Here is a 144,179-nt window from a genome sequence, read left to right on the forward strand (position 1 = left end):
ATCGGATGGTGTGCCCTGTGGGAATCGGACTTTCACATTGTCCAAAATACAAACCAACGAATGGACTCTATGGGAAGGGGTATTAGGAAATAATTAACGTTGCCAGCCTCCAGAAATTAACTGTGGATGAACGTTCGTTAGGTCAGTCCGAAAAGTATAGAAAAAGTTTCTTTTAAGAATCTGTTGTCAGTAGAAAGTGTTTCTTGTGCTGCTATAAACTTTAAATTACCATATTATTAACAGTAAATTAAACAACAACTGCTTAACTGAAATTGAATATTCTTGCCAAGGTAGTTGGAGATATCCCTTAAGGGGTTATCCGGGTCTTGACACTTCAAAAAATTCATTTTTTTCAAACTTTTTTATATAATAGTACAAAGTGTCAGGAATGTTATCCGATCCGATCAAGTCGATCGAAGCAAAACTGTAGGAATGGGAGAAATTTAAAGCCCAGCGTACGAATGAGTCACAACTGGCAAATTGTGCTCTGGCGTCGAGCAGATGCGGCACTTTAAACGCGTTTTTCTCAAAACCACTTTTTTCAAGTCGGTAGTCACGTTTTCTCAAAAACAATTGCACCGATCGACTTCTGCTTTAGCACACTTCTTTTAGACATGTTTTTCTTGTCCTTAACGGAGGGATTTTATTTATTTTTAATTACAACTCATTTTATAAGTCAAAATATGGCCAAAATTTACGTAAAAAATGAAACTTTTTATGAAAAGCGCTACAAAAAATTCCATTTTTAATTTAAAAAAAATGTCGTATAGAGGACAAGCCAGACACATACAATATCAGAATAACTTTGGTTTTTTGATTTCAGATAAAAATCGACGAAGATATTTTGCCTACCGCAAGGACACAATTTTTTATGTGGTCGAGTTCAAGCCTGCCCCAACGGCTCAATTTTTTAAATTTTTGGTTCAAATTTTTACACAATGTTGGTCAAACCTTAAACATTAATGTACAATATATGAAATTTGTGTAATTGTCGTAAGATCTTTTAAAAAAATTCACGAAAATAGTCTTTTTTTCGTGTTTCAAGACCCGGATAACCCCTTAAGGGGGTCTTCTAGTCTGGAGGCTAGAATTTCGAGATTTTTTTAATAATTAATATAAAAAAAGCCATTGATAATCTTACCATCCGTGTGTTTTATCATTTGCTTTTTAAACTTAAAAGAAATAAATAAAATTTCAAAAAAAAATGTTTTTTTTTCATTAAGTTATTCGTTTTTGTAGAAGAGGGGGGGAAAAAGAGGCCGTGTCCTCGTCGCCATGATTTCTATGCTTGTCGTTATTTGAAAAATAAAACAATGATAGATTCTTAATGAGTACGAATGTCGCTATGGCATGAAGCACCAAAAAAGAAAACATTTTTATCATGAAATGGCGGCTACCCAAAGAAATCGATTTTTTCACTAATTTTTCAATTTTGTATAGTATTTAAAAATATTATAAATTTAAAATTTGTTGGTTCCGGCGATAGAGATAGATTTAAAGAATATTCATGACAAATTTCAAGTAAATCGACTGATTAGAACTTGAGATACAGTGGCGACCGCATCAAAAAAAGTAGTTTCGAAAAAAAACGCGTTTAAAGTTTTACGTTAAGTTTCGGGCAGCGTAGCTGATAGAATATTACGTATAAATTACATTCCATTAATCAGCTATCCCAGCTTCATACAATGACCTTTAAACGATTAGTGTAGTATACTGGAAATAGGGGTATTGTTATAGAAAGAAGGAGAAAAAGTTATTCATACTAAGGTACCCCGGGCTTCCATTTATTTATCCAGTCGTTCGCTCAACCGGTCTAGTTGCCACGTCACTAAAACGGCTATAACTTTGAAAATAATTTGAGTTTTGAAAAATCATTTTGGGGAGATATTTTTGAATATTAAAGCAATCGAAATATGGAATAAAAAATGTTTTCGAATTTCTTAAATTTCTAGACTAGAAGACCCCCTTAATGCCCTGTTCTCATACAGTCCATCCGTTCGAAACTGTTGGGATTTTTGACAAATGTGAAACTCCGATTCCCACAGAGCACATCCACCATCCGATAACAGCTGATCTGAACAGCACAACATTCCAAATGAGCACAACAGCGCTATAAATGATACTAAGTAACAGACTGCAAGTGTTCTAAGCGAATAACCAAATCGGATTAATATGTCTACCAGCCTGCAAAAAAAAAATATGAACAGCTATGGCCCAATATTGATTAAAGGATAACAAATCAAGTTCATTAAATATAAATATGTTTGTTTTCTTGTTGTATTTTTTCAGGGCCGCAGAGCTGCCTGAGCGTTGACTTCCGCTGCCGAGGCTTCCAGATCAGCAGAGGCTTCCAGAACCCTAGTACCTGCAATAAATATATATTATTAGTTAATTGTAAACCACAAATGTAATTCTGGGGATATGCTCTCGTTCTCCAAGGTTTTCTGCTCCATGTTGTGAGTACGGTATGCACCTAGGAAAGAGTGGAGTAACTCTTAATTCTGCCACTGCTTACAAGGGTTTATTTGAAATTAAATTAGGCAGTTTAATTTGAGTTGTCCATAGCTTACTAATATTTTTAGGTAGTAACTAGCAACAAGAACGAAAATGTAGCATGTTTTAGGTCTACAAATCTGAAAATCAATTTATTGAAGGCTGAACATTTCTGTTCCATTTCCGAGGATTCAGTAAGTTAGCAATATTGGAGAGAACCTACATGCCATAAGATATGTACATCAACAAATAACTGCTGCTAACCACCGTGCTTGCCTTTTAAATGCGCAAAAGTCAAAAGTGCCGGAGCATGTGAACAAGGATTCCAGCTTCTGGAACATTGTTATATTATGCGACGAGTCAAAATTTAATATTTTTGGATATGAGGGCTTTTAATGTTTGGCGAAAGCCATAGATAGAGCTGCAAACAAAATACATATTTAATTTACCAGACAACGGACAAGCCTGGTGGTGGGAGCTTCATCGTTTGGGCCTGTATGACGGCAGCTGGAGCTGGGGTTTTTCAGTTTGTGGAGACAACAATGTAAAGACTCTTCATTTAAACATATTGAAGTCAACTTTGCTGCAAAGTGCAGAAAATCTGGAGATTTGTGATAAAATCCGATTTTATCAGGACAAGAGCGTAAAATCTTTCAATAATGCCCTCTTCCCATAGAGTCCATCCGTTCGAAACGGTTGGGCTTTTTAACAAATGTGTAACTCCGATTCCCAGTTGTATGCCCTGCAGTACCGTTCATCAGCTTTTAATCGCTTTTTCATCACCGAAAATTCATCACTGCTGATTAATCATAGATGAATCTTCATACAAATTAGTGATGAGTTTAACATTGGATTGTCCTAGGAGTTAATCAGTGAAAAATTCATCACTCTTTAATCAGTAATTCATCACTCTTTTTTCAGTTTTTCATCACTCTTTAATCAGTAATTCATCACTCTTTGCACAGCGTTTACTGATGAACAAGTGATTAAAATGCTATGAAATAGTGATTAACGAGTGATGAAATACTGATTAAAGAGTGATGAATTCATCACATTTTCATCAGTAATTCATTACTCTTTAATCAGTAATTAATCCCTTTTTCATCGCTTTTTCATCGCATTTTCATCGCTTTTTCATCGTTTTTTCATCGCATTTTCATCGCTTTTTTCATTAATAAAATTCTTTCAGTAAATTTTCATATAAATTTATTTTTTTATTTTATTACATTATTTCATTATTATTTCATTTATTTTATTACATATAACTAATTAATTTAACTTAATTCAATCTACATATGTACGTTTTCAGTTGTCTCGGAGGTGATGAGGATGTTTCAGTTTCGGTGCCCTTTTTTTGACTTAGTGCTTTATGTACTGGCTCTTCCTGACCAAGTATATCTAAAATAGAAAAATTATTATAATATATATAAAAACTTACTGCGTTTTTTGTTTTGCCGCCGGCCAAGTCCAGCATAGTTTATGCTGGCCCAACAGTTTTATTATAAGCTTCGCCTTAAATAATGAATAAATATATTAACAGTATATGTAGGTACAGTTCAAAAAAAATAATAAAATAACACTTACCTAAATTTCTGATAAATTTAGTTATAAAATTTCACAAAAAATCTCAGCTTCGATCTGTTCTCTCCGTTCTCTCAAAGGCAAGTGCACCTAAAAACCGCGAAAACAACTTCAGTTGAAAACAAGGGCGCCGTTTATCCTATTGTTCTTTCCTTTGCCTAATTTGTCCTTACATGTTTCGCTTCGCGTCAAAGCAGGGTATATAAAAGCATGTCCGACTATGAAAAATAATCACATAACTTAAATTCACTTAAAAAAGGAATCAATACCTTTTAAAACTATCATAATAATTTTATTTTTAAAAAGTATTTCCATAAAATAATATAATTAATAAGAATCAACGACTACAATACAAAAATTATGCTAATTTATTTTCAAGGGTGTATAAAGGTCGATCTGATTTTAATAAATTGTCCTCCACCTCTCAGCTCATTTTATGGGGAGAGAGACAGAGTAAGAGAGGGAGATGGAAATTCTGCGTTGTCTATGATCGGGGACTAAGAGTTTCGGCTCTGCCTGCGTCGCACTCGGCTCTGCCGTCGTCGCAATCCGCTGCTGATTAAACGGTGATGAATTTTTGTAGTGATGAATTTCGGAACTGCAGGGTGGTTTGTGGTTGTACACAGTCAACACACAAGCTGTACAGCGTGTTTAAAAAAGGACAAATGCTGTACTCACTCACGAAGACTACAACCATATACCAAAGACCAATATAAACTCAGATCGACGAAAAAAATACCAGAAAATTGCATAGCGTTGCCCGTCTGCGGAAATGAACTTTGGGTGAACCCCAGCGAAAATATTAAAGCCTAGTATCCAGATCAACAAACGATTACGCTAGCGTAAAAACTTTAATCTTTCCAGTGTGACCAAAAGTTTGAGAGTTCATCAGATTTAAGCGTGCTACGGTCGTACTGTCAATCAGCTGGGTTTGTTGACAAGCAGTTAAAATTCAAATATCGTATTTGCGGGAAAGAGCCTTTAAAAGATATTATCAAATACCTTGGCAAGACAAGTCTGCCGCTGTAAAAAGAAATTAAAAACAATACAATTTAAATTTAAGAGTTGTTTTTTTTATGTACTGATACTTATTTGCTAATTTAAAGTTCATAGCTGCACTTTTATTGTGTTTTTTCGTACATTCTGGACCTAAAAAACATTTTGCTCTGACAAGAGGCACCCCAGATAGTATTAATGTTATTTTGTCCTCACATGTAAACACCTGTAATCGACTTTTGTGAGTTTTTTGAGTTTTTCCCAACATTTCTTATAATGTTCAGTGAGAAGCGCACGCCAAAAGATTAAATTTTTTAATCTTTTCGCTAGGGTTCACCCAAAGTTAATTTCCGCAGACTGGCAACGCTGTGGAATTTTCTGGTATTTTTTTCGTCGATCAGGGGACCGACGTGAAAAAAAGGCCCGACGAAAAGTGAACGCCAGCTGTTTGCCTCTCGCTCTCTCTCATGACTGGCGTACGGTTTACGTCGAAGTGCTAGTATCCAGCTTAAAAATTTAATCTTTTGGCGTGCGCTTCTCACTGAACATTATAAGAAATAGAGGGAAAAACTCAAAAAACTCGCAAAAGTCGATTGCAGGAGATTACATGTGAGGGCAAAATAACATTAATACTATCTGGGGTGCCTCTTGTCAGAGCAAAATGTTTATTAGGTCAAAAATTTAAGAAAAACACAATAAAAGTGCAGCTATGAACTTTAAATTAGCAAATTATTATCAGTATATTAAAAAAAAACAACTGTTAAATTTAAATTGTAGTGTTTTTAATTTCTGTGTACAGCGGCAGACTTGTCTTACCAAGGTAGTTGATAATATCTTTTAAAGGCGCTTTCCCGCAAATACGATATTTAAATTTTAACTGCTTGTCAACAAACCCAGCTGACTGACAGTATGACCGTAGCACGCCTAATTGCGATGAACTCTCGAAATTTTGGTCACACTGGAAAGATTAAAGTTTTTACGCTAGATGTCGATATGGTGGTATTCATTTTGAAGCCAATAAATGCGGGTTTTTACTGTTGTCCTCAAGGATTTTTACCTCCTCTCTGCTTGTTAATGTTTTACGATGGCCAGAACGGGGTAGATTTTCTAGGGAATTTCTGCATTTTATTCGAGAAAAGCCTAGTACTCAGATCGACAAAAACAGTTCGTCAGTCATAAAAGAGCGGGTGAAGCAAACAGCGAGCATACAGTTTTCGAGAGCCTTTTTTTCACCTTAGTACTCAGATCGACGAAAAAAGCTCAAGAGAATTACTTCCCGTTGCCAACCACCTGAAATAAACTTTTGGTAAACCCTAGCGTAAAGATTAAAAAATTTAATCTTTTGGCGTGCGCTTCTCACTGAACATTTTAAATAATGGAGGGAACAAACAAATCAAAAAACCCGCAAAAGACGATTGCAGGAGCTTACATGTGAGGATAAAATAACATTAATACTATCTGGGGTGCATCTTGTCAAAGCAAAATGTTTCGTAGGTCAAAAATGTACGAAAAAACACAATAAATTAGCAAATAATGATCAGTTTTTTAATTTAATTGTACAGCGGCAGACTTGTATTGCCAAGGTAGCTTATAATATCTTTTAAAGGCTGTTTCCCGCAAATACGATATTTGAATTTTAACTGTATGTCACCAAACTCAGCTGATTGATAGTACGAGCGTAGCACGCTTAATTCTGTTGAACTCTCGTAATTTTGGTCACACTAGAAAGATTAAAGTGTTTAAGCTAGCGTACTCGTTTGTCGATCGGAGAACTAGGCTTTAGATGAATATATATTAGATCGTTCGAGTCAAATGACTCTTATACACTTAAATTTCTCATTTTAATTTTTAATGACACATCTTTTGGCGGTTCCATTGTACGCTTATGTCACATTGTGTCTTTTCTGTGTAGGAAACCTCTGTCTGAGGTATTAACGTGGGAATACACACGGAAACAATATAGAAAAATCTGGTGAAGGCAGTACATAAATTATATTTGGTTTCGTATTGCTTACTTGTCATTTTAAAGTAGCCCTATGTTATCGATAATTTAACATAGAAATAAACATTTTCGGGAGATGAAGCCTATGCCGAAGAAATTTTAAACAATTCAAAATATATTAATGTATTAAAATGTTCTATGAACACATAATTTTGGCCAAGAAAGGCCCGTTGGCCAGGATCTGGCTAGCAGCACATTGGGACAAAAAGATTACAAAAGCCCATGTGTTTGAAACTAATATTGAAAAATCGGTGGAAGGTATTTTGCAGCCTAAAGTAAAATTAGCGCTAAGAACGTCTGGTCATTTGTTGCTGGGAGTTGTGCGCATATATTCAAGGAAAGCAAAATATTTATTAGCTGATTGCAATGAAGCATTTGTTAAGATTAAGGTAGGCTATATTTTTCAAAGATTTAAACGCATATGTAATACTTCTCTGTTTAGATGGCATTCCGACCAGGCCTGGTCGACCTACCAGAAGGTCACAGAGAAGCGAATGTTAATGCAATAACACTTCCTGAAGTTTTTCATGACTTTGATACGGCGTTGCCTGAATTAAATGATATTGATATTGAAGCACAATTTTCTATTAATCAGTCTAGAGCTGACGAGATAACAATGAGAGAAGATTACGGCAGCCTGTCACTCTCCCTACAGGATGATGGCTTTGGTGATATTGGTTTCGAAGCGGAAGCACCAGAGATTATGCGAGGATCAGTATCTTCAAATATCAATGTAAGTTTGTATTATTATAGTCTATTCCTGGAGATTCCTGCGAAAATCGAATTATTGAGGTGTTTTCCAGATAACACTTTTATGAAATGGTAAAAGATGCTCTAAATTACTCAAAGTTCACGATTTCCAAGTTTTTAAGTGTAGCAAACTTGTTTCCGCATTGGAAAAAAATGGATTTTTTTAAAATTTCTGTAAATAGTTCCTAATGAAGACGTATATGGATTACCATATTAGATTGTAGACTATGGGCCTAAGAACAAATTGGCTTGCAGAACCAGCAACCCTTGCGCTGCCACCATTATGCTTTAAGGACGTTCAGGCACAGATTTAACTGATTGTACAACGAAAATATAGTAATTTTCAAAGAATAGCATTTCAATTTGGCCAAATCCGAATGGCAACACTTTATTTTGGTTGCTGATCTTAAGCCTATAACAGACTATTAGCCTATGATATAAACTAATATGCCTTCTTTAGTTATTTATATAAAGCTAGCTTAAGTTTTAAAACTATGAACTAACAAGAAAGGAAAGCTAACTTCGGGCAGAGCCGAAGTTGAAATACCCTTGCAGAATATTCTGTAAATTATGTTCTCCAAAATTATTTATATGATGCATTCTTAACACTCATAAAAATCCCAAATTCCTAACTTTAAAAACACCAAAATTATGCCATTTCCAATCGTTCAGTTATATGGCAGCTATAGGATATAGTCGTCCCGATCCTTATGAAATTCGGTAAGTCGGATTGATTTGCCAAAAATAAAACCCATAGAAAATCCCAACTTCCTAACTTTAAAAACACAAAAGTTATAAGTTTTCCGATCGTTCAGTTATATGGCAGCTATATGATATAGTCGCCGGATCCGACTTATATACTACCTGCAATAGAAAAACAACTTTTGGGAAAGTTTTAAGCAGATAGCTTTAAAACTAAGGGACTAGTTTGCGTAGAAACGGACGGACGGACAGACGGACATTGCTAGATCGACTCTCCTGGTGATGCTGATCAAGAATATATATACTTTATAGGGTCGAAAATGTCACCTTCACTGCGTTGTAAACTTTTGACTGAAATTATAATAACCTCTGCAAGGGTATAAATATACTAAGAGCTTTAGCAGCTGAGGCCTTCCGCTCGTCTGGGATGACAGTATTAATTTAATTTAAAGAAATGAGATAAATTTTAAATAACACAAATGAGTTGGGCTTTTTGAAGATATGAAATGATTACACCCGTTACTCGTAGAGTAAAAGAAATACAATATCGTGCAAAAGTATGTAACAGGTAGAAGGAAGCGTTTCCGACCCTATAAAGTATATATATTCTTGTTCAGGATCACTAGCCGAGTCGATCTAGCCATGTGCGTCTGTCTGTCCGTCCGTATGAACGCTGAGATCTCGGAAACTATAAAAGCTAGAAGATTGGCATTTTGCATGTAGATTTTAGGAGTTCCTACGCAGCGCAAGTTTGTTTCAAAATGGTGCTACGCCCCCTCTGACACCCACAAGCCACAAGCTGTGGCCACAGTTTTGATGCTATTATGAAAATTTTAATTGATATGTATTTGTTTCGTCAATACCTATCGATTGGCCTAATAAAAGTTTGCCACGCCCACTCTAACGCCCAAAAACCCATTAAACGCTTAAGCCTGGCTAGCGCCTACATTTACGCCTTTCATGGCCCGTGGTACCAATGTCTTGGGGTAGATGGCGCAATACAATAGCGCCATCTAACGGATGACTTTGGAACAGCTGGCCAAGGTGCTCAACAGAATCAACGTTAATTTTGGTTTGAAAGACCCCGTTGCAAATCAACGGCCTCCACGTGGTATTCCCTGGGTACCGATTTTAACATAAAAATCGGGAGCTAATTCGAGCGGCGAAAAACATACAAGAAGGCATATTTATATTAAGTTGTTTAGCTGAGTAACGGGTATCTAATAGTCGAGGCACTCGACTATAGCGTTCTCTCTTGTTATACCCTTGCAGAGGGTATTATAATTTTGGTCAAAAGTTTGCAACGCAGTGAAGGAGACATCTCCGACCCTATAAAGTATATATATTCTTGATCAGGATCACCTCCTGAGTTGATATAGCCATGTCCGTCTGTCCGTCTGTCTGTTTCTACGCGAACTAGTCTCTCAGTTTTAAAGATATCGAATTGAAACTTTGCACACACCCTTCTTTCCTTTGCACGCAGTATATAAGTCGGAACGGCCGGGATCGGCCGACTATATCCTATAGCTGCCATATAACTGATTGATCGGAAATGCCATAACTCTGCTGTTTGTTAAGTTAGGATAGTTGGGATTTTCTATGGGTTTTATATTTGGCCAATCAATCCGACCTACCAAATTTTATAAGGATCGGCCGACTATATCTTAAAGCTGCCATATAACTGATTGATCGGAAATGCCATAACTTTAGTGTTTGTTAAGTTAGGAAGTTGGAATTTTCTATAGGTTTTATTTTTGCCCAATCAATCCGACATATCAAATTTCATAAGGATTGGCCGTTTATATTCTTAGCTGCCATATACATAACTGAACGATTGGAAATGCCATAACTTTGGTGTTTTTAAAGTTAGGAAGTTGGGATTTTTTATGAGTATTAAGAATCGAGAGGTAGAAACCTGAGTACGACCACCATTCTTTAATTTTTTGGAAGACAGATGTTATATTTGTAGAGGTGTTTTTTTCTTATTGTATTCTATGATTATGTGGAAATTGTCTGCCTAGGCCGTAAACTAAAGTTGTCTAGGGATGGAAATAATGTTACAAAGGGAGTTGTAGGCAATTAGGAATAGGATAACAGAGATGGGGGATGTAGGATTCCGTTGTCAAGAGGGTAAGCGTTGGAAAGTGAGATTCCGTTTTTGACAATGAATTTTCTTTTGTTCATAAAGTTAGCCACGTATTTTAGTATTTGGGGGGCCTACTTTCCATTTTTGGAGTTGGTGGATGAGGGATTGAATATATTTTATCAAAGGCTTTTGAGATTGTTAGATGATCTACATATAGTGGACTGTCAGGACAGATTTCCTCTTTTAAAACCGAGTTGGTTGTTGTGAATGAGTTTGTTGGTTAAAACAAACCACAACAATCTTTTACCAATGACTTTGTCCAGAACTTTTGCTAAACATGGGTTTAGGGCTATAGGTCTGTATGATTTGGGTGCGATTTGGAGTTTTTGGGGTTTTAAAATAGGGAGGACTAGCCAAAGTTTGTAAGATTGAGGGATGTTAGAGTTGAGGATATTATTAAAGTGTTGTAAAATTTGGAGTTTAAAAGGGGAAGGTGTGTTTTTATACCCTTGCAGAGGGTATTATAATTTCAGTCAAAACTTTGCAACGCAGTGAAGGAGACATTTCCGACCCTATAAAGTATATATATTCTTGATCAGCATCACCAGGAGAGTCGATCTAGTCATGTCCGTCTGTCCGTCCGTCTGTCAGTTTCTACGCAAACTTGTCCCTCAGTTTTAAAGCTATCTGCTTGAAACGTTCCCAAAAGTTGTTTTTCTATTGCAGGTAGTATATAAGTCGGAAAGAGCCTATATTTGGCCAATCAATCCGACCTACCAAATTTCATAAGGATCGTTCGACTATATCCTATTACCGCCATATAACTGAACGATTGGAAATGCCATAACTTTGGTGTTTTTAAAATTAGGAAGTTGGGATGTTTTATAAGTATTAAGAATGCATCATATGAATAATTTTGGAGAATATAATTTACAGAATATTCTGCAAGGATATATCAACTTCGGCTCCGCCCGAAGATAGCTTTCCTTTCTTGTTTATCATGCAGTAGGAGTTGCGATCCTTTGAGGGAGTTGAAGGCAGATAGAAGTTATATTAGCCTTATGTCTTTTTCTATTTCTAGCGCTGAGTGGCATGAAAAGAAGTTTGTTGTGTAGTTGACCAGGCTCTTATTTGATCTGAATGTAGTAGAAAAATGATTTGATCTGAATGTAGTAGAAAAATTTGAGTTCCCAGCTTCTTTTGACCAGTCGTTACCGAAGATGCTTGGTATTTCTGATGGATTTTTTGGTGTGAGTTTGGGTGAAAGGGTTCTAGATAGTGTGGATATATTTAGTGGGATAGAGTCCGCATAAACTTTTAATGTTTGCCCACACTCTAGATGGGTCAGAGTTGGGTTGGATTTCGGAGGTGAAGTTGTTGATGGCTGTTTTATTTGGCTTCCCTAATTGCTCTTTTGTACTTGTCGTTGGCTTTTTTGAATTTAACTATATTTTCTGAACTAATGTTAGCTTTAAGCAGCTTCCATTATGTGTTTTGTATGTATTTAAGGAAAGCTATGCCTTTGTTTCACCAGGGGACGGTACTTTTGAGGGTAAGTATAGAGTTTTAGGGTTTAGAGAGGTGGGCATTTTGAATTATTACTTTTTAAATCATTACAGCTTCTTTGTTTATATTGTTGGTAGGTTTATGATCTGAGTTGTAATTTAAGATATTGTTCCTACTCTTCTGCAGTTGGCCCTGGGGGATCCCCATTAAGTGTGCCAGCTGTTGAAGTCATGACTGGTGTGGGTAGGTTTGTTGGGGATAGGACGTTTTGTAGGTTGTTTAGGTTAAAGTGCTATGCTATAGGTCTTATAGCTTCAAGATCTGGACCTAGTTAGTGGATGTTGTGAGTGGGAAATGGATTTATGCTTTATTTGGGGTTGTGCCTGTAGCTGCTGTAAATTAAATAGTTTATGGGAATTGGGAGTGATGTAGTGTGCGATAAGTGTGTTTATTGTAGGGCTATTACATGTGGATTAAATTGTTTAATAAGTAATTTTAGTTCGGTATAGTTATTTCAATAACCTTTAATGTTCCACTGGATTATTTTAACCGTTTTTATAATTTATAGGGGTGTGGGTAGATTAATTTGTTTCCATATCACAGGAGTCGCTGGAATTGGATTTGATCTTTTTGTTAGCGTTTTTTTTTTTGCGGCTTTGAGAGATGCTAGCATCCCTGTAGAAAGTCGAATTTTGCGATTGGCCCCTGCCACCACGCTGATGACCCTGCCGGTAATTCAAAGCTGGGGTGAAGTGTTGTCCTCGTGGATGATTACCAAGGCTCCGACCTCCAGATTGGGCGATGTAGTTTGCCACTTGGTTTTGCGCTGAAGCCACGCCTGCCAGAACGGCTGTCTGAGCGTGGATAGCAGTATCCACCTCTTTGAGTATCTCAAACCTCTGGTCGGTGCGTCTGGCTCTAATCCTTGCGACAGCGAACGAAGGGCCTGCCGATTAGCAGGTGCCCTGGAGTGAGCGCCTCTCCCTCGTTGGGATCGGTGCTGGTTGGAGTTAGAGGCCGAGAATTGAGCACGGCCTCGGTGTCCGCCAGATAAGACCTGACCTCGGTTTCGGTTAGGGACGCGTTTGCGACTTGACGCAGGAGAATTTCCTTCGCTGACTTCACGGCCGCCTTCCACAAACCGCCGAAGTGCGGTGCTTGTGGTGGGATGAACCTCCACTCGATGCCCTTCTCCACGACGAACAGTTGAAACTGCGACTGCTGATCCTCGAAGGCGCTCTGAAGACTTCTCAGCCCGTTCCTGGCTCCCACGAAGTTCGTCGCGTTGTCGGAATGTACTCGATGCGGTACGCCACGTCTTGCGATGAAGCTTTTAAAGGCCAAAAGAAAAGAGTCAGTCGACAAATTTGTAACGAGTTCCAGGTGAACAGCCTTGGAAGCAAAACAGACAAATACAGCAATATACATCTTAATGGGGGCCGTCCTCGAATACGCCACAAATATGAAATGGCCTTACGGACTCGAACCTATCCGCAGGCAGATTTCCCATAATTTGGTTCAGCAGAACAGGCTTATATCTAAAACAATGGATGCTTTTTCGAACCACCCGAGTGCATTCTCTGCGAGCATTTATTAACCAGATTTCTTGCCGAAGAAGACCGATCTTCGTTTTTGCATTTGCGTGACAATTTCTCAAATGCAAATTTCGGAGATACAAATCAACAATTTGGTTTTTACAAGGGATTAATATCGGAAATTTAGCATTTTCTGAAATAGGTGCTTGAAAGAGTATACCTCCCAAACTCCGGAAAACTTTTGTATGAAGGGCGTCATCATCTGCAAACTTGGTTGTAAAACATGTCCTTTTTTAATTTTCTTCTACTTCTTCTACAGTTTAAAAAATGATGTAACTCTCTAGCAGTCAGACTTACTGATCTTTCTCGTGATTTAGCTAGGTTTAGAAATCTGTAAACGTATCCAAGAATTCTAATGAGTTTGGGAAACGATGAGATACGAGTAATGAATTCAAACGGAGTTGATAGCTTGACGGCTGTACACACTTGGGCAGCTCTTTTTAACTCTGAGTTTTTTAATTCGGAAGGTATAGAAAAATGCGAGTTTTCTGGACATTATGTCTCACTTTCATACAGAAATTTCGGACCTTTGAACCAGATGGACTCAGTCAATTCACTTAAATCGTAGCCACGGGACGCAATGTCTGCTGGATTAAACTGCGAAGGGACATGTCGCCAGGATATATTTTCTGATAGCTCTTGAATTGTGGCTACCCTGTTTGAAACAAAAACTGCAAGTGACGAAGGCTGAGACTTTATCCAATGTAATGTTATTTCTGAGTCTGTCCAGAAATAAACACTCTCGATTTCACATTTGTCAAGAACTTGTTTGACGTAGGACCAAAATTGTGCCAAAAGTGTGGCGGCGCATAATTCAAGCCTTGGTATTGTTTTCGTTTTTAGTGGAGCCACTCTCGATTTCGCTGCTAGCAATCGACAATGAGCCTGACCGTTTTCGATTGCTCGAATGTAAATGCATCATCCGTAAGCTTGGCTGGATGCATCTGCGAAACCGTGAACTTAAACGGCTGAGCACCCACTGGCAAACGTGTACCTAGGAATGGTGACTGCGTGAAGATTAAGTAGATTCTTCTTTAACCTTTCCCAACTCGTATGTAACGACATCGGAAAGGATTCATCCCATTCCAGTTGAAGTTGTCAAAGGCTTTGAAGAAGAATTTTTGATGTAAGGCCAATGGGGCACAGCAATCCCAAGCGATCAAAAAGCCGCCTGCTTAACGAAAGAATTGTGCGTTTTGTGGAAGTCGATTTTATAAAGCTCTCATTTAAATGAAATCGAAATGTGTCTGTGTGTGGCTACCACCGCAAACACAAGGCTTTGGTCGAATCGGTATCATTGAAATTTAGGGATTTTTCATTGTTGTTCCCTTTTTATACCCGTTACTCGTAGAGTAAAAGGGTATATTGTAAGTAGATTCTTCTTTAACCTTTCCCAACTCGTATGTAACGACATCGGAAAGGATTCATCCCATTCCAGTTGAAGTTGTCAAAGGCTTTGAAGAAGAATTTTTGATGTAAGGCCAATGGGGCACAGCAATCCCAAGCGATCAAAAAGCCGCCTGCTTAACGAAAGAATTGTGCGTTTTGTGGAAGTCGATTTTATAAAGCTCTCATTTAAATGAAATCGAAATGTGTCTGTGTGTGGCTACCACCGCAAACACAAGGCTTTGGTCGAATCGGTATCATTGAAATTTAGGGATTTTTCATTGTTGTTCCCTTTTTATACCCGTTACTCGTAGAGTAAAAGGGTATATTGTATTCGTGCAAAAGTATATAACAGGTAGAAGGAAGCGTTTCCGACCCTATAAATTATATATATTCTTGTTCAGGATCACTAGCCGAGTCGATCTAGCCATGTCCGTCTGTCTGTCCGTCCGTATGAACGCTGAGATCTCCGAAACTATAAAAGCTAGAAGATTGGCATTTTGCATGTAGATTTTAGGAGTTCCTACGCAGCGCAAGATTGTTTCAAAATGGTGCTACGCCCCCTCTGACACCCACAAGCCACAAGCTGTGGCCACAGTTTTGATGCTATTATGAAAATTTTAATTGATATGTATTTGTTTCGTCAATACCTATCGATTGGCCTAATAAACGTTTGCCACGCCCACTATAACGCCCAAAAACCCATTAAACGCTTAAGCCTGGCTGGCGCCTACATTTCCGTCTTTCATGGCCCGTGGTACCAATGTATTGGGGTAGATGGCGCAATACAATAGCGCCATCTAACGGATGACTTTGGAACAGCTGATGAAGGTGCTCAACAGAGTCAACGTTAATTCTCGATAAGGATTTCTATTATAGGAAATTGCGATGGTTTTCATTTGTCAATATCGAACTATATCCCAAGAACTGCAAATAAAATCAAGTTAGCCAAATTGGAGGTCTGAGTCAAACAATGGCGTATGTGTGTATGCTGTTGCAGGACAAAAGCTGCCTGCGCTAAAGCAGCGCTGGTGCTGATGCTCGTGCTGTAAAGCTGCCAGCTCTAAGAGTTCGCCGAATTCAAATTGATAATTTGAACTTTTTGTCCTTTTTTCCTGTGGTCACTCTAATTCACATTATGTTAATGCAAAATCTAAAGTTGTTTTGCCGAGTAACGGGTATCTAATAGTCGAGGCACTCGACTATAGCGTTCTCTCTTGTTCTAGTTGTGGATGGCTTGAATACCATTTAGACAGCTGGAAACTGCCACTATTGAGAATTTCTGACACTTGATTACACATCACGTTCAAGGTGTCAATATCATCGGCTCCAGTAAGCATGTCATCCACATAAAGGTCGTTGCAAATTATGTATGCCCCAATTTCATGCTTATCCCTATTACGAACTCCAAGTTCTTGTAAGCTACGAAATATTTGTAGCTCATCAGATGGATTCTCGCGCCATACTATCAGTTGATAGTTACGATCTTCTTCTGCGAGACTTACTTGCCTATACATTTTCGATATATCTGCTGTTAAAGCGATTCAACTTAAACGAAATCAAACAAGTGATAATAGCAGTTCCCTCTGAAAAGTGGGCCCCACCATTAAAATGTCATTTGATTCTCCTACTGATGTGATAGTAAGTCATTTATTTGTTCTTGACAATCTTAAAAGCTGAGCAAGGCTTTCTGTCATGAAGTTAACTTGCGACCCTAAATCTAATAGAGCCCTGGGTCGATGGAGCTGACCAAATTTATCGCAAACATTAACAACGGCTGTTGCTAGAATTACTTGGTTAATTTCCGAAGTGTCTTGAAGAACCTGAGCCGAATGGGTAGAAGCCTGAGAAGCAGAAGTACCATCCCCTTGCTGGTCCTGCCAGCCTCTACCTTGATGTGGCTCACTCGAATTTTGGTATCGATGTAGGAGAGTATGATGTGCTTGTGAGCATACCCGACATTTAGATGCTGTGCATTTAAATACTCTATTTCCCTCATTTAGACAATTAATACATAATTGTTTCGTTTTGGCAAAGTTAAAATTATCTAAAACTGGCATTCCGCTAAATCCCTGGCAATTACCTATAAAATGATTAGAACTGCATTATAAACATTTTGTATCACTTGTGTTATTGACCCTGGAGCAAGTATATGAATTCCTAATATTTTTCTTGCTTCCAGACGGCATTTCCGAAAAACTTTACCCTCGACGCTTCCTCGGCTGACACATGTTGATATCGTCGATCTAAAACCTTTATGCAATCAGACCATTTGGCAGTTCATCATAATTAAGCTGTTCCTCATACTTGGATTTTGTGTACGGATCTACATTTGAAAGAACTACATGTATAATCACCGCATTGACAATATCTTTTTCGTCCCCTAGGGACATAAGCGAATCGAAAATTGCACTTACTGTATCAATTATTAACCTCAAGGCAGACGCAAAAGGTTTTGTTTTTGAAAGGATTTCAAACCGCTGCGCTAGAGTTTCAAAGAAAATTAAACACTTGTTGTCATAGACTCTCTTTAAACTCGCTAATGCCTTTGTAATTTGCATCTGAGACTTGAAGAGCTTTTATTGTTCCCAATGCCTCGTCAGAAAGGCAGGCTAACAAATGGTTAAATTTTTCATGTTAGATAACGAATTATCAGAGTCAACCAGTTGCTCAAAAATTCCAATAAATTGTTTGTACTCTGAATGTTTGCCGCTAAATTTTGGTAATTTGAATGTGAACTGCTCGTGACTAAAGCTTGCTGTTTTTGATTTTCACCTGTACCAGCAGCTGACATAATGCCTTGGTAATTACGCAATTTTCTTCTAGTGCCGACCTATTCCGGTTATCTGGATCTATTATATCAATTTCCGACTGCAATGCCATGGCTTTTGCAATATATGAATTTAAAATTTCCAGTCGATTTTGAATTTGAAGCGGATTAAACGAAATTGTATTCTCCTCGAAAGCTTCCCTCATTCTTGTAATATCTTCACCAATCCTATCTATCTGCGAAAATAATTTCGTTAATTGCACCGAGGAGCAGCTATCTTCCATCTCCCCTTTTCTCTCCGATGCGCTATCATTCTTTTTGGTTTTTGTAGGTGCCATTTTAATTAAAGATTATTTAATTTATTACAATATAGCCAATAGTTTTCTTTTTTTTGTGTATTTATGTAGTTATTTTTCTAGGTGGCTCGAATAAATTTGTTTAAGTGTAGAGCATTTGGTGTAACAAAAGAAATGAGAGGCGAGAACGTAATTAAGAGAGTGCACCAACACCCGAAAGAGAAAACACAAGCAGTTGCAGTTCGTTGCACTGGCGCTTAGCGGTCTAGCCTAAAATCAAGGTTAAAACAGCTATAACAAAATCGAAACGAAAAGGCAGACACAGCGACACTGACGCTGTTACGCTTGTTAATCTCTTTCGCGAGGGCGACACCAAAACTATGTGGTTGTTCACTTGAATTTATTTATTGATTTTTTGTTTTATTAATTTTGTATTGGTTATCTCAGAATTTGTTGTGGCGGTTTTTATTTGTGGTTATTGGGAATACGAAAATTGTTTTGCTTCCAATTATTATTATTATTTTGACCAATGCCAAGGCAATAGTTGCAACTATTATTTTTGCAGCGATCAACTATTGATTTGACACGGTTACCTGGACATCAGATGAATCCACTTCCCTCAAGTTGGCGTTGCGGTCCATAGATGTTAGCTCCAGTTAAAGAACTTCCGAAAGAAAGTCCAAAAAATTCCAAGTCGAAATTCGCAATGTCCGAAAAGTGCCAATTGTTGGCCCCGAAATTCGCAAGCAGCAAAGCGATCTTTGAAATGATTTTCAATCCGAACAAAACTTTTCGAAATCCATGCTCGGGCGCCATGTAGAAAATCGAAGCCAAAATTAAATTATTAATAATTGAGAACGCCGAAAAGTCAAAAGACTTTGGCTTTTCAGTTTTGTAAGAGCCTTTGCAGGCCCGCTGAATCCGATCTTAGCATAGATCTAACATAATGGTTCTGGACCTGTAAGCGGTGAACATAACGCTGTTGGACTCTCTTAAGCTGTTACTTATTTGTATCTTAACATAATTTAAACTTCATGATTAGCGTTCTGCGCTTCAACGCCTTTAATGTACAGAGAGTTAGGATTTGAACTGGGTTAGTGGTTGGTTTGGGGGTTGGGTGGGTTGAACTGCAGCAGTCTTATTTATTGTCTATAGATAGGTCTGCGTATCATGTTGGTTGTTTCCTGGGGCGAGACTGTCCTTGCTGTGTGAGGTTGGGTCCTTTGAGTTGTAGAGGTCCAATTATGTGAAGGTGTAGTGTTGTGATGTGAATGAGGTGTTGTTTTACCGATGGCTGAGTAGGAAATGGGAGTTTCGAGTTTCTATATCGTAATATTGTGAGGGCAGTTTTGTTGTCGCATTTTTTGTAGTTGTTTTGATTGCAATGTTGTGTTTTAAAGATTGGGCATCTCCTGGTGGTTGAGTTGTGGGGGTCGATTGTTTGATCGTCTTTGCAATTTATACATCTTTGTGGCCTAGTGCATTTCTCATGTGTTTCTGTGTCTGTGTGGTGTTCTTCTCCGCAGTTTGTGAGGAGTTAAATAACTCCTCACAAATAAATGAGAGTTTGGAGAATACACCTGGATAAAGTTTGGAGAGAAACGAGAAGAGAGTTTGGAGAGAACGAGGAGAGAGAGCGTTTGGAGAGAAGGAGTAACGGTAGAACGCGGCGGACCTTGGACCCTTGTATGGTGCCGTGCGCAAAACCGAAAAAGGAGAAGCCGAGAATTAACGGCATACGCCGGCCTATATTAGCGAGCCGAGCGCAGGAAGCGGGATCAGTCGATCACAAGGAGTCAATATATTCTAATTCTGGTCGCGATTTGAGCTTGGCGTATTGCAGGCCCTGGTGCGACTAGCCAAGAAGGACGCGCGTCTGAACCACGGGTGTCTCGAGAGGCGTATGCGTCGAGAGCACAGTAGTTCACCGCTAGAGTCCTAGACAGGCAGCTGACCGAATCCCGAGAGCCAAAGACCCGCTGCACCTAGTCTCACAAGAGCACGCGGACTGCGGAGCCAGGACATCGCGCCGTGAGCAGAGCAAGGACATCGAGGACACAAGGAACGGCGAGCAGTCATCGCAGGCCCAGCAGCAACCAAGCCACACTCCGACGTATCCAGTCCACGGCTAAGAGGCGAGGGCGGAGGCGTTTCGGACCAGCACGAAGCGAGGCAGCGGAGAGCGACGGTGGAGCAGCCACAATTCTTCAAGGAAGGCGTTGAGACAACCATCTGTCACCATTAGTCCCAGGCCGAGGGACAAGTCGGCGAATAAAGATCCTAGTTTAAATATCCTAACTTTCTGTGCGTTCTCATTAGACAATCAGACGGTACCCGTTTATATAAATTTGGTGGGACAAACAACACACATATTCTGAGCTAGCCGCACGATACTCATAGCGAGCAGACCGTAAAAATCAGTTCGTTGCATCTGGCGCCCAAAACGTGATTGTCCTGAACAATCGAAGCTGGCATACAAGGTGAAACAGCGGAAACAGGATTTCAGGGAACCGTTCAAAGATTACATGGTGGACATGCAAACTTTGATGAGGCCACTCGGGTACTCGCCAAAGGAGACCCTAGAAATAATCAAGGACAACTGCACACTAGACCTGAGAATTTCATTAAGAACGTACAAAGTGGATGATCTGGACACATTAATGATCCTGGCTGACGAGTACGAAGATCTGGACAAAGAGCGAGAAGAGTTCGTTCACAAACACAAGTTCTCACGAAACAAAACCGCAGCACCACCACAAACTACATTCAGGAGATGTGAAGACAGCACGGTAAACCAAACACCGTCCTATGGCCAGTGGACACCGGCCAATGTAACTCAACAAAGGCAGCCAATAAACACAGTATGGAGGCCACCAAACACCACTCAGATGACACGCAACCCAATGCCAAGAGCCACCAATGCTCAGACCCACATAATCAACCCACATGAGGCATATCGCCGTTGTGGAGGACACGAACACTGGGCACGAGGATGCAGAAACCAAAGATTACTGTTCTGCTGGGTGTGCGGCAAAGTTGGCGTCAGGAACGTAGAGTGCTGCCATAAAGCGGGAAATAGGCAGCGATCCCAGTGGCAGAGAGGCGCGCAGGGGTCGCAAAGTGACTCCTCTCCAAACTAACTGGCAATTTGATCGAGGAAGAACATCAGTTATCCGGGTCCGTTGAAATTGGAGGTGTCGCATACAAGGCCACAATTGACACGGGAGCCACGACAAGCTTCATTAACGAGGAGCTAGCGGATAGACTGGCTGACAAAGGAAGGATCACCCGGACAAGACGGCAAGTTAGGTTGGCAGACGGCAGATGCAGCAAAATAAGCTCACAGCTCGAGATCACGGTGAAATTTGGAAACAAACAATTGGCAATGAATCTGCTAATACTTCCAGGATGAACTAGTGCTGGGAAGGAATTTCCTCACGGGAGTCGGGGCGGAAATAAAATGTGCCGGGCATCAATTGCGAATAACTGCAAGAAAACGGCACAATGGATGTCTGGAAGAAAGGCTGTCGGTGGCTGTAGATTCACACTGAAGTGATGAGGAGGACATTGAGAAATTCCTCGACAAACATTTAGCAGATTTCAGCACCATGTCAGGAACATCTACAGTGCCAAATCACCATGAAAGACGACAAGCCAATCAAACAGAGGTATTATCATAAGAACCCAAGAGTCCAAGAAGAGATCAACGCAAAAGTGGACGAGCTGTTACAAATGGGCTTCATAGAACATTCAAGAAGTCCATACAGCTCGCCCATCGTAATGGCGAAAAAGAAGACGGGCAAGTGGAGGCTATGCGTTGATATCAGACAAATAAACGCAAAGTCCATAAAAGATGCCTACCCGATGCCGCGGATCAATTATATCCTGGACCAACTCAGAGAGACAAAATACATAAGCAGTCCAGACTTGAAAGACGGATATTGGCAAGTCCCTTTGGAGGTAAATAGTAGGCAATATACGGCGTTTACAGTACCCGGCAAAGGCTTGTTCCCATGGAAAGTAATGGACTACATTCAGCATCGGCCACGTTCCAAAGGGCCTTGGATCAGGTAATCGGCCCGGAGATGTCACCATACGCGTTTGCATACCAAGATGACATCATTGTGATCGGACGCACGCTGAAAGAAACGTGGAGAATCTAAAGGAAGTGTTTAGGCGCCTCAAGGAAGCCAACTTAAGAATAAACGCCGATAAATGCAAATTCTTCAAGCAAGAGCTGCTTTATCTAAGACACCGCGTTACTATCGAAGGGATAGGCACAGATCCCGAGAAGGTAGCGGCCATAGCCGAACTAGACAGTACGCGAACTACGACAATACCTAGGCGTATCTTCATGGTATCGACGATTTGTGCCAGATTTTGCGCATATAGTAAAACCACTTAATGATCTTCTACGCAAAGGCCCAAAGTGGATATGGACGCCGGAACACCAACAGGCTTTCGAAGAGGTAAAGGCACGATTAGTAGCCGATCCAGTGCTGGCGTACCCCGATTTCGAGAAAAAGTTCACCCTTCAGACGGACGCCAGCGACTATGGATTAGGTGCAATCCTGACTCAAGAGTCAGAGGACGGCGAAAGGGTTATTTCATACTCAAGCTGGACACTAAACGGCGCTGAGAAAAATTACTCCACAATAGAAAAAGAGTGCTTGGCAATCGTGTGGGCAATCAGGAAGCTGAAACCGTACTTGGAGGGCTACCATTTTAAAGTGGTTACAGACCACATGGCTTTAAAGTGGTTAAACAGCGTAGAAAGCCCTTCTGGAAGGATAGCAAGATGGGCCCTGAAATTACAGCAGTACTACTTCGAGATAGCGTATAGGAAAGGACAGCTGAATGTGGTGGCAGACGCACTATCTCGACAACCATTGCCGGAGAATCTTAGGGGCATGAAAGACACATCGGCAAAACCGACCAATAGCTGCAGCTGGATCAGGAGTATGTGCGAGAAAATAAAAGCCCAACCACAAAAATATCCAGATTACGTAATGGAAGGCGAGTCACTCTATAGGCACATTCCTCACAGAGCGGGCAATGAAAATGTCGTGGCTTGGAAACTGTGCGTTCCGCAGGGTCTAAGACAAGCCGTACTAGAAGAAAACATGACTCCCCCTCCGCTGGTCATGTTGGGAGTAGAAAAACAATAGCACGCCTGGCAGCCCGGTACTACTGGCCAGGAATGCACAGAGACGTCAGGACCCATGTACGCAAGTGTGAAGTTTGCCTGAAATACAAGCCCAATCAGCTGCAGGCTGCAGGGAAAATGCTCACTCAGGTACCAGAGGAACCATGGGCAACCGATTTCGTCGGGCCATTGCCGGAGGACTAGGACAAAGATTTTAATTGATACAGACTGCAAGGCAACAGGATTAGGCGTCAGGCCGAAGCAAGAGTCATCCATACGCCACGCAGAAAGGACAATCACAAGGATAAGACACAGAATATAAATGGAAAAGGATGCTAGAGACCCCGACTACGAGGCAGACGGATTCAGCATCAGGCATACGCCCGAGTCATCCATTGATACGCCGCGTAGATAAGGTGTAACAAAAAAAAAGCAGATCTGCACCGTAGGTCCCGATGCGATGCGAGTAATAAAAAAAAAAAAATAATAATAATACATAAAATATATAAACATAAAAAAAAACATAAATAAAGAAAGGGGAGAATGTGAGGAGTTAAATAACTCCTGACAAATAAATGAGAGTTTAGAGAATACAACTGGAGAGAGTTTGGAGAGAAGGAGTAACGGTAGAACGCGGCGGACTTTGGTATAGTGCCGTGCGCAAAGACGAAAAAGGAGAAGCCGAGAATTAACGGGATACGCCGGTCTATATAAGCAGGCCTGGCGCAGGAAGCTGGATCAGTCGATCACAAGGAGTCAATCCATCAAGATCAGTAGACAAGCAGCAAATCAGTGAACAACACAAGTCAAGTTAAACATCAGGAGGAAGCATAGCCGCGCCGAGTCAACAAGAAGCAAGATCGCTTCATCAAGACGTTCGGGACTTAGAGTTGAAGTCTCCGAGCTGAGAAACAGGTAGCTGAGCTCCTTAAGGCATCACGCGGCGCTTTGTTCTAATTCTTGTCGCGATTTGAGCTTGGCGTATTGCTCGGCGAGTCCGACAGAGTTGAATAAAAAGAGTCCTTCGACAAAGAGCCGTGGGCTCGGAAGGGAAGTTGTCCAGAACCAGCCGCCGTGCGAAAACAATTGCCTTGTCGAATTCCGGCGTACGCCTGAACCGGCAGGCGAGAATTGTGCAGGCCCTGGTGCGACTTGCCAAGAAGGACGCGCGTCCGAACCACGGGTGTCTCGAGAGGCGTATGCGTCGAGAGCAGAGTAGTTCACCGCTAGAGTCCTAGACAGGCAGCTGACCGAATCCCGAGAGCCAAAGACCCGCTGCACCTAGTCTCACAAGAGCACGCGGACTGCGGAGCCAGGACATCGCGCCGTGAGCAGAGCAAGGACTTCGAGGACACAAGGAACGGCGAGCAGTCATCGCAGGCCCAGCAGCAATCAAGCCACACTCCGACGTATCCAGTCCACGGCTAGGAGGCGAGGGCGGAAGCGTTCGCCTTGAACCTAGCGTCCTGCCACAGGGACTGCATTGGCGGCCCTCCGGCGTATGCCTGAACCGTCAGGTAGAAACTGTGTAGGCGTCTGGTGTGACAGATCCAGGGACAGCAGGCTGTGGCTGCGAAAGGCGTACGCTTTGAGAGCCCAGTGCCTGTTCACCCTACCAGCCACAATTCTTCAAGGAAGGCGTTGAGACAACCATCTGTCACCATTAGTCCCAGGCCGAGGGACAAGTCGGCGAATAAAGATCCTAGTATAAACATCCTAACTTTCTGTGCGTTCTCATTAGACAATCGGGCGGTCACGTTTATATAAATTTGGTGGGACGAACAACACACATCTTCTGAGCTAGCCGCACGATACTGCGAGCACAATTAGCGAGCAGACCGTAAAAATCAGTTCGTTACAAGTTATAGCATACTTTTTTTTTGCAGAACTTGTGCAAGTGGCCGAATTTTAAACAATTGTTACATCTTAAGGGAAGTGGTATGTATTCCCTTACTGTGGTCCTTTGATAGCCAATTTTAATATGATTTGCAAGGTCATGGCGGCCAAACGTAATTAATATGAGACCAGTTTCTTTAAGGGTGTCGTTTTCTCTTTTCCAAATTTGTTTAACTTCGCATACTTCTTGGTTAGCAAGTTCTTTTTGGAAAGTGTTTTCGTTTATTCCTCTTAGGTCATTAGAATAAATTACACCTTTGCAATATTAGGTTGTTTGGTAATAACATACCGGGTTCTTTATTGATTTTTGTCCGATTTCAGTGCTATATGTACCGTTGTCTTCTAAGGTTTTCTGCCATTTTGATGGTAACTTTTATATGCCTCTCCTAAAGAAGTCCTTGTCCCTACTAGCAAAAAACTCGGCGATTCGATTTTCACAATCCTCCCTTGAACTCAATTTTTGGCCATCGAAAAAATTGTGCATGGCCAAAAACAGATGGTAATCGCTTGGGGCAATGTCCGGACTATAAGGTGGATGTATTAACACCTCCCAACCAAGCTCCCGTACCTTGTGACGCGTCACCAAAGATGTATGGGGCCTGGCGTTGTCATGATGGAATCTTCAATCGCTACAGTTATTCACAGTAGAGGTCAGAATTGATGGTTTGGCCATAGGGCAACACTTCATAATGGATAATTCCTCTGATATCCCACCATACTCAGCAACACCTTCTGAGCCGTCAGTCCTGGCTTTGCCACCGTTTGAGACGACTCACCGTGCTTCGACCAAGATTCGCAGATTGATACACGGTCGAAAAGGTTTTTTTGGGATAACTCATGAGGCACCCATACATCGAGCTTTTTTGTTACATTTTTCGACTTTAAATGCCTATGCCGTGCTTAGTTGCAGCTCCTCTGCGATGGTTCTAATAGTCACATGACGATCTCGATCCACTATTTCCATGATTTTATCCGAATCAACGGTCACTGGTCGTCCGGGAGGCTTGGGTGTTTCGGTATCAAAATTGCCACTTCGGAATCGCCTAAACCACTGTTCGGCGGTTTGAATCGTATGTTTGTTATCTCCTAAGACAGCAATAATCTGTCCGCGAGATTCTGCAGCAGTTTTTCTTTGTGCGAAATAAAATTTCAAAATTGCCCGAATTTCTGCGTTTGTGAACTCCATTTCAATCGATTGTAATTTTTTAACGTGGAAGCTCATGTATATGTAATTTTAAAGGTGATGCCAATACCTTTCAAACGATATACAGCATTGCCAGATACGATTATATTTGACTTCACAAGCGAAGCGCGAAATTTGAATGTAAAAACCGGTATGTCATTACCAAACAACCTAATATATCTAATTTTCAAACCTATCTGACCACGCCTTCCCTAGCCACCCATATGAGATAGGTTTCTTATTTATACTTGTACGGTAATAAATAATGCTATCACTCGTTAAATTCAACAAATTTTCTTAATTCATTTTTTTAACACTTAACCTTAATATTAATAAGTAAAAAATAACAATGCATTCTGTGAGGGATTCATGTAATAAGGAAAACAACCTTCACGTTTGAGTTCTGTATTAAAACTCACTTTATTTTTCTAAGTCTTCGCTTACGTAACTAACATGAAATTCTTATAATATCCTTATCTATGGTCTACACAGAGACCACATCTGTAAGCCTGAGCGGGAGCCCTATCAAAGGTCTCGCGCAAGGCGACCTTTTGTGCAGTGTGAGATCTATATTTATGGTCAGGCTCAAGTGGCCTGTACTTAAGATTACAGTTGTTCGGCACTGCACCCTTGTAGGTTTTAAGTTACGGATTGTTATTTACGGCTCAAGATAGATATTCATATTGACAGAACCAGAGCTCGTAAAATCTTATATTTATGATAGTTAGTGTTCTTCTTGAACACATTCAATATAGCGAGTTTGGTGATTCCAAAAATTCGATTACGTCTGCTGGTAGGGGTAGTTTATTTTGCTGACCCAATCTTTTTGTTAGCTAGATGCTCGACACAAGAGGATCTGAGGAATCCATTGCTCTGTGAAAAACGTCTGACATGTTGTTCTGCCGTGTATCCTCCTTATAGTATTTGTTGCCAGCCTCTGAGGCGTTCTCGCCTTATTTGGTAGTCCTACATTAACACTTTATGGACTGTTGCCGACATTGGAAACCATGGATACAAGTACATATATAGTGTTATGGTTTTCTGACAATATTTTTAAAATTTTGTTGGATCAATTGGTAGGTGGCAAGAAATAGCAATTAAAATATTGTTAAAATATGCAATGAGAAATTCATCAAGACCTAAGATTTCAGCTAGTAGCTTAGGTTGTGCAAACGACCTCCTTGCTGTATTTCCGTCGTTGGTATTTCCATTGTCATTCTGCTTAGGCTTATCCACATGTAAAGCCATAGCATTCCACATCTGCTTCTGAATCGTCTTTTTTTGTTTCGCCATTTCTTAGTTTCCATATTTTTCTCTCACTTGCCATTTTTTAAGTCAGTATGCAATTTTAAGAACGAATTAAAAAAATCGAATTCAACCATGTAGAGGACTTATGACATATTTTAATCAGAGCTCGCAAATAAATGTCTACCGTTTCTCGTTGTCTGCAAATAAGTGACTTCTCCAGACCCTTTACGAAAAGACTCGGAGAGCAACCGATTTATGGGTTCTTAAATGAGCAAATTTGAAAATACATTTAAAATTCTCTATTAAACAAATTATATTATTTCTTTTTCACAACAACGAAAGTAAATGTGAAGACCGTTTGCATTGAGTTTTTCGGTCAATCGGTCTTTTGCTGACTCTTATTTTGCGACCGTGTCTCATTCCGCTCTTTACGCACTGCTCATTGAAAGAGCGATATGCAAAGATCTCAACGAAAAGAGCTCAACAGAAAACATAAATGAAGACAGCAAGAGGCTCTTGCTCAGAGCGAGAGCGAGAGGGTATGAACTTTTTCGGTTGTGCTCGCAACGAGAGCGCAAGAAGTAAAACGGTCAACAGTTATTTACGAGCTATGATTTTAATGCTTCATGTCTTGGCTTAAATTTTGGTGAGTCAATTTTAGCATTTTCCATGCTTAAATATATCTTCTTGCAATTGAATTGTACGGCAACTAGTGTGGTGTAGAAGACTATGCAGCGGAACTTATCAACTGACTCGATTACATTACTATGAAAAGGTCTACATTTTGACTTAGCTTCTCTGACTTTGTAGTAAGCAGGAAAAAGTTCACAAGACGGGAAATGCTGAGCTCGCGAAAGTTGTTGTACTGACTTTTAGTCAAGAATTTTCAAGCAGATAAAGCTTTATATCCTCCGTTAGTCGAACCGAGTCATTTTTCTGAGTAAAAAAATTGTTTCTAGCCTTATTGGGGTCACTCGGAGTAAGAAATCTATTTTTTAACACAAGGACTGTAGGTTCCTCGTTCGTTTTTCCGGCGGCATGCACAAAAAGAGATGTGTTGTGACCCTGATTAACAGCTGAATCGGATGCCAATTTTCTTTTCTGACGGGGACTGGCGTTAACATATTCAATGGGTAGGCGTGCAACTGGTCTTGATGTTGACGGCCATATTGTTAGAATGAACTAACTGTTATAGCCATATTGGACAGGAGCCATTCGGTATGCTTTGTCTTAAATCTGGTCATACTTCTGTTACATTTTGCCAAGTTCTTATGTATGTAGAGGTGAAAGCTTCTCACTTTGGTGTTGGTTTCATTCTTTTTCTCTGTGCTTAAGTCGAATTCTTTCAGTTCATCGTAAATCCAACTGTTTTGTATATAGATATCAATCAGTTGTTTAATTACACATAGTTACTTTTTGGCATAAGTTGACACAAAATTGGTTATAATCCACAACGGTGATTGTTCTCAAGATCTTCAACTGAGCTCGCTGGAATATGTCAATATTGCTATTGCTGGCATTCCCCCATAACTGAGAGCCGTACATCCATATAGGTTTTACCGAGTTATACAGCAGGACTTTATATCCAAGACTAAGGGGAGACCGAGCGTTGATGAGCCAATGAAGGCTACTGGCTTTTAGCTTTAGGTGTGTTCTTTTGGCTTCAATGTGCCGGCGCCGTGTGAGAGTTCTGTCGAGGTGTACTCCTAGATATGTCACTTCGTTTGCTTGCGGGAGTAGAGTTTGGTTGAACAAGAGCGGCGGGCAGTTTTGCCTGTTCAGGGCGAACGTAACGTGCTTGCATTTTTGTTCGTTTACTTTAATTCGCCAATCTGATAGCCACTTTTCAACATCGACCAGATGAAGATCTAGCTGCGCAGTTGCTTGCATCGCGCATTTTGAGTGGCTGAGAATGGCTGTATCATCAGCAAACGTAGATGTTGTTAGTCGTGTGCTTGTTGGGATGTCTGCTGTGTAGAGGACATATAATGTTGGCCCAAGCCCGCTTCCTTGAGAAACTCCAGTTCCAATAGTGAAATCGTCAGTTATAGCAGTGTTGCATCTCACAGCAAATTTTCTGTCGTAGAGGTAAGACTCTTAAAGCTTATGGGTGTTGTAGGGGAGCATTGTCTTGATGTTGTACATTAGACCTCCTAGCCAAACTCTATCAAATGCTTGAGAGACGTCTAAAAATATGGCAGTACAGTACTCTCGTTTTTCGAATGCGTTCCGAATATCTGATGTTATCCGGTTGACCTGCTCAATTGCTTTTCACGAAACCCAAATTGATGTGACGGAATTCCTTCATGGATTCTTAGGTATGTGTTTATCCGAGTCAATACGCATTTTTCAAAGAGTTTAGATAAGCATGAATGTAGGCTTATAGGTCTATACGATGTGGGAATTGTGTTGTCTTTTCCCGGCTTTGCTATCATTATTATAATCGACTTTTTCCATCTCACTGAAAAGTGGCCCAGTTTTGCGATGGGATTAAAAAGTTGGGTGATAGTGCAAACGGCGCAATATGGGAGCTCAGTGATCATTTTGGAAGTTATTAGGTCAGCTGATTTTTGATGATGTTCACGATTACGTTTGGGCGAAGCTCAATTGGCTCTATGTTGAAGCTGAGGCTCATATGGTGAAGTCGGCAAAGTGAACGCACTAGTGGCAGGATTTGGTGGGAAGACATTTTTAAGGTGGTTGGCAAACGTGCTGGCTCTGTCTGCATGGCTGCGCGCCAGGTGTTGACATTTGCTCTATGTAGCGTCGGTGGACATGTGCTTCTTCTTGCTGTAAAGCATTTGTGAGTTGACGTGAGGCATATTTTAAGCGTTGCCTAGCAGATGGCGATCTGTGGAGTTGCCACTCTCGACGTAAGCGTCGCTTTTCGAGGACGAGCTGTTTTATTTGTAGATTTGTCTTCTTTTGGTTGCTTTGCGTACTTGTAGTTTGGGGTGTTGAAACTCGAGCTGCAGAGACGAGTAGAGACTCCAGTGCATTAACAAATCTGTCTACGTTGGCTTCATCGTTGAGATGAGGACTTAGCTCAATGTGTGAGCTAATGTATTTCTTGTACTTAACCCAATTGGTTTTCTGTGATGTCAATTTAAACGATTGCTCCAATGCGCCTGGATGTCGGAGTAGAATAAACAGGACAGGCGAGTGATCAGATGAAAGATCCGAGAGGCAGTCGGCGCTTATCAGATTTTTATACCCGTTACTCGTAGAGTAAAAGGGTATATTGTATTCGTGCAAAAGTATGTAACAGCTAGAAGTAAGCGTTTCCGACCCTATAAAGTATATATATTCTTGATCAGGGTCACTAGCCGAGTCGATATAGCCATGTCCGTCTGTCCGTCCGTATGAACGCTGAGATCTCGGAAACTATAAAAGCTAGAAGATTGGCATTTTGCATGCAGATTCTAGGAGTTCCTACGCAGCGCAAGTTTGTTTCAAAACGGTGCCACGCCCCCTTTAACGCCCACAATCGCTAATATACGATTTTAAAAATTTAAATATTTCGGAAAAGTAAAAATGCAGTTTTATTGTGTTTATCAATACCTATCGAAATGTAGAAAAAATTTTTCAAATCGGACCATTCGTTAAAAAGTTATGCGTGATCAACGTTTCTATCTCCATCTCCCTCGCACTCCCTTTACCTAAGTAACGGGTATCTGATAGTCGGGGCACCCGACTATAGCGTTCTCTCTTGTTAGGAATGTTTTTGGTAATTGCAAAGTCTATTAAATCGGGTAGTTTCCTTCGGTCTGCCGGCCATTATGTTCGTCTGCCAGGAGAAACATAGTCCAGCTTGTTCTTGGCTTTTATAACTGCACTAACAAGGTGCCCGCAGCTTTGCTTGCGGTGGATAATTACACCCGATACTCGTAGAGTAAAAGGGTATATTGTATTCGTGCAAAAGTATGTAACAGGTAGAAGGGAGCGTTTCCGACCCTATAAAGTATATATATTCTTGTTCAGGATCACTAGCCGAGTCGATCTAGCCATGTCCGTCTGTCCGTCTGTCTGTCCGTCCGTATGAACGCTAAGATCTCGGAAACTATAAAAGCTAGAAGATTGGAATTTTGCATGTAGATTTTAGGAGTTCTTACGCAGCGCAAGTTTGTTTCTGATGCCCACAAGCCACAAGCTGTGGCCACAGTTCTGATGCTATTATGAAAATTTTAATTTATATGCATTTGTTTCGTCAATACCTATCGATTGCCACGCCCACTCTAACGCCCAAAAACCCATTAAACGCTTAAGCCTGGCTAGCGCCTACATTTCCGCCTTTCATGGCGCCATCTAACGGATGATTTTGGAACAGCTGGCCAAGGTGCTCAACAGAGTTAACGTTAATTCTCGATAAGGATTGTGATGGTCAGCTTTGTATGTGTACGGCTTAAGTCATATACATATGTAGTTTTGAGAGTCACTTTGTTTGTCTTATCTTATCTCTAAAACAAAAGCTCAAAAGATAAAGCCACGCTTGTGTAAAAGAACTTTGGTTAGCTGATTTATCTTAGTCAGCAATACTATCTGTTTTTTTTTTGAAGTAAGCTTATCCTACGCCCACGCGGTTTATGGAAAACTTTTAAGCATGTGCATTTAGTTGGTCAGAGTCTCTCAAATAAATCAGATCGTTCTTGGAGTAAATAAAATCGTACACTTAAAACACGTGATAATTTTTGCACATGCCAAATAAATATAAAAAGGCAATTTTATTCAAAGTGCGTTACAAAAATATTAAGTGCATAATAGAAAACCGATCAAGAGACGTAGGAAGAACCTAACTTGGCAAAACATATACATGTGCAGGTAAAATTTGTCACGAAAAATATCAATACATGTGACTGAAATAAAACATAAAGTTTCAGGATTTGTGGTTGGATTTAAATCCACCAATTAATGAAACTGCACCTTCTGACGAAGCACCACAAAATAATTTAGCTGCTAAGCTGGCCAAGATACGTTCAACCTGATCAACTAAAAACTCACAGCAGCGCAGCGTAAAGGAAATAACTTGGATGCGAACTAAAACTATATATACTGGACGAATAAACAACGAAAAGAGCATGCTACCACAGATATTTTTTAATTAATAATTTTTTATATTTATATAACCTAACCTTAACCATTAAAGTTACAGCCACTCAGCTACAGGCCTGCATGCACACGTGGATTTAAAAAGGTAACACGTAAAAACAAAACAAAAAATAAATAAAATTGAATAAGATTATTATGCATATATATATATAAGAAATTTAAAAAAAAAATTTATGGTAGTCAAGTAAAAAAAAAGAAAAGTCAATTTCTATAGTTTTATAGTCTTGTTCAATGGAAAATTATATAATCAAATTAATTATTTAAACATTATTCAACCCTTCAATAAGTTAAGAATACATATATTAGGATAAGCCTTTTCTCAAGAAATTAAAAATGAAGTATTTGTTAATAATTAGAAAAGAGATAAGATATTGAAATGAACTTGATTATTTTTATATACATATTTATTGCTATTAAGAACAAGAATTATATTTGAATATTAACATGGAGAAACTGAAATAATTTAATATAATGGGGTACTAAAAGAAAAACAAACACACATCAAATCACTTAAGGGTTAACACACCAAATTCAAAGCATTGCAAAGTGTTAACAAGGTTGGGCGGGTAATATAGAGCACTTACACCAAGCTCATAAAAAAAAATAAATCAATACGCATAAACATAACTAAAATTGTAACATCTGGCTAGGCTAGCACATTCTCTTGTAATTTCGTTAGCTAGTTTTGATAAAAGATCCCCCCCAATCCGACGAAGTCCTAGCCGAAAACGTCCCAGTGCTAATCGAAAAGTAAATGAAATATGTATAGACGATCGAAGAATGAACGATTATTTAATGGAAAATGAAATTTGTGAAATAAAAGGAGTCAAAGCTGATGATATGAAAATACTGTGTTGGAATTGTAGAAAATATGGACATAAATTCATAGATTGTCAATTTGAAAGAAAAATATTTTGTATGGGATGTGGCACAGAAAATGTGAAACGACCAAATTGCGAGTTATGTCAGAAAAACAGAAGGTCGAATGGATATGACAACACCATCTATCGTTCCAATCCAAAAAACTTATTAATTTGGATGACTTAACTCATCCATCGCCAAAGTATGTTAAAAATATAAATATAGGACAGAATGACGTTAAAGGAAAATTATATCCTATAATACCATATCATGTTCGATTAAGAAATTATATTAGAGTCCGTAACAAAATCTTTAACCAGAGTAAAGAAATTGGAATTGATGTTAGGAACAGACCTAAGCGTAACTCTTTACGATTGCGTAATTTTTTTAAAAAAATTAAAGATAAATCGCAAAGATTGATTGGTTAGTTTAGATGCAATGCTTAGCAAACCATTTGTAGAAGTGAGAATTTTTGGTAAAATTTATGGCGGATTATTAGATTCCGGTGCATCTGTCTCGTGTTTAAGTGGACAAGCAGCCAAGGAATATTTAAACAAAAATAAGGATTTTAAAGTTAGCAATTCACTAGTAGAAACTGCTGGGGGTCAAAAATATAATGTTCTTGGAACTGTTGAAACCGAAGTTACATTTCGTAATCAGTCTAAATTGGTAACGCTTTATATAATACCTGAACTGAAACAAGATCTTTATTTGGGAATTGACTTTTGGTACATCTTTGGTTTAATGAGTCAACTAAACCAGTCAATATACGTTAGCGAACTGAATTTACCAGACACTCTGAGTGGTGAACAAAAACAGCAAATGACGAAAGTAATATCATTGTTTCCAGATTTCAATAGGAATGGCTTAGGAAAAACATCTATTTTAGAGCATGCCATTGAAATTATTCCCGAAGCAAAACCTATTAAGCAAAGATATTTTTCGGTATCTCCTGCGATAGAGAAAAAATACACGCAGAAATTGATGAGATGATCAAATTAGGAGTGATAGAAACCGCACCTCCGACTTGTTCATGGAGTAGTCCTGTGGCTGTAGTACAGAAAGGAGAAAAGTTTCGAATATGCCTTGACTCTCGCAAAGTGAACGCAGTAACTATTAAAGATGCGTATCCACAACCAAAAATTAATGGAATTTTTTCAAGATTACCCAAAGCTAAATTTATAACTTCTTTAGATCTTAAGCATGCATTTTGGCAAATAGGTTTGAAGGAATCTTGTAGAGATTTAACTGCATTTACTGTGCCAAATCGACCTTTGTACACATTCAAGGTAATGCCTTTTGGTTTAACCAATGCAGCTCAAACAATGTGTCGTTTAATGGACGTTATTATTCCACCTGATCTTAAAAGCCGTGTATTTGTTTATCTTGATGACTTATTGCTGGTTAGTGAAACATTTACTCAGCACATAAGTCTGCTTAAAGTAATGGCTGACGTGTTGCAAAATGCAGGTTTGACATTAAATTTAGAAAAATGTAAATGGTGTGTTCCTAAAGTTCGTTATCTTGGATTTGTGATAGGCAACGGCTGTATTATGGTAGATCCAAAAAGAGTATCAGCAATAAAAGATCTACTTCCTCCAAAAACTGTTAGAGAATGGCGTAAATTTTTAGGTTGTGCCGGTTGGTATCGTAGGTTCCTGGAAAATTGTGCAACAATAACAGCACCTCTCACAGATCTAACCAAAAAGAGGAAAGACTATAAATGGACGGATGAGGCTAACCAGGCATTTGAAGAGGTAAAAAGTAGATTAACTTCAGCACCACTATTAGTGACACCGAATTTTGAGAAGCCCTTTATTATGCAATGCGATGCTTCGAAAACAGGCGTTGGTGGTGGTGTTCTTGCTCAACTTGATGACGATAATATAGAAACCAGTCTCAGCAGAAATTTTGTGTCACAGAATTAGAATGTTTAGGTGCTATACTGAGTATCAAGAAGTTTAGAGAATATGTGGAAGGCCTCGAATTTAAAGTTATTACGGATCATGCGAGCTTAAAATGGTTAATGCGGCAAACTGATCTCAACGGTCGCTTAGCTAGATGGGCGTTAAAATTGCAACATTATACCTTCGAAATTGAACACAGAAAAGGAAGCCTAAATATAGTTCCTGATGCGCTATCGCGATTGCCAGTCAAGGAAATTAATGAAATAGATGTTGTTTTACCAGTAATCGATTTGGATTCACCTTATTTTTGGTCTAACGACTACGTTTTGCAGAAAAATGTCATACTAAAGAATCAAAATCGTTTACCAGATGGATCAGTATATATATCGTAGAAATCAGCACCTCATAATGCTCATGGAGGTATAGGAAAAACCTTAGAGAGACTTCGCAGAAATTTCTATTGGCCAAGCATGGCGATAGAAGTGAAAAACTTTATTGCGCGGTGTAATGTTTGTAAACAATCAAAAGCCCCAAATATCACACTGAAACCACCTATGGGAAACCCGGCAATAAGTGAAAGGCCATTTCAACGCCTTTATATGGATTTTATTGGACCTTATCCTAGGTCAAAGAGAGGAAATATAGGAGTGTTTATTGTGTTAGATCACCTAACTAAGTTTAATTTCCTTAAACCTTTGCGAAAATTTACAGCAGATATCGTTGTAGACTTTTTGAGTACCAATATTTTTTATGTATTTGGTGTCCCAGAATGCATTGTGACGGATAATGGAAGTCAATTTAAATCCTCACTGTTTAAGTCATTTCTTGGAAGGCATGGGATAAAACACTTTCTAACAGCTATTTATAGTCCCCAATCAAACGCATCTGAACGCCTCAATAGATCCATAATATCAGACATTAGTTCATATCTTGGTGTAGATCAACAGTTATGGGATGAGAAAATCAGCAACATTTCAGCAGCATTACGCTCTGCTTATCAATCAGTAATTGGATGCTCACCATACTTTGCACTTTTTGGAAACAATATGGTTTCGCATGCGAAAGATTATGACCTGTTAAGAAAATTATAAAGTCTTAAAATAGGTGAAAGAATTTTAGATTCAGACAAGCTACAAGTTATACGGGAAACCATAATGGCAAATATCAGCAAGGCATATATATCTAATAAAAGGGTATATGATCTTCGTACCAGGTTTGTGACATATGAACTAGGAGAACAAGTTTATAGGCGAAATTTTGCTCTGAGTAATAAATTAAAAAAATTCAATGCAAAGCTTGCTTCAAAGTTTTTAAAAGCAAAAATTGTTCGCAAACACGGTAACCATTGTTACGAATTAGAAGAGAATGGTAAAGTAATTGGAAAATTTCACGCAAAAGATCTTCAAAAGTGTATGACTTAATGAATCTGACCGATTTTACAGCTTCTTTTATCACTGTAAAAGCTAATAAAATAATCTATGTTGTGATGGTCAGCTTTGTATGTGTACGGCTTAAGTCATATACATATGTAGTTTTGAGAGTCACTTTGTTTGTCTTATCGTATCTCTAAAACAAAAGCTCAAAAGATAAAGCCACGCTTGTGTAAAAGAACTTTGGTTAGCTGATTTATCTTAGTCAGCAATACTATCTGTTTTTTTTTTTTGAAGTAAGCTTATCCTACGCCCACGCGGTTTATGGAAAACTTTTAAGCATGTGCATTTAGTTGGTCAGAGTCTCTCAAATAAATCAGATCGTTCTTGGAGTAAATAAAATAGTACACTTAAAACACGTGATAATTTTTGCACATGCCAAATAAATATAAAAAGGCAATTTTATTCAAAGTGCGTTACAAAAATATTAAGTGCATAATAGAAAACCGATCAAGAGACGTAGGAAGAACCTAACTTGGCAAAACATATACATGTGCAGGTAAAATTTGTCACGAAAAATATCAATACATGTGACTGAAATAAAACATAAAGTTTCAGGATTTGTGGTTGGATTTAAATCCACCAATTAATGAAACTGCACCTTCTGACGAAGCACCACAAAATAATTTAGCTGCTAAGCTGGCCAAGCTACGTTCAACCTGATCAACTAAAAACTCACAGCAGCGCAGCGTAAAGGAAATAACTTGGATGCGAACTAAAACGATATATACTGGACGAATAAACAACGAAAAGAGCATGCTACCACAGATATTTTTTAATTAATAATTTTTTATATTTATATAACCTAACCTTAACCATTAAAGTTACAGCCACTCAGCTACAGGCCTGCATGCACACGTGGATTTAAAAAGGTAACACGTAAAAACAAAACAAAAAAATAAATAAAATTGAATAAGATTATTATGCATATATATATATATATATAAGAAATTTAAAAAAAAAATTTATGGTAGTCAAGTAAAAAAAAAGAAAAGTCAATTTCTATAGTTTTATAGTCTTGTTCAATGGAAAATTATATAATCAAATTAATTATTTAAACATTATTCAACCCTTCAATAAGTTAAGAATACATATATTAGGATAAGCCTTCTCTCAAGAAATTAAAAATGAAGTATTTGTTAATAATTAGAAAAGAGATAAGATATTGAAATGAACTTGATTATTTTTATATACATATTTATTGCTATTAAGAACAAGAATTATATCTGAATATTAACATGGAGAAACTGAACTAATTTAATATAATGGGGTACTAAAAGAAAAACAAACACACATCAAATCACTTAAGGGTTAAGACACCAAATTCAAAGCATTGCAAAGTGTTAACAAGGTTGGGCGGGTAATATAGAGCACTTACACCAAGCTCATAAAAAAAAATAAAACAATACGCATAAACATAAATAAAATTGTAACATCTGGCTAGGTTAGCACATTCTCTTGTAATTTCGTTGATAAAAGATCCCCCCAATCCGACGAAGTCCTAGCCGAAAACGTCCCAGTGCTAACCGCTCTTAAATCAAAAATCTAGTTAAAAGGCAACTCCTATTGCCACGAGAATCATTACAGGATTTCTATTAAAGGAAAGGGAGTAACGAGCGTTCTCTCTTGTTTTGAATGTAGATATGTAGATATATTTTGCGGATAGCTCGGTATATTTTTTATTCGCATTTATCTTAAGCTGGAGTTCTTATTTAAAAGTAATAGAGTATTAACTATATAATTTAATGTAATTGAGGTTTTCTTTCCTTACACTTTAAGTTTTTAACTGAAACTAAAATGAACCCCCATTTCCACACCACCCGGAGGTAGGGGATACGGCGCGTTTTTATTTAAGGTGGTTTCCCAAATAGGCCTAGTCCACAATTAAAACATTTTTAATATATTCTTATTTTAAAACCTCTCTGTAAACAACATTCTTTGTTTGACCATCATAAGACAGGATCATAAGGCTCTTTGCCGAGCTGACTCTTGAACAGGCCGCATAAAATTGGCCGTGGGAGAAACACACATCCCTAAGGTCTAATCCAGCTACTTTCAAAGTCTGTCCTTGTGATTTATTTATTGTTATCGCAAAACAAACCTTTACAGGAAACTGTAGGCGTTTAAATTCAAAAGGTAAGTTCGATGACGTTAAGGGAATTCTTGGTATGAATACTGTCTCTCCCTTGGCGCAGCCAGTAAAAATAACGGCTTCAATAACAAATTTGTGAAGAGTTTTCACTTGCAATCTTGTTCCATTGCATAATTTTGGGGGTTTTAAGTTTCTTAATAACATAATTGGTCTTCCGACCTTAAGCGAAAGAATATGCAATGGGAGTCCAGCTGGATTCTGCTTGTTAAGAAATTCTACAGGATAATGTACAGCATTTTCTGGCTCAGTAACAGAGTCTATTGATTTGTACGTAACTTCCTCTCCATTAAATGATTTTATTAGCTGATCATTAATTGAAGCAGCTCTGTCATTTCTTGAAGTTAAAATGGCTCGTTCTGATAACCAGTCCAATGACTTATGTATGATTTCTGAAATATGAGGAAAAATTTTAGAAGTAAGCTTTTCCAATGTGCTTACTACAGTACCCAAGCTTGATGGCAATTTTATTTTGCGTCGGATAATCTCCATTTCCTATTATAAGTAAAGTTCGGGCAAAATCACCGGCAGTTTCATCATTTCAGCCATTTTTTGTATTTTACACCACAAAAAGGAAGATTGTATGCAAGATTTTATCTCATCAGCCCTTGTTCCTCGGGGTACAACTGGGAGCGTTTGTCTAAAATCTCCAGCTAATAGAACGGTAATACCTCCCATTAATAAGGACGAATGCCATATTAGACTGTTTGGAAATGTTACAATAAGGTGTTTCTATATTTATTAAATCAAAAAGAAGCTTAAATGCTGAATGGGCTGTACGTCCTCCGGGTAAGACCGTGGCCGCAATTCCTGAAGATGCAACAGCTAATGCAATTTTTTTATCTTGTCTAATTTTTGCCAATAGCAAATTTAAAAGAAACGTTTTTCAAGTGCCACCAGGAGCATCAAAAAAATACATTCCTCCGTTTCCAGCGTCAATGCTGTCTAAGATTGTTTTATAACAGTTTTTTTGTTCAAGAGTAAGACAATTTTCCTCGTTTCTTACTTGAGCTTCATTGCATTCAAAATTTATTTCTCGCAAGTAATTAATGTTTTCCAAAAACTCTTTATCTCTAATTGCCTTGGGTAAACCATAACTTGATAAGACATCTCCGCCCATTGACAATATGAGATCTTCAATACAAATTAAACATTTATTAAAAACTTTTTCTATAAGTTCTGGATCTATATCGTCATCTATTTTAGATTTTAGTCTATACAATATATCTTCTGAAAGACTTTCCTTGTACTTATTCCAAAGAAGCATAGCATCAGATAACTGACAATGAGTTAACAAAATTGCAAAGAGGTCACGCAATTTATTTGGAGACTGGCATAATGCTGCTTCTTCCAATGTGCAGTCCCAGTGCTTATCATCTTCTAGTAAGCCTAAAGATTTGCAAGCCAATTGGAATGTTTATTACAAAACACCATTTACTGTTTTTAAAAAAGAGAATGATGTTGGACCCCGAACTTCGTGAAGTAAAAGTCTTAAATAATAACATTCACTATTTTTTGGATGTATTGTATACACACGCCCCAAAGTATTATCCTTTTTAACACCAGAAAACTCTGGTAGATCTAACCCCTATGATTAACATTTCATTATAATTCCCCCTTTTAAATATTTATATAATATGGTTAGTTTTTCTTTCGGTCTTTGTTTAACAGTTGTCTATTATTTAAAATTTCTCCCGTACAACATAGTCCACTTGATCACCAATTTTGTGATTTTCTATATTTATTAAATAACTAATTTTCACTTCATTCGTTTTAGACACCCTTTAATTTTTTAACATATTTATACCCGTTACTCGTAGAGTAAAAGGGTATATTGTATTCGTGCAAAAGTATGTAACAGCTAGAAGGAAGCGTTTCCGACCCTATAAAGTATATATATTCTTGATCAGGGTCACTAGCCGAGTCGATATAGCCATGTCCGTCTGTCCGTCTGTCCGTCTGTCTGTCTGTCTGTCTGTCTGTCCGTATGAACGCTGAGATCTCGGAAACTATAAAAGCTAGACGATTGACATTTTGCATGCAGATTCTAGGAGTTCCTACGCAGCGCAAGTTTGTTTCAAAACGGTGCCACGCCCCCTTTAACGCCCACAATCGCTTATATACGATTTTAAAAATTTAAATATTTCGGAAAAGTAAAAATGCAGTTTTATTGTGTTTATCAATACCTATCGAAATGTAGAAGAAATTTTTCAAATCGGACCATTCGTTAAAAAGTTATGCGTGATCAAAGTTTCTATCTCCATCTCCCTCGCACTCCCTTTACCTGAGTAACGGGTATCTGATAGTCGGGGCACCCGACTATAGCGTTCTCTCTTGTTGCATTTTATTATATATTTATACTCTTGCAGAGGGTATTATAATTTTAGTCAAAAGTGTGCAACGCAGTGAAGGAGACATCTCCGACCCTATAAAGTATATATATTCTTGATCAGGATCACCTCCTGAGTTGATATAAGCATGTCCGTCTGTCCGTCTGTCTGTCCGTCTGTCTGTTTCTACGCAAACTAGTCTCTCAGTTTTAAATATATCGAATTGAAACTTTGCACACACCCTTCTGTCCTTTGCACGCAGTACATATATCGGGACGGCAGGGATCGGCCGACTATATCCTATAGCTGCCATATAACTGAACGATCGGAAATGCCATAACTTTGGTGTTTTTTTGACTATTAAGAATGCATCATATGAATAATTTTGAAGAATATAATTTACAGAATATTTTGCAAGGGTATATCAACTTCGGCTCCGCCCGAAGTTAGCTTTCCTTTCTTGTTTTTTATTGATGGGATCAAGGATGGCCATAGTACATAGTTGTCTGATTGGCAAGAACTTTTACCCTGAGCAAGGTATACATAAATAAATTAGATTTGCATGGTTTCATGTCAATAGCTTTTTTAATGCAAAACAAGTCAATATAATGTCATTTAATAATAGAAACAAGAAAGGAAAGCTAACTTCGGGCGGAGCCGAAGTTGATATACCTTGCAGAATACTCTGTAAATTATATTATCCAAAATTATTTATATGATGCATTCTTAATACTCGTAAAAAATCCCAACTTCCTAAGTTCAAAAACACCAAAGTTATGGCATTTCCGATCAATCAGTTATATGGCGGCTATAGGATATAGTCGGCCGATCCTTATGAAATTTGGTAGGTCGGGGTAATTGGCCAAATATAAAACGAATAGAAAATTCCAACTTCCTAACTTTAAGAACACCACAGTTATGGCATTTCCAATCGTTCAGTTATATGGCAGCTATAGGATATAGTCGGCCGATCCCGGCCGTTCCGACTTATATACTGCGTGCAAAGGAACGAAGGGTGTGTGCAAAGTTTGAATTCGATATCTTTAAAACGGAAAGACTAGTTCGCGTAGAAACAGGCAGACGGACATCAAGAATATATATACTTTATAGGGTCGGAGATGTCTTCTTCACTGCGTTGAACACTTTTGAACAATATTATAATACCCTCTATAAAAATATTAGATCTTGTTTATTGTATAATAAGCAGTATTTATCAAACAGTAATTTACAAGACCGGATAATATCAGACTTGGGTTTTTTTTGTGTTTTTAACCTTTTTAAAAATATGATTTTAATACTCTTCGTTTTTATAACCTTTTTAAAAATATAATTTTACTACTCTGTTTTAGGATAAACTATTTGATAGTGACGTTTTGGAAAATATTGAGTCACTGGATCCCCATGCAACCGAGACCCAGGCAGACATATCTGGGGCTCGATTAGACGGTGATGGATTTGGAGATTCCTTTGGACGTAAGTCAAAAACTAAGTATCGAAATATTTCAACCCAATTAATATATATCCGTAAAATTGTTTGTCACATTAAATCCAAACTCTTTGAAATTAAGACTTTAAAATTCCAAAGTCCAAATATTTAAAAATGTATATTTTGACAATTTTGAATGAGATTGATGCACTAAGCCAGTGCCCTTGACCTTTTTTATTCTTTTTCGTTTTCTCTAGTAAGTTATTAAAAAAACATTGTAAACTTTCGTTTCGTATCACAATTTTATGTATATGTTTTTTTTGGGTTGTTGCATGAATGTTAACGAATTTTAGAAAATCTATTAACTGTGCACATATTAACATTTTTTTTATCTGATAGGTACGTTTTAATAAGAATTAATTATGTATTTATAACCGTTACTCGTAGAGTAAAAGGGTATATTGTATTCGTGCAAAAGTATGTAACAGCTAGAAGGAAGCGTTTCCAACCCTATAAAGTATATATATTCTTGATCAGGGTCACTAGCCGAGTCGATATAGCCATGTCCGTCTGTCTGTCCGTCTGTCTGTCTGTCTGTCCGTATGAAAGCTGAGATCTCGGAAACTATAAAAGCTAGAAGATTGGCATTTTGCATGCAGATTCTAGGAGTTCCTACGCAGCGCAAGTTTGTTTCAAAAAGGTGCCACGCCCCCTTTAACGCCCACAATCGCTTATATACGATTTTAAAAATTTAAATATTTCGGAAAAGTAAAAATGCAGTTTTATTGTGTTTATCAATACCTATCGAAATGTTGAAGAAATTTTTCAAATCGGACCATTCGTTAAAAAGTTATGCGTGATCAAAGTTTCTATCTCCATCTCCCTCGCACTCCCTTTACCTGAGTAACGGGTATCTGATAGTCGGGGCACCCGACTATAGCGTTCTCTCTTGTTTTAATTACTAACTTATTACGAATTTATTAAGATTATTAAGAACTCCTAGGTATAAAATTATTGTTGTGTTCCGTTATACTGTCCATAAATTTCCAATAAACCTTTTAATAAGGAGTTGTCACACCCATAAAATGTTTAGTTAAGACTTCAACAAATTTAAAATGTGTGGATTACAATCTGCCTTTTCCCGATACCCAAGGGCTCGGTCAAATTTTGCCGTGCTTAACGCCCGGTGTTATAAAAGTTATCTGACTCTGTAGGATCCAGTTTTCACAAGATCCAAAATAGTTTTATTTTTTTGTTAACACTAAGCGTAAATCAGCGTGCTACCACTAACCATACAACATATAGACTGGTCATTTCATACAACGAAAATGGACACAAAAGTTTTAAAGCGGCAGGCCCCAGCGCTCTAAGCGGCAGGCCCCGGACACTTCGTGTGCCTTCGGGTTTTTTTCGCTCTCATTCTTATTCTCATTTTGATGCTCGCGCGCTAATTGCAATTGAGTTCGGTCGTTCAGTCGCAGAGACGCGCATTTTGAAGAAGGTTGCCCTGCGCTTGAATTGGTTTGTATGTATGCGTGTTCATGCATTCTCATACAGGGGTGCATGTGTGCGATCATTTCATTTCGATGCAGCAAGAATATTTTGTCTTTTGCTACTTTTCAGACTTGGTACCCTAACAATATGGGCGTATTCACTATTGAGTTAATGATAAAAACAAGAGAGAACGCTATAGTCGAGTGCCTCGACTATTAGATACCCGTTACTCAGCTAAACAACTTAAGGCAGGCTTGCACCTTGTTGGCGCCCAAAACCTGATTTTTTTCTGAAATTTATTTCTTGGAAAGTATGTTAGGTGTGGGAATAAAATTTTAGCCAGTTGTAGGGTACAGTTTATTGAAGCTACACAATTTTTTTGAGTGCGATCCAAGCGAAGGGGGGAGGGGGAGTACCCAACAATGGCGGCATGTCCGCGAAAAACTCGTCCTCATGGCGGATTTTTTGGAATTTTAAGAAATAATCTGAAACGCAAAAAACGAATATATTCTTAATCTGTACACTTGCTCGCATGGCTTGAACTAGGATAATTGAAAAAACATAAAAAATGCAAAAATTATGAGCTTTTGAAAAAAAAATCGGTTTTTTCCTCATTTTTTCGTTACTCAATTTTTTTTTAAATAAACAATTTTTAATATTTTCAAAAGATCCTAGTCTATGCCATGCACATACTTCTGAGGAACATGTATAAAAAATTTCATGACGATTGCACAATTTTTGCGGCTTGTACGACTTCAGCCAACTCGGAAAACATGGTTTCGAGAAAAACGCGTTTGAAAATTTGGACTATAATGGCAACGCGCTTGACACCGGTCCACCAAACGGCCGATAACTTTCGTAATTCAAGAGATTTCGACTTGAAATTTTAGGAGAATAAAATTAAAACATGTATGTATTCGAAACTGCAAAAAAAAAAAAATTTATTTTTTTGACCTCACAAGGTGCAAGCCTGCCTTAATATAAATATGCCTTCCTGTATGTTTTTCGCCGCTCGAATTAGCACCTTGGCCAGCTGTTCCAAAGTCATCCGTTAGATGGCGCTATTGTATTGCGCCATCTACCCCAAGACATTGGTACCACGGGCCATGAAAGGCGGAAATGTAGGCGCTAGCCAGGCTTAAGCGTTTAATGGGTTTTTGGGCGTTAGAGTGGGCGTGGCAAACTTTTATTAGGCCAATCGATAGGTATTGACGAAACAAATACATATCAATTCAAATTTTCATAATAAGCAAAACTGTGGCCACAGCTTGTGGCTTGTGGGCGTCAGAGGCCGCGTGGCACCATTTTGAAACAAACTTGCGCTGCCTAGGAACTCCTAAAATCTACATGCAAAATGCCAATCTTCTAGCTTTTATAGTTTCCGAGATCTCAGCGTTCATACGGACGGACAGACAGACGGACAGACGGCCATGGCTAGATCGACTCGGCTAGTGATCCTGAACAAGAATATTAATACTTTATAGGGTCAGAAACGCTTCCTTCTACCTGTTACATACTTTTGCACGAATACAATATACCCTTTTACTCTACGAGTAACGGGTATAATAAGAATATTATATGTTATAGTATATTTTTTAATAATTCAGCAAAAATTTCATTTTGGTTTACAAATTCATATCAGTAGCAGTAAAATGATTGAATTTTAGGGGTGGTGACAGAAACGAAAACGGGTGTTTGGCTTTAACTAACTAATTCGAGCGGCGGCTTTTAACAACAAACATACATAAAAATAAAAAGTAGATCATTTAATGTTGGGATTCCAAGTTTAAATAAATAGATCAGCGTATTTCGTATTTAATTATTGTTTCTTTTATTTATCACAGCACAATCAACCACAGCTTACGAGATCAGAAATAAGAGAGAGAGATTAACCGCGTGGTTCAGTACCAGAGATCAATAACAATATAATGCTGGTTTTGGTATATACTATAAATTATAATGGGGATATTCTTAGGTATATTCAATACGCCCCCTCAAAAATAGCATTATAAAAAAAATTAAAATTAATATTACACGTTTCAACTTAATCTATGTGGCTTGTGCTTGCTTGTATTCTTTCTTTTCTTTTCTTTTCTTTTCTTTTCTTTTCTTTTCTTTTCTATTGGGAACGTAGCAGCATTCGCTGCTAGGATTGGGAAAACCCAAAAAAAGTAAAAAAGTAGTAATGGTTAATAAAAAAATATTCATATTCATTATTTGCTCCATCCAGTCCCATTTTTCTTCGTAAATCCATAAAGCGTGGAGCGGGTAACGGCTTAGTTAGAATGTCAGCAAATTGGTTCTCTGTGGAAATATACTCAATACAAATTACATTATTTTTTATTTGCTCTCTCGTAAAATGATATTTTATATCAATATGTTTAGATCTTTTATGGCATGAGGGATTATTAGCTATACTAATACATCCCTGATTATCTTCATATATTTTTATAGGTCTTTCAAATTTAATATGAACACTTTCTAATAGGGATCTCAACCATAAAGCTTCTCTTACAGCTTCGAACAAGGCCATGTATTTTGCCTCAGTCGATGAAGCAGCTACTGAATTTTGCCTTTTTGTATTCCAGCATATAAGATTTTGGTTAAACATTTTGAATAAAAACCCAGTTGTACTCTTTCTATAGATTTATTTCCTCCCCAGTCAGAATCTGCGTACCCTACAAATATATTTTTAAAATTCGAATTCCTTTTAAATTCTAACTTCATATCAATATTTCCTTTTAGATATCTAAGAATCCTTTTCAAACAAATCCATAATTCTGCATTATTTTTATTCATATATCGACTTAAAATATTAATAGCAGTGACCAAATCTGGACGTGTACATAACATAACACACATAAGACAACCAACTAAATTCCGACAAGGCGCGTCATGCCATTCATCTAAATTTAATAATTCATAATTAAGCTTGCTTGCTAATTCAGTGGAGTACTGACTGATTTACAATCCTTCATTTTGAACTTATTCAAAATCTTTTTAATATAAGCAGCTTGACATAAAAGTATTTTATCGTCATCAATTTCTATTCTCATTTGAATAAAATATCATATTTCTTCCAAGTCAGTCATTCTGAACTTGTTCATTAACTATGATTTGAAACATTTCATTTTCTCTAAATCTGATGTGGCAGTAACTAAATCATCTACATAAAGAAGTAAATATATGTTTTTCTTCCCGTCACCCTTATCAAGAACATAAATAAATCGATCTACCGGTGAATTTACAAATCCACATTCTTTTAACACTTGTTCAAATACCTTAAACCAGCATCTTGCTGCTTGGTTCAATTTACATACACTATTAGCACTACATAATACACCTTGGGGCACTCTCATATAGATTTCTTCATTTAATTTACCATTTAGAAAAGCACTTTTTACATCCATGTGATGTACCTTCAAATCATATTGGACTGAAATGGATAATATGAAACGAAAACTTGCTATTCTAGCCACATGAGGAAATGTTTCTTCATAATCTATAAGATATTTCTGAGTAAACCCACGTGCCACTAATCTAGCTTTGTATCTTATTGGATTTCCAAATTCGTCAGACTTTAACGTAAAAACCCATTTACTGTCAACAATATTTACATTGTCAGGCGGCTTAACAATCGACCAGGTATTATTAAAGTCATGGGCGTCCAATTCAGTTTTAATAGCAGCCTCCCACAGACATTTGTCACTCCTACTTTGTATTTCTTCGAAAGAATTTGGAACATCACTAAAAATTGAATGAGCGTTTAAAATATAGTTATTGTAATCGATTTCATCTTCTTTGTAAGATATGTGTGGCCTGTTCTTTAGCCGATCACTTCTTCTAGAACTAGTCTGTACTCGTCGCAGCAGCCAAAGTCTCAAACACCGCAAGGGAGGGATGGGCACACACACCAACACAAAACTAACCATGAAATCGAACAGCTTGTTCTGGAGAAAAGACGTTTGAGACGTACTTGGCAAACCAGCAGATCGCCATCCTCAAAACAAAGTCTTAAAGAAGCTGGTCGCAGACTTACCAGGGCTCTAAGGCAAGAAGAAGAAAAAGCACAACGCCAGTTGTAACGACCCTGTTTTGGGAGGCGGTATAGCTCGCCGTGGTCAGGGTTCGAGACAGATATTTCTATTTCCTCTATAGATCGGTTTACCTCCCTTTCCCCAAGAATGACCCAGAGGGATAGAACTATAAAGTAGGCGTGTATTTCGTAGTAATTGTACAAAAGTAGTGTTTTGTCGGGTGATGACGTATACGTGAGTTGAGACTGCTTGCTTCGTTGGTTCAGCGCTCCGGAAGGGCCGAGTGGTGAACTACTTGCGGTCGGGATGTGATGCTACAGGAGCGTGTGTGAGGAACTGCTTGCCGTCGTGGGTCCGATGTTCCGGAAACGAGTGTGATGAACTGCTTGCTGTCGTAGATCTGGGAGCGTGTGTGGAGATCTGCTTGCCGTCGTAGATCCGTTGCTCCGGAAGCGAGTGTGATGAACTGCTTGCTGTCGTAGATCTGGGAGCGTGTGTGGAGATCTGCTTGCCGTCGTAGATCCGTTGCTCCGGAAGCGAGTGTGATGAACTGCTTGCTGTCGTAGATCTGGGAGCGTGTGTGGAGATCTGGTTGCCGTCGTAGATCCGTTGCTCCGGAAGCGAGTGTGATGAACTGCTTCGCGGTGTGTCCGTGACGCTATAGAAGCGTGTGAGATGAACTGCTTCGCGGTGTGTCCGTGACGCTATAGAAGCGTGTGAGACGAACTGCTTCGCGGTGTGTCCGTGACGCTATAGAAGCGTGTGAGAGGGACTGCTTCGCGGTGTGTCCGTGACGCTATAGAAGCGTGTGAGATCGAGTCGGCGCTGCGGGGTGGGCCGAGTGATCGTGTTGACGTCGTAGATGGGCCGAGTGGTCGCGTTGACGCGGCGGATGGTCGGGTTGTCGCGTTGGCGCTGCGGGCGGCCGAGTGACCGTGTTGGCGCTGCGGGTGGCCGGTTATCGCGTTGGCGCTGCGGGCGGCCGAGTGAGAACTGCTTCGTCGTGCGTATGTCGTGTACGTCGTGTACGTCGGGTTTGTAGTGTTCTGGGTCGTTGGGAACGATCTACTTGGATTTCTAGTGGGATTCGGGAATGTAGGGCATCGTTAGTTTCGGCTGCCGGGCATCGTTAGTTTTCTTTCGACCTGCCGTTTCTACATCCGTTTCGTTTCTGGGTCGGAAGCCGGAAACGTGACGTCTGGGGGAACTCACTGAGGTGGGCCTGTATTACGTAAACCGGGCCGCCTCAGTGATCACGACTGGGTCTGGGCTGATTTCAGGGAAACCACACCGGGACGCCAGTGATCCTCACCAGGTCGTAGAGCCGATTTAAAACCGCACTCTTACGGATCCTCCACCAATACCAAGACTATCTACCAGAACACTTACCCGGGTATTTCTCCTTGTTGCTGATGTTTCCTCGAAGATCGTCGGAACGCAAGTGACTCATCTGGGGTCTTGCCTCTGCTTATATAGGCCCCGTTGAGTGTGCCCAGAGCGGTCGATGTTGAGAATACCGCTATCGATAACTCGTTATCGGTTCCTCAATATAGCGATGGTACTAGGTTATCGAAGTATCGTAAGGGTTAGTGTGGCTAGACCTGGTAGTTGTTTATCGATATGTTAGTGTGACCAACGTATCTGTTTGGGCGCGCGGTTTGAACGTGTGCGCTTTTTGGCGCGTATTTTGAATGTGGTGCGGCGTAGTGAGAATAAAGAAGATAGATGTGTTTTTGGAATGTTTCTTTTTTTATTATTTGTGACGTCGGGTCGTCACACCCCCCCCGCTTAAGACACTGGCGTCTCGTTGGTGTTGGTGTGTACGTGTCCGTCTCTGCCGATGCGGATGCGGGTTGTGTGGTTGTCCGAGACCACCAGTGTTGTCTTGCGGTTTCCGCTCCGCCAGGTTGCCTTCAGACGCACGACCGCTTCCTCCACGCGTTTCAGGTGCTCCTCGCGGCCCCGTGGTTTTGGCTCCCATTCCTCCTCGCTTTCCTCCGATAAGTTGATCGGCTTCACTCCGGGAAAGTCTAGAGCCGAGAGCCGCCGCGGGGTTACCCATTTTGTTTGCGGACGCTGATGATCTGCCAGTTGGTGCCTTTTTGTGCCGGTCGTTGTCCTGGGCATGGGGGTCGTTCTTCGTTGTCCGTTGCTTGCCGTGTCGTTTCCTTTGTCGTTGATGTTGCCAATGTTTGCCGTGTTGATGTAATGGTCCTATTCGTGGTCGTAGGGGTCGCCAGCGTGTTCCGTGTCGTTGCCGTGGTTGTATTCGTGGTCGTGGGGGTTGCCAGCGTGTTCCGTGTCGTTGCCGTGGTTGTATTCGTGGTCGTGGGGGTTGCCAGCGTGTTCCGTGTCGTTGGGGTGGGTGTTGTTCCGTGTGGGTTCCGATGTGGGGCTTGTCTGCCCATCGGGGCAGCCCTGGTTGGCTTCCGGCAATCTCGAACGAGTATGGCTGCATTGCCAACGCCCATCTGGCGATCCGTCCTGATGGGCTCTCTATCGAGTTAAGCCACTTTAGCGCCTGATGGTCCGTGATGACTATGAAGTGGTAACCTTCCAAGTACATCCTCATCTTCTGGATGCCCCAGTGGATTGCCAGGCATTCCTTTTCGGTTGCTGAGTAGTTCTGTTCCGTCTTTGTGAGTTTCCGACTGGCGTACGATATCACGTGCTCGCCGTCTTCGTCTTCTTGAGTAAGGACCACTCCTAGTCCGCAGTTGCTGGCGTCTGTCTGGAGTAGAAAAGTTTTCCCAAAATCTGGGCAGGCCAGAACTGGTGCTTCCGTTAGTGCCTTTTTTAGGTGTTGCGTTGCCTGTTCTGCCTCCTCGCTCCATTTGAACTTCGTGTCTTTCTTCACTAAGTTATATAGTGGTTGTGCCAGTTCCGTGAAGTTTGGGACGAATCTTCTGTACCATGAAGCTACTCCCAGAAAGCTGTGTACTTGCTTCGTTGTCTGTGGGCTTGGCATGTCTAGGATCGCGGCTATTTTTCCCGGGTCCGTGTGTATCCCCCTTGCGCTAACCACATGGCCTAGGTACTTCAGCTCTTCCTTGAAGAAGTGACATTTCTCTGCGTTTATCTTCAAATTTGCTTTGCGTAGTCGGCTCATTACTTCCTGTAGTTTTTCCATGTGTTCCCTTTTGGTACGCCCGATGACCACTATATCGTCCAGGTATGCGAATGCAAAGGGTTCCATCTCTGGTCCTATGACTGAGTCCAGAGCTCTTTGAAACGTGGCTGGTGCTGTGTGTAGTCCGAAGGGCATTACCTTCCACTGATACAGCCCGCGCCCAGGTACGGTGAACGCGGTGAACTGTTTGCTTCCTTTATCCATCGGTATTTGCCAGTAGCCACTTTTTAAGTCTAGTGTACTTATATATTTGGCCTCTCGTAGTTGGTTGAGTATGTGGTCCATACGGGGTACTGGGTATGCGTCACGTTCTGAGTGCTCGTTCAGCTGCCTGTAGTCTATGCAAAGTCTCCATTCTTTGTTTTTCTTCTCTACTAGTACTACTGGTGAGCTGTAAGCGGAATGCGAGGGTTCGATGAGATCCTGAGCCAGAAGCTCGTCCACTTGTTTGTTTATTATTTCTTGCATGGCTGGGTTTCGAGGATAGTACCTTTGTTTGATTGGGCGATCGTGCTTCATGAATATCCTATGCGTGGCAATATGGCTGACTCCCTTGACTTGACTCATCATTTCCAACTCTTTTTCAAGGGTTTCTTGTACCTCTGCTTCCGTTAGATCGTCTGTCGCTAGTGATCCTATGCCGTGACTCTTTTTTTTCCTCCTGTTTTTGTTTCTTTGGTCCCCGTTCATCTTTGCTGTGAGTCCTCCGCATTGTAGTGTCGCGTTGCATTGTTCCAAGAAGTCTATCCCCAGCAGAAGGTCGCCGATTACCTCTTCGAGGATTAGCAGCGTTGTTGTGCTTGTTTTGTTTCCGAGTTGTATTGGAACTTCTAGTGCCTCTGTGACCGTTCTGTTTGTTCCGTCTGCTAGCCTAATGGCTTCGGTTACTTGTTTTTTTCTCCCATGTCTGGCTATTCTGCTGGCTAGTTTCCTGGCGATGAAACTTCTTGTAGCTCCTGTGTCTATGGCCCCGCGAACTCTTGCGTTGCCTATATTTACTTGTGCAAGTAGTCGTCGGCCGTTGAAGTTTATTGATGTTGCGGGTGTGGTGTTTGCCCTGGGCACCCGCTGTGATCCCCCGGGCCTCTGGCGTTTCCCGACGTTTCGTTCCGGCGACAGCAATGGATCGTTCGTATTCCATCCTGTCCGCATATCCAGCAGAATATTCTTGGCGTATTGTTGCACTGCTGTCCTCTGTGTCCCTCTTCTTTGCACCTTGAACATCTATTATTCATATTGAATGATCGAGTTATTCCTCTGCTCAGTGCTTGTGGAGGTTCCTGTGGTCTCCATTGGTTTCTCGTTTGTCTCCCGGAATCTCCCGGTTGCTGCCGTTGTGTCCAGTGTCTTTCCGAAGTGTGTTGTGGTGCGCGTTCCTGTGGTTGGAGGGCCTCGAATTCCTCTGCCAACTGTAAGTATTCCGCTAGGGTTCGGCATTCCCCTCGTTTGGCGTATTTTTTGAACTCCACTCGACTGTTTCGGTAGACCCACTCTAGTTTCTTTTCCTCCGTGAGAGTGGTAAATCTCATGATTTTACGAAGTTCCCGTGCGTAGTCCTTTGCTGGCTCGTTTGAACCCTGGTGCCTGCGTGTTATGTTTTCCATCGCTTTCTCTTCGGAGTCCGCCGGTCTGTAGTATCCCAGGAATTCTGTCTTGAAGCTTTTCCATGATGGCATTGGAATTGGGTGGGTATGCCACCAGTCCAAGGCACAGTCTCTGAGCAAAATCACCATAGCTCCTGCTGCTTGGTCGAGCTCTATCCCATAGGCCCTTGCCAGCTCTTCCGTTCTACAGATGAATTCTGTCGGGTCGCCCGTGCCATCATAAAATTCTCCCCAGCTACGTATTACTCCCATTGTGGCCACTTTGTCAGTCTTCCTGGGTTCGGGTATCGACTTTCCGCTGCTTGTCGCTTGTGTGTCTGGTATTTGTAGCAAGTTTGGGGTTTTCTCGCTGATGTGTTGCTCCGTGTTGGATGTCCCCTTAGCCCCTTTCGGTTGATTCCCTGATCCGTCGGGTGCTGGTGATGGGGTCCTTGCGTGTTTTTGTGCCAGTTCTAGGAGGCGTATGATGGTTTTTTCGCTGTGGTCACCGTTCTTTATGAACTCCGACATTTGTTTTCGCATGTCTTCGCACAGTGTTTCTGGCTCGATGTCAAATTCCATTAGATAGGTTTCCAGTTGTGTTTTATTACAATTGGAGATCCAGCTTCTAGTTAGCTTGTCTGCCATTTTATCTGTGATTTGTTGAGGAAGAGGGTAAACGATCTTTGTGGTGTTTGAGGTTTCTGTCTATTTGTCTTCAATCTGTTCGGGCGCCACTGTAACGACCCTGTTTTGGGAGGCGGTATAGCTCGCCGTGGTCAGGGTTCGAGACAGATATTTCTATTTCCTCTATAGATCGGTTTACCTCCCTTTCCCCAAGAATGACCCAGAGGGATAGAACTATAAAGTAGGCGTGTATTTCGTAGTAATTGTACAAAAGTAGTGTTTTGTCGGGTGATGACGTATACGTGAGTTGAGACTGCTTGCTTCGTTGGTTCAGCGCTCCGGAAGGGCCGAGTGGTGAACTACTTGCGGTCGGGATGTGATGCTACAGGAGCGTGTGTGAGGAACTGCTTGCCGTCGTGGGTCCGATGTTCCGGAAACGAGTGTGATGAACTGCTTGCTGTCGTAGATCTGGGAGCGTGTGTGGAGATCTGCTTGCCGTCGTAGATCCGTTGCTCCGGAAGCGAGTGTGATGAACTGCTTGCTGTCGTAGATCTGGGAGCGTGTGTGGAGATCTGCTTGCCGTCGTAGATCCGTTGCTCCGGAAGCGAGTGTGATGAACTGCTTGCTGTCGTAGATCTGGGAGCGTGTGTGGAGATCTGGTTGCCGTCGTAGATCCGTTGCTCCGGAAGCGAGTGTGATGAACTGCTTCGCGGTGTGTCCGTGACGCTATAGAAGCGTGTGAGATGAACTGCTTCGCGGTGTGTCCGTGACGCTATAGAAGCGTGTGAGACGAACTGCTTCGCGGTGTGTCCGTGACGCTATAGAAGCGTGTGAGAGGGACTGCTTCGCGGTGTGTCCGTGACGCTATAGAAGCGTGTGAGATCGAGTCGGCGCTGCGGGGTGGGCCGAGTGATCGTGTTGACGTCGTAGATGGGCCGAGTGGTCGCGTTGACGCGGCGGATGGTCGGGTTGTCGCGTTGGCGCTGCGGGCGGCCGAGTGACCGTGTTGGCGCTGCGGGTGGCCGGTTATCGCGTTGGCGCTGCGGGCGGCCGAGTGAGAACTGCTTCGTCGTGCGTATGTCGTGTACGTCGTGTACGTCGGGTTTGTAGTGTTCTGGGTCGTTGGGAACGATCTACTTGGATTTCTAGTGGGATTCGGGAATGTAGGGCATCGTTAGTTTCGGCTGCCGGGCATCGTTAGTTTTCTTTCGACCTGCCGTTTCTACATCCGTTTCGTTTCTGGGTCGGAAGCCGGAAACGTGACGTCTGGGGGAACTCACTGAGGTGGGCCTGTATTACGTAAACCGGGCCGCCTCAGTGATCACGACTGGGTCTGGGCTGATTTCAGGGAAACCACACCGGGACGCCAGTGATCCTCACCAGGTCGTAGAGCCGATTTAAAACCGCACTCTTACGGATCCTCCACCAATACCAAGACTATCTACCAGAACACTTACCCGGGTATTTCTCCTTGTTGCTGATGTTTCCTCGAAGATCGTCGGAACGCAAGTGACTCATCTGGGGTCTTGCCTCTGCTTATATAGGCCCCGTTGAGTGTGCCCAGAGCGGTCGATGTTGAGAATACCGCTATCGATAACTCGTTATCGGTTCCTCAATATAGCGATGGTACTAGGTTATCGAAGTATCGTAAGGGTTAGTGTGGCTAGACCTGGTAGTTGTTTATCGATATGTTAGTGTGACCAACGTATCTGTTTGGGCGCGCGGTTTGAACGTGTGCGCTTTTTGGCGCGTATTTTGAATGTGGTGCGGCGTAGTGAGAATAAAGAAGATAGATGTGTTTTTGGAATGTTCTTTTTTTTATTATTTGTGACGTCGGGTCGTCACACAGTACATTGAGAAACTTTCACCCACCAGCACTAAGCATCCCTTGTGGAGGGCCCACCCAAAACTAAGTGCGCCGGCCGAAACAGTAATCCCCATAAGAGACTCTTCAGGCAGCTGGGCCAGAAGCGACAAAGACAGAGCTGGTACATTTGCTTTACACCTTCGAAATGTTTTTCAGCCAAACCCTGCAACTAATTCATTCGCACTACCGTCGCCGTCAATTCTGAGACGGAGCCAATTCTGTTTCAACCAAATGAAATTGCAAAAGTAATCAGCGAGCAATTGAAACCAAAAAAGGCCCCAGGCGGTGATCAAATAACTCCCAAAATGTTAATCGAACTTCCAAACTGTGCAGTTGAGGTTATTTGTAAACTCTTCAACGGGATTACACGACTTGGCTATTTCCCAAAAAAATGAAAAAATCGGTATTCATAATGATCCCAAAGCCAGGGAAAGATCACACAATACCAGCTTCGTATAGACCGATAAGTTTACTCTCGTGTCTGTCAAAACTGCTCGAAAAATGCCTTCTGTCGCGCATCATTCCATATCTGAAAGAGCACAACGTTATTCCAGCACATCAATTTGCCTTTCGAGAAAGCCATGGAACAATAGAGCAAGTCAACAGATTAACAACAGAAATAAGGACTGCATTCGAGCTTCGGGAATACTGCAGTGCGGTATTCCTTGACGTTGCACAGGCTTTCGACCGAGTCTGGCTTGATGGCCTTATCCATAAAATCAGATCGATCCTGCCAGGAAACACTCACAGGATACTGGAATCGTACCTTTACAACAGAGCCTTCGCCGTGAGATGCAACACCACAACATCCGATGACTACGCTATAGAGGCTGGAGTTCCCCAAGGTAGCGCCCTTGGTCCAACTCTATTTCTTCTCTACACCGCAGATATTACCACGAACGAGCGGCTAACTACTTCTACATTCGCAGACGATACCGCGATCATAAGTAGGTCCAAATGCCCCACTACTAGCTGATCATCTCGTTATAGTGGAGAGGTGGTTATCAGACTGGCATATAAAAATAAATGCGCAAAAGTGTAAACACATAACGTTTACTCTTAACAGACAAACGTGTCCCCCGCTAACCCTGAATAACACGCCACTTCCACAAGCTGACGATGTAACGTACCTTGGCATCCACCTAGACAGGAGACTTACTTGGCGGAGACATATCGAAGCTAAGAAAATTCACCTAAAACTAAAATCAAACAGTCTCCATTGGCTTTTAAACGCGCGCTCCCCCCTCTGCCTGGACTTCGAGGTCCTGCTCTACAATTCAACGCTTAAGCCAGACTGGACCTACGGCTCCCAATTGTGGGGAAACGCGAGCAGCAGCAACATCGACATTATTCAGCGAGCACAATCAAAAATCCTGAGAACTATCACTGGGGCACCTTGGTATGTTCGGAACGACAACATCCACAGAGTTCTTGGCATTCTACCCGTAAAAGATGAAATATCAAAACAAAAAGCGTCCTACCACACCAAGCTAACTTCTCATCCAAACCAGCTCGCCAGGGACCTAGCCAGGGCTTCCATCCGGACCCGATTGCAACGCAATGACCTTCCAGCTCAGCAATAGTTATTAGAGCCCCTAAATTTTCGCGCCAGTCACCTTGGCTGTCAGATAGCTATTTAATTTAAGATTCTATATACTTATTGTTAGTCTCAATTCAGAGAAGATCCAATAAATAAAATGCAAAAGTTAAAAAAAAAAAAAAAAAAAAAAAACTTCTTCTAGAACTACATTTATTACTTTCATTAGGATGTTTTGTGTCAAATCTTTCGTCCATACTGTCATTCTGGATATTTATTTTATCATTCAAGAAATTCATTTTATCACAATCCTTACTCTCATTCAGGATACTAACATGATCACTCTCCTTACTCTCATTCAGGATACTAACATGCTCACTCTCCTTACTCTCATGCAGGATACTAACATGATCGCTCTCCTTACTCTCATTCAGGATATTCGTATTATCAATCTCCTTACTCTCATTCAGGATATTCGTGTTATCAATCTCCTTACTCTCATTCAGGATATTCGTATTAGCAACCTCCTTACTCTCATTCAGGAATTCGACTCCACTTTTAACAGCTCTTGAATTGATCATGTTTGTTTCATCTACGATTACGTCTCTTGCATCAATAAATGTGTTATTATTTACGTCCCATACTTTTAAAACATTTGGTTCATAACCAACTAAAATAGTTTTGCATGATTTTTCATCAAAATTTTCTTTTTCTATTCTTAATATGAACATACACTGTTGAGCCAAATATTTTCAAGTATTTTAAATTAGGTTTTCTATTGTGCCATGCCTAATAAGGAGTTTTTGAATTATTATCAAGTGCCCTAGTGGGAATCCTGTTGATTAAATAAGTTGCTGTCAGAACAGCTTCACCCCAATAGCTTTTATCTAATTTAGCACCATTTACCATACTACGAGCTTTTTCAGTAATCGTTCTGATCATCCTTTCTGACACTCCGTTTAATTGCGGTGTATATGGAACAGTCAGATGGTAACTTATCCCTTTCTGTACACAATAATCACGCATGTCACTAGATAGATATTCCCTACCATTATCTATATATAGATTTACAACTTTAAGGTTGAAATGCGCCTCACTTTTCGCTACGAAATCCTTAAACACTGCAAAAACATCTGATTTATGTTTCATTAAATATGTTACACAATAATGTGTATATTGATCCACAAAAAAAACATAGTAATTTTTGTCGTCAATCGAAACAGGTGTTATTGGCCCGCATACATCAGAATGGATTACAAATAGGGGTCTACTTATGTACTCTTTATTTTTATATTTTTCAAAACGTAGTCTGGCTTGTTTGCCATTTGAACATGCTTCATATATCTCATCAACTGGATTAACGTTATCTAGAAGATTATTGTCAACAAATAAATTATTTCATTTAATTTCAAGCAATTTCCCTTTACTAATGTGACCTAATCTCTCATGCCATAACCGATATTCATGATTTTTCTTTTCCACATTTAATGTATATGCTTAAAATTTAAGAACTGGTGTATTGAACATACACATCTTGAATATTTTTACACCGTTACTGCCAAACATAACTGTCATACCAGCCTCTTGCAGTCGCTTGACAGAAATTAAGTTTTCTGCAACTTCCCGGCAATAGAGCACATTCTCAAGCGTGATTTGAATTCGCCGACAGCAATTTTTATTGGCGATTCCAGGTCGATGTAGTCCATGAAGAGTTTCTCGTCATTAACGAGATGATCTCTAGCACCAGAATCCAAGATAAATGGCACCGTTTGGTCGCCAGTTTTGGACACATTTTTATCAAAACGATTTAACATAAACGCGAAGCCGGGTTGAGTTGTTGCTATTTGTGCGTGTTTGTTATTTTCTTTATTTTTATCGTTTGTTATTATTTTGTATGCATAACAATCTTTCTTAATATGCCCTTCCTTGCCACAGTGATGACACTGGATATTAAATTTCCCCTTTCCCTTCAATGGCTTGCGAATTACACTGTTATTATTTTTAAATGATTTATTTTTATAGCTGTTGTTATTATATACCGTTGCTTTCATAACTTTCCTACTTGTATCGCTGCTATCATTTTTGATTTTTATTTCGTGATCAAGCAATCTGTTCCTTACAAAAGCTAAAGTAAGGTTTTCCTCAGCTAGGGTCTCAATTGCAGTTATTACCCCGTCATATGACGATGGCAAGGTTAATAACAACTGCGACACTTTGTCCATTTCGTCGATTTTCGCTCCTGAAGCTAACAATTCACTAATTAATTCGTCGAAAATATTGAAATGGCATAACAGTGTTGTCTCACTCTGCAACTTCAGGGAAAGCAATCGTTTTCATAGATGGCGTCCAAATTTCTAAGAATTTGTCGCGCCGTGTTGTCGCTTGTCGCAAAATTTAGAAAAGAGTCAGTAAGGTATTCTACCAAAGTGCTCTTTGCAACACGCTCTGCCTTTTTCCACGAATCGTCAACCTCATCAGGAATATTCTGGTCAATTACTTTTAAAACATCCAATTCGGCGAATAGAGCTCTGAATTTCCAAACCGAATACTTTTTCCCGTCAATAGCCTTTATGTTGCGTTTTGTCTTTTCCACGGTATTTAACACACACACACACGCAGCTATATGTATGGATGGGAAACCGAATTTCACAAGGTTACGCAAACCAAAGCTATTTCACAAAATAACTAAAATTTCACTGGTCTAAATATAATATATTAGGCGTACCCTGGGTCCATAACTTGTTGGGATTCCAAGTTTAAATAAATAGATCAGCGTATTTCGTATTTAATTATTGTTTCTTTTATTTAGCAAAGCACAATCAACCGCAGCTTACGAGATCAGAAATAAGAGAGAGAGATTAACCGGGTGGTTCACGTTTTTGGTGTTACCAGAGTTCGATAACATTACAATGCTGGTTTTGGTATATACTACAAATTATAATGGGTATATTCTTAGGTATATTCAATATTAAATAACAACATTAATAAAATTACACCGCGAATCAAAAAAAACAAACAACCAAAACTCATTAAACATAACATTCAAAACAAGTGCCCTAAAAATGTAAACAAAACAAAAGCCAAACAGCCGTTCTGGTTTCTGTCACCACCCCTAAAATTCAATCGTCGGTAAGGTATGCAGGCACCACCCGCTCGCAGAACTACAACCAAAGCTGATTTGGTTTGAAGTTTTCTGAACCACTTAAAGGCAGTCGGTGTTTTTTGTGACACCGACTGCTAAATGCCCTGTTCGTATCTCAGTAGATTGATTTCTATTAATTGGAATACATACATATATGAAAAACATTTTACTGCTACCACTGATATGAATTTGTAAACCAAAATGAAATTTTTGCTAAAATATTAAAAAATTTACTATAACATATAATATTCTTATTTTTATCATTAACCCAATAGTGAATACGCTCATATTGTTAGAGTACCAAGTCTGAAAAGTAGCAAAAGACAAAATATTCTTGCTGCATCGAAATGAAATGATCGCACACATGCACCCCTGTATGAGAATGCATGAACACGCATACATACAAAGACCAATTCAAGCGCAGGGCAACCTTCTTCAAAATGCGCGTCTCTGCGACTGAACGACCGAATTCTTGCAATTAGCGCGCGAGTATCAAAATGAAAATAAGAATGAGAGCGAAAAAAACCCGAAGGCACACGAAGTGTCCGGGGCCTGCCGCTTAGAGCGATGGGGCCTGCCGTCGTTGTATGAAATGACCAGTCTATATGTTGTATGATTAGTGGTGTTACTTAGCACCGTTGTTATTTAAAAATTCTTCGGCAAATACTGATCAGGCAATTGCCGATCTATTTGCTCGGTTTTTCCAGACAACATAATCTGTTTCATCCGGTCAAAATCCGTCTTTTTCATAAGCCAAGTCAAACTAATTTTTTTGTCCAGAGACTTATTAGGGTTTTCATGAGATCTTCTAACATGTATTTTAAGTTATCTAAGTGGTAGGTCGCAACAAGTCCATTGTAAAAGCTCTATATCTAATTTTATCATAGTTACTTCAGGCGTCACATAAACAGAGTCACATTGGAGTCGCATGTCCTCATGTATGCTGACGACGTTAAGTTATCCTGCAATTTAGCGAAATTTCAGACTTACAGTCGGATCTAATGGATTTTCGAACATGGTGTTGTGGAAATCGCATGAAATTAAATAGAGCTAAGTGTAAAGTAATGACATTTATTCGGGTCAAACGACAATATAGAATCATGCATGTTGGTGACCTTGGCGTCGTACTGGACTCCAAAACTGACCAGTTTCGAGTTATAGACCGGATAGAGTCTGTGCAAAAGAACTTTTTATTATTTGCCTTTCTTGCTCTTTGCAAGACTTTTTTTTACCATCTTACTCTTGAAGACTTCTTCTAATTAATCTACCGTCCTTATCAAACCGTAGAACGATGCTTTTATTTGTAAACTTATTCACGTTGATGTGGAGAGTCCCGAGTTACTATATAAATATACCATAGAGTTTATTGCCATCTTATGATGAGTAAAACAGGATCTAAAATGGAAATTTAACCAGGATAATGATCCTAAACGCGAAAACACCTTGTTAAAAGAATGTTCCCAGGATAAACGAATTAATGTAAAAGAGTATTCTGTCAAAACACCAGATTCCAGATTGATTTATCAAAATTTCGCGTCCTTGGAAATAATTTTTAAATTCAAACTAAGCATGGGAAGAATGACAAAAAGTTGAATGGTGTGCCAGTAGTCTCAAATTTTGTTACAATCTAAGATTTTTATGCCTAACTAATTGCTATATCTTTAAGTATGAAGCAAACCGTTAATACTTTTTCTATTATTTTTGCAAAGGAAAATGTTTGATTAATTTATTCTTGTTTTGTTCTTAATTATTAAAGATAGGGTAAAATATGTTTAAACAAACAAACGAACGCTACTAGCGCGTTTCTAATATTTTTTCCACTACTTTATATTCAGAAACAAAACAAAAATGGTTGATATGGTTTTTAAGTAAAATAGTGTATACTAAGTATTTATATTTATTGTAATGGCAATCCGACCTACCCAATTTTTTGAAGGATCGGCCGACTATATTCTATAGCTGCCATATAACTGAACGATTGGAAATGCCATAACTTTGGTGTTTTTAAAGTTAGGAAGTATGGATTTTTTATGAGTATTAAGAATGCATCATATGAATAATTTTGGAGAATATAATTTACAGAGTATTCTGCAAGGGTATTTCAACTTCGGCTCCGCCCGAAGTTAGCTTTCCTTTCTTGTTTCTATTATTAAATGACATTATATGACTTTTTTTTGCATTAAAAAAGCTATTGACATGAAACTATGCAAATCTAATTTATTTATGTATACCTTGCTCAGGGTAAAAGTTCTTGCCAATCAGACAACTATGTACTACAGCTGTCATTTAAAAATTAAATTGGTTACAAATATTTCATTTTTTTTTTAATAATTACTTTAACTTTTATTTATATTTCGCGCAGTGTATAAGCTATTGACATCAATTTTTCAAATCTGCAAGGGTATTAAAACTTCGGCTTGCCGAAGTTATCTTCCGTCCTGGTTTTTATTATTTTTCTGATGATCCAGTAACAAGCTATGCTGTTCAGCGCAAAACCTTTTTTCTTGGAGGCTCATATGGAGCTTGGCTGCAAACAGCTCATTTATTTTTTTTCGATGAAAATTTTTTAAAACAGATTAAATGTTGTACTTTGATATGCTTATAAAATAATTGATCTGCCATTAACCGTTTCTTGAGAAAAAATGCATGCAATTTTTTGGCCGAATTAACCATACTACGAGTCTGGACCAGAATGCTAGTACCTCCATGAGCCTTACGATCAGGATGTTTTGTCGCAAAAAAATGTATAGCCATGTGTAAGGTGAAAATAGTTTTAGTTTGTTAGGTGGGTCTGTGAGCATAGCGTCAATGTCATGTCGGCTAGGAACTGCAAGAGCTCGTGCTGTTAAGAAACCATCTGAACAGATTTTTGTTTCATTGGGAATGAGAAGAGTGCATTGGCTCCTCTAGCGTTTGCTGTATTTCTACAAAATAATAGTTACTTACTCATGTTACTACTAAAAATCTATATGGGTTGTTAAGTAATTCTTTTTCGGGTGTCTTTCAAAGTCTCAACGGCATGAACCTTTAAAATAATTATAAACAATAACCTTAAAGGAGAAAAATTATATCCTAAAATATTAAACTTTAATTAAATAGTTACCTGTCATTAACTAAATATTTCCTTACCTTTTTGTGATTTAATATTTCTTTGGGTTCAACTAAGTTATTAAGATTTATAGAAGGGAGCCCATAAGGTATAGCGGAGACTTTCCATAAACTTCGTGATTTGTATACCCTTGCAGAGCGTATTATAATATCAGTCAAAAGTTTGCAACGCAGTGAAGGAAACATTTCCGACCCTATAAAGAATATATATAAATTCTTGATCAGCATCACTAGGAGAGTCGTTCTAGCCATGTCCGTCTGTCCATTTATATGCAAACTAGTCTCTCAGTTTTAAAGCTATCTACTTGAAACTTTCCCAAAAGTTGTCTTTCTATCGGGCGACTATATCATATAGCTCATAGGAACAATCGGAAAAAAAAATGTTTTTAATTTTTTTTGTTGTTCTTTCGGATTAGGTAATATTTAAATACTACGGAATTACGATATTAATTAAATTAAAATCGGACATCTAAATTAAAAATTATAAATATTTAATAACTGCAAGGGTGTATAAACTTCGGCTTGCCGAAGTTTGCTTCCTTTCTTGTTGAAATTACAATAGCAAACAACTAGGGATTTAGGATGTACATATGTAGATTCTAGGTTTTCTTACGCAGCGCAATTTTATTTCAGTTATTCCAGTTTTAATATTTTTTGACCAACCTTCTGCTAAATTTATGTTTTTATTTGTCGAAAGATAACGTCTTGTCCATTTGACATATTTATTATTACCGAATTTAGCTAATTTTATTATTATTTTTTTAGAACCAGAACTTTTTGAAGACGATCTTTTTGGTGAACCTTCTCAGCCAGCGGAGCAGATTGCGAAAGAACCTACAGCAATTATCATCGCAGATGATTTTGATGAAGATGAAATTGATAATTGTAATAACGTTCAGTCGCCTGCCACATCTTGTATAAATTCAGTTATTGATGAGAAAGGTGGTAAGTATTTAATTAGCTTTTTATACCCGTTACTCGTAGAGTAAAAGGGTATATTGTATTCGTGCAAAAGTATGTAACAGGTAGAAGGAAGCGTTTCCGACCCTATAAAGTAAAGCTTGTTCAGGATCACCAGCCGAGTCGATCTAGCTATGTCCGTCTGTCCGTCTGTCCGTCTCTCCGTCTGTCTGTCCGTCTGTCTGTCCGTATGAACGCTGAGATCTCGGAAACTATAAAAGCTAGAAGATTGGCATTTTGCATGTAGATTTTAGGAGTTCCTACGCAGCGCAAGTTTGTTTCAAAATGGTGCCACGCCCCCTCTGACGCCCACAAGCCACAAGCTGTGGCCACAGTTTTGATGATATTATGAAAATTTTAATTGATATGTATTTGTTTCGTCAATACCTATCGATTTGCCTAATAAAAGTTTGCCACGCCCACTCTAACGCCCAAAAACCTATTAAACGCTCAAGCCTGGCTAGCGCCTACATTTCCGCCCGTGGTAGCGCCATCTAACGGATGACTTTGGAACAGCTGGCCAAGGTGCTCAACAGAGTCAACGTTAATTCTCGATAATTTCTATTAAAGGAAATTGCGATGGTTTTCATTTGTCAATACCGAACTATATCCCAAGAACTATGCCAAATTGGAGGTCTGAGTCAAACAATGGCGTATGTGTGTATGTATGTAAGCATATACATATGTATGTATTTACATTGTACACAGTTGCAATTGCCCGGCAAAGATAACTCCTTTCAAAGAAAGCTATTCGCTATACCCGTTACTCGTGTTGTGCAAACATTTAGACTTTAATATACATAATACTATTTAAGAATGTATGTGTTTAGCCAATATAAGTATGTATGTTTAATATTTCTAGTCAATTTATTGCACTCAAAAACATAAACATAAACACAGCTGCTGGTGCAGGACAAAAGCTGCCTGCGCTAAAGCAGCGCAGTGCTCGTGCTGTAAAGCTGCCGGCACTAAGAGATCGCCGAATTCAAATTGATAATTTGAACTTTTTGTCTTTTTTTCCTGTGGTCACTACAATTCACATTATGTTAAAAAAAAAAAACACAAGAAGGCATATTTATATAAAGTTGTTTAGCTGAGTAACGGGTATCTAATAGTCGAGGCACTCGACTATAGCGTTCTCTCTTGTTTTCATTTGTCAATACCGAACTATATCCCAAGAACTATGCCAATCAAATCTAGTTAGCCAAATTGGAGGTCTGAGTCAAACAATGGCGTATGTGTGTATGTATGTAAGCATATACATATGTATGTATTTACATTGTACACAGTTGCAATTGCCTGGCAAAGATAACTCCTTTCAAAGAAAGCTATTCGCCATACCCGTTACTCGTGTTGTGCAAACATTTAGACTTCAATATAGATAATACTATTTAAGAATGTATGTGTTTACCAATATAAGTATGTATGTTCAATATTCCTAGTCAATTTATTGCACTCAAAAACATAAACATAAACACAGCTGCTGGTACAGGACAAAAGCTGCCTGCGCTAAAGCAGCGCTGGTGCTGATGCTCGTGCTGTAAAGCTGCCAGCTCTAAGAGATCGCCGAATTCAAATTGATAATTTGAACTTTTTTAGCTGAGTAACGGGTATCTAATAGTCGAGCCACTCGACTATAGCGTTTTCTCTTGTTTTTATTGTTATGAGTGACAAATAGATAAAAAGTGGTCAAATTATTAATCCAGCAATAAAACTTACAAAAAAAAAATTAAAAATAACCACTTTATTGTTTTTGTTTAGTTTCAAGAGATGGTTAAATTTTGTTCATACGTTACGTTTGACATGGAATAATTCAAAATATATATTTTTAGAAACTAATTTGCACGACAATGCCAGTGTCGGTGACAATATGCCCATAAATGAAATAACTCTTGTCCAAAACGAGGATGATGGATTCGCATTAGCTCCTATTGACGCAACAGTCTATAAAGGATTAACAAAGACCAAACGCAAAAGAAAACTTATTATTGATGAAATAAAAAATATTTCCGGAGAAGAAATGAAGGCGCAATTAGCCGATACTTCTGATATCTTAACTACACTCGATCTGGCCCCACCCACAAAAAGGTATTTAGTTAATATTGGCAAAAATATAATATAAAATAAATATTTTCTTTATTTGTAGACTGATGTATTGGAAAGAAACTGGAGGTGTTGAAAAATTGTTTTCATTACCATCAAGATCCATACCAGCCAGATCACTATTTAATAATTATAACAGACAGTTGTTTTCACATTCAACATTCTTTGAGGATTTTTCAAGTGTTGCTCCAATGGAAATTCTTGCATTGGAATTTTATGCACAAGAAAATGAGAATTCGCTAATTATTTTTAATAAAAAGGGACGCAAACGAAAGAATGATCTGGTTACTAATCAATTTTTGGACCATGTATCTGATTCACTGATTCAAAGCTTAGAGGTCCCTGAAGTTTTAAGAGAAGACCAAAAATCTCTAGGGCTATCTGCCGTTTCTTTAAACATTGCAACAAAAGAGCAAGAAAGTATAGCTTGTCAAAATGCATCAACTCTTTTTGATCACATGCAAAGTCCAGATTTATTGTCTTTAAATGACATGGAACATTTTTCATCAATTAATGACCTGCCATTAACACCAAGAAATACTAATAACGACATGGGAGATGATTTCAACCAAGGAGACTCAACGCCGGCGGGATTGGATCACGGCCACACAACTCCGCAGCATACAAATATTGGCGAGATGGACAATATACCATTTATACCTACAGATCAAATTAGCGCAATATTTAATGAATCTGTGGAGCGACCTTTGGTGAATGAAAACGGCTTTTCAAAAAGAGCAAGCGACTTTTCAAAGGGATGGGACAACTATGAAATTCCAACCTTCGTTGCTCAGGTGAGTTCATAAGAATAGTGCAAACCAATTTAAACATTTATTGAAATAAGGATTGCACACATTTGAAAAAAGAAAGCATTTAGATGTGGATACAAATTTAAAATAATTTTTTAAACCTTTTACATTGAGGGGAAAATGTTAAATGTAAAAATAATTTAAAATTTCAATGTTTTTAATCCCGACAAGAGCTTAAAACACTTCTGCAGTAGTTCGCCATCATGTGCGTATCTTGATGATATATCGCCCTGATCTTCATTTACATCTACAAGATTCGGCGGAAATCTTAATGGCAGCACATATATTGTAACTAACAGATTGACCGCTCTTCTGTCCCTGAATAAATTTTGAACCACCTCAGTAAAAGAGGTCCAAGCTGCTTTCTCCACATCTTTCGTTTTCCAGAGGTAGTTTACGTTTATGAACAAGGTTCCTTCGCAAAAAACACCTGTCTTGATATAAAGCCTTTACAAATTTTTATGGGGGGTATAGTTAATTATGTGCAAAATCGGTATTTTTAAAGAATTTTTTACGAAAGCTCAATTTTGGTTTTGAATTGATTCGATTTTCGCCTAAAACGTCGAAGTATTTGTTGCTCTAAAAGTAATAAATTAAAAAAAAAAAACTCGACAGCGTTACCTAAGGAATCTGGTAGAGAAATACTGTGCAAAATTTCAAAACGATCCGTTCGATAGATTTTGCAGGATCGTGTACACCGACTTTGAAATGGCCACTTTTCAGGATAGCGTTTTAAATTTTGGGCCTCCCAAATTTTCAATAAGCGCTTACTTACCTATGTTCAACTGCCCATAAGTTCGGAAGTTTTACTCGGATCGATCTAAAATTTTAACACAATATTCTCAATGTGTATTTAAAAAATAAAAAATAAAAAAAATGCAAAAAAAAATTTAAATACTATAACTAAGGGGGTTAAACCATGCTTTATGTCTAATGACGGCAAGAAAAGCTTTCCTAAAGAATTAGACGATTTCGAAAACATTGAAAGTTTTCGAAATTTCTGTTATTAGTTTCTTTTCAGTGAGAGGTACAAAATAAAGGTCATATTAAATGTGGGAATATCCTAAGGTCAACGTCCGAAAAAATAGTAACTTCGGATTTATGGCCCTTCTACTAACTAATTAAAAATAGAAAGCAATCAAGGTATACAACTTGACATAGGAGCCACCAATCGTTTTCTGGAGCTCCAGTGTTAAAATCCAAAGAAGTCGGGTGAAAACTTAAAAATTTCCATATACACCGAAAAACGGCATGTTTCCCAATTTGGTGGCGTCGATAGTAAAAGATGAAATCCCTTTATAAACATATTAATAAAATAATACCAGATAAGTAAATAAGTAAATCATCAGATTAAGGAACCGTTTTATTGTGAATATCCAATGAAGTAATAGGCCATTTTGAATTGTTTCGGCTGCGCAATTGGTAATTCCAAACTCATGCAAAATCGGGTTACCAACTCTCTTGAAAAACACTGTTAAAAGAATTATGAAAAATACAGCGGCAAATAGTAATCTAGTAATATTTGGTTTTTCTCCAAGGTATGAAATTGACTGTTTTTATTTTCTGTCGCAGAGCTTGAAAGAAAACATAACAGAAAAACTCAAAACAGAAAAACTCAAAAACTCTATAAAATGTACTTCAGCGAGGACAGGGCATATACAAATATACTAACCGTTAAATATGGGATTTATATTAAAAATGAATTATTTTATAGTTTCTGATTTGTTTAATGGAGGAACGAAATATGATCAATTTCTTAACATTTTTTTTACAGAATCACAGCGACGAACAAATGGAAAATGAAACTGATGAACAATTTGAAGAGCGTGTTTTAAATAAAAGAGCTGCACAACTTTTTATCGACGTAAGAGCTCATTTTAACGTTAAAGATAATTTAGCTCTTTCACAACTAACATCCGGAAACTCAAGAAAACAGGTAAAATTGTGTTCCTTAACCCATTCCTTAATTAATCTCCGCAGTTAGTTGCCCAATGGTCTCTTGATTTCGTAAGAAATTTATCAAAACATACGCCAGTTGGACTAATAAGGATGCAAGTTCAAGAGTATAAAAATGTTGTTTAATAACACTGTAGTACATTTTTATACCCTTGCAGAGGGTATTATAGTTTCAGTCAAAAGTTTGCAACGCAGTGGTGGAGCCATTTCCGACCTTATAAAGTATATATATTCTTGATCAGCATCACCAGGAGAGTCGATCTAGCCATGTCCGTCTGTCCGTTTTTACGTAGTTTTAAAGCTTGAAACTTTCCCAAAAGTTGTCTTTCTATTGCAGCTACCGAAACTTCTTATATCTGATTCCCGAGGTGGAAGCCTGGTTTCGGTAAAGAAGGTGAAACGCCGAGATTTCTTTTTTTCCTGATATGATTTACCTGATTGAATCGTTCTTTATCAGCAGCATTCTTACTAATCCCCTTGGTGGTAAAAATGTTCATAGTCGGAACAGATTCTTTGGATGTCACATTTAAGGCTTAATAAACCATTTGCCGACATAGCGTGAAATTGGAAGACATATTTTCTGTGCACTATACAAACATTCGTCATTGCACAGGCATAAGGAACTAGAAGATTTTATACCCTTGCAGTATTACAAAGCGATGTCGATTTTGCGCTTCATTTTCAATGGCAGCTATATGATATTCTGGTCGGATTTTGACAAAATGCGTAATTCTAATATAGTAAATTATTACAATATCTCAAAGGTTTATGTTGATAAATAGAAAAAAACAGCAAAATAAAATTTTGTTATATTATTTTTTTAATTTTTTGATTTTCCTATGGGAGTTATATGATATAGAGGACCGATTTTAATTTAATTAAAACAGTAATTCCATAGTATTTATACCCGTTACTCGTAGAGTAAAAGGGTATATTGTATTCGTGCAAAAGTATGTAACAGGTAGAAGGAAGCGTTTCCGACCCTATAAAGTATATATATTCTTGATCAGGATCACTAGCCGAGTGGATCTAGCCATGTCCGTCTGTCCGTCTCTCCGTCTGTCCGTCTCTCCGTCTGTCCGTATGAACGCTGAGATATCGGAAACTATAAAAGCTAGAAAATTGGCATTTTGCATGTAGATTTTAGGAGTTCCTACGCAGCGCAAGTTTGTTTCAAAATGGTGCCACGCGGCCTCTGACGCCCACAAGCCACAAGCTGTGGCCACAGTTTTGATGCTATTATAAAAATTTTAATTGATATGTATTTGTTTCGTCAATACCTATCGATTGGCCTAATAAAAGTTTGCCACGCCCACTCTAACGCCCAAAAACTCATTAAACGCTTAAGCCTGGCTAGCGCCTACATTTCCGCCTTTCATGGCGCCATCTAACGGATGACTTTGGAACAGCTGGCCAAGGTGCTCAACAGAGTCAACGTTAATTCTCGATAAGGATTTCTATTAAAGGAAAGTGCGATGGTTTTAATTTGTCAATACCGAACTATATCCCAAGAACTATGCAAATCAAATCTAGTTAGCCAAATTGGAGGTCTGAGTCAAACAATGGCGTATGTGTGTATGCTGGTGCAGGACAAAAGCTGCCTGCGCTAAAGCAGCGCTGGTGTTGATGCTCGTGCTGTAAAGCTGCCAGCTCTAAGAGAACGCCTAATTCAAATTGATAATTTGAACTTTTTGTCCCTTTTATCCTGTGGTCACTCTAATTCACATTATGTTAATGCAAAATCTAAAGTTGTTTAGCTGAGTAACGGGTATCTAATAGTCGAGGCACTCGACTATAGCGTTCTCTCTTGTTAAATAATGCCAAATTCCAAAGAACCAGAACTCTCAAATAACTGTCGACCGTTTCTCGTTGTCTGCAAATAAGTGTCTTTTCCTGACTTTTAACGAAAAGACTCAAAGAGCAACCGATTTATGGGTTCTTAAATGAGCACAATCTCAGAGCGAAACCGTTTTTTTCTATTCTGTTTTGTTCTGGTTGTTCCAAGACCGTTTTGTCGTGTATGTATTGGTATACATTCACACGCATAGGCAAGCAAATCGTTAAGCGACTGTTAAAAAATGTGGAATCAAAATGGAACTTATTAACAAAAATATTTGAAAATAAATTTAAATTCCTCTATTGAACAAATTATATTATTTCTTTTTATACCCTTGCAGAGGGTATTATAATTTTGGTCAAAAGTGTGCAACGCAGTGAAGGAGGCATCTCCGACCCTATAAAGTATATATATTCTTGATCAGGATCACCTCCTGAGTTGATATAGCCATGTCCGTCTGTCCGTCTGTCCGTCTGTCCGTCTGTCCGTCTGTCCGTCTGTCCGTCTGTCCGTCTGTCTGTCCGTCTGTCTGTTTCTACGCGAACTAGTCTCTCAGTTTTAAAGATATCGAATTGAAACTTTGCACACACCCTTCTTTCCTTTGCACGCAGTATATAAGTCGGAACGGCCGGGATCGGCCGACTATATCCTATAGCTGCCATATAACTGATTGATCGGAAATGCCATAACTCTGCTGTTTGTTAAGTTAGGAAGTTGGGACTCTCTATGGGTATTATATTTGGCCAATCAATCCGACGTACCAAATTTCATAAGGATCGGCCGACTATATCCTATAGCTGCCATATAACTGATTGATCGGAAATGCCATAACTTTGGTGTTTGTAAAGTTAGAAAGTTGGGATGTTCTATGGGTTTTATATTTGGCCAATCAATCCGACCTACCAAATTTCATAAGGATCGGCCGACTATATCCTATAGCTGCCATATAACTGAACGATTCGAAATGCCATAACTTTGGTGTTTTTAAAGTTAGGAAGTTTGAATTTTTTATGAGTATTAAGAATGCATCATAGGAATAATTTTGGAGAATATTATTATAGAGAATTCTGCAAGGGTATATCAACTTCGGCTCCGCCCGAAGTTAGCTTTCCTTTCTTGTTTACAACAACGAAAGTAAATGCGAAGACCGTTTGCGTTGAGTTTTTCGGTCAATCGGTCTTTTGCTGACACTCATTTTGCGAGCGTTTCTGCTCATTGAAAGAGCGATATACAAAGAACATAAATGAAGACAGCCAAGAGTCTCTTGCTCAGAGCGAGAGCGAGAATATTCTACAAGGGTATATCAACTTCGACTCCGTCCGAAGTTAGCTTTCCTTTCTTGTTTAAATTTTTTTCCGATTGTTCCTGTGGGAGCTACATGATATAGTCGTCCGATCCGGTACTACCTGCATTAGAAAACAACTTTTAAGAATGTTATATGCAGACTAGTTTGCATAGAAATATATATACTTTATTGGGTCGGAAATGTCTGCGTTGCAAACTTTTGACTGAAATTATAATACCCTCTGCAAGGGTATAAAAAAGGAAGGTTTAGCGCAGCAGCTGGACTGCCAACCCCGAGGGCAAGACCAGCAAACATTGTGTTTCAAAGTCCAAAAACACTGGATAATTAAAAAAAAAACGAGGACGGAAGCTAACTTGGGCAAGCCGAAGTTTTAATACCCTTGATTTTGAAAAATTTATGTCAATAGCTTATACACTGCGCAAAATATAAATTAAAGTTTATGTAATTATTTAAAAAAAAAATTAAATATATGTAACCAATTTAATTTTTAAATGGCAGCTGTACTATATAGTTGTCAAATTGGCAAGAACTTTTACCCTGCGCAAGGTATACATAAATAAATAAGATTTGCATAGTTTCATGTCAATAGCTTTTATACTGCAAAAATGTCATATCAAAATAGAAAGAAAGGGATATTTTCACAGCTTTTAACAATTATTCCAATGGAAGCTATATGATATAGACGTCCAATAGGCAAGCGCTTTCACCATGATCAAAGTATGCGTAAATAAATAAGACTTGGAAAAATTGTATGCTCAAGGTATGTATAAAAAAATACGATTTGGATAGATTAATGTCAATGAATAAATAAGACTTGGGAAAATTGATGTCTATAGCTTATATACTGCGCAAAATATCCTGAAAAACATCAAATTTAAACCTATTTCACTCTATAGTTTCTATGGGAGCTTTAAGCTAATGAAGGTATGCATAAAAAATCATACTTGGAAAGATGCATGTCAATAGCTTTTACACTTCGCGAAATATCTTCAATTCTTGCAAGGTATATCCGATTGTTTCTATGGGAGCTATAGGATATAGAAGTCCGATCGGGGAGCTTCAAACTTGATCTGGGTACACATGTTTTATGTCGACTGTGAGAGTTTCAGATCGCTAGCTGTTAAACTGAGCTCGCAAACGGTATTGAAACAGACGGGCAGATGGACATGGTTCTCATATTGATCCTGATCAAGAAAATATATACTTTATGGGGTCGGAAACGTCTCCTTCACTGCGTTACAAACTTCTGTAATACCCTCTGCAAGGGTATAGAATAGTATTACAAATAAGGGAGCTCTGAAATAAACACAACCGAATAGCTTGGAACAAAAGTCGAACCTTGAGCTATTAATAATTATATAAATGAATTAATAATGTGTTAAAAATATCCGAAAAATATACGATCACAGTTAAGTACCCTTATATATAGAAATATATTGTTACGCAAACTAGACTCTCAAATTTCCAGATATCTGGATAAAACTTTCGCAAGAAATTGAAAAATTAATTGAGAAATCCTAAATTATGTATTGCTTTTAGCATATACGCATACAAATTTTTGTATACATGTTTTTTAGACTATTATATTTGTATTATGTCAACAAAGGTATTTAAACGTCGGCTTTGTCAAAGTAAGCTTCATTTCTTGTTTTTACACTTTCATAAATTGGATACTTTTTCCTTTTGGATTTGGTTTGTCTAGTTTTGGCGGAACGAACAAAATAAATGTTAAGCTGTAATTTAAAAGTAACTCGCTTGTAGAATTATGAATTTTTTAGTTAGTTTTATCAAACCTTTTTTACAATCGTTAAACTATTTAAATATACATTTAAATATACATATAAATATATTAACTTTGTGCACAAACTTAAAATTTAACAAAACTATTTTAATTTTATATTTCTGTTCTGTGTTTTCGGTTCAGTTCGTTATTCGTAGTGCTGTTTTTAGGGTTTTTTTTTTGCATGCACTTTAACTAACTCTCTTTGTTCTGAAAGTTTTAGGCGTGTAGTTTCTGCGCTCTTGCGGTACTTATGTTCGTTCATAAATTTCAGTTTCGTGTTCTTGGTACAGTGGTTCAAATAAGTAGAATGAGTAACAATAATTTGGTTTGTTTTTGCAAAAAATGCAGCCTCATAGTTAGGGCTGATCATTCTAACATGACTTGCTGGCTGTATGAATACATGGTGCACACTAAGTGCATTGGTTTTGTTGATCGGGCAAGTTATGACCCTTTGAAAGGTTCGAATTTGCAGTTCTGTTGTGACGCTGGTGTCGAGGTTGCGAACGAGATGAAATTGTTCATGCGGCAACCTAAAGTCGGCTTAATGCGGCTGATTTGCTATTTCTGGTTGCTAGAGATAGTTTTCCCCGAGCTCTGCGCTGGACTCGAGCTTAAAAAAATTAATTAAAACTGCAATTCTATAATATTTAAATATTACCAAATCCCAAAGAATAACAAAAAAATTAAAAACAACAAAGTTATAATTTTTTAAAATTGTTTTTTCCGATTGTTCCAATGGGAGCTATATGATATAGTCGCTCGATCCGGCTCGTTCCGACTTATAAGTATAGTATATAACTACCTGCGATAGAAAGACAGCTTTTGGGAAAGTTTGAAGCAGATAGTTTTAAAACTGAGGCACTAGTTTGCGTAGAAACGGACGGACGGACAGACGGACGGACAGACAGACCGACAGACGGACATGGCTAGATCGACTCTCCTGGTGATGCTGAACAATAGTATATATACTTTATAGGTCGGAAATGTCGCCTTCACTGCGTTGTAAACTTTTGACTGGGATTATAATACCTTCGGCAAAGGTATAATAACCCGAACAATCCGTACCAGCGACTTCTAAGAATTCCGATTTGCTGTGGTTTCACAATTACTGGATTCTTCAAAACATAGATACCCCGCCGGTTCAGCAGAACCAATATTTGCTCCACCATAATCCCTTTCAGTGGTTCCACTAAAGAAACAAATTTTCGTTTCTCGGCTTTCCACTGATCAAACATCTTCCGATGTATTGTCTTATATACAAGACAAAACTAAAGCCGATAGTAATAGTGTAAAGGTGGAAAAGTTTAAGTTTTCTTATGCTAGAGACTTTTCATCTTTTAAGATAACTGTCTTTGAAGCCATATGCTCGGGCGACTTTTCGCGGGATAATATTGGTGTAAAAGATAAAGAAGACGGAGCCCGTGGGAGTCAAACTTCCTAGTCGAGGCCAAACCCATGACTATTGAAAAATTTGATTTATGGCAGCATCCGGACCACTGTGCAGTGTACCAATTTCAAAAAACTAACTTCTAACCTCCTTTCCTATCAGAATGTAAGAGCCTTGCGTAGCAATCTCACTAAATTGTATTCTGATAGCCTTTCCTTTGCATCTCATATTATTGTGTTTACAGAAACCTGGTTAAAGCCGGAGATCTTTAGCTCCGAAGTTTTTCCAGGTAAGTACACAATATATAGGTATGACCGTCCCTCTAGACGGGGAGGTGGAGTCTTAATTGGAGTTGATTCAAACCAAGACCGTTTTGTCGTGTATGTATTGGTATACATTCACACGCATAGGCAAGCAAATCGTTAAGCGACTGTTAAAAAATGTGAAATCAAAATGGAACTTATTAACAAAAATATTTGAAAATAAATTTAAATTCCTCTATTGAACCAATTATATTATTTCTTTTTTACAACAACGAAAGTAAATGCGAAGACCGTTTGCGTTGAGTTTTTCGGTCAATCGGTCTTTTGCTGACACTCATTTTGCGAGCGTTTCTGCTCATTGAAAGAGCGATATACAAAGAACATAAATGAAGACAGCCAAGAGTCTCTTGCTCAGAGCGAGAGCGAGAATATTCTACAAGGGTATATCAACTTCGACTCCGTCCGAAGCTAGCTTTCCTTTCTTGTTTAAATTTTTTTCCGATTGTTCCTGTGGGAGCTACATGATATAGTCGTCCGATCCGGTACTACCTGCATTAGAAAACAACTTTTAAGAATGTTATATGCAGACTAGTTTGCATAGAAATATATATACTTTATTGGGTCGGAAATGTCTGCGTTGCAAACTTTTGACTGAAATTATAATACCCTCTGCAAGAGTATAAAAAAGGAAGGTTTAGAGCAGCAGCTGGACTGCCAACCCCGAGGGCAAGACCAGCAAACATTGTGTTTCAAAGTCCAAAAACACTGGATAATTAAAAAAAAAACGAGGACGGAAGCTAACTTGGGCAAGCCGAAGTTTTAATACCCTTGATTTTGAAAAATTTATGTCAATAGCTTATACACTGCGCAAAATATAAATTAAAGTTTATGTAATTATTTAAAAAAAAATTAAATATATGTAACCAATTTAATTTTTAAATGGCAGCTGTACTATATAGTTGTCAAATTGGCAAGAACTTTTACCCTGCGCAAGGTATACATAAATAAATAAGATTTGCATAGTTTCATGTCAATAGCTTTTATACTGCAAAAATGTCATATCAAAATAGAAAGAAAGGGATATTTTCACAGCTTTTAACAATTATTCCAATGAAAGCTATATGATATAGACGTCCAATAGGCAATCGCTTTCACCATGATCAAAGTATGCGTAAATAAATAAGACTTGGAAAAATTGTATGCTCAAGGTATGTATAAAAAAATACGATTTGGATAGATTAATGTCAATGAATAAATAAGACTTGGGAAAATTGATGTCTATAGCTTATATACTGCGCAAAATATCCTGAAAAACATCAAATTTAAACCTATTTCACTCTATAGTTTCTATGGGAGCTTTAAGCTAATGAAGGTATGCATAAAAAATCATACTTGGAAAGATGCATGTCAATAGCTTTTACACTTCGCGAAATATCTTCAATTCTTGCAAGGTATATCCGATTGTTTCTATGGGAGCTATAGGATATAGAAGTCCGATCGGGGAGCTTCAAACTTGATCTGGGTACCCATGTTTTATGTCGACTGTGAGAGTTTCAGATCGCTAGCTGTTAAACTGAGCTCGCAAACGGTATTGAAACAGACGGGCAGATGGACATGGTTCTCATATTGATCCTGATCAAGAAAATATATACTTTATGGGGTCGGAAACGTCTCCTTCACTGCGTTACAAACTTCTGTAATACCCTCTGCAAGGGTATAGAATAGTATTACAAATAAGGGAGCTCTGAAATAAACACAACCGAATAGCTTGGAACAAAAGTCGAACCTTGAGCTATTAATAATTATATAAATGAATTAATAATGTGTTAAAAATATCCGAAAAATATACGATCACAGTTAAGTACCCTTATATATAGAAATATATTGTTACGCAAACTAGACTCTCAAATTTCCAGATATCTGGATAAAACTTTCGCAAGAAATTGAAAAATTAATTGAGAAATCCTAAATTATGTATTGCTTTTAGCATATACGCATACAAATTTTTGTATACATGTTTTTTAGACTATTATATTTGTATTATGTCAACAAAGGTATTTAAATGTCGGCTTTGTCAAAGTAAGCTTCATTTCTTGTTTTTACACTTTCATAAATTGGATACTTTTTCCTTTTGGATTTGGTTTGTCTAGTTTTGGCGGAACGAACAAAATAAATGTTAAGCTGTAATTTAAAAGTAACTCGCTTGTAGAATTATGAATTTTTTAGTTAGTTTTATCAAACCTTTTTTACAATCGTTAAACTATTTAAATATACATTTAAATATTTTTGACATATATTAACTTTGTGCACAAACTTAAAATTTAACAAAACTATTTTAATTTTATATTTCTGTTCTGTGTTTTCGGTTCAGTTCGTTATTCGTAGTGCTGTTTTTAGGGTTTTTTTTTTGCATGTACTTTAACTAACTCTCTTTGTTCTGAAAGTTTTAGGCGTGTAGTTTCTGCGCTCTTGCGGTACTTATGTTCGTTCATAAATTTCAATTTCGTGTTCTTGGTACAGTGGTTCAAATAAGTAGAATGAGTAACAATAATTTGGTTTGTTTTTGCAAAAAATGCAGCCTCATAGTTAGGGCTGATCATTCTAACATGACTTGCTGGCTGTATGAATACATGGTGCACACTAAGTGCATTGGTTTTGTTGATCGGGCAAGTTATGACCCTTTGAAAGGTTCGAATTTGCAGTTCTGTTGTGACGCTGGTGTCGAGGTTGCGAACGAGATGAAATTGTTCATGCGGCAACCTAAAGTCGGCTTAATGCGGCTGATTTGCTATTTCTGGTTGCTAGAGATAGTTTTCCCCGAGCTCTGCGCTGGACTCGAGCTTAAAAAAATTAATTAAAACTGCAATTCTATAATATTTAAATATTACCAAATCCCAAAGAATAACAAAAAAATTAAAAACAACAAAGTTATAATTTTTTAAAATTGTTTTTTCCGATTGTTCCAATGGGAGCTATATGATATAGTTGCTCGATCCGGCTCGTTCCGACTTATAAGTATAGTATATAACTACCTGCGATAGAAAGACAGCTTTTGGGAAAGTTTGAAGCAGATAGTTTTAAAACTGAGGCACTAGTTTGCGTAGAAACGGACGGACGGACAGACGGACGGACAGACAGACCGACAGACGGACATGGCTAGATCGACTCTCCTGGTGATGCTGAACAATAGTATATATACTTTATAGGTCGGAAATGTCGCCTTCACTGCGTTGTAAACTTTTGACTGGGATTATAATACCTTCGGCAAAGGTATAATAACCCGAACAATCCGTACCAGCGACTTCTAAGAATTCCGATTTGCTGTGGTTTCACAATTACTGGATTCTTCAAAACATAGATACCCCGCCGGTTCAGCAGAACCAATATTTGCTCCACCATAATCCCTTTCAGTGGTTCCACTAAAGAAACAAATTTTCGTTTCTCGGCTTTCCACTGATCAAACATCTTCCGATGTATTGTCTTATATACAAGACAAAACTAAAGCCGATAGTAATAGTGTAAAGGTGGAAAAGTTTAAGTTTTCTTATGCTAGAGACTTTTCATCTTTTAAGATAACTGTCTTTGAAGCCATATGCTCGGGCGACTTTTCGCGGGATAATATTGGTGTAAAAGATAAAGAAGACGGAGCCCGTGGGAGTCAAACTTCCTAGTCGAGGCCAAACCCATGACTATTGAAAAATTTGATTTATGGCAGCATCCGGACCACTGTGCAGTGTACCAATTTCAAAAAACTAACTTCTAACCTCCTTTCCTATCAGAATGTAAGAGCCTTGCGTAGCAATCTCACTAAATTGTATTCTGATAGCCTTTCCTTTGCATCTCATATTATTGTGTTTACAGAAACCTGGTTTAAGCCGGAGATCTTTAGCTCCGAAGTTTTTCCAGGTAAGTACACAATATATAGGTATGACCGTCCCTCTAGACGGGGAGGTGGAGTCTTAATTGGAGTTGATTCAAACCAAGACCGTTTTGTCGTGTATGTATTGGTATACATTCACACGCATAGGCAAGCAAATCGTTAAGCGACTGTTAAAAAATGTGAAATCAAAATGGAACTTATTAACAAAAATATTTGAAAATAAATTTAAATTCCTCTATTGAACCAATTATATTATTTCTTTTTTACAACAACGAAAGTAAATGCGAAGACCGTTTGCGTTGAGTTTTTCGGTCAATCGGTCTTTTGCTGACACTCATTTTGCGAGCGTTTCTGCTCATTGAAAGAGCGATATACAAAGAACATAAATGAAGACAGCCAAGAGTCTCTTGCTCAGAGCGAGAGCGAGAATATTCTACAAGGGTATATCAACTTCGACTCCGTCCGAAGCTAGCTTTCCTTTCTTGTTTAAATTTTTTTCCGATTGTTCCTGTGGGAGCTACATGATATAGTCGTCCGATCCGGTACTACCTGCATTAGAAAACAACTTTTAAGAATGTTATATGCAGACTAGTTTGCATAGAAATATATATACTTTATTGGGTCGGAAATGTCTGCGTTGCAAACTTTTGACTGAAATTATAATACCCTCTGCAAGAGTATAAAAAAGGAAGGTTTAGAGCAGCAGCTGGACTGCCAACCCCGAGGGCAAGACCAGCAAACATTGTGTTTCAAAGTCCAAAAACACTGGATAATTAAAAAAAAAACGAGGACGGAAGCTAACTTGGGCAAGCCGAAGTTTTAATACCCTTGATTTTGAAAAATTTATGTCAATAGCTTATACACTGCGCAAAATATAAATTAAAGTTTATGTAATTATTTAAAAAAAAATTAAATATATGTAACCAATTTAATTTTTAAATGGCAGCTGTACTATATAGTTGTCAAATTGGCAAGAACTTTTACCCTGCGCAAGGTATACATAAATAAATAAGATTTGCATAGTTTCATGTCAATAGCTTTTATACTGCAAAAATGTCATATCAAAATAGAAAGAAAGGGATATTTTCACAGCTTTTAACAATTATTCCAATGAAAGCTATATGATATAGACGTCCAATAGGCAATCGCTTTCACCATGATCAAAGTATGCGTAAATAAATAAGACTTGGAAAAATTGTATGCTCAAGGTATGTATAAAAAAATACGATTTGGATAGATTAATGTCAATGAATAAATAAGACTTGGGAAAATTGATGTCTATAGCTTATATACTGCGCAAAATATCCTGAAAAACATCAAATTTAAACCTATTTCACTCTATAGTTTCTATGGGAGCTTTAAGCTAATGAAGGTATGCATAAAAAATCATACTTGGAAAGATGCATGTCAATAGCTTTTACACTTCGCGAAATATCTTCAATTCTTGCAAGGTATATCCGATTGTTTCTATGGGAGCTATAGGATATAGAAGTCCGATCGGGGAGCTTCAAACTTGATCTGGGTACCCATGTTTTATGTCGACTGTGAGAGTTTCAGATCGCTAGCTGTTAAACTGAGCTCGCAAACGGTATTGAAACAGACGGGCAGATGGACATGGTTCTCATATTGATCCTGATCAAGAAAATATATACTTTATGGGGTCGGAAACGTCTCCTTCACTGCGTTACAAACTTCTGTAATACCCTCTGCAAGGGTATAGAATAGTATTACAAATAAGGGAGCTCTGAAATAAACACAACCGAATAGCTTGGAACAAAAGTCGAACCTTGAGCTATTAATAATTATATAAATGAATTAATAATGTGTTAAAAATATCCGAAAAATATACGATCACAGTTAAGTACCCTTATATATAGAAATATATTGTTACGCAAACTAGACTCTCAAATTTCCAGATATCTGGATAAAACTTTCGCAAGAAATTGAAAAATTAATTGAGAAATCCTAAATTATGTATTGCTTTTAGCATATACGCATACAAATTTTTGTATACATGTTTTTTAGACTATTATATTTGTATTATGTCAACAAAGGTATTTAAACGTCGGCTTTGTCAAAGTAAGCTTAATTTCTTGTTTTTACACTTTCATAAATTGGATACTTTTTCCTTTTGGATTTGGTTTGTCTAGTTTTGGCGGAACGAACAAAATAAATGTTAAGCTGTAATTTAAAAGTAACTCGCTTGTAGAATTATGCATTTTTTAGTTAGTTTTATCAAACCTTTTTTACAATCGTTAAACTATTTAAATATACATTTAAATATTTTTGACATATATTAACTTTGTGCACAAACTTAAAATTTAACAAAACTATTTTAATTTTATATTTCTGTTCTGTGTTTTCGGTTCAGTTCGTTATTCGTAGTGCTGTTTTTAGGTTTTTTTTTTGCATGTACTTTAACTAACTCTCTTTGTTCTGAAAGTTTTAGGCGTGTAGTTTCTGCGCTCTTGCGGTACTTATGTTCGTTCATAAATTTCAGTTTCGTGTTCTTGGTACAGTGGTTCAAATAAGTAGAATGAGTAACAATAATTTGGTTTGTTTTTGCAAAAAATGCAGCCTCATAGTTAGGGCTGATCATTCTAACATGACTTGCTGGCTGTATGAATACATGGTGCACACTAAGTGCATTGGTTTTGTTGATCGGGCAAGTTATGACCCTTTGAAAGGTTCGAATTTGCAGTTCTGTTGTGACGCTGGTGTCGAGGTTGCGAACGAGATGAAATTGTTCATGCGGCAACCTAAAGTCGGCTTAATGCGGCTGATTTGCTATTTCTGGTTGCTAGAGATAGTTTTCCCCGAGCTCTGCGCTGGACTCGAGCTTAAAAAAATTAATTAAAACTGCAATTCTATAATATTTAAATATTACCAAATCCCAAAGAATAACAAAAAAATTAAAAACAACAAAGTTATAATTTTTTAAAATTGTTTTTTCCGATTGTTCCAATGGGAGCTATATGATATAGTCGCTCGATCCGGCTCGTTCCGACTTATAAGTATAGTATATAACTACCTGCGATAGAAAGACAGCTTTTGGGAAAGTTTGAAGCAGATAGTTTTAAAACTGAGGCACTAGATATCCACGATCACTAACGTTCTGGAGTTTACTTTATTTGTGATAAAGGACTTCAATAGTAGTTTTCAAACAGACGTCATTTATAAACTTGACTTGTAAGGTTTTCCAGTCGATCTTCTTAGATGGAAATCAAGTTATCTGAATGGCAGGTCACAAAGGGTCCTTTTTAAAAATTCAATTTCTAAAATTCTCCGTGTTACCTCCGGTGTCCCACAAGGGAGCTATCTGGGTCCGTTACTTTTTACATTATTTATTAACGATCTTCCATCAATTATAAGTCATTCTCTCATTCTTTTAAAACTGGTGCCGAATTAATTTACAAAATTTAAACGGTTCTAAGTGCAAGCTGTTGACTTTTTATCGGGTCAATCCGAAATACACGAGTTACACGTTAATTGTATAGATTAACTCTTGCAAACGATCTTGGCGTCCTTTTGGACCCTAAACTAAAATTTTTAATCATATCTCGTCAAATTTTAATAAGGCAAGAGGCGTGCTTGGTTTTATAAAAAGGTGGTCAAAAGAATTTGATGATACTTATGTCAGTAAGACTCTATTTGTTTCGCTAATCCGTCCGATTCTGGAGTATGGCTCTCTCTCGTCAAATTTTAAAAAGGCAAGAGGCGTGCTTGGTTTTATGAAAAGGTGGTCAAAAGAATTTGATGATACTTATGTCAGTAAGACTCTATTTATTTCGCTAATCCGTCCGATTCTGGAGTATGGCTCTCCCGTCTGGAGTTCACAATACGGAATACATATTGGTCGCATTGAATCAGTACAAAGTAAATCTTATCTTACCTTCTTATTCTAATTAGACTTCTGTTAATAAGGAGGCAACCCTAGTTGTAGCGTGAAAAAATCGACAATTTCCATGAATTAATTTTATAAAAACCACCAGCATTCTTGAACAAAACAATTTATTTTCTAAAAATATACAATTTAAACTACAAGTTCTCGCAAAAAAAATTTAAAAAAACCTTTGAAAATGGAGGCGTGGTTCGTGATCCCGTGAAGGTCTGCGTAGAAAACATGGTTTGCGGTGACCAATCTAATAAAGAGCTGGTTAGTCTGAAACACAAAATTCAAATTGCCAAAAAAACGAAGGTTTTTAGGTTTTAAAAGAAAGGGCTTCAAAATTTGGTTAAAATCGGTTTGGTAATTTTTGAGAAATTTTGGTCACCGAGTGTGTAATTCGGCTAAACTTGTCTGTGCCTAGTAGATTAACTAGAAATGTTATTCCCTTTATATTTAATCATTGTAGATTGTTTCAGAGTACTATGTTCTGACTATAATAGACTTTTTCCTATAATATCAAATCTTAACACTCTGGTGCTCTTGAAACGATTAATACGTACTTTATTAGCACAAAATTCTTCATTTTTCCGTCTTTTACCCATACTTTTATATCTCACGTCTATCTTCTCGCGAATCGTGCCGTAAGATACGCGGCTGCGCCACTCGGTCGGTTGGGGTGGTGGAAAGCCGTGAAATTCCGCGCAAAAAAATTAAATAAATATACATGTTGACAATGGTACGGTCCATGTGGTGTTTAAAGTGGTGTTCGATTTTTTTTGCAATAAATTTATTCTAAGTCCAAAAATTGTATCTCAGGTTTTGGGGTTTGTGAAATAATAATACATAAATATTTCTCATACGACGCTTATTGGCAGTTAGTCGTCGGATCGGCAAGATGTTTTCACTGCGCGAATAAACTCCATATAACGATAGCATATAAACATGGGATTTCAAAAAAACTCAAGGAATTGTCCTCGTTTGGCTGCATACGAACTTCGGAAGTGGTCAAGTGAGTTGTGTGGAGTGGTATTTTAGACGTTACGTTTAGCTGTTGCTGCTGACGTTCTGTCTGAACTAAATTTTATCTGTTCTCCTTTAAATACTTTAAAAGCGGTGGTCATATTTCTGCATGTAGTACTTGCAGCTTCATTTCTTTTTTTAAAAAAACAGACAAATTTACAGACAAGGTGACAACAAAGCACTTGATTTGGTTCGCTAAAATTGATTAGCCATTGGCCAAGCTAATTTGACCTTCACGAATTGCATCAAAAAAACCCTCTGTGTTTATTAAGATGTGAGTTTGATTCGACATAAATAAAGCTGGTGGCGATAAAACTGACAGAACTGACAATTCGTTGAGTATGATTCGGGTAGAGCTCAGATATTAGGCCTTGTTAATTAAATTATAGAAAGCTAAAATATATGAATAAAAGCTCGTGTTTAATATTATATTTAACATGATTTTCCGACTGATGGTTGACTCCGTGACTCTATGAATCCATTTGCACAGTTTAATCTAACACATTTTTAACTTCTCAGATTTCTGGTCAAGACCGAAAAGCTAGTTTACGGGAGTGGCGAAAAAACTGATGGGATTCTATGAGTGAGACGTCCTGTCCGAGTTTGAAAAACCTTTAAATTTAGCAGGAAATAAAGCTAAACAATAGTCTAAAATAAATGTACTTTCCACGCCAAATGTTTCTTAACGACTTAAGATAAAAAAATAATTTAAAAAACTAGTTACTCAAAAAATTTTTTAATGTCCAGTTGTTGTTTTAAAAGCAAAAGCTGATAATATTTCCTCCTTGTTTGGAAAACTATGCACATTAATACTGGTATAAAAATGGTAACACTTTTATATAACTCTAGTTTTTAGACGCCCAAAAATATCAAATTATTTTATACAAATGGCTACAATTGCGCTCTAGAACGGCTGTTGAAAACGTTAAAACTGCAAAAAATGAGTTTAAGGAAAAGCTACGGACAAATTAAGTTAAAAAGTGACTTTCGATTTTTCAGAACATAAGTTTAGCACTCCATGCTGAGCTGTGGAGTTAGTTCAATGTGGCATCGGACAACCTTGTTCTGTGCGACGTCTACCTATTCGGTGCTTTAATATTACTGGATTTGAAAGAGTTTTTAACACAGGCGAGCCGATTTCGCACCTTTTAGATTCCGCAGGATGTTTTCCTGCAATGAATTTGGGAAAGTGGGAATTAGTATGTTTTTTTTTTATCAGAGCATTGCTTTTGTTTTCTTACGCCGAAATTTGTATTGGTTTCTAAAATTGTCGATCATAAAATTTTGAAATTTTTAGAACTTTAAATGTTTTAAATTAATTATGGTATTTATTTTTTTTTCAGGCGGCTCAAAAGTTTTACTCCCTCCTTGTCTTAAAGAAATTTAAGGTGCTTCACATTGCTCAATCTGCTCCCTATGCAGATATTACTATTACTCGAGGACCAACATTCGAAAATCCAAAAATTTAAACAAAAAACTTGTACAATTAAGATCATTCTTGATTCATATCAATAAATACATTTTAATTTATTTATAAAACTTCTAACAATGTGTTTTTATTAATATTATTTTGTACAGCAATATGCATTGTATTAACAGTTAACTATTTAGAGCACGGAAGCCTCCCACTCATAAACAAATTTCTCTAAAAGTACTATATTACTACTGGCTCAAAATAAATGCCGATTAAAAAGGTCAGTCTCTTATATGATGATCAAATGCTGATGATGAATCACAATCTTAAGTTGCCGACTTGCAAGGGACTTAAGGACTTTGCAGGAAAATGGGCCCGAGACGACCAGATAAAACCATTATTTTTGACGTTCACCTCTAAATCATGTATTGAACAAGCCCCTCCACGGACGCCTTTGTTTTACCAGCGCCAAAAGATGAAAACAAATTCTTCAATGCAGTATTATAATTCTGCACTGCCCAGTCCCATTACACTCAACGGCGATCTTATTACCGGGCACTTGAGGAACTGTTTGGGACTTGGATTTGTATGCATATTGTGACCAAATGCTACAATATATTTGTAATAATATTAATATAATTATTAATATTTGTAATAGCCATATTAATATTAATAATTAATAACACTAAGTGTTTACGCCGCTCTCCCCTCGTTTAAACTGCCCGCGCTTCCCTCGTAGCGAATGCCCACTCGCCCGCACTGGATGCTCGCGACTCCAGGCTCTCCCGCTATCCAGGCTCTCCCGGTCTCCCGCTCTCCCGCACTGGACGCTTGCGATTCCAGGCTCTCCCGCCTTCCCGCTCCCGGAATTTGTCCACGGCGCTTTGAAACGCAGCGCTCAATTAGGTTTAAGTTAGTCTTTCATTGTCTCAAGAGTGAAATACATCGCCCGGCCGGTCCGCGCTATAAAACGAAAACCACATCGAGTTTTTTTCCTGCCTTTGCGCACCGCGATCGTCGAGTGTTTCTCTTCATCATCTATTCCACAGCTTGCCACCCGGCTACGTTCAACAGCCGCAACGCCCGACGAAGCTGCCCCCCAAGCGACGATCATCCCCGAAGCCCCATCTCTTCATTTTTTGGTCCATTCGAGCCAGATAAGTGCCAATTTATTAATTTTTTTATTAACTGCCGGTCGACAGTCAGCCATTCGAAGAACATAATTCGTTTGACTTTCTGTACGATTTGTCTAAAATCCAAGTCCGATTTAATCCGACGACGGCAGTTAGTAAATTACAATTCCAATTCCGTCTTTTATTTCTTCGTTCCCTTTCAACGTGCGGCCATATTGCCTATTTTCTAATTCCTTTTCGTGTGCATATTGATGTACAAAATTCATATTCGCATTTGGCCGTACATCCACTAAATATACATCCACCATCAAATCGAAGAAAATAAAAAAAAATATAAATCCAAATTAAAGTGTGCAAATAAAAAGTCAAGCGTACAGTGAAAAATAAATTAATTTCAAAAAAATTCAGTGAACAGTGAAAAATAAATTAATTTCAAAATTGAGTTCCAATTAATTCTCCACAAAAAAGTGAAACAAAAATTAAGTGTTCCGCCAATTTCGGCCCACAAATATTTTTGATATTAATTTTTTATTGTACATCCGCTGTGACAATATTTGCTTACATTATTAAAAATCCAAATACAGTCCACAATAAATCGAAAATTTACAACACATACCCGCCGGCAAAATTTACAATAAAATTTTCCGCCATATTGATTACATATATTACATCCATATTACATATATTACATCCATATTCATATATTACATCCATATTACATATATTACATATTTCATATATATATACATACATACATTTATACATATTTTTCTACATAACTACACCCCAATTCCGAAAGCTCAAGTATTTCCGTCGGCCATCCAATAAATATATATTAAATAAATTCCTAAAGCCGACGTGAAATAACTTTTGTGTCTCAGTGTGTTTTTCTTAGTTACCTATTTTGGGCACTATCATTCCATACATCTACACATACACGCAAATTGCAGTACCGCAAAAAGCTCGATAATCCCGCGCATTCCCGCGTCACCAATACACAGCCCGCAAAAGTTCGGGCAGTGGTTTTTTCAATCATCCCATAAATAAATTCCAACAAAATTAATAAACACCAAGTTCCACTCCAATAAAATATAAAATACTGTCGCCATCGCGGAACTAGTGGAATTAATTTATTAATTTATTGATTTTATTAATTTATTTCTTCGGTTTCACATTTTTTTTTTCCAAAAAAAAAAAAAACGCCCTTTCCAGTATTTTTTTTCTTATTTCTTGAGCTTGGTAAATCTGCATATATATCGATACTCAATTTTTTCTTTTGGGGATAAAAAAGAAAAATTCAAAAAAATACCACCCGCATACCACTGAAAGGTATTATTTTTTGTTTTTTTTTGTCTCCGAATATTTTTAAAATAAAGAAAAACAAAAGCAATAAACTCCAAACACTGCCGGGGACATCCAATCCCATCCTAATTCGGCCACCTACCCCCTATAAAATACTAAACGACAAATACCTCATCAAATACAGTATTTTTTCAGTATTTTTATTTTGTGGTATTTTTTTTGGTATTTTTTTCCATTCTTGCTCCATCGTTCCACCAAAAGCCTGGGGAATATTTTAACCATAATTCAGCCACGCATATCGACTATTGTCGATACCCTATTTCCACCGGTCCATAAGTGGGTCCGTAATTGTTTCGCTGATTTTTGTCCGAAATATCAGCGCGCACATTCCATCCTAACAACATCCTAGTTTGGTATGTCCGGGGAAAGTTCCAACAAACTATCCCCTGTTCCATCACCGAAAATACCAAAAATCACGGTAAGGACGCCCACACCTAAAAAGGTCAAGACGCCACCTCCCAAAAAGGCTCCTTCTTCCATCGAAAGAACCACGCGAGCCAGCACAAAAATGGTTGCAACGGCTGCCGACCTCGCTATGAGCCAGTTTATTGAAGTCTCGGATCGACTGTCCGAATTGGAATCGCGGATAAATATTCCCTCGGCGGTCCCTCCTACGTTATCCGTCCTCAATATTCGCCGAGACGAAATCCGAGAGGTATGGATCCGCATCAAACAAGAATACGATGCCTGTACCGCATGCCTTGTAGCAGCCGGAGAAGGTGCAGCTGACAGCTTGCCAGTCCTCAAGGCTAAGTACGGGTATTGCTACAGCGCGTACGAAAGGTGCGGTGCCCAGATAGCAGACATGATAGCGCAAACTCCGCAACTTCCGCAACCTTCCCCAACGCCAGCTGATCCTTCTCAGACATACATTCCGTCAGGCTGCCGGCTTCCGCCGTGCGATACCGAAGTTTTTACCGGCGACTATCTTCGTTGGCCAACCTTTAGGGATCTATTCACGGCAATTTATATCAACAATCCCAGACTCACTCCTGTCGAAAAATTATTTCACCTTAATGCTAAAACGAGTGGCGACGCTCACAATATAGTTTCAAATTCACCCCTTACTAATGATGGCTTTCGATCAGCGTGGGATAACCTCACTGAGCGTTTCGAAAACAAGCGATTGTTAGTAAACAGTCAATTAAAGATACTTTTCAATGTACCGTCCGTCACACAGGAGTCTGGGTCAGCTTTGAAAGAACTTCAAAGTACCATCCAGGGTTGCCTTACTGCACTAGAAATGTCCGGTATTCAGGTCGAAACTTGGGATTGCCTCTTGGTATATATGTGCTCGTCCAAACTCCCAAAGCTTACGCTTTCCCTATGGGAGCAGTCCCTCCATAACAAAGCCGAGATCCCTACGTGGCACGAGCTGAACGTTTTCCTAACGGAGCGTCACAGGACACTAGAAGCCATAGATGATGTTCGACCATCAGGTTCTAGTCAGACTCAGCCCAGGGCATCCACTTCCAACTCGGCGTCTCGAAGAATAAATTCATACGAGACAAGGGTAGCACCTAGGCAACTTAGAGGGTGCGATCTCTGTAATAGAGAGAACCATCCTGTACGCACATGCGCCAAATTTCTCCAGATGACGGTCGACCAACGCATCGCATATATAAAAAGAAAGCAGCTGTGTTTAAACTGTTTTGCGCGGACACATCAGTTGCGCGACTGCGAAAGCGCACATAACTGCTTCACGTGCCGCGGCCGCCATCACACGCTCCTACACCGAAGCAGCCCATCCCCAGCGCGCGCAAATCCAACGCCAACGCCCAGATCCAGACCAAATACTCTCGGTCCCTCGGCTGCCAGTGGCACGCAGTCAACGCTTCAGAATTATTTTGCGGCAGGCACTAGGTCAGTCCTCCTAGGCACCGCTATAATTAATATATGCCATCGAGGTTCCAATTTCCAAGCGCGAGCCTTAATAGACTCCGGATCTGAGGCGACCTTCATCACTGAGCGCCTTTTCAACCTGATTAAACTGCCGTTCCAGGTTATCCGAGCACAGGTCTCAGGACTTAATCAAACGGTCTCCGCTGAGACCAAAAAGATCTGTCAATTCACGATCCGTTCTCCAACCCGGCCTAGCTTGCAGTTAAACACCACTGCCTACGTGCTTCCACAAATAGCCGGAAATCTTCCTTCATGTCCGCTTCCGCAACATTTCCTGCGAGACCTTCCCGAACTTCCGCTAGCGGATCCAAAGTTCTATGAGAGCGCACAAATAGATATTCTAATCGGGGCCGATATACTTCCATCCATTCTACTAAGCGGTACCCGAGCGAACATCTGTGGCTCGCTTCTCGGTCAAGAGACTATTTTCGGCTGGATTCTAACAGGACCAGTACCAGCTCCGAGGCATGATCAAATATCATCCTTTTCCACGCAAGTTGCACACACGTATGAAGCGTCTCTCGATAAACTCCTCACCAAATTCTGGGAGGTGGAGGATCTGCCAGTAAAAGTGGCAAAAGAATCCGACGTGATTTGTGAGGACAATTTTCTTCGGACCACCACAAAAGACGAAACCGGCAGGTATGTCGTGAGTCTCCCTTTTCGAGATCCTGAGAACATTAATTGCTCCCTGGGACATTCCAGATCCCAGGCGCTGGCTCAATTCTTAAGAAACGAGCAGCGGCTAAAAAGGGACAGTACGTTAAAATCCAAGTACGACTCAGTTATTCAAGAATATCTCGACCTCAATCACATGAGAGAAGTCCTTCCTACCCACGATTCAGCATGTTACTACCTGCCCCACCACGCAGTGTTAAAACCGGAGAGTACGACCACCAAACTTCGAGTGGTATTCAACGCCTCCAGCCCTTCAGACAATGGGGTCAGCTTAAATGATATCCTTCATGCTGGCCCGGTCCTACAGTCCGATCTAACCATCCAGATCCTGAAGTGGCGATATTTCCGATTTGTGTATAGTGCTGACATCGAGAAAATGTACCGGCAGATCTGGGTAGATCCGAAGCAGACAGCGTTCCAACGTATCTTATTCCGCGATAGGGAAGGGTACATTCGAGATTTTGAGCTAAAAACTGTTACGTTTGGGGTCAATTGTGCACCGTTCCTGGCAATTCGGGTACTGCAACAGCTGGCGACCGACGTGCAACTAACCCATCCGAGGGCGAGTAAAGTTATTCGTGGTTGCATGTATGTCGATGATGTCCTTTCGGGAGCTGACTCTGCAGAAGAGGCTCACCTCACCATTCGCGAGTTGCAGAGTGCCCTCGATTCGGCTGGTTTTCCATTAAGGAAATGGACCTCCAACCACAAAGAAGTTCTGGCTCATATCGGAACCGATCATCTTTTAAATGCCGATTTCCTCGAAATAGATACGGAAAGCACGGCGAAAACTCTCGGAGTCCGTTGGAAAGCAACATCCGATGAGTTTTTCTTCGCCCTCCCCGACCTATCCACCGAAGCTACACTCACAAAACGGCATGTTCTCTCCCAAATTGCGAAGCTGTTTGATCCAGCAGGCTGGCTCGCCCCTTTCGTGGTCTGTGCCAAGATTTTCATGCAGGAGATCTGGCTGCGTGATCTAGGGTGGGATGATGAACTTCCAATTGAACTGTGCCAAAAGTGGCGTGATTTCCTTAAAAGCTACTCAGTCCTAGATCAAGTCCGAATTCCCAGATGGGTTTCCTTCCGCCCAGAATTCCGAGTGGAACATCACGGATTCTGTGATGCCTCTCAAAAGGCGTACGGTGCTGCGATCTATGTGCGCGTCGAGATGGGGCACACGACGCTAGTGCATCTTCTCACGGCCAAGACGCGCGTGGCGCCAGTAAAAACTGTGTCGCTTCCCAGACTAGAGCTGTGTGGAGCTCTATTGCTATCCGAGATGGCCGAATCCATCCTCCCCCATATGCCGATGCTGTCCTCGAAACTCCATTGTTGGACCGATTCCACGATTGTGCTTGCATGGCTAGCCAAACCAGCATGCCAGTGGACAACGTTCGTTGCCAATCGGGTAACAAAGATCACCCAGTCCACAGAGGCAGCCAATTGGTCGCATCTTCAATCCGAACACAATCCAGCTGACTTGGCCAGTCGGGGCGTGCCATTACAAGAACTGGTCGACAACTCACTTTGGTGGCATGGGCCCACTTGGTTGCAAAAGCCACGAGATCAGTGGCCTGCCCAAAGCACCGATTTACAGGTGACCGAAGTGGAAAGGCGTCCTGTCAAGGCCCATGTTGCGTCCAGTCCGACAGAGGACATCCTTGATCGCTTTTCCAAGTTAAATAGAGCTTTACGGGTCCTTGCGTATGTCCACCGTTTTGTCCAGCGATGTAGGAAACAGTCGCCGATTCCGGAAGTCCATCTAGAAGCCCAAGAACTTGTCGCCGCTGAACGGCTCATGGTCATTAGCACTCAGCGCAGATATTTTGCTAACGAATATCGCTGCTTGAGTCAAAAGCGTCCTGTGTCCGCGGCAAGTTCCATCCTCTCCTTGAACCCTTTTCTAGATGAGAAAGGGCTTATAAGGGCGTGCGGCCGAATAACGGCCTCCGAAAATTTGCGATATGATGAACGACATCCTATAATCCTCCCGTACGAATGTGCACTCTCTCGACTACTGGTAAACTTTACGCATATCATAACGTTGCATGGAGGTAACCAGTTAGTCGTACGTCTCACCCGGTCAAGATATTGGGTTCCGAAAATAAAGAACTTGGTAAAGGCCGTTATTAACTCCTGCAAGGTCTGCGTTATCCATAAGAAGCGATTGCAAGTTCAGATGATGGGAAGTTTTTCGAAAGAGCGAGCCTCTTTTTCCCGGCCATTCACGTACACAGGGATGGACTACGCCGGCCCTTTCGACATAAAAAATTACACAGGCAGAGCTTGCCTAATTACAAAAGGGTATGTGTTGGTTTTCGTGTGTTTCTCTACAAAGGCCATCCATCTAGAGCCTACATCCGATCTGACGACCGAGAAATTTCTCGCCGCTTTCGCTCGGTTCGTATCCAGAAGAGGTTGTCCCCGTCAAGTGCAGTCCGACAATGGGAAAACCTTTGTCGGCGCTGCCACCCTGCTCTCCCGAGATTTTCTACAAGCCGTAAAAGAGTCTGTGACTGATGCGTATAGTCATCAGCAGCTCAACTGGCAATTCATTCCTCCGGGGGCACCCCATATGGGAGGCCTGTGGGAAGCGGGTGTCAAAAGCTTCAAAACCTTGTTTTACAAGTCCACCGCTACTCGAAAGTACACTTTTGAAGAACTTTCAACCCTCCTAGCGAAAATTGAAGCTTGTCTAAATTCCAGACCGCTATCTCCTATGTCTGAAGATCCCACTGATCTCTTAGCATTGACACCAGGGCATTTTCTAGTCGGCGGACCTCTTCTGTCCATAGTGGAACCCGAATTAAAAGGGGAATCCAAGTCCATTGTAAATCGGTGGCAACACTTAAAGGCGCTCCATCAACAATTCCAAGCTCGATGGAAAGAGGAGTATCTCAAAGAGCTCCACAAGCGTAACAAGTGGCAGTCCCCGACCGCAAATCTCCGCGTTGGCGACATGGTAGTCGTCAAGGAGGACAATCTGCCCTCGAATGAGTGGCGCCTTGGCAGAATCGACTCTGTCTTTCCGGGGGCTGACGGCAATGTCCGTGTCGTCAGCATTCTCACGGCACGCAGGATTATCAAGCGTCCCGTGACCAAGGTGGTTCTTCTGCCAGGAGAACCCTCCAACCGTCTTCCTCAACCAACATCCTCCACATAATTCCCCAACAATCCTCGCCATCTAAGCATCTCAAATCATCTTTTGTTTATCCATTACTCCCTACCAGATCACATCATGGTTCCTCGTCCACGCAGCGCTCAGGCATTGGAAAGCAGACGCACTCGAGGTATACATTCCTACCGATGCCGAGTCTGCCGTGGAATCCATCCGCTTAAAAAGTGCCAGAGGTTCCTAAAGCTGAGCGCAGAGAAGCGGCTTCGAGCAGTGCTTATTAATAAGTACTGCTCAAATTGTCTCGCCCACGAGCACTCCGACGGGAGTTGTCGCAGTGGCGACAAGTGCAAAACGTGCAACGGCAAGCACCACACGCTCCTCCATATGCACGAGCGTCCCCTGCCGGCGGCTACTCAACAGCGTTCGCGCCGGCAGAATCCGCCAACTCGCCAAGCGCTAGCCCCGGCAAGGCGCTCGGCATCCGCCGCTTCTCAGCAGCGCTCGCGCCGGCAAGATCCGCCAACTCGCAGAGCGCTTGCCTCTCCGCCGCGCTCAGCCTCCTCGGCACCGGCTCCGTCACTGGCGACCATCCTTCAACGGCACAGCGTCAATGTCCTGCCGACGGCCATGGATCACTTTGGAGACCGGGCTGAAGAACTTCGACACGGCCGCCCTCATCGACCCGTGTACGCCGACGAGCTGCATCGACGCATCAATGGCGTCCGCGTTCCGCTTACCGACTACTACCGTCGGCGACGAGAGGATCTGCACGGCGATAATTCGGTCAAAGCGCGACAACGGTTTCAAGCTAGAGGTGGTCCTAAAAGTGGAGCCGAACGTCCGCATCCGCACCCCCATCCGAGAGCTCTCTGACACCGTGGTCGGCAGATACGGGGACCTCCCGTTGGCCGACAAACGCTTTTACTTGCCGGCAACCATATCTGTAGTCCTGGGTGCGGATGTCTACGCCAAGGTCATCCGACCGGGCTTCCATTTGGTCGACGAGGGACTCCCAGTGGCCCAGAAGACGGCATTCGGGTGGATCCTGTCCGGCGCCTGCAGTCAAGCCTAGACGACAGGAGTGGGCTTGTTTTGTTTTCTTTCGCAACGCTAGCGATTGCAAGGGGGGCGGAATGTTTACGCCGCTCTCCCCTCGTTTAAACTGCCCGCGCTTCCCTCGTAGCGAATGCCCACTCGCCCGCACTGGATGCTCGCGACTCCAGGCTCTCCCGCTATCCAGGCTCTCCCGCTCTCCCGCACTGGACGCTTGCGATTCCAGGCTCTCCCGCCTTCCCGCTCCCGGAATTTGTCCACGGCGCTTTGAAACGCAGCGCTCAATTAGGTTTAAGTTAGTCTTTCATTGTCTCAAGAGTGAAATACATCGCCCGGCCGGTCCGCGCTATAAAACGAAAACCACATCGAGTTTTTTTCCTGCCTTTGCGCACCGCGATCGTCGAGTGTTTCTCTTCATCATCTATTCCACAGCTTGCCACCCGGCTACGTTCAACAGCCGCAACGCCCGACGAAGCTGCCCCCCAAGCGACGATCATCCCCGAAGCCCCATCTCTTCACTAAGTACAGTGTGCATTCGATATGTTAACTTACTACAACTCCCTCCTTTATAAAAATAACGTAATTATATGAAGTTATTTTCTTAGTATCTTTATTTGTATAAAAGTATATATATATATGTTTTTTGTTTTTTGTTATTTGTTTTTTTTTGTTTTGGTTTTTTTTGTTTATTCCAATTATGGTTCTTATTCTATGTATATCCATGATTGAAATATTTATAAGAAATAAAATAAATGAAATACAAATTTTAAATAAATTGATTATGAAATACAAATTTGTCACCTATATTTATGTACTGTTTGTTTCTTGTTCTTATTTCTTCCATACTTGCTACATTATATGTTTCAGTATATTTAAAATCTAGCTTATGTCCTTTCCTTTTTCAATAAGACCTGATCTCCTATTTTTAAATCAAAATTTAAACTACTTTTATCATAGTTAATTATTTGTTTTTGCTTATTCTAGTCTGAATTTAGATTCTTTAGCATAGTCTTCTATATTATATAGGGGTTTTATCTTATCTATACTATTAAAATGCTAAGCCAAATTTGAAGTTTTACCAAAAACTAACTCATGTGGACAATAGTCATGTGCCATATAGGGGGTCGTGTTAAAGCAGTATACAAAGTAGTGTAGCCATTTAACATCCAAATTTGTTTTGACAACTGAGATGTATAAGCGGATGAACTCATTAAAAGTTCTGTGGCTTCGTTCCACGGTACCTGCAGTCCGGCGATGATGTGCGGAAGAAGTTCTGATTTTGATATTCAAATTTTTGCATAAATCGTCAATTATTAAATTTCCATATTCTGTTCCCATGTCCGTAATGAACGTCTTCATTGAACCGTTTTTCATTGGAATTGCTCCAGGGTATTTTGTTAAATCGTAGATTAATGATACTGCATATTTATTTCCTTGTTCAGATTTGGGTAGTGGACCGATTGTATCCACAATAACCCTATCAAAAGCCATTTGTGCCGTTTCAGTTATAGTCAATGGGGTCTTTGTATGTTTAGTCGTTTTTGACTTTTGGAATGTATGACCTGTATGACCTCCTTCTATTGGATTATCATGGAATGTAAACACTATTGCTTCTATCTCTTCTTCATTATTTGATAATAAGGACACCGACTTGAGTAGCGCTACTGTTTGAGATTGTAATATTTTATTGCCCATTATTTTAAAAGATTCTATTGATATGGTGTAAAAGATCTCGGTGCCACTTTGAGTTGGCTGATATTAAGTATACCGGCATCTTTTTCAAGTCTTGAAAAAACTTGTCCTTTTGCTGCGCAGGAGTTTTTCGTTTTACTTTGGTTTCTGGTAGTAATTCTTTTGTAAGGGGCAATCCTTGCGCTAAAAATGTCCTGTAGGTGCACCAAAAAATCACACGGTGCGTCAGCTTTATTTCGCTGCATGAATGTAACTAACTTAAGCTCAAACATAAGACCGAGCTCCCGCTTGCTTTCCTCTGCTGGAGCGAGATCGGGAGATCGGCAGCGGCCGACCGTGGAATTCGGATCCGAACCCGAGCCTTGCACTGCGGAGCGCAGAAGCTGCGAGAGAGCGAGTGCGGAGCGCGAGAGGGGCGAGAGCGAAAAGCTCAGTGAGCAGCGGCGGTACAGAGGGCCGCTGACCTAAACATTCCGCCCCCCTTGCCACTACTCGGGTTGCAACATAGTCGTCCTTCTTACGGCTGGTGGCAGGCTCCGTACACGATCCACCCAAACTCGGTGTTCTGCTCCACCGGCAGTCCATCCTGGATTTTAAGGAAGTGCGGCCGCATCTCGCTGGGATATTTATCCGCGCCTAAGACTATGGAGATCGTCGTGGGGAGGTAGAAGCGCTCGTCAGCCAGCGTAAAATCCCGGAAGTGGGTCCGCACCGCGTCCCTCAGCTCCCGGATTGGCGTGCGGATGTGCACGTAACGCTTTGTCTTGAAGAAGACGTCGAGCCGGATAGCGCTGTCGGTCTTAGAGCACACTGTGGCCGAACAAACCTGTTTGCCAGCTGATTACCGCCGTGCAACCTTATGCGATGCGTAATATGGACAAGGAATTGAGACAGATGGCAGTCGTATGGAAGGATGACAGGATGCCGTTCGTCATATTGGCTCATGCTCTCATGAGCCCTTGGGAATCAAGGAACGGGTTCAGGTTTTGAACAAGGCTGGATGCTGGCACTGGCCGTTTTTGGCTTACGCAGCCAGCAATCTCAAGGTCGAAGTGCCTGCGTTGCGTGACAGAAATCAGGAGACGCTCGGCCGACGCAATTTCAGGAGCTGTCAAGTGATCTTCAAACGGAGACATGATCTTTCGGGAGCGCTGAATAAAATGATGAGCGTAAGCGAGGACTCTTGAGCAACGCTCAAGAATGTCTTCAGGGGGAGCCTTGGCAACATGGACTTTGACTGATCGCTTCTCGTGTTCATTCACAGGGGGATCATAGCCTTGAATGGGCCATTCGCAGCCTCTACGTAATAAAGGTTGCCTCGGAACCAGAGTCGACTAAGGCACGCGCCTTGAAAGTGCACCCTAGATGGCAAATGTTAATGAGGGCTGTGCCCTTGAGCCGGAAGCGAAGCACACTACCACATCAGAGTGATCCTCTGAGGCGCCCGTACCTCTTGGAGTAGACGCGGGTCGAGGCCTGGCGCGGACGGGCCTGGGGCGGTCGCGAATGGATTACCGCGGTGCAGGAGGGTGTGAAGACGTCTGTGGCATGTGAAGCAGCAATGGGCACTAGTGCAATCCCGTTGCAGATGCCCTCGTACAAAACAGTTCAGACAAAGCTGCTTTCTCTTAATGTAGTCGGAGCGACCATTTACATCCATTTCAAGGAAGCGCGGACATAAGCGAACAGGATAATTCTCCCTGGAGCAGAGATAGTACCCTCTTGGGGCTGGAGCCAATCTGGCCTCGTGGGAATTGGGCCTGCGCGATGAAGCGCTCGCAGTTGTCGACCTTGGCGGAAACTGCTACGAACTTCTAGTCCTGATGTCGTCGATAGCCTCCATAGTACGATGACGCTCTGTCAAGAAGGAGTCTAACTCATTCCATGTTGGAATTTCATCCTTGTTGTGAATGGATTGCTTCCACATTGAAAGCGTGATTTTGGGAAGCTTTAAAGAAACCATATACACCAGGAGACAATTCCAAGTCTCGACTTAAAAAGAGGACATCTATAAAGCTTTCAGACAACTTTGGATTGTGCCTTGCAGCTCTTTCAGAGCGGCTTCGGACTCTTCGGGTACGGCCTGAATGTTAAGGAGGATTTTTAACTGGCTATTGACTAATAACCGCCGATTCTCGAAGCGGTCGGTGAGGCTTCGCCACGCGGAGATAAACCCTTCGTTGGTCAGCGGGGCTTTGGATACAATGGCGTATGCATCGCCACTTGTTTTGGATATAGGTGGAAAAACTTCTCCCCCGGTGCGAGACACCAGTTGTGGATGTATATCGCGAAGAAAAGATCTCTGAAGGTGGGCCAACAAAGATAATCACCAGCGAAATATTTGGTATCCACTGGTGGCAAACGACAACCCGTAGACAGGGGTGTTAGAACACTGACGGAAGCCTGAGTAGCTGGAAGGCGGCCTTGTCTATTATGTCCTGAAGCTGGACCACACACCTCGAATAGACGGAGTAGCAGTAACTGTACTTGGCCGTACTGTCGGTGGACGCGGAAAGAAGATTGGAGCAACTTTCATAGCTCTTCTCTACCTTTTCCCACAGGGCCCGGAAAGTCGTACAGGTTCAGAGGCGCTCGGAGTATGAATATCCGCTTGAAATTGGCTAACCCGGTCGGCTAACCCTCAATAACATTTTTGAGGGCGATGTCTTTGGCGTTAATTGAGACGGCCGCGGAGACGCGGATTGGGACCTGTCCAAACGTATTGATTGGATCGACCGCGGCTACTTGTAGTCTCCCGTGAGCTTTCTCGGAATCAAACTCTGCGGATCAGCGTTTGTCGACTGACCTGAGCAAGGGGCGATCTGGGTCGCCAACGAGTTGGTCGTCGCTGCAAATGAACGAACGGAAAAACCCCAAATGGAATGCGGCCACAGGAGCAGCCATTCGGTGTATTTGACGCCGGATGCATTTTTTCGTGGACAGCGAAAGAAAAAAAATACCGGACAGCGAATGCCAAAAAACACCACGAATAAAAAACGCCAGCTAACGTTCACATTGAACCACGTGGAAAATTTTAAACTACGTCTGTGTTCCGATTGACTCGTTGTCAGAAGCCGGAAAGGGACGCCGGAAGAAGATGAAATTCAGGAATAAATTGATAAGAATTTTGGAACCGGAACCGGAACCAATTGTTAGTATTAGAAATAGAATGTCGGAATGGACAATTGTCGATTCAGAAACTTATTATGACCCAATATGATCTGGAGTGAGAATCGTTTGAAGACCGGCAGCGACAGGGAGACGAAAGAGGCTCGTACTTATCTTTGAGCGGAAAAATCACCGGAACTGCTGGTTGAATGGCGGAAAGATATCCTTATCCGGCTAGAAGAACCAAATGATTGTAGGGGGTCCTACAAAAATCCAACGGCGCGAACGCAAAGTGAAAAAATTAAGAAGTCGGGGCGTCGTTGTAAGTTCCTGGTGGTCAGCTTTATTTCGCTGCATACATGGGACTAACTTAACTTAAACATAAAAACGCGCTCCCGCCCGCTTTATTCCGCTGAAGCGAGAGCGGGAGATCGGCAGCGGCCGACCGAGGAGTTCAGATCCGAACACGAGGCTCGCGCTCCGAAGCGGGGAAGTTGCGAGAAAGCGAACGAGGGAGCGCAAGAGGGGCGAGATCGAAAGCTCGAAGAGCTCAGTGAGTAGCTGCGGTGCAGTGGGCCACTGACCTAAGCACCTGGGAAATAGTGGTCGGATGTTGGAATGGCATACTTCGTTCAATTCGTTACAAAATTTTCAACTAAGTGGCAAAATATCTTTCAAAAAATTATGAAAAATATTTTGGCCAAAATCCGGAAAAATATCAGTTCGATTCTTCGGTTTTTTAATCAAAACACTGGAAATAGCGCTCGGATGTTGGAAGGGCATACCTCGTTGAATTGTTTACAAAATTTCCAACAAAATGGCACTTACAGAAAAAAAACTAGCATTCAAAAAATGGTTTCGTAAAAAAATCATGAACCCACCTACCTCTTATGAAAAATATTTGGGCAAAATCCGAAAAAAAACCAGCTTGATTTTTCGGTTTTTTAATCAACACACTGGAAAATAGTGTTCGGATGTTGGAATGGCATACCTCGTTAAATTCGTTACAAAATGAAGGGTTTTTGGTCAGCGGGACTTTGGAAACAATGGCGTGCTCATCGCCACTTGTTTTGGATATAGGTGGAACAACTTCTCCACTGGTGTGAGACGCCAGTTGTGAAAGTATATCGTGTTGAAAAGATCTCTGAAGGTGGGCCAACGAAGATAATCACCAGCGATTTTTTCGGTGTCCACTGGTGGCAAACGACAACCCGTAGACGGGGGTGTTAGAACACTGACGGAAGCCTGAGTAGCTGGAAGGCGGCCTTGTCTATTATGTCCTGAAGCTGGACCACACACCTCGAATAGACGGAGTATCAGTAACTGTACTTGGCCGTACTGTCGGTGGACGCGGAAAGAAGATTGGAGCAACTTGCATAGCTCTTCTCTACCTTTTCCCACAGGGCCCGAAAAATCGTACAGGTTCAGAGGCGCTCGGAGTATGAATATCCGCTTGAAATTGGCTAACCCGGTCTGCTGTGGCGATAACATTTTTGAGGCCGATGTCTAGAGCAGTTTATGCCATCTTGGACACCGACCGAGAAAGCCTTGACTCGTCGCTTTTTGCACTTTGAATGGCAGTGGCAGTCTTTGGCGTTAATTGATACGGCTGTGGAGACGCGGATTGGGACCAGTCCAAACGTATTGATGGGATCGACCGCGGCTACTTGTCGTCTCCCGTGAGCATTCTCGGAATCAAACACTGCGGATCAGCGTTTGTCGACTGACCTGAGCAAGGGGTGATCTGAGTCGCCAACGAGTTGGTCGTCGTTGCAAATGAACGAACGGAAAAACCCCAAATGGAATGCGGCCACAAGAGCAGCCATTCGGTGTATTTGACGCCGGATGCATTTTTTTGTGAACAGCGAAAGAAAAACAAATCCGGGAAGCGAATGCCAAAAAAACACCACGAATAAAAAACGCCAGCTAACGTTCCCACTAAACCACGTGGAAAATTTTAAGCTACGTCTGTGTTCCGATTGACTCGTTGTCAGAAGCCGGAAAAGGACGCCGGAAGAAGATAAAATTCAGGAATAAATTGATAAGAATTGTGGAACTGGAACCAGTTGTAATTGTTAGTATTAGAAATAGAATGTCGGAATGGAAAATTATCGATTCAGAAACTTTTTATGACCCAAGATTATCTGGACTGAGAATCCTTTGAATTTTTTTGCAGTACGAAAAAGAACGTAAACGGAAAAAGGAGAAGGAAAACCCACAGAGTACGATCACACTACTATAATATGATGAGTGGAAGGCACAGTGCCGTAACAACAAGATGAATTGGGACAAATATTTGGAACTCGATGAAAATGTATTATTTATTTAATTTGGGTACTCCCTTTGTTAAGTCCTTTTTTTTTTGTATTTTAATTATTTCTTTTATTTTTTGCCAAATTATTTAATTGTATTTATTTATTATTAAGTATTATTCTGTTGCGAAATTGTTTACCTCTTGTTTATATATTCTTATAATTATTTTTTGGGGTTTGCGAAATATAACAATACTAAATTAGGAAAAACGTAGCGAGCGAAAGAGCGCGTTCTTGCTCCCCCTCACTACCATCGACGTCTCTGCGGCCAAAGAGCGCTGAAAGTGCTCCAATGCAGGTATGCAATAACCTAAGCTCATCAGCAGTAACTAGCACCACAATTTCTTTAACAACTGTTACTACAACAACAACTGCAACCGTATCGACTGCGCGCTTAATGACATCATCAGCTAGCAGCGCAAATATTAATACGTCTGCCGCTGCGCTGCCCGAAAAACAGAACAAAACTAATGAATGTGCTAAGCGGGCTGTGCAGACTGGTATGGATCGCTACATCCAAATCAAAAGGAAGCTGAGCCCTCTAAATTCTCAACGCAAAATAACCCGTAACAATGCTAGCCTAGCTGGAATAGGAACGCCCATGAACTCAAACCGATTTAAAATCTTGGAAGACGCCTATGACGTTGAGGCAGCCTATTTATTTTCGAGAAAAAAGTTCCAATGTTCTTGTCAACAAAATTATCGAGCTTATTGGAAAGGATAACTTCTACATAATACCTCTAGTAAAGGGAAACATCCAGGAAACAAAGGTTCAAATGAAGTCTGAAGATAATTACAGAGTATTATCGAAATATCTTTCCGAGAATAAAAAGAACTTTTACACGTATCAGCTAAAAAGTAGCAAGGGCTTGCAAGTCGTACTTAAGGGCATAGAGTCCGACGTAACGCCTGCAGAGATAAGAAAGGGGCTTCAAGAGAATGGATTTAACGCTAAGACAGTCTTCATCATCCTTAACAGGGATAGAAAGCCACAGCCACTCTTTAAGGTTGAGCTGGAACCAGAAAATAAGCCCCTAAAGAAATGCGAAGTGCACCCCATTTACAATCTTCAGTTCCTGCTGCTCCGCAGAATTACAGTTGAGGAACCGCACAAACGCAATGCCCCGGTACAATGTGCGAACTGCCAAGAATATGGCTGTTTAGGTCAGTGGCCCACTGCATTGGCGCTGGACACTGAGCTCTCCGAGCTTTCGCTCTCGCCCCTCTTGCGCTCCCTCGCTCGCCTCTCGCAACGTCCGCGCTCCAGAGTGCGAACTTCGGGTTTCGCATCCGAACTCCTCGGACGGCCGCTGCCGATCTCCCGCTCTCGCTTGAACGGAGTAAAGCGGGCGGGAGCGCGGTTTTAGTTTTAAGTTTTAATTAGTCTCTTGTATGCAGCTGAACGAAATACATTGAATATATACCACGACGCCCCCGACTTCGTCATTTTTTCTCGTCTTCCATTACGTTTGCGCCGTGGGAATCTTTGCTGTGCCTCAAGTGTTTTTTGTGGAAGGATCGCCCCCTACAAACATGTTGGTCCTTCGAGCCGGATAAGGATATCCGTCTGCCATTCGACCAGCAGCTCCTGTGATTTCTTCCGCAAAAAAGATAAGTACGAGCATTTTCCGACTCCCTCTCGCTGCCGGTCTTTAGCAGTGGTTCGAACATTAAATTTCGTTCACACTGCAGTAAGATTTTTTTTCGTGTCAACTCCACGTCCGAGTTTTCCCGACACAACGGCAGTCGAGAAATTTAACATTCCTTCAATTCCAAAAAATTTTCTATCCGTCTCCGCTTTGTGTGCGTCGCCATACTCCTTACCGTTTTCCTTTCGTTCCCCGTTGTACATCAACTTGCCAACGGTCAAGGTATACATATTGCATCCAGACATACACATACACGCGCGTGACAACTTGTGTACATAGTGCAGTGCAATTCTGCCTCCAAAAAAAATACGACAAAAAGTGAAATTGTGTGGTGGAAAATAAAAAGGCATAACTAATATCAGTCACTCGGTGTGAAGTAATTTCGGGAGTTTCCCTGTTCGCCGTACAATCCGCCGCTGTCGAGATATTTTTTTTGCCTTGTGTTTTTTTTCTCTCCACATAATTTTATCTGTTCCGTCACTTCAAATACAGTCCACTCTTTGACGCTCTACTGTACCGATATACACTTACACATAAACGCATGCCTGCCCATATCTACATATAACTATTTTCTGCCTCCACATACAGGAACATACACATATCCATAAACGCATGCATGCCCATATCTACATAAATATATTTTCTGCCTCCACATACAGGAACATAAAATAAAATACATTCAAATCCACACGGCTGCGACCGTGATTGTTTTTTCTCCAAATTGCCGCAATTAACCGCCCCAACGGCTGTGTTATTATTGTTGCTGATTCTTTTCATCTGTTCCGTCATTTCAAATACAGTCCACTCTTCGACGCTCTACTGTACCGATATACACTTACACAAAAACGCATGCATGCCCATATCTACATAGAATTATTTTCTGCCTCCACATACAGGAACATACACATATCCATAAACGCATGCATGCCCATATCTACATAAATATATTTTCTGCCTCCACATTCAGGAACATAAAATAAAATAAATTCAAATCCACAAGCTACAAACAACAGCCGGAGAGTGCAGACGTGTTTTGCGCGAGCTCCGGAAAAAAACCTCTCAAAAGTGAAAAACAATAACTAAAAATACTAGAGTGGTGTAATAAAGGCAATCTTATTGCTAAAAACAGTAAATAATAATTAGTGCTATGTAAAAAACTAGTGCAAAGTTATTATAAAAACTAAGAAGTGCCACGAGTGATAGCTCAATGAGCGGCGATTCAAAAAATGAGCGTAGAAGCTCCGTAGACCAGAGAAACAGTTATATTTCTTATTTCTCAACCCGTGATACAGAAGTAGAAAGAACTTCTTCAAAGAGCAACTCAGCCCTACTGACCATTGACAGTGCGAGAGCGCGGTCTTGTTCTCCCGCCCTACTCACACCAACTCCCACTTCATGGAGCTTGCAGTGTAGAACCCCACCCCCAGCTTCGACTCACAGCTCACCAGCCACGAGCACTGCGACCTCGTTAATTTCTGCAACCGCAGCCACTGCAACAACAACATCAACGGTCGCCGTTAACAACAACGCGATTTCGAATGCGTTTGCAACTTCTGCAGCGCCGAATAAAACTACAAAGCCAAGTGTAAGTACGAGTGCCAATATCGGCAATATCAAACAACAACAAGTGGGTCCGGCTATACAGACTGGCATGGACCGTTACATCCAAATCAAACGGAAGCTAAGCCCGCAAAATAAAATGGTTGGAAATAAACCAAAACAAAATTGCCCTAATAAAGGCAGCGAACAACCAGGGGCATCTAGTAACAACAGATTCGCCCTATTGTCGGAAATTGATAATAATCAATCCGAATCTGGACAGGCTGTTCAAAAGAAACCAAAGCCCCCACCAATTTACATAAGGGAACAGAATTCAAATACCCTAGTAAAGAAAATTGTTGCGCTGGTCGGGAATGACAACTTTTATGTTACTCCCCTTGTTAAAGGGAATATTCATGAAACAAAGCTTCAAGCTAAAACTGAAGATCAATTCAGAGCTGTAACAAATTACCTAGACGAGGCTAGGAAACCCTACTACACGTACCAGCTCAAGAGTAGCAAGGGCTTGCAAGTAGTGCTAAAGGGCATAGAGCCCGACGTATCCACCAATGAGGTAAAAGAGGCACTGAAAGAAAAAGGATTCTTCTCCAAAAATATTATTAATATTATCAACAAAAATAAAAAGCCGCAACCACTCTTTAAGGTCGAACTGGAGCCTGAAAGCAGAGCCTTGAAGAAAAATGAAGTGCACCCGATCTATAAACTGCAATACCTGTTGCACAGAAGGATTACTGTTGAAGAACCGCATAAGCGGAATGGCCCGCTGCAATGCACAAACTGCCAAGAGTATGGACACACCAGAAACAACTGCGGGCTTCGTTCAGTCTGCGTAGCTTGTGGTGGCTTCCACAAATCCGAACCTTGCCCTGCAAGCAAAGAAGACCCAAAGACAAAGAAATGCGCTAACTGTGGAGATAACCATACCGCAAACTACAGAGGCTGCCCGGTCTATAAAGAGCTGAAGAGTCAGTTTCAACAAGCAAAACAAGCACGCTCCCAGAATGCACGAAATGCGTACGTGCAATCCCAAACCACACCTAATGTTTTCTTTGCGAAAGCAGCCAGATCTTCATTTGGGCCCCTCAACACAAATGGGGGAGTTTCATACGCCAGTGCCCTAAAATCAGGACTTGCCAATCAGACGGGGTTCCCACAAGCTCAATGCTCTGAGCAAAATATAATAACACCTCAGCAAGCAATAGGACAAATACCAAACAGCATGGAAACCATGATGCTGACTTTACAACAGGGTATGATGGAATTTATGTCCTTCATGAAAACAACAATGACAAACCTTATGCAAAATCAAAACATTTTAATAAATTTGCTCACATCCCAACAATCTAAATAATCGATGTCTTGTCTTCGAATATCCATGTGGAATGCCAATGGCGTTTCACGGCACAAACTTGAAATAACTCAATTCCTCAATGAAAACCAAATAGATGTAATGCTGCTGGCAGAAACGCATCTCACAAGTAAATACAACTTCCAAATAAGAGGTTATACTTCATACTGCACAGATCATCCGGACGGTAAGGCTCACGGAGGAACTGGAATCCTAATCAGGGAACGCATTAAGCACCACTTTCACCAGAGGTTTGCAACAAATTATTTGCAGGCTACATCTATAAAACTACAAGCAGGCAACGGCAGTATCACTATAGCCGCTGTCTATTGCCCACCGCGTTTTACAATAACTGAAGAGCAATTCATGGACTTCTACAATTCACTCGGAGATCGCTTTATAGCAGGAGGAGACTACAACGCCAAGCACACGCACTGGGGATCAAGACTAGTGACGCCCAAAGGAAGACAACTGTATAAAGCAATCATAAATTTGAGCAACAAACTCGACTATGTCTCCCCTGGCAGCCCCACATATTGGCCAGCTGACCCCAGAAAACTCCCGGACTTAATTGACTTCGCTGTGACCAAGAACATCCCAAGAAATTTAGTCAGCGCCAAATCGCTATCGGACTTATCATCGGACCACTCGCCTGTTTTAATAACTCTCCTTCAAAGCCCGAAAGTAATCGAGCACCCCTTCAGGCTGACCTCGACTAGAACCAACTGGCTAAAGTACAAAAAGTACGTAAGTTCCCACATTGAACTAACACCACAGTTAAACATAGAGAACGACATCGACTTCTGTGCTGATGCCCTGGAGTCAGTACTCGTGGCAGCAGCCAAAATCTCAACACCAGAAGAGACAATCGTGCGTAGCAACCAATACAAAACTAATCTGCAAATCGAACAACTGGTTCGGGAAAAACGACGTCTACGACGCGTTTGGCAATCCTGCAGATCGCCCCATTCGAAGCAACTCTATAATGATGCCACCCGCAGACTCACCAAAACCCTCAAGCAAGAAGAGGAGCTTGCGCAGCGCCGGTACATCGAGAAACTGTCGCCGACCAGTACAAAGCATCCTTTGTGGAGAGCTCACCCAAATTTAAGCTCTCCGATAGAATCAGTCACTCCGATTAGAAACTCCTCGGGTACTTGGGCCCGCAGTGACGAAGACAGAGCCGAAACATTTGCTTTACACCTACGAAATGTATTTCAGCCGAACGCCGCCACAAACTCTCTTCAACTACCGCCGTTTAGCTCTGAAATTGCAATTAACCCGATTTTGTTTCAAACACCTGAAATTGCTAACGTCATTAGGAAGCAAATAAAACCGAAAAAGGCTCCAGGGGCCGACCTAATAACCCCAAAAATGATAATTGAACTTCCAAACTGCGCAGTGGATGTTATATGCAAGCTATTTAAAGGGATCGCAAAACTTGGCTACTACCCCAAAAAATGGAAAAAGTCCGTGGTTATAATGATACCGAAGCCTGGCAAAGACCACACAATTCCCTCATCGTACAGGCCAATAAGCTTACTATCGTGCCTGTCCAAATTACTGGAAAAATGCCTGCTCACGCGCATTACACCATATTTAAGAGAACAAAACTTAATCCCGGCACATCAATTCGGGTTTCGTGAAAGCCACGGAACCATCGAGCAAGTCAACCGGATAACTTCAGAAATTCGTACAGCCTTCGAACATCGGGAATATTGTAGTGCGATATTCCTCGACGTCTCTCAGGCATTCGACCGAGTGAAGCCGAGTCGGCTTGAAGGCCTTATGCATAAAATCATAACATTACTGCCAGAAAACACTCATAAGTTACTTAAGTCGTACCTCTACCACAGAGTCTTTGAGGTTAGATGCAATACAACGACATCTAACGAGTATAACATTGAAGCCGGAGTCCCACAAGGTAGCGCCCTGGGCCCTACCCTGTTTATCCTATACACAGCAGACATCCCTACGAACGAGAGGCTGACTACGTCCACATTTGCTGACGACACCGCAATCCTGAGCCGCTCGAGATGCCCAACTAGAGCAACAGCTCAACTGGCTGATCATTTGGTGGTAGTTGAAAAGTGGCTATCAGACTGGCGAATCAAAATTAATGAACAAAAGTGTAAACATATAACGTTTACCCTTAACAGACAATCGTGCCCGCCGCTAACTTTGAATGGTACGCAGATTCCCCAAGCCAGCGATGTAACATATCTCGGCGTCCACCTCGCGGACGCCTAACCTGGCGGAGGCACATTGAATGCAAGAAAGTACATCTCAGACTTAAAGCTAGCAGCCTACACTGGATTATAAATTCTCGATCACCCCTGTGTCTGGACTTTAAAGTACTTCTCTACAACTCCACCCTCAAGCCCATTTGGACCTACGGCTCCCAGCTCTGGGGGAACGCGAGCAACAGCAACGTTGACATCATACAGCGCTCACAATCAAAAATCCTGCGAACAATCACTGGGGCACCATGGTATGTTCGGAACGAAAACATCCACAGGGACCTGGGCATACCACCGGTCAAAGATGAAATAGCAAAGCAGAAAGCGGCCTACCATAACAAGCTTACACTGCACCCAAATAATCTCGCAAGGAACCTAAGACGGGTTTCGAACAGAACTCGTCTGCATCGTAACGATCTACCAGCCCAGCAATAAATATTAGGGCCCGTTAGTCTAAATTCAGTCTACATGACTGTAAGTTAAGTTATATTCTTAAGATTTGATATACTTATTGTTAGTCTCATATAGAGAAGATTCAATAAATAAAGCATATATTTACAAAAAAAAAAAAATCCACACGGGTGCGACCGTGATTGTTTTTTCTCCAAATTGCCGCATTAACCACCGCAGCGGCCGTGTTGTTATTGTTGCTGTTTTTTTTCTTCTCTCTCTCTACCGCGCCCTCACGCATGCACTGCGCTGCCGACCGGCATAACCCAGTGAACGCTTCTCCCGAACCAAAGCCAAGGTTTTTTAATTCCACCATTCCGGCTCCCAGAAAAAAAATAAGTATTTATAATTATAATTATTATTTAATTATACAAATTATTAATTCATAATTATAATTACTATTTAATTATAAATATTATTTAATTATTTCCAAAAGCAAAGTAATTAATTTATTTAATGGATTAATTAATTTATTTTTATTGCGGTTTTCCGGATTTGTTTTGCAATCAAAGATATTTTTCAAACACAAAAAAAAATAAATAAAAACATTAATACAATAAAAATTATTTGGCAACACTAACTAAGGGAAAAATTAAAATAAACAAAAAAAAACAGAAGTCAACAAAGGGAGCAACAAGATATACAAATATATAAACAATCAATACAGTTTCATCGATTTCCAAATATTTTCTTCCGATTCTTCTCGTTGTTTATGGCACTGTGCTTTCTACTCCGCACAAATTAACAGTGTGACCGTTCTCTGTGGCTTTCTTTTCTTTTGCGTGCGTTCATTGGCAGCGACGACCAACTCGTTGGCGACTCAGATCGCGCCGAGAGCTTAACGGTGAATATCCTCACGTTCTGAACGAGACGCCCCTTGCTCAGGTCAGTCGACAAGAGCTGATCCGCAAAGTTCGAGTCCAAGAATGCCCACGGGAGACGACAAGAAACCGAGGTCGATCCCATCTATCCGTTTGGACAGGTCCCAATCCGCGTCTCCCCGGCCGTCTCAATTAACACCAAAGGCGGCCATTGCCATTCCAAGGGCAAAAAGCGACGAGTCCGTCGAGACTATCTCCGGTCCCCCGTCAAGGCTTTCTCGGTCGGTGTCCAAGATGGCTCAAACTGCGATAGACATCGCCCTCAAAAAGTTTATTGCCACAACAGACCGGGTTAGCCAATTTCAAGCGGATATTCATACTGCGAGCGCCGCTGAACCAGAACGACTTTCCCCTGGCATGTGCCAAGTCCATCGGGACCAAATCCGGGCCTTGTGGGAAAAGGTGGAGAAGAGCTATGAAAGTTGCTCCGATCTTCTTTCCGCGTCCACCGACAGCACGGACACCTCGACAGTGCTTGAATCCAAGTACAGTTACTGCTACTCCGTATATTCGAGATGTTTGGTCCAACTTCAGGACATAATAGACAAGGCCGCCTCCCAGCCCATTCAGGCTGCTGTCAGTGTTCCAACACCGCCGTCTACGGGCTGTCGTTTGCCACCAGTCGACACCGAAGTTTTCGCTGGTGATTACCTGCGTTGGCCCACCTTCAGAGATCTTTTTACCGCGATATACATACACAACTCGCGTCTTACACCGGTAGAGAAGTTGTTCCACCTATTGTCCAAAACAAGTGGCGATGCGCACGCCATTGTTTCCAAAGCCCCGCTGACCAACGAAGGGTTTATCTCCGCGTGGCGAAGCCTCACCGACCGCTTCGAAAATCGGCGGTTATTAGTCAATAGCCAGGTAAAAATCCTCTTCAACATTCAGGCAGTACCCCAAGAGTCCGGAGCCGCTCTGAAGGAGCTGCAAGGGACAATCCAAAGTTGCCTGACAGCCTTAGAGATGTCCTCTATTCAAGTCGAGACTTGGGATTGTCTCCTGGTTTACATGGTTTCTTTAAAGCTTCCCAAAATCACGCTTTCGATGTGGGAGCAATCCATTCACAACAAGGCTGAGATTCCAACATGGAATGAGTTAGACTCGTTCTTGACAGAGCGTCATCGCACTCTGGAGGCTATCGATGACATCAGGCCTAGCAGTTCGGGTCAGGTTCCGCCAAGGTCGACACCTGCGAGCGCCCCAGCGCGTAGGCTTAATTCCTACGAGGCCAGAGTGACTCCAGCCCCAAGAGGGTGCGATCTCTGCTCCAGAGAGAATCATCCTGTTCGCTTATGTCCGCGCTTCCTTGAGATGGATGTAAATGGTCGCTCCGACTACATTAAGAAAAAGCAGCTTTGCCTGAACTGTTTTGCACGAGGGCACTTGCAACGGGATTGCACTAGCGCCCATAGCTGCTTCACGTGCCACAGCCGTCATCACACCCTCCTGCCCACACAGATAGTCCCCGAGTCCGAACATAATGGTTCCGAGCTCGCATCTTCACGATCCTTTGCTCTGGCTCAATTTCTGCGTAACGAGCAGCGCCTAAAAAGAGATCCTCCCCTGAAGGCCCGGTATGACTCTGTAATCCAAGAATAGCTCGACTCAGGTCACATGGCCGAGGTCCCTTTGACGAGCAGTTCCGCCACGTACTACCTTCCACATCACGCCGTTCTTAAGCCCGAGAGCACAACCACTAAAGTGCGGGTGGTTTTCAACGCCTCTAGCCCTTCGGCAAACGGGACCAGTCTGAATGACATACTTTACGCGGGCCCGGTCTTACAATCCGACCTCACGATTCAAATCCAGAAGTGGCGATACTTTAGGTTCGTTTTCAACGCCGACATCGAGAAGATGTATCGGCAAATTTGGGTAGACCCCCAGCATACTCCTTTGCAGCGTATTCTATTCCGCAATTCCGATGGGGAAATCCGCGACTACGAGTTGAAAACAGTCACCTTCGGGGTCAATTATGCCCCGTTCCTAGCGATCCGTGTCCTGCAACAGCTCGCCGACGACGAAGAGTCGAGGTATCCACAGGCGAGTCGGATTATCCGACAGTTCATGTACGTCGACGACGTACTCGCGGGGGCAGACTCCAAAACCGAAGCGCAAGCGGCTATCCGCGAGCTCCAGGAAGCCCTGGATTCAGCAGGATTCCCCCTTAGAAAATGGACATCCAATAGCAAGGCGATTTTGGCCAACATCCAGAGTGACCATCTCCTTCGCGCGGACTTCCTTGAAATCGACGCAGAGAGCACGGCTAAAACTCTCGGAGTGCGGTGGAAGGCGACATCTGACGAGTTTTTCTTCATTCCGCCCGAATTGACCTTGTCTTCAACATTCACCAAGCGTCAAGTCCTATCCCAAATCGCCAAACTATTTGATCCAGCGGGTTGGCTAGCCCCCTTCATAGTGCGGGCAAAGATGTTCATGCAGGACATTTGGCTCCAAAATCTAGGATGGGACGATGCCCTCCCTCGAGATTTTTGCCAAAGATGGGTTGACTTCCTGGAAAATTACTCCGCTCTTGATCAGATCCACATTCCCCGATGGGTCGCCTTCCGACCACATTTGAAAATTGAGCATTGAGTTCTGTGACGCCTCGCAGAAGGCGTACGGCGCAGCCATCTACGTCCGAGTTGAGGCTGGGTCCGCGGTAATGGTGAACTTGCTCACGGCAAAGACACGGGTGGCCCCAGTAAAAACGGTGTCGCTCCCGCGGCTCGAGTTGTGCAGAGCCTTGTTATTGTCCGAAATGGCCAACGCCGTTCTTCCGAAGATGCCCGGGCAGGCGTCCGCCCTGCACTGTTGGACGGACTCTACGATTGTTCTCGCCTGGTTGCATAAGCCAGCGTGCCAATGGACAACGTTCGTGGCAAATCGTGTGACCAAGATTACCCAGCTTACCGAGGTGGAGAAATGGGCACACGTCCGCTCCGAGCATAACCCGGCAGATCTCGCTAGCCGGGGGGTGGCGCTTCAAGACCTTGCGGACAGCCAGCTGTGGTGGCATGGTCCTGCCTGGCTGCAGTGGCCTCGCTGCGAGTGGCCCACTCAAGGCTATGAACCCCCTGTGACTGAACTCGAGAAGCGAGCAGTCAAGGTCCATGTTGCGAAGGCCCCCCTGAAGACATTCTGGAGCGTTTTTCCACACTCGACAAGGCGTTGCGAGTCCTCGCTTACGCTCATCGGTTCATCCAGCGTTCGCGAAAACTCATGTCCCCGTTTGAGGATCTCTTGACAGCTCCTGAAATTGCGTCGGCCGAGCGGCTCCTGATTTCCGTCACGCAACGCAGGCACTTTGCCCTTGAGATGGGCTGCTTAAGCCAGAAACGGCCAGTGCCAGCATCCAGCCTGGTCCAAAACCTGAACCCGTTCATTGATTCCCAAGGGCTCATGAGAGCATGCGGCTGAGTCACGGCTTCCGAACTTCTCCAGTACGATGAACGGCATCCTGTCATCCTTCCATACGACTGCCATCTGTCTCGACTCCTCGTCCATTTTATGCATCGTATAACGCTGCACGGTGGCAATCAGCTTATGATCTGTCTGATCCGTTCAAAGTTCTGGATCCCGAGGGTGAGGAATTTGGTCAAGTCCGTCATATATTCATGCAAGGTCTGCATCATCCACAAAAAAAGGTTGCAAACCCAACTGATGGGAGACTTACCCAAAGAACGAACGTCCTTCTCGCGCCCTTTCACATATACCGGTGTGGACTAAGCCGGTCCCTTTGACATCAAAAACTACACGGGACGAGCCTGTCTCATTACGAAAGGGTATGTGCTGGTGTTCGTGTGCTTCGCCACTAAGGCCATCCATTTAGAACCTACTTCCGACCTTACGACTGAGAAGTTTCTCGCCGCCTTCGCCCGTTTTGTGTCCCGAAGAGGATGCCCCCGTCAAGTTCAGTCGGACAATGGCAAGACCTTTGTGGGTGCGGCTGCCTTACTCTTCCGCGACTACGAGTTGAAAACAGTCACCTTCGGGGTCAATTATGCCCCGTTCCTAGCGATCCGTGTCCTGCAACAGCTCGCCGACGACGAAGAGTCGAGGTATCCACAGGCGAGTCGGATTATCCGACAGTTCATGTACGTCGACGACGTACTCGCGGGGGCAGACTCCAAAACCGAAGCGCAAGCGGCTATCCGCGAGCTCCAGGAAGCCCTGGATTCAGCAGGATTCCCCCTTAGAAAATGGACATCCAATAGCAAGGCGATTTTGGCCAACATCCAGAGTGACCATCTCCTTCGCGCGGACTTCCTTGAAATCGACGCAGAGAGCACGGCTAAAACTCTCGGAGTGCGGTGGAAGGCGACGTCTGACGAGTTTTTCTTCATTCCGCCCGAATTGACCTTGTCTTCAACATTCACCAAGCGTCAAGTCCTATCCCAAATCGCCAAACTATTTGATCCAGCGGGTTGGCTAGCCCCCTTCATAGTGCGGGCAAAGATGTTCATGCAGGACATTTGGCTCCAAAATCTAGGATGGGACGATGCCCTCCCTCGAGATTTTTGCCAAAGATGGGTTGACTTCCTGGAAAATTACTCCGCTCTTGATCAGATCCACATTCCCCGATGGGTCGCCTTCCGACCACATTTGAAAATTGAGCATTGAGTTCTGTGACGCCTCGCAGAAGGCGTACGGCGCAGCCATCTACGTCCGAGTTGAGGCTGGGTCCGCGGTAATGGTGAACTTGCTCACGGCAAAGACACGGGTGGCCCCAGTAAAAACGGTGTCGCTCCCGCGGCTCGAGTTGTGCAGAGCCTTGTTATTGTCCGAAATGGCCAACGCCGTTCTTCCGAAGATGCCCGGGCAGGCGTCCGCCCTGCACTGTTGGACGGACTCTACGATTGTTCTCGCCTGGTTGCATAAGCCAGCGTGCCAATGGACAACGTTCGTGGCAAATCGTGTGACCAAGATTACCCAGCTTACCGAGGTGGAGAAATGGGCACACGTCCGCTCCGAGCATAACCCGGCAGATCTCGCTAGCCGGGGGTGGCGCTTCAAGACCTTGCGGACAGCCAGCTGTGGTGGCATGGTCCTGCCTGGCTGCAGTGGCCTCGCTGCGAGTGGCCCACTCAAGGCTATGAACCCCCTGTGACTGAACTCGAGAAGCGAGCAGTCAAGGTCCATGTTGCGAAGGCCCCCCCTGAAGACATTCTGGAGCGTTTTTCCACACTCGACAAGGCGTTGCGAGTCCTCGCTTACGCTCATCGGTTCATCCAGCGTTCGCGAAAACTCATGTCCCCGTTTGAGGATCTCTTGACAGCTCCTGAAATTGCGTCGGCCGAGCGGCTCCTGATTTCCGTCACGCAACGCAGGCACTTTGCCCTTGAGATGGGCTGCTTAAGCCAGAAACGGCCAGTGCCAGCATCCAGCCTGGTCCAAAACCTGAACCCGTTCATTGATTCCCAAGGGCTCATGAGAGCATGCGGCTGAGTCACGGCTTCCGAACTTCTCCAGTACGATGAACGGCATCCTGTCATCCTTCCATACGACTGCCATCTGTCTCGACTCCTCGTCCATTTTATGCATCGTATAACGCTGCACGGTGGCAATCAGCTTATGATCTGTCTGATCCGTTCAAAGTTCTGGATCCCGAGGGTGAGGAATTTGGTCAAGTCCGTCATATATTCATGCAAGGTCTGCATCATCCACAAAAAAAGGTTGCAAACCCAACTGATGGGAGACTTACCCAAAGAACGAACGTCCTTCTCGCGCCCTTTCACATATACCGGTGTGGACTAAGCCGGTCCCTTTGACATCAAAAACTACACGGGACGAGCCTGTCTCATTACGAAAGGGTATGTGCTGGTGTTCGTGTGCTTCGCCACTAAGGCCATCCATTTAGAACCTACTTCCGACCTTACGACTGAGAAGTTTCTCGCCGCCTTCGCCCGTTTTGTGTCCCGAAGAGGATGCCCCCGTCAAGTTCAGTCGGACAATGGCAAGACCTTTGTGGGTGCGGCTGCCTTACTCTCCCGCGAGTTTCTCCAAGCTCTCAAGGAAGCTGTGACAGGTGCCTATAGTCACCAGCAGCTGCTCTGGCAATTCATTCCTCCGGGAGCACCCCACATGGGAGGTTTGTGGGAAGCAGGTGTTAAGAGCTTCAAGACCCTGTTCTACAAGTCTACGGCGACGCGAAAATACACATTCGAAGAACTGTCCACGCTTCTAGCTAGGATCGAAGCATGCCTGAATTCGCGTCCGCTCGCGCCGATGTCCGAAGACCCCACTGACCTGTTGGCACTTACGCCTGGGCACTTTCTTGTTGGAGGGCCCCTCCTCGCCATGGTCGAACCCGAGATAAAGGGGGACACCACATCTATTATAAACCGCTGGCAGCATCTGAAGGCTCTTCATCAACAATTTCGTCTGCGATGGAAGGAGGAGTACCTCAAGGAACTCCATAAGCGGAATAAGTGGCGAACCCCTACAAGAAATCTCCGTGCCGGGGACATGGTGGTAGTCAAGGAAGACAACCTTCCGTCCAATGAGTGGCGATTAGGCAGAATCGCCGCGGTGTTTCCAGGAGCCGATGGCCATGTTCGTGTGGTCGACATCCGCACTGCACGGGGACTCATTAAGCGTCCCATAGCGAAGGTCGTCCTTCTTCCAATGGAAGAGTCCGTCTGCCCGCAATAACCAGTCCAGACCCTTCACTCCGGTGGTTCAATTCATCACTTCGATTCGTAGCGTCAATTAATAGTTCCAACCCGTAGTTCCAATTCACAGTTCTTATCACTACTGATCCAAATTTTTTATTTTGTCCTATTCCGCCAATCAGATCTCACACGATGTCTCCACGTCCGCGCAGCGCCATCGCATTGGAGCACAGACGAACTCGAGGTATGCAATCCTACCGTTGCCGAGTCTGTAGCGGGATCCATCCACTTCGGAAGTGTCGTCGGTTCCTCCGTCTGAGTGCCGAGAAGAGGCTCCGGGCTGTCCTTGCCAACCGGTACTGCCACCGCTGTTTGGCCCACGAGCACTCCGACGGAGCGTGTCGGCGAGGTGATCGCTGCAAAACTTGCGGCCAGGATCACCACACTCTGCTTCATCTCTCGGAACCACCGATGGCATCACGGCAGTCCCGCCCGGCAGCACGCCGGTCGCAGAGATCCGCTGCCACTCCGCAACACTCCTCAGCCGCTCCTCGGCCCTCGTCCGCCACTCCACGGCATTCTACAGCCGCTCCTAGGCCCTCGTCCGCCACTCCACGGCTTTCTACAGCCGCTCCTAGGCCCTCGTCCGCCACTCCACGGCATTCCTCAGCCGCTCCTCGGCACTCGTCCGCCACTCCACGGCACTCATCTGACACTCCGCGGCAATTTTCTGCTACTCAGGGTGCCACGCAGCTTGCGGTCACCGCTCCGTCCTTAACGTCCCTCCTACAGCGGCACAGCGTCAACCTCCTACCGACGGCTTTGGTGCGGTTAGAGACCGGGAGTCGAGTCTTCGACACTGCGGCGCTCATCGACCCGTGTACGCCTATGAGCTGTATCGACGCTTCGTCCGCTTGCCGACCACCAACGTGGGAGGCGAACAGATTTGTTCGGCAACCGTGGGGTCCAAAATCGACAGCGCTGTCCGGTTTGACGCAATTTTTAAAATAGAGCCTCACGTGCGCATCCGCACTCCAATCCGGGAGCTGAGCGACGCGGTAAGGACCCACTTCCGGGACATTACGCTGGCTGATGAGCGGTTTTATCTCCCCGCGACGATCTCCATCATCCTGGGCGCGGATATGTATCCGAGTGTGATGCGGCCGGGCTTCCTGAAAATTCAGGATGGATTGCCAGTGGCCCAGAGCACCGTGTTTGGGTGGGTCGTGTCCGGAGCCTGTCACCAGCCATGAGAAGAGCAACCAGGCTATGTTGCAACCCGAGTAGTTGCAAGGGGGGGCGGAATGTTTAGGTCAGTGGCCCACTGCATTGGCGCTGGACACTGAGCTCTCCGAGCTTTCGCTCTCGCCCCTCTTGCGCTCCCTCGCTCGCCTCTCGCAACGTCCGCGCTCCAGAGTGCGAACTTCGGGCTTCGCATCCGAACTCCTCGGACGGCCGCTGCCGATCTCCCGCTCTCGCTTGAACGGAGTAAAGCGGGCGGGAGCGCGGTTCTAGTTTTAAGTTTTAATTAGTCTCTTGTATGCAGCTGAACGAAATACATTGAATATATACCACGACGCCCCCGACTTCGTAATTTTTTCTCGTCTTCCATTACGTTTGCGCCGTGGGAATCTTTGCTGTGCCTCAAGTGTTTTTTGTGGAAGGATCGCCCCCTACAAACAATGGCCATACAAGGTCATACTGTAAACTGCGCCCGGTGTTTGTAGTTTGTGGAGATCTTCATGACTCCGCACACTGCCCTGAGAGCAAAGATGATTGCAACTCGAAAAAGCGCGGCAACTGCGGTGGCAATCACACTGCTAACTACAGAGGCTGCCTGTTTATAAGGAGCTGAAAAGTCGCATCCACCAGAGAGAAACTGCCGCCCGCACCCAAAATAAACAGATGACAGCTTCCAAAACAAACCCTGAAGTCTTCTTCTCGACTGCAGCCAGATCTTCACTAGGACCCTTAAACTCTGATAAAAATGTGACTTACGCAAGCGCTTTAAAATCAGGACTAGCTAACCCTGTCTCAAAAAGCTCATTTCTGCAATCAGCATACCAAGAACCGAACACGGCTCAGCAGCAACAATTCCCGGAGCAGTCAAAAAGCAACTTCGAAGATATGATATACAGCCTGCAGCAAAGCCTTACGGAGTTTATGTCGTTTATGCGCACATTATGCAAGATTTAATGCGAAACCAAAATCTATTGATTCAAATGCTGGTTTCACAACAATCCAAATAATGACTTCCCTAAGGATATCTACGTGGAACGCTAACGGCGTCTCACAACATAAGCTTGAGTTAGCTCAATTCCTACTCGACAACCATATCGACGTAATGCTGCTTTCAGAAACACACCTTACAAACAAATACAATTTTCAACTACGAGGTTATTCATTTTACGGAACAAATCATCCAGATGGTAAAGCACATGGTGGGACTGGAATTCTAATCAGAAGCCGTATTAAGCACCACTATCATAACAAATTTGCTACAAATTACCTACAGGCCACATCTATAAATATACAAACAAATACTGGAAAGATATCCTTATCCGGCTAGAAGGACCAAATGATTGTAGGGGGTCCTACAAAAATTCCACGGCGCGAACGCAAAGTGAAAAAATTAAGAAGTCGGGGCGTCGTGGTAAGTTCCTGGTGGTCAGCTTTATTTCGCTGCATACATGGGACTAACTTAACTTAAACATAAAAACGCGCTCCCGCCCGCTTTATTCCGCTGAAGCGAGAGCGGGAGATCGGCAGCGGCCGACCGAGGAGTTCGGATCCGAACACGAGGCTCGCGCTCCGAAGCGGGAAAGTTGCGAGAAAGCGAACGAGGGAGCGCAAGAGGGGCGAGATCGAAAGCTCGAAGAGCTCAGTGAGTAGCTGCGGTGCAGTGGGCCACTGACCTAAGCACCTGGGAAATAGTGGTCGGATGTTGGAATGCCATACTTCGTTCAATTCGTTACAAAATTTTCAACTAAGTGGCAAAATATCTTTCAAAAAATTATGAAAAATATTTTGGCCAAAATCCGGAAAAATATCAGTTCGATTCTTCGGTTTTTTAATCAAAACACTGGAAATAGCGCTCGGATGTTGGAAGGGCATACCTCGTTGAATTGTTTACAAAATTTCCAACAAAATGGCATTTACAGAAAAAAAACTAGCATTCAAAAAATGGTTTCGTAAAAAAATCATGACCCTACCTACCTCTTATGAAAAATATTTTGGGCAAAATCCGAAAAAAACCAGCTTGATTTTTCGGTTTTTTAATCAAAACACTGGAAAATGGTGTTCGGATGTTGGAATGCCATACCTCGTTGAATTCGTTACAAAATGAAGGGTTTTTGGTCAGCGGGGCCTTGGGTACAATGGCGTGCTCATCGCCACTTGTTTTGGATATAGGTGGAACAACTTCTCCACTGGTGTGAGACGCCAGTTGTGAAAGTATATCGTGGTGAAAAGATCTCTGAAGGTGGGCCAACGAAGATAATCACCAGCGATTTCTTCGGTGTCCACTGGTGGCAAACGACAACCCGTAGACGGGGGTGTTAGAACACTGACGGAAGCCTGAGTAGCTGGAAGCCGGCCTTGTCTAATATGTCCTGAAGCTGGACCACACACCTCGAATAGACGGAGTAGCAGTAACTGTACTTGGCCGTACTGCCGGTGGACGCGGAAAGAAGATTGGAGCAATTTTCATTGCTCTTCTCTACCTTTTCCCACAGGGCCCGGAAAATCGTACAGGTTCAGAGGCGCTTGGAGTATGAATATCCGCTTGAAATTGGCTAACCCGGTCTGCTGTGGCGATAACATTTTTGAGGGCGATGTCTAGAGCAGTTTATGCCATCTTGGACACCGACCGAGAAAGCCTTCACTCGTCGCTTTTTGCACTTTGAATGGCAGTGGCAGTCTTTGGCGTTAATTGATACGGCTGTGGAGACGCGGATTGGGACCAGTCCAAACGTATTGATGGGATCGACCGCGGCTACTTGTCGTCTCCCGTGAGCATTCTCGGAATCAAACACTGCGGATCAGCGTTTGTCGACTGACCTGAGCAAGGGATGATCTGAGTCGCCAACGAGTTGGTCGTCGTTGCAAATGAACGAACGGAAAAACCCCAAATGGAATGCGGCCACAAGAGCAGCCATTCGGCGTATTTGACCCCGGTTGCATTTTTTTGTGGACAGCGAAAGAAAAAAAATCCGGGAAGCGAATGCCAAAAATACACCACGAATAAAAAACGCCAGCCACTAAACCACGTGGAAAATTTTAAGCTACGTCTGTGTTCCGATTGACTCGTTGTCAGAAGCCGGAAAGGGACGCCGGAAGAAGATAAAATTGAGGAATAAATTGATAAGAATTGTGGAACTGGAACCAGTTGTAATTGTTAGTATTAGAAATAGAATGTCGGAATGGAAAATTATCGATTCAGAAACTTTTTATGACCCAAGATTATCTGGACTGAGAATCCTTTGAATTTTTTGCAGTACGAAAAAGAACGTAAACGGAAAAAGGAGAAGGAAAACCCACAGAGTACGATCACACTACTATAATATGATGAGTGGAAGGCACAGTGCCGTAACAACAAGATGAATTGGGACAAATATTTGGAACTCGATGAAAATGTATTATTTATTTAATTTGGGTACTCCCTTTGTTAAGTCTTTTTTTTTGTATTTTAATTATTTCTTTTATTTTTTGCCAAATTATTTAATTGTATTTATTTATTATTAAGTATTATTCTGCTGCGAAATTGTTTACCTCTTGTTTATATATTCTTATAATTATTTTTTGGGGTTTGCGAAATATAACAATACTAAATTAGGAAAAACGTAGCGAGCGAGAGAGCGCGTTCTTGCTCCCCCTCACTACCATCGACGTCTCTGCGGTCAAAGAGCGCTGAAAGTGCTCCAATGCAGGTATGCAATAACCTAAGCTCATCAGCAGTAACTAGCACCACAATTTCTTTAACAACTGTTACTACAACAACAACTGCAACCGTATCGACTGCGCGCTTAATGACATCATCAGCTAGCAGCGCAAATATTAATACGTCTGCCGCTGCGCTGCCCGAAAAACAGAACAAAACCAATGAATGTGCTAAGAGGGCTGTGCAGACTGGTATGGATCGCTACATCCAAATCAAAAGGAAGCTGAGCCCTCTAAATTCTCAACGCAAAATAACCCGTAACAATGCTAGCCTAGCTGGAATAGGAGCGCCCATGAACTCAAACCGATTTAAAATCTTGGAAGACGCCTATGACGTTGAGGCAGCCTATTTATATTCGAGAAAAAAGTTCCAATGTTCTTGTCAACAAAATTATCGAGCTTATTGGAAAGGATAACTTCTACATAATACCTCTAGTAAAGGGCAACATCCAGGAAACAAAGGTTCAAATGAAGTCTGAAGATAATTACAGAGTATTATCGAAATATCTTTCCGAGAATAAAAAGAACTTTTACACGTATCAGCTAAAAAGTAGCAAGGGCCTGCAAGTCGTACTTAAGGGCATAGAGTCCGACGTAACGCCTGCAGAGATAGCAAAGGCGCTTCAAGAGAAAGGATTTAACGCTAAGACAGTCTTCATCATCCTTAACAGGGATAGAAAGCCACAGCCACTCTTTAAGGTTGAGCTGGAACCAGAAAATAAGCCTTTAAAGAAATGCGAAGTGCACCCCATTTACAATCTTCAGTTCCTGCTGCTCCGCAGAATTACAGTTGAGGAACCGCACAAACGCAATGCCCCGGTACAATGTGCGAACTGCCAAGAATATGGCTGTTTAGGTCAGTGGCCCACTGCATTGGCGCTGGACACTGAGCTCTCCGAGCTTTCGCTCTCGCCCCTCTTGCGCTCCCTCGCTCGCCTCTCGCAACGTCCGCGCTCCAGAGTGCGAACTTCGGGTTTCGCATCCGAACTCCTCGGACGGCCGCTGCCGATCTCCCGCTCTCGCTTGAACGGAGTAAAGCGGGCGGGAGCGCGGTTTTAGTTTTAAGTTTTAATTAGTCTCTTGTATGCAGCTGAACGAAATACATTGAATATATACCACGACGCCCCCGACTTCGTCATTTTTTCTCGTCTTCCATTACGTTTGCGCCGTGGGAATCTTTGCTGTGCCTCAAGTGTTTTTTGTGGAAGGATCGCCCCCTACAAACATTTTGGTCCATTCGAGCCGGATAAGGATATCCGTCTGCCATTCGACCAGCAGCTCCTGTGATTTCTTCCGCAAAAAAGATAAGTACGAGCATTTTCCGACTCCCTCTCGCTGCCGGTCTTTAGCAGTGGTTCGAACATTAAATTTCGTTCACACTGCAGTAAGATTTTTTTCGTGTCAACTCCACGTCCGAGTTTTCCCGACACAACGGCAGTCGAGAAATTTAACATTCCTTCAATTCCAAAAAATTTTCTATCCGTCTCCGCTTTGTGTGCGTCGCCATACTCCTTGCCGTTTTCCTTTCGTTCCCCGTTGTACATCAACTTGCCAACGGTCAAGGTATACATATGTGCATCCAGACATACACATACACGCGCGTGACAACTTGTGTACATAGTGCAGTGCAATTCTGCCTCCAAAAAATACGACAAAAAGTGAAATTGTGTGGTGGAAAATAAAAAGGCATAACTAATATCAGCCACTCGGTGTGAAGTAATTTCGGGAGTTTCCCTGTCCGCCGCTGTCGAGATATTTTTTTTGTCTTGTGTTTTTTTTTTCTCCACATAATTTTATCTGTTCCGTCACTTCAAATACAGTCCACTCTTCGACGCTCTACTGTACCGATATACACTTACACATAAACGCATGCCTGCCCATATCTACATAGAACTATTTTCTGCCTCCACATACAGGAACATACACATATCCATAAACGCATGCATGCCCATATCTACATAAATATATTTTCTGCCTCCACATTCAGGAACATAAAATAAAATAAATTCAAATCCACACGGGTGCGACCGTGATTGTTTTTTCTCCAAATTGCCGCATTAACCACCGCAGCGGCCGTGTTGTTATTGTTGCTGTTTTTTTCTTCTCTCTCTCTACCGCGCCCTCACGCATGCACTGCGCTGCCGACCGGCATAACCCAGTGAACGCTTCTCCCGAACCAAAGCCAAGGTTTTTTAATTCCACCATTCCGGCTCCGAGAAAAAAATAAGTATTTATAATTATAATTATTATTTAATTATACAAATTATTAATTCATAATTATAATTACTATTTAATTATAAATATTATTTAATTATTTCCAAAAGCAAAGTAATTAATTTATTTAATGGATTAATTAATTTATTTTTATTGCGGTTTTCCGGATTTTTTTTGCAATCAAAGATATTTTCCAAACCCCCAAAAAAAAAAATAAATAAAAAACCCTTAATACAATAAAATTATTTGGCAACACTAACTAAGGGAAAAATTAAAATAAACAAAAAAAACAGAAGTCAACAAAGGGAGTAACAAGATATACAAATATATAAACAATCAATACAGTTTCATCGATTTCCAAATATTTTCTTCCGATTCTTCTCGTTGTTTATGGCACTGTGCTTTCTACTCCGCACAAATTAACAGTGTGACCGTTCTCTGTGGCTTTCTTTTCTTTTGCGTGCGTTCATTGGCAGCGACGACCAACTCGTTGGCGACTCAGATCGCGCCGAGAGCTTAACGGTGAATATCCTCACGTTCTGAACGAGACGCCCCTTGCTCAGGTCAGTCGACAAGAGCTGATCCGCAAAGTTCGAGTCCAAGAATGCCCACGGGAGACGACAAGAAACCGAGGTCGATCCCATCTATCCGTTTGGACAGGTCCCAATCCGCGTCTCCGCGGCCGTCTCAATTAACACCAAAGGCGGCCATTGCCATTCCAAGGGCAAAAAGCGACGAGTCCGTCGAGACTATCTCCGGTCCCCCGTCAAGGCTTTCTCGGTCGGTGTCCAAGATGGCTCAAACTGCGATAGACATCGCCCTCAAAAAGTTTATTGCCACAACAGACCGGGTTAGCCAATTTCAAGCGGATATTCATACTCCGAGCGCCGCTGAACCAGAACGACTTTCCCCTGGCATGTGCCAAGTCCATCGGGACCAAATCCGGGCCTTGTGGGAAAAGGTGGAGAAGAGCTATGAAAGTTGCTCCGATCTTCTTTCCGCGTCCACCGACAGTACGGCCACCTCGACAGTGCTTGAATCCAAGTACAGTTACTGCTACTCCGTATATTCGAGATGTTTGGTCCAACTTCAGGACATAATAGACAAGGCCGCCTCCCAGCCCATTCAGGCTGCTGTCAGTGTTCCAACACCGCCGTCTACGGGCTGTCGTTTGCCACCAGTCGACACCGAAGTTTTCGCTGGTGATTACCTGCGTTGGCCCACCTTCAGAGATCTTTTTACCGCGATATACATACACAACTCGCGTCTTACACCGGTAGAGAAGTTGTTCCACCTATTGTCCAAAACAAGTGGCGATGCGCACGCCATTGTTTCCAAAGCCCCGCTGACCAACGAAGGGTTTATCTCCGCGTGGCGAAGCCTCACCGACCGCTTCGAAAATCGGCGGTTATTAGTCAATAGCCAGCTAAAAATCCTCTTCAACATTCAGGCAGTACCCCAAGAGTCCGGAGCCGCTCTGAAGGAGCTGCAAGGGACAATCCAAAGTTGCCTGACAGCCTTAGAGATGTCCTCTATTCAAGTCGAGACTTGGGATTGTCTCCTGGTTTACATGGTTTCTTTAAAGCTTCCCAAAATCACGCTTTCGATGTGGGAGCAATCCATTCACAACAAGGCTGAGATTCCAACATGGAATGAGTTAGACTCGTTCTTGACAGAGCGTCATCGCACTCTGGAGGCTATCGATGACATCAGGCCTAGCAGTTCGGGTCAGGTTCCGCCAAGGTCGACACCTGCGAGCGCCCCAGCGCGTAGGCTTAATTCCTACGAGGCCAGAGTGACTCCAGCCCCAAGAGGGTGCGATCTCTGCTCCAGAGAGAATCATCCTGTTCGCTTATGTCCGCGCTTCCTTGAGATGGATGTAAATGGTCGCTCCGACTACATTAAGAAAAAGCAGCTTTGCCTGAACTGTTTTGCACGAGGGCACTTGCAACGGGATTGCACTAGCGCCCATAGCTGCTTCACGTGCCACAGCCGTCATCACACCCTCCTGCACCGCGGTAATCCATTCGCGGCCGCTCCAAGTCCGTCTGCGCCATCCAGGTCTCGACCCGCGCCTACTACAAGAGGCACGAGCCCCACAGAGGATCATTCTGATGTGCAAGTGTGCTTCGCTTCCGGCTCAAGAGCCGTCTTACTGGGCACAGCCCTCATTAACATTTGCCATTTAGGGTGCAATTTCCAGGCGCGTGCCCTAATCGACTCTGGTTCCGAGGCAACCTTTATTACGGAGAGACTTTTCAACCTCGTCAAACTTCCATTCAAGACTATCCAGGCCCAAGTCTCTGGTCTTAATCAAACCGTTGCCGCTCAGTCCACGAAACTCTGTCATTTTTCTATTCGATCGCCTTCCAGACCCGGGCTGCATTTAGAAACTTCAGCTTACGTTCTTCCGCAGCTGGCCGGGAATCTGCCTTCGTATCCAGTCCCTCGAGACCTTCTTAAGGGAATTCCTGACATCCCCCTTGCAGATCCCAAGTTCTTCGAGAGCTCCCAAATCGATGTCTTGATAGGAGCCGATATTCTTCCGTCCATCCTCCTCGGCAACGCCAGGGCTAACATTTGCGGTTCACTTCTCGGCCAGGAAACCATTTTTGGATGGGTGTTGACAGGCCCCATATCTCCAGCGGCCCCCCGCAATTTGTCCGCCTTCTCCACTCGAGTTACCTGCGGACTCGACGACTCGTTGGATCATCTCCTTACCAAATTCTGGGAGGTGGAGGAAGTGCCCACACAGATAGTCCCCGAGTCCGATTCCGTCTGCGAACACAATTTTGTCCAGACTACAAGAAGGGACAATCGTGGCAAATACGTTGTGATGCTCCCCTTGCGCGATCCCGAACATAATGGTTCCGAGCTCGCATCTTCACGATCCTTTGCTCTGGCTCAATTTCTGCGTAACGAGCAGCGCCTAAAAAGAGATCCTCCCCTGAAGGCCCGGTATGACTCTGTAATCCAAGAATACCTCGACTTAGGTCACATGGCCGAGGTCCCTTTGACGAGCAGTTCCGCCACGTACTACCTTCCACATCACGCCGTTCTTAAGCCCGAGAGCACAACCACTAAAGTGCGGGTGGTTTTCAACGCCTCTAGCCCTTCCGCAAACGGGACCAGTCTGAATGACATACTTTACGCGGGCCCGGTCTTACAATCCGACCTCACGATTCAAATCCTGAAGTGGCGATACTTTAGGTTCGTTTTCAACGCCGACATCGAGAAGATGTATCGGCAAATTTGGGTAGACCCCCAGCATACTCCTTTGCAGCGTATTCTATTCCGCAATTCCGATGGGGAAATCCGCGACTACGAGTTGAAAACAGTCACCTTCGGGGTCAATTGTGCCCCGTTCCTAGCGATCCGTGTCCTGCAACAGCTCGCCGACGACGAAGAGTCGAGGTATCCGCAGGCGAGTCGGATTATCCGACAGTTCATGTACGTCGACGACGTACTCGCGGGGGCAGACTCCAAAACCGAAGCGCAAGCGGCTATCCGCGAGCTCCAGGAAGCCCTGGATTCAGCAGGATTCCCCCTTAGAAAATGGACATCCAATAGCAAGGCGATTTTGGCCAACATCCAGAGTGACCATCTCCTTCGCGCGGACTTCCTTGAAATCGACGCAGAGAGCACGGCTAAAACTCTCGGAGTGCGGTGGAAGGCGACGTCTGACGAGTTTTTCTTCATTCCGCCCGAATTGACCTTGTCTTCAACATTCACCAAGCGTCAAGTCCTATCCCAAATCGCCAAACTATTTGATCCAGCGGGTTGGCTCGCCCCCTTCATAGTCCGGGCAAAGATGTTCATGCAGGACATTTGGCTCCAAAATCTAGGATGGGACGAGGCCCTCCCTCGAGATTTTTGCCAAAGATGGGTTGACTTCCTGGAAAATTACTCCGCTCTTGATCAGATCCACATTCCCCGATGGGTCGCCTTTCCGACCACATTTGAAAATTGAGCATCATGGGTTCTGCGACGCCTCGCAGAAGGCGTACGGCGCAGCCCTCTACGTCCGAGTTGAGGCTGGGTCCGCGGTAATGGTGAACTTGCTCACGGCAAAGACACGGGTGGCCCCAGTAAAAACGGTGTCGCTCCCGCGGCTCGAGTTGTGCGGAGCCTTGTTATTGTCCGAAATGGCCAACGCCGTTCTTCCGAAGATGCCCGGGCAGGCGTCCGCCCTGCACTGTTGGACGGACTCTACGATTGTTCTCGCCTGGTTGCATAAGCCAGCGTGCCAATGGACAACGTTCGTGGCAAATCGTGTGACCAAGATTACCCAGCTTACCGAGGTGGAGAAATGGGCACACGTCCGCTCCGAGCATAACCCGGCAGATCTCGCTAGCCGGGGGTGGCGCTTCAAGACCTTGCGGACAGCCAGCTGTGGTGGCATGGTCCTGCCTGGCTGCAGTGGCCTCGCTGCGAGTGGCCCACTCAAGGCTATGAACCCCCTGTGACTGAACTCGAGAAGCGAGCAGTCAAGGTCCATGTTGCGAAGGCCCCCCCTGAAGACATTCTGGAGCGTTTTTCCACACTCGACAAGGCGTTGCGAGTCCTCGCTTACGCTCATCGGTTCATCCAGCGTTCGCGAAAACTCATGTCCCCGTTTGAGGATCTCTTGACAGCTCCTGAAATTGCGTCGGCCGAGCGGCTCCTGATTTCCGTCACGCAACGCAGGCACTTTGCCCTTGAGATGGGCTGCTTAAGCCAGAAACGGCCAGTGCCAGCATCCAGCCTGGTCCAAAACCTGAACCCGTTCATTGATTCCCAAGGGCTCATGAGAGCATGCGGCCGAGTCACGGCTTCCGAACTTCTCCAGTATGATGAACGGCATCCTGTCATCCTTCCATACGACTGCCATCTGTCTCGACTCCTCGTCCATTTTACGCATCGTATAACGCTGCACGGTGGCAATCAGCTTATGATCCGTCTGATCCGTTCCAAGTTCTGGATCCCGAGGGTGAGGAATTTGGTCAAGTCCGTCATATATTCATGCAAGGTCTGCATCATCCACAAAAAAAGGTTGCAAACGCAACTGATGGGAGACTTACCCAAAGAACGAACGTCCTTCTCGCGCCCTTTCACATATACCGGTGTGAACTATGCCGGTCCCTTTGACATCAAAAACTACACGGGACGAGCCTGTCTCATTACGAAAGGGTATGTGCTGGTGTTCGTGTGCTTCGCCACTAAGGCCATCCATTTAGAACCTACTTCCGACCTTACGACTGAGAAGTTTCTCGCCGCCTTCGCCCGTTTCGTGTCCCGAAGAGGATGCCCCCGTCAAGTTCAGTCGGACAATGGCAAGACCTTTGTGGGTGCGGCTGCCTTACTCTCCCGCGAGTTTCTCCAAGCTCTCAAGGAAGCTGTGACAGGTGCCTATAGTCACCAGCAGCTGCTCTGGCAATTCATTCCTCCGGGAGCCCCCCACATGGGAGGTTTGTGGGAAGCAGGTGTTAAGAGCTTCAAGACCCTGTTCTACAAGTCTACGGCGACGCGAAAATACACTTTCGAAGAGCTGTCCACGCTTCTGCCTGAATTCGCGTCCGCTCGCGCCGATGTCCGAAGACCCCACTGACCTGTTGGCACTTACGCCTGGGCACTTTCTTGTTGGAGGGCCCCTCCTCGCCATGGTCGAACCAGAGATAAAGGGGGACACCACTATTATAAACCGCTGGCAGCATCTGAAGGCTCTTCATCAACAATTTCGTCTGCGATGGAAGGAGGAGTACCTCAAGGAACTCCATAAGCGGAATAAGTGGCGAACCCCCACAAGAAATCTCCGTGCCGGGGACATGGTGGTAGTCAAGGAAGACAACCTTCCGTCCAATGAGTGGCGATTAGGCAGAATCGCCGCGGTGTTTCCAGGAGCCGATGGCCATGTTCGTGTGGTCGACATCCGCACTGCACGGGGACTCATTAAGCGTCCCATAGCGAAGGTCGTCCTTCTTCCAATGGAAGAGTCCGTCTGCCCGCAATAACCAGTCGACCCTTCACTCCGGTGGTTCAATTCATCACTTCGATTCGTAGCGTCAATTAATAGTTCCAACCCGTAGTTCCAATTCACAGTTCTTATCACTACTGATCCAAATTTTTTATTTTGTCCTATTCCGCCAATCAGATCTCACACGATGTCTCCACGTCCGCGCAGCGCCATCGCATTGGAGCACAGACGAACTCGAGGTATGCAATCCTACCGTTGCCGAGTCTGTAGCGGGATCCATCCACTTCGGAAGTGTCGTCGGTTCCTCCGTCTGAGTGCCGAGAAGAGGCTCCGGGCTGTCCTTGCCAACCGGTACTGCCACCGCTGTTTGGCCCACGAGCACTACGGAGCGTGTCGGCGAGGTGATCGCTGCAAAACTTGCGGCCAGGATCACCACACTCTGCTTCATCTCTCGGAACCACCGATGGCATCACGGCAGTCCCGCCCGGCAGCACGCCGGTCGTAGAGATCCGCTGCCACTCCGCAACACTCCTCAGCCGCTCCTCGGCCCTCGTCCGCCACTCCACGGCATTCTACAGCCGCTCCTAGGCCCTCGTCCGCCACTCCACGGCATTCCTCAGCCGCTCCTCGGCACTCGTCCGCCACTCCACGGCACTCATCTGACACTCCGCGGCAATTTTCTGCTACTCGGGGTGCCACGCAGCTTGCGGTCACCGCTCCGTCCTTAACGTCCCTCCTACAGCGGCACAGCGTCAACCTCCTACCGACGGCTTTGGTGCGGTTAGAGACCGGGAGTCGAGTCTTCGACACTGCGGCGCTCATCGACCCGTGTACGCCTATGAGCTGTATCGACGCTTCGTTAGCGTCGAGTTTCCGCTTGCCGACCACCAATGTGGGAGGCGAACAGATTTGTTCGGCAACCGTGGGGTCCAAAATCGACAGCGCTGTCCGGCTCGACGCAATTTTTAAAATAGAGCCTCACGTGCGCATCCGCACTCCAATCCGGGAGCTGAGCGACGCGGTAAGGACCCACTCCCGGGACATTACGCTGGCTGATGAGCGGTTTTATCTCCCCGCGACGATCTCCATCATCCTGGGCGCGGATATGTATCCGAGTGTGATGCGGCCGGGCTTCCTGAAAATTCAGGATGGATTGCCAGTGGCCCAGAGCACCGTGTTTGGGTGGGTCGTGTCCGGAGCCTGTCACCAGCCATGAGAAGAGCAACCAGGCTATGTTGCAACCCGAGTAGTTGCAAGGGGGGCGGAATGTTTAGGTCAGTGGCCCACTGCATTGGCGCTGGACACTGAGCTCTCCGAGCTTTCGCTCTCGCCCCTCTTGCGCTCCCTCGCTCGCCTCTCGCAACGTCCGCGCTCCAGAGTGCGAACTTCGGGTTTCGCATCCGAACTCCTCGGACGGCCGCTGCCGATCTCCCGCTCTCGCTTGAACGGAGTAAAGCGGGCGGGAGCGCGGTTTTAGTTTTAAGTTTTAATTAGTCTCTTGTATGCAGCTGAACGAAATACATTGAATATATACCACGACGCCCCCGACTTCGTCATTTTTTCTCGTCTTCCATTACGTTTGCGCCGTGGGAATCTTTGCTGTGCCTCAAGTGTTTTTTGTGGAAGGATCGCCCCCTACAAACAATGGCCATACAAGGTCATACTGTAAACTGCGCCCGGTGTTTGTAGTTTGTGGAGATCTTCATGACTCCGCACACTGCCCTGAGAGCAAAGATGATTGCAACTCGAAAAAGTGCGGCAACTGCGGTGGCAATCACACTGCTAACTACAGAGGCTGCCCTGTTTATAAGGAGCTGAAAAGTCGCATCCACCAGAGAGAAACTGCCGCCCGCACCCAAAATAAACAGATGACAGCTTCCAAAACAAACCCTGAAGTCTTCTTCTCGACTGCAGCCAGATCTTCACTAGGACCCTTAAACTCTGATAAAAATGTGACTTACGCAAGCGCTTTAAAATCAGGACTAGCTAACCCTGTCTCAAAAAGCTCATTTCTGCAATCAGCATACCAAGAACCGAACACGGCTCAGCAGCAACAATTCCCGGAGCAGTCAAAAAGCAACTTCGAAGATATGATATACAGCCTGCAGCAAAGCCTTACGGAGTTTATGTCGTTTATGCGCACAACTATGCAAGATTTAATGCGAAACCAAAATCTATTGATTCAAATGCTGGTTTCACAACAATCCAAATAATGACTTCCCTAAGGATATCTACGTGGAACGCTAACGGCGTCTCACAACATAAGCTTGAGTTAGCTCAATTCCTACTCGACAACCATATCGACGTAATGCTGCTTTCAGAAACACACCTTACAAACAAATACAATTTTCAACTACGAGGTTATTCATTTTACGGAACAAATCATCCAGATGGTAAAGCACATGGTGGGACTGGAATTCTAATCAGAAGCCGTATTAAGCACCACTATCATAACAAATTTGCTAAAAATTACCTACAGGCCACATCTATAAATATACAAACAAATACTGGAAAGATATCCTTATCCGGCTAGAAGGACCAAATGATTGATTTCGCGAACGCAAAGTGAAAAAATTAAGAAGTCGGGGCGTCGTGGTAAGTTCCTGGTGGTCAGCTTTATTTCGCTGCATACATGGGACTAACTTAACTTAAACATAAAAACGCGCTCCCGCCCGCTTTATTCCGCTGAAGCGAGAGCGGGAGATCGGCAGCGGCCGACCGGGGAGTTCGGATCCGAACACGAGGCTCGCGCTCCGAAGCGGGGAAGTTGCGAGAAAGCGAACGAGGGAGCGCAAGAGGGGCGAGATCGAAAGCTCGAAGAGCTCAGTGAGTAGCTGCGGTGCAGTGGGCCACTGACCTAAGCACCTGGGAAATAGTGGTCGGATGTTGGAATGGCATACTTCGTTCAATTCGTTACAAAATTTTCAACTAAGTGGCAAAATATCTTTCAAAAAATTATGAAAAATATTTTGGCCAAAATCCGGAAAAATATCAGTTCGATTCTTCGGTTTTTTAATCAAAACACTGGAAATAGCGCTCGGATGTTGGAAGGGCATACCTCGTTGAATTGTTTACAAAATTTCCAACAAAATGGCATTTACAGAAAAAAAACTAGCATTCAAAAAATGGTTTCGTAAAAAAAATCATGACCCTACCTACCTCTTATGAAAAATATTTTGGGCAAAATCCGAAAAAAACCAGCTTGATTTTTCGGTTTTTTAATCAAAACACTGGAAAATAGTGTTCGGATGTTGGAATGCCATACCTCGTTGAATTCGTTACAAAATGAAGGGTTTTTGGTCAGCGGGGCCTTGGGTACAATGGCGTGCTCATCGCCACTTGTTTTGGATATAGTTGGAACAACTTCTCCACTGGTGTGAGACGCCAGTTGTGAAAGTATATCGTGGTGAAAAGATCTCTGAAGGTGGGCCAACGAAGATAATCACCAGCGATTTCTTCGGTGTCCACTGGTGGCAAACGACAACCCGTAGACGGGGGTGTTAGAACACTGACGGAAGCCTGAGTAGCTGGAAGGCGGCCTTGTCTATTATGTCCTGAAGCAGGACCACACACCTCGAATAGACGGAGTAGCAGTAACTGTACTTGGCCGTACTGTCGGTGGACGCGGAAAGAAGATTGTAGCAATTTTCATAGCTCTTCTCTACCTTTTCCCACAGGGCCCGGAAAATCGTAAAGGTTCAGAGGCGCTTGGAGTATGAATATCCGCTTGAAATTGGCTAACCCGGTCTGCTGTGGCGATAACATTTTTGAGGGCGATGTCTAGAGCAGTTTATGCCATCTTGGACACCGACCGAGAAAGCCTTGACTCGTCGCTTTTTGCACTTTGAATGGCAGTGGCAGTCTTTGGCGTTAATTGATACGGCTGTGGAGACGCGGATTGGGACCTGTCCAAACGTATTGATGGGATCGACCGCGGCTACTTGTCGTCTCCCGTGAGCATTCTCGGAATCAAACACTGCGGATCAGCGTTTGTCGACTGACCTGAGCAAGGGGTGATCTGAGTCGCCAACGAGTTGGTCGTCGTTGCAAATGAACGAACGGAAAAACCCCAAATGGAATGCGGCCACAAGAGCAGCCATTCGGCGTATTTGACCCCGGTTGCATTTTTTTGTGGACAGCGAAAGAAAAAAAAATCCGGGAAGCGAATGCCAAAAATACACCACGAATAAAAAACGCCAGCCACTAAACCACGTGGAAAATTTTAAGCTACGTCTAAGTTCCGATTGACTCGTTGTCAGAAGCCGGAAAGGGACGCCGGAAGAAGATAAAATTCAGGAATAAATTGATAAGAATTGTGGAACTGGAACCAGTTGTAATTGTTAGTATTAGAAATAGAATGTCGGAATTCTAATCAGAAGCCGTATTAAGCACCACTATCATAACAAATTTGCTAAAAATTACCTACAGGCCACATCTATAAATATACAAACAAATACTGGAAAGATATCCTTATCCGGCTAGAAGGACCAAATGATTGTAGGGGGTCCTACAAAAATTCCACGGCGCGAACGCAAAGTGAAAAAATTAAGAAGTCGGGGCGTCGTGGTAAGTTCCTGGTGGTCAGCTTTATTTCGCTGCATACATGGGACTAACTTAACTTAAACATAAAAACGCGCTCCCGCCCGCTTTATTCCGCTGAAGCGAGAGCGGGAGATCGGCAGCGGCCGACCGAGGAGTTCGGATCCGAACACGAGGCTCGCGCTCCGAAGCGGGAAAGTTGCGAGAAAGCGGACGAGGGAGCGCAAGAGGGGCGAGATCGAAAGCTCGAAGAGCTCAGTGAGTAGCTGCGGTGCAGTGGGCCACTGACCTAAGCACCTGGGAAATAGTGGTCGGATGTTGGAATGGCATACTTCGTTCAATTCGTTACAAAATTTTCAACTAAGTGGCAAAATATCTTTCAAAAAATTATGAAAAATATTTTGGCCAAAATCCGGAAAAATATCAGTTCGATTCTTCGGTTTTTTAATCAAAACACTGGAAATAGCGCTCGGATGTTGGAAGGGCATACCTCGTTGAATTGTTTACAAAATTTCCAACAAAATGGCATTTACAGAAAAAAAACTAGCATTCAAAAAATGGTTTCGTAAAAAAATCATGACCCTAATTACCTCTTATGAAAAATATTTTGGGCAAAATCCGAAAAAAACCAGCTGGATTTTTCGGTTTTTTAATCAAAACACTGGAAAATAGTGTTCGGATGTTGGAATGCCATACCTCGTTGAATTCGTTACAAAATGAAGGGTTTTTGGTCAGCGGGGCCTTGGGTACAATGGCGTGCTCATCGCCACTTGTTTTGGATGTAGGTGGAAAAACTTCTCCACTGGTGTGAGACGCCAGTTGTGAAAGTATATCGTGGTGAAAAGATCTCTGAAGGTGGGCCAACGAAGATAATCACCAGCGATTTCTTCGGTGTCCACTGGTGGCAAACGACAACCCGTAGACGGGGGTGTTAGAACACTGACGGAAGCCTGAGTAGCTGGAAGGCGGCCTTGTCTATTATGTCCTGAAGCTGGACCACACACCTCGAATAGACGGAGTAGCAGTAACTGTACTTGGCCGTACTGTCGGTGGACGCGGAAAGAAGATTGTAGCAATTTTCATAGCTCTTCTCTACCTTTTCCACAGGGCCCGGAAAATCGTAAAGGTTCAGAGGCGCTTGGAGTATGAATATCCGCTTGAAATTGGCTAACCCGGTCTGCTGTGGCGATAACATTTTTGAGGGCGATGTCTAGAGCAGTTTATGCCATCTTGGACACCGACCGAGAAAGCCTTGACTCGTCGCTTTTTGCACTTTGAATGGCAGTGGCAGTCTTTGGCGTTAATTGATACGGCTGTGGAGACGCGGATTGGGACCAGTCCAAACGTATTGATGGGATCGACCGCGGCTACTTGTCGTCTCCCGTGAGCATTCTCGGAATCAAACACTGCGGATCAGCGTTTGTCGACTGACCTGAGCAAGGGGTGATCTGAGTCGCCAACGAGTTGGTCGTCGTTGCAAATGAACGAACGGAAAAACCCCAAATGGAATGCGGCCACAAGAGCAGCCATTCGGCGTATTTGACCCCGGTTGCATTTTTTTGTGGACAGCGAAAGAAAAAAAAATCCGGGAAGCGAATGCCAAAAATACACCACGAATAAAAAACGCCAGCCACTAAACCACGTGGAAAATTTTAAGCTACGTCTGTGTTCCGATTGACTCGTTGTCAGAAGCCGGAAAGGGACGCCGGAAGAAGATAAAATTCAGGAATAAATTGATAAGAATTGTGGAACTGGAACCAGTTGTAATTGTTAGTATTAGAAATAGAATGTCGGAATGGAAAATTATCGATTCAGAAACTTTTTATGACCCAAGATTATCTGGACTGAGAATCCTTTGAATTTTTTTGCAGTACGAAAAAGAACGTAAACGGAAAAAGGAGAAGGAAAACCCACAGAGTACGATCACACTACTATAATATGATGAGTGGAAGGCACAGTGCCGTAACAACAAGATGAATTGGGACAAATATTTGGAACTCGATGAAAATGTATTATTTATTTAATTTGGGTACTCCCTTTGTTAAGTCCTTTTTTTTTGTATTTTAATTATTTCTTTTATTTTTTGCCAAATTATTTAATTGTATTTATTTATTATTAAGTATTATTCTGCTGCGAAATTGTTTACCTCTTGTTTATATATTCTTATAATTATTTTTTGGGGTTTGCGAAATATAACAATACTAAATTAGGAAAAACGTAGCGAGCGAGAGAGCGCGTTCTTGCTCCCCCTCACTACCATCGACGTCTCTGCGGCCAAAGAGCGCTGAAAGTGCTCCAATGCAGGTATGCAATAACCTAAACTCATCAGCAGTAACTAGCACCACAATTTCTTTAACAACTGTTACTACAACAACAACTGCAACCGTATCGACTGCGCTCTTAATGACATCATCAGCTAGCAGCGCAAATATTAATACGTCTGCCGCTGCGCTGCCCGAAAAACAGAACAAAACCAATGAATGTGCTAAGAGGGCTGTGCAGACTGGTATGGATCGCTACATCCAAATCAAAAGGAAGCTGAGCCCTCTAAATTCTCAACGCAAAATAACCCGTAACAATGCTAGCCTAGCTGTAATAGGAGCGCCCATGAACTCAAACCGATTTAAAATCTTGGAAGACGCCTATGACGTTGAGGCAGCCTATTTATATTCGAGAAAAAAGTTCCAATGTTCTTGTCAACAAAATTATCGAGCTTATTGGAAAGGATAACTTCTACATAATACCTCTAGTAAAGGGCAACATCCAGGAAACAAAGGTTCAAATGAAGTCTGAAGATAATTACAGAGTATTATCGAAATATCTTTCCGAGAATAAAAAGAACTTTTACACGTATCAGCTAAAAAGTAGCAAGGGCCTGCAAGTCGTACTTAAGGGCATAGAGTCCGACGTAACGCCTGCAGAGATAGCAAAGGCGCTTCAAGAGAAAGGATTTAACGCTAAGACAGTCTTCATCATCCTTGACAGGGATAGAAAGCCACAGCCACTCTTTAAGGTTGAGCTGGAACCAGAAAATAAGCCCCTAAAGAAATGCGAAGTGCACCCCATTTACAATCTTCAGTTCGTGCTGCTCCGCAGAATTACAGTTGAGGAACCGCACAAACGCAATGGCCCGGTACAATGTGCGAATTGCCAAGAATATGGCCATACAAGGTCATACTGTAAACTGCGCCCGGTGCTTGTAGTTTGTGGAGATCTTCATGACTCCGCACACTGCCCTGAGAGCAAAGATGATTGCAACTCGAAAAAGTGCGGTAACTGCGGTGGCAATCACACTGCTAACTACAGAGGCCCTGTTTATAAGGAGCTGAAAAGTCACATCCACCAGAGAGGAACTGCCGCCCGCACCCAAAATAAACAGATGACAGCTTCCAAAACAAACCCTGAAGTCTTCTTCTCGACTGCAGCCAGATCTTCACTAGGACCCTTAAACTCTGATAAAAATGTGACTTACGCAAGCGCTTTAAAATCAGGACTAGCTAACCCTGTCTCAAAAAGCTCATTTCTGCAATCAGCATACCAAGAACCGAACACGGCTCAGCAGCAACAATTCCCGGAGCAGTCAAAAAGCAACTTCGAAGATATGATATACAGCCTGCAGCAAAGCCTTACGGAGTTTATGTCGTTTATGCGCACAACTATGCAAGATTTAATGCGAAACCAAAATCTATTGATTCAAATGCTGGTTTCACAACAATCCAAATAATGACTTCCCTAAGGATATCTACGTGGAACGCTAACGGCGTCTCACAACATAAACTTGAGTTAGCTCAATTCCTACTCGACAACCATATCAGAAACACACCTTACAAACAAATACAATTTTCAACTACAAGGTTATTCATTTTACGGAACAAATCATCCAGATGGTAAAGCACATGGTGGGACTGGAATTCTAATCATTCTTGGGACTAACTTAACTTAAACATAAAAACGCGCTCCCGCCCGCTTTATTCCGCTGAAGCGAGTGCGGGAGAGCGGCAGCGGCCGACCGAGGAGTTCGGATCCGAACAAGAGGCTCGCGCTCCGAAGCGGGGAAGTTGCGAGAAAGCGAACGAGGGAGCGCAAGAGGGGCGAGATCGAAAGCTCGAAGAGCTCTGTGAGTAGCGGCGGTGCAGTGGGCCACTGACCTCAGCACCTGGGAAATAGTGGTCGGATGTTGGAATGGCATACTTCATTCAATTCGTTACAAAATTTTCAACTAAGTGGCAAAATATCTTTCAAAAAATTATGAAAAATATTTTGGCCAAAATCCGGAAAAATATCAGTTCGATTTTTCGGTTTTTGAATCAAAACACTGAAAATAGCGCTCGGATGTTGGAAGGGCATACCTCGTTGAATTGTTTACAAAATTTCCAACAAAATGGCATTTACAGAAAAAAAACTAGCATTCAAAAAATGGTTTCGTAAAAAAATCATGACCCTAATTACCTCTTATGAAAAATATTTTGGGCAAAATCCGAAAAAAACCAGCTTGATTTTTCGGTTTTTTAATCAAAACACTGGAAAATAGTGTTCGGATGTTGGAATGCCATACCTCGTTGAATTCGTTACAAAATGAAGGGTTTTTGGTCAGCGGGGCCTTGGGTACAATGGCGTGCTCATCGCCACTTGTTTTGGATATAGGTGGAAAAACTTCTCCACTGGTGTGAGACGCCAGTTGTGAAAGTATATCGTGGTGAAAAGATCTCTGAAGGTGGGCCAACGAAGATAATCACCAGCGAGTTCTTCGGTGTCCACTGGTGGCAAACGACAACCCGTAGACGGGGGTGTTAGAACACTGACGGAAGCCTGAGTAGCTGGAAGGCGGCCTTGTCTAATATGTCCTGAAGCTGGACCACACACCTCGAATAGACGGAGTAGCAGTAACTGTACTTGGCCGTACTGCCGGTGGACGCGGAAAGAAGATTGGAGCAATTTTCATTGCTCTTCTCTACCTTTTCCCACAGGGCCCGGAAAATCGTACAGGTTCAGAGGCGCTTGGAGTATGAATATCCGCTTGAAATTGGCTAACCCGGTCTGCTGTGGCGATAACATTTTTGAGGGCGATGTCTAGAGCAGTTTATGCCATCTTGGACACCGACCGAGAAAGCCTTGACTCGTCGCTTTTTGCACTTTGAATGGCAGTGGCAGTCTTTGGCTGCGGAGACGCGGATTGGGACCAGTCCAAACGTATTGTTGGGATCGACCGCGGCTACTTGTCGTCTCCCGTGAGCATTCTCGGAATCAAACTCTGCGGATCAGCGTTTGTCGACTGACCTGAGCAAGGGGTGATCTGAGTCGCCAACGAGTTGGTCGTCGCTGCAAATGAACGAACGGAAAAACCCCAAATGGAATGCGGCCACAGGAGCAGCCATTCGGCGTATTTGACCCCGGTTGCAATTTTTTTGTGGACAGCGAAAGAAAAAAAATTCCGGGAAGCGAATGCCAAAAAAAACACCACGAATAAAAAATGCCAGCTAACGTTCCCACTAAACCACGTGGAAAATTTTAAGCTACGTCTGTGTTCAGGAATAAATTGATAAGAATTGTGGAACTGGAACCAGTTGTAATTGTTAGTATTAGAAATAGAATGTCGGAATGGAAAATTATCGATTCAGAAACTTTTTATGACCCAAGATTATCTGGACTGAGAATCCTTTGAATTTTTTTGCAGTACGAAAAAGAACGTAAACGGAAAAAGGAGAAGGAAAACCCACAGAGTACGATCACACTGCTATAATATGATGAGTGGAAGGCACAGTGCCGTAACAACAAGATGAATTGGGACAAATATTTGGAACTCGATGAAAATGTATTATTTATTTAATTTGGGTACTCCCTTTGTTAACTCCTTTTTTTTTGTATTTTAATTATTTCTTTTATTTTTTGCCAAATTATATAATTGTATTTATTTATTATTAAGTATTATTCTGCTGCGAAATTGTTTACCTCTTGTTTATATATTCTTATTATTATTTTTTGGGGTTTGCGAAATATAATAATACTAAATTAGGAAAAACGTAGCGAGCGAGAGAGCGCGTTCTTGCTCCCCCTCACTACCATCGACGTCTCTGCGGCCAAAGAGCGCTGAAAGTGCTCCAATGCAGGTATGCAATAACCTAAGCTCATCAGCAGTACCTAGCACAACAATTTCTTTAACAACTGTTACTACAACAACAACTGCAACCGTATCGACTGCGCGTTTAATGACATCATCAGCTAGCAGCGCAAATATTAATTCGTCTGCCGCTGCGCTGCCCGAAAAACAGAACAAAACCAATGAATGTGCTAAGCGGGCTGTGCAGACTGGTATGGATCGCTACATCCAATTCAAAAGGAAGCTGAGCCCTCTAAATTCTCAACGCAAAATAACCCGTAACAATGCTAGCCTAGCTGTAATAGGAGCGCCCATGAACTCAAACCGATTTAAAATCTTGGAAGACGCCTATGACGTTGAGTCAGCCTATTTATATTCGAGAAAAAAGTTCCAATGTTCTTGTCAACAAAATTATCGAGCTTATTGGAAAGGATAACTTCTACATAATACCTCTAGTAAAGGGCAACATCCAGGAAACAAAGGTTCAAATAAAGTCTGAAGATAATTACAGAGTATTATCGAAATATCTTTCCGAGAATAAAAAGAACTTTTACACGTATCAGCTAAAAAGTAGCAAGGGCCTGCAAGTCGTACTTAAGGGCATAGAGTCCGACGTAACGCCTGCAGAGATAACGCTAAGACAGTCTTCATCATCCTTAACAGGGATAGAAAGCCACAGCCACTCTTTAAGGTTGAGCTGGAACCAGAAAATAAACCCCTAAAGAAATGCGAAGTGCACCCCATTTACAATCTTCAGTTCCTGCTGCTCCGCAGAATTACAGTTGAGGAACCGCACAAACGCAATGGCCCGGTACAATGTGCGAACTGCCAAGAATATGGCCATACAAGGTCATACTGTAAACTGCGCCCGGTGTGTGTAGTTTGTGGAGATCTTCATGACTCCGCACACTGCCCTGAGAGCAAAGATGACTGCAACTCGAAAAAGTGCGGCAACTGCGGTGGCAATCACACTGCTAACTACAGAGGCTGCCCTGTTTATAAGGAGCTGAAAAGTCGCATCCACCAGAGAGGAACTGCCGCCCGCACCCAAAATAAACAGATGACAGCTTCCAGATCAAACCCTGAAGTCTTCTTCTCGACTGCAGCCAGATCTTCACTAGGACCCTTAAACTCTGATAAAAATGTGACTTACGCAAGCGCTTTAAAATCAGGACTAGCTAACCCTGTCTCAAAAAGCTCATTTCTGCAATCAGCATACCAAGAACCGAACACGGCTCAGCAGCAACAATTCCCGGAGCAGTCAAAAAGCAACTTCGAAGATATGATATACAGCCTGCAGCAAAGCCTTACGGAGTTTATGTCGTTTATTCGCACAACTATGCAAGATTTAATGCGAAACCAAAATCTATTGATTCAAATGCTGGTTTCACAACAATCCAAATAATGACTTCCCTAAGGATATCTACGTGGAACGCTAACGGCGTCTCACAACATAAACTTGAGTTAGCTCAATTCCTACTCGACAACCATATCGACGTAATGCTGCTTTCAGAAACACACCTTACAAACAAATACAATTTTCAACTACGAGGTTATTCATTTTACGGAACAAATCATCCAGATGGTAAAGCACATGGTGGGTCTGGAATTCTAATCAGAAGCCATATTAGCACCACTATCATAACAAATTTGCTAAAAATTACCTACAGGCCACATCTATAAATATACAAACAAATACTGGAAAGATATCCTTATCCGGCTAGAAGGACCAAATGATTGTAGGGGGTCCTACAAAAATCCCACGGCGCGAACGCAAAGTGAAAAAATTAAGAAGTCGGGGCGTCGTGGTAAGTTCCTGGTGGTCAGCTTTATTTCGCTGCATACATGGGACTAACTTAACTTAAACATAAAAACGCGCTCCCGCCCGCTTTATTCCGCTGAAGCGAGAGCGGGAGATCGGCAGCGGCCGACCGAGGAGTTCGGATCCGAACACGAGGCTCGCGCTCCGAAGCGGGGAAGTTGCGAGAAAGAAAGCTCGAAGAGCTCAGTGAGTAGCGGCGGTGCAGTGGGCCTAAGCACCTGGGAAATAGTGGTCGGATGTTGGAATGGCATACTTCGTTCAATTCGTTACAAAATTTTCAACTAAGTGGAAAAATATCTTACAAAAAATTATGAAAAATATTTTGTCCAAAATCCGGAAAAATATCAATTCGATTTTTCGGTTTTTTAATCAAAACACTGGAAATAGCGCTCGGATGTTGGAAGGGCATACCTCGTTGAATTGTTTACAAAATTTCCAACAAAATGGCATTTACAGAAAAAAAACTAGCATTCAAAAAATGGCTTCGTAAAAAAATCATGACCCTACCTACCTCTTATGAAAAATATTTTGGCAAAATCCGAAAAAAACCAGTTTGATTTTTCGGTTTTTTAATCAAAACACTGGAAAATAGTGTTCGGATGTTGGAATGGCATACCTCGTTGAATTCGTTACAAAATTAAGGGTTTTTGGTCAGCGGGACTTTGGAAACAATGGCGTGCTCATCGCCACTTGTTTTGGATATAGGTGGAACAACTTCTCCACTGGTGTGAGACGCCAGTTGTGAAAGTATATCGTGGTGAAAAGATCTCTGAAGGTGGGCCAACGAAGATAATCACCAGCGAGTTCTTCGGTGTCCACTGGTGGCAAACGACAACCCGTAGACGGGGGTGTTAGAACACTGACGGAAGCCTGAGTAGCTGGAAGGCGGCCTTGTCTAATATGTCCTGAAGCTGGACCACACACCTCGAATAGACGGAGTAGCAGTAACTGTACTTGGCCGTACTGTCGGTGGACGCGGAAAGAAGATTGGAGCAATTTTCATTGCTCTTCTCTACGTTTTCCCACAGGGCCCGGAAAATCGTACAGGTTCAGAGGCGCTTGGAGTATGAATATCCGCTTGAAATTGGCTAACCCGGTCTGCTGTGGCGATAACATTTTTGAGGGCGATGTCTAGAGCAGTTTATGCCATCTTGGACACCGACCGAGAAAGCCTTGACTCGTCGCTTTTTGCACTTTGAATGGCAGTGGCAGTCTTTGGCTGCGGAGACGCGGATTGGGACCAGTCCAAACGTATTGTTGGGATCGACCGCGGCTACTTGTCGTCTCCCGTGAGCATTCTCGGAATCAAACTCTGCGGATCAGCGTTTGTCGACTGACCTGAGCAAGGGGTGATCTGAGTCGCCAACGAGTTGGTCGTCGCTGCAAATGAACGAACGGAAAAACCCCAAATGGAATGCGGCCACAGGAGCAGCCATTCGGCGTATTTGACCCCGGTTGCAATTTTTTTGTGGACAGCGAAAGAAAAAAAATTCCGGGAAGCGAATGCCAAAAAAAACACCACGAATAAAAAATGCC

At 42.0% G+C, this 144,179-nt stretch overlaps 1 protein-coding gene and 2 pseudogenes across 1 annotated transcript; all 3 read left to right on the forward strand.

The window, feature by feature from the left end:
* The first annotated feature begins 7,109 nt into the window (after positions 1 to 7,109).
* Positions 7,110 to 86,102, forward strand: LOC108041542 (double-strand-break repair protein rad21 homolog). Its single transcript, XM_044459295.1, has 8 exons — positions 7,110 to 7,461; positions 7,515 to 7,805; positions 42,769 to 42,892; positions 64,136 to 64,315; positions 66,163 to 66,418; positions 66,477 to 67,227; positions 69,017 to 69,178; positions 85,907 to 86,102. Exons 1-8 carry the CDS (start codon positions 7,204 to 7,206, stop codon positions 86,030 to 86,032), a joined length of 2,148 nt encoding a protein of 715 aa, XP_044315230.1. The 5' UTR covers positions 7,110 to 7,203; the 3' UTR covers positions 86,033 to 86,102.
* Positions 86,103 to 86,470: 368 nt separating this feature from the next.
* LOC123037652 lies at positions 86,471 to 93,718 on the forward strand (annotated as a pseudogene).
* Positions 93,719 to 125,268: 31,550 nt separating this feature from the next.
* On the forward strand, positions 125,269 to 131,401 carry LOC123037653 (annotated as a pseudogene).
* Positions 131,402 to 144,179: the final 12,778 nt, after the last annotated feature.

This window comes from Drosophila rhopaloa, unplaced genomic scaffold (genome assembly GCF_018152115.1).
Source record: "Drosophila rhopaloa isolate 14029-0021.01 unplaced genomic scaffold, ASM1815211v1 contig_190, whole genome shotgun sequence".
Taxonomy (NCBI): domain Eukaryota; kingdom Metazoa; phylum Arthropoda; class Insecta; order Diptera; family Drosophilidae; genus Drosophila; species Drosophila rhopaloa.

Bases quoted from the DNA above. Each gene is read 5' to 3' on its own strand.
- LOC108041542 (XM_044459295.1), top strand. From the start codon at position 7,204: ATGTTCTATGAACACATAATTTTGGCCAAGAAAGGCCCGTTGGCCAGG. The intron at 7,806-42,768 runs GTAAGTTTGTAT...ACTCTGTTTTAG, and splicing joins CAGTATCTTCAAATATCAAT to GATAAACTATTTGATAGTGA. The intron at 69,179-85,906 runs GTAAAATTGTGT...TTTTTTTTTCAG, and splicing joins CCGGAAACTCAAGAAAACAG to GCGGCTCAAAAGTTTTACTC.